A 144,179-nucleotide genomic window follows, 5' to 3' on the forward strand; every position below is an offset into this window, starting at 1 on the left:
CAAAAGACCAACTAAACTAATTTTTATTGAGAATTGATTGTTAATTTTTTTTGCTCTGTAATTCATATAATTTTAAAATCGAATACTGAAGTCATATAAAACAATCGTTGAAAACTATAATTGAATAAGTAGTTTTTATTGTAATTTAGCCTAGATACATACACATATTATATAATAGAAAAACACTAGACTTTAAAATATCTTATTTGTTTTATAGCTTACAGCATTTATACAGCTGTTTATTTCTAAAAATATTGTAAATCGAAACCACATTTTAAAATACTTAGATATTCACGTGGTAACAAATATACAAACATATTTTTTACCTTTCTTATTGTGCAGTTTTTAACTTTTTAAATTACAAACGTATTTAGATAATATGAAATGTATAGTTAAGAATGATAAATGTAATATTCGAGTTATAAGAAATCACCATGAGAGCTGTGTAATATTATTATATATCAAGATGGTATAAATATTAACATATTTTAACCTTCTATTTATCATCTTAGCTACTTCAAGCTTTATTTCAGCTGTTAACCATGGCAAACACTCTATCTTAACACCATAACACCTTGTCGACTAACTTTCAATAGTCCAAAACACAAAATATTTATCTTGGCTAAATGAAATGAACCTTTAAATTGTTAGATAATATAATCAACAGCTCACTCTGAGGGATTTGAACAAGATACTACACTTGATGTGATCCTATCTATACCAACAACAAGAGTAACATCATGTCTATCCAAACCATTATCAAAAACATAATCCACACACTGAAAGAAATCCCCCAAAATTCACTGGCTCAATTAATCAGACAAAAGCTTTCAGGATAAATAAATTCGGATGCAAGGTTTAATGCTGATGTGGACAATCTCTTCAAAACTTTCAATATATGACTGGAACAGTACTACAGTCACACTTACACCTAATATCACTATTCACTTTGTCAATTGACTTAAAACAGGAGGGACAATGATTTTTAAATGGATTATATAAAAGGAAAATTTTAATATGTATTCATGTTTTATATATGTAATGAATGAAAGGGGATTTATGGTTGATAGGAAATGTAATTTGATAAATTTGTTTATCTCTAATTCTGTTTGATAGTGAAAACATCTTAAACACATTTTAAAATAACTGTTATATCGCTAGTTGAATTTCATTACATTATCATGAAGTTTAAATTATTGTGTCTGACTTGTATTTGCAACAAAATATACTTCATTAAACAAATGTGTTTTTGGAAAGCCATTCTTCTATGGATGATATTTCAAGCCTATAAAGGACAAGTCATATTTGATGAGATATAAAGTGCAATCAGCAACTGCAAGATAAAAAGTGTAATTAGTTATTGGCAAGATTTAAAGATTAATCAATATATTATGAGCAAGTAGCAATTAGTGAGATATAGAGTGCAATCAATAATTGATGAAATCTAAAGAGCAAGTAGCAATTGATGAGATATAAAAAGCAAGAAATGCTTAGTGAGATAGAAAAATCAAGAAATGATTAGTGAGATTTAAAGAGCAAGTAATGATTAGTGAGATATAAAGAGCAAGTAGTACTTGATGAGATATAAAATGCAATCGATATTTGATGAGACAAAAAAAGAAAGTAATAATTGATGAGATAATTTTAAGAGGATATAAAGAGAACTTAATTAGATATAAAGAACTATCAGTACTCGAGATATAAAGAGCGTGCAGTACATGATGAAATATAAAGTACAATGACAGGTTGAATTATTAAGAGCAGACAGTACTTTTTGAGACATCAAGGGCAATCAGTATTTGATGAGATACAAAGAGCAATTAGTTTTTGATGAGATACAAAGAGCAATCAGTATTTGATGAGATATAAGAGTGAACAGTACCTGATGAGATACAAAGAGCAATCAGTATTTGATGAGATATAAAGAGCAAAGAATACTTGATGAGATATAAAGAGTGAACAGTACTTGATGAGATATAAAGAGCAATCAGTATTTGGTGAGATATAAAGAGTGAATAGTACCTGATGAGATACAAAGAGAAATCAGTATTTGATGAGATATAAAGAGCAAACAGTACTTGATGAGATATAAAGAGTGAACAGTACTTGATGAGATAAAGAGAGCACTTAATACTAGATATCAAGAGCATGATGAGTTATATAGAGATATAGAGCATGCAATACTTGATGAGATAAAGAGATCTAAGAATTTTTACTTTGAGAAAAACATGTATCTAACCAGTATGATTATAGTAAAGAATATAGGAAAAATATGCTAAACATATAATATTACTAAACATATGTTTACAGGTATTGGAACAATAATTCAAGTGTTACTTTCCTATTATAGTTTCTTTACATCACACAAATTGTTCAAATCTTTTTATTTACTTCCCCAATATCAATACTCCATTTCCTCAACACATTTCATACCAAGTCAATGCTAATCTCATTATTTCTACATAAATAAGAATTATACTGATATGTCTGCTTTCAATAGGAAACAAGACATTTCTAGATTTTAGAATAACCGATTAAATTACATCAACATTGCAGACTTTTCTACATATGTTTTTATTCTTGTCCAAATCAAGTCTTGAAAAATAATTTCAAATCTTTTAATGATGCATGTGTAATAGTCCATGTACACACTGAATAATTATTGAAATATTTTGATTTTCAGGACAACATGGAATATTTAATAGAATTAAAATCAGAAGCCTTGTCACTTAACTAATTACCGGTATTGTATATCTGAGTTGCTAAGTTAGAGAGGTTTATGTGGTACTTATTATATGTCATAGGGATCTCATCATCTAAATGTATTAATATGCTACATTTTAGAATGATAATCTAGAATATAGTCCTTTCTCAAAGCAGACGTCAGAATTTCATTCTGAAAAGTGATGTGAAGCTGAAAGTCAGCTCTCTGGTTTCTCTTTACAGTTAAAAGATGATGTATTAAAATTAAAGGATATTGGGTAAATTTGATGCCAATTCTAAATGAAAAAAAAAATAAATAAATAAAATTCAGATTAGTTTTGCAAAAGGTGAAGTGTGTAGTTAACATTCAATTCTTAAAGGTAATTTGAAAAAAATCCAGAAAGTTTATATAAAATGTCTGTTTCTTATATGCTTAATAACCTATTTTGCCTATAGGAATATTAGGTGCTTAATATTCAGGAGTCTAAAAACCAACTGCCTCAATATATGTGATGTAATTTGAGCAAGGTGATGTTTGAAAGAAACCCACCAGAATACTCCCTCAGAATTTGATCTTTGATCTCTGAATGTATATCTTCCTCTAATGACACACATATTCCATGAAATACAACACAATAACAAAAAAACTGCACTTTATTTTTTCTTACACTGTACAGTGAGAAAAAAGTTACGCCTTATTAAAGCTCTTGAAAGATTAAAGGTGAACATTTCTTTACACATCATGAAAATTGGTGACAATGTATTTAGTCTAATTCTGTATTGTTATGCAGGCCTGATTTTACTCAGCTTAGCCAGAAGTGAATAACAAAATAACCAAAACATTTATTGGTATATAAGAATCAAGCAACTTTGCTGTAAAATATCAAAATGATGCTCACTGCTCTTTTTTTTATCGAAATCAGATTTCATGATTTCAATGGATCAAAAGCCGTATTAAACTACAAAATCAAAAATAAGGTTATGCATTTCCTTTAATGAAACCATATTCCTGATTCGCCTTATTTCTGCACTTGTTATCTTCATGGTTTCTACAGCATTATTTTCACAAAACAAACAATATATAATATATGTCATTCATCATGCAATAATATACTATGACAGGCAGTTAAATCAAGCATTTCGCTATTTAAGTTTAATTAGTAAGTGTAGATAATCCATTCTTTGTCTTGTGGAGATTACAAATCAATCATCATTTGTCAGTTCTAAGATTTCACGAAGATTGCATAATTCTTTTTAATTATCTTGATGCAGACTTTGATTAAGTATATTTTAAAGATATAATCAGGTTGCATGTCATTCTTTGTAATATCTGTAATACAATTCTAGCACCAAGTTGTTTTTCTCTGGTCTCTTTTCATTATTTCAAGTTTCCAACAATGGATACACCCACACAACAGAAACTTGCATGATTTGATTCTTCAAGCTGTGAACACTCAATTGCGGCAACATGAATTTTAAAAATTTGTTTCTTTCAAGAAGTGGTGAAAACCCTCTACCATTTCATTTTTAATGAAACTGTAACAGCTAGTGTTCACAAATACAAACAAAACGGGTTCTGCAAGGGAGACAATTCAATGTGAGTCATCAGTTTGACTCCTGAATGCCGAGGCCATGGCCTCAGAATATTTCTTGCTATAGAGGTGTCCAAATGCATGTATTCAATCAATCAATCAATCCAACTTGCTGCCAATTGAGATATCCCATTACCATATGGATACTCAAATTATAGGTCTCAGTCAAACAACTTTCAAAACCAACAAAAACCTCTGCTGTTTTGATTTTCCTGCACTATTTATCAATAGTCTTGTCATTGTTCCTGATTTCTCCCACCATTAATGTTAAATAACTGATAATGTTCTGAAACAAATGACTACCAGACTACTCTCATCTTGATGTATATTGGTTATCTATCTAAAATCATAGACAATTAACAATTTCAGCTTATTAGCCTACATTCACCCAAATATTGATGTCATTTGTTTCTGAGTTATTACCCTTGACATCTGATTGCTAAAAAAGCAGAAATTATACGTCTTAGATTAAAAATTTGAACATGTATTCTCAGACATGTGTTATTTATTTATCAAGTGTTTCAGTTTTTATGTTTTATTATCTAAGACAATGCTGTGGAATTGGACTTTTAAGTAACATGAAGCCAATTCCAAACATTTATTTGTTACAGAGAATGGCAGGAAGAAAAAGCAGTGAAGGAGAAATGTGGTGAAAACAATCTGGTCTCTGATGTAGACATGATTATCATATTACTACCAATATACATCTCACTCCGTCCTACATAAAGAGTCTCTGATGAGTTCTATTGATTTTTATGTGCGATTGCTTTATAGAAATAACTGAAGAGAGAAGTCCAATAAACTTCATCTCACATAGTTAAATAGTTATAAAATATACACTCATTATAATGGAAACTTTATAATATATATAATTATTGTTATAAATCAATCTTATATTATATGATGTTCTTGTATTAGATTATAATACAGTGGACAATACTAGCTGGCCTTATATCATGCCTATTAAAGCCACATTTGTCAGGATATGGATTCCTCCTCTGAAGCTGTACAAGTGATAGGCACACTCACATGAATTATCTCCATAACATTGTATTCTATGTGACCTGACAAGGCAATCTAAGGAGTTTGCTATCAAGTTGTTCTTCCAGAGAGGATTTCTGCCGTGCCCTTCCAGTATTGAGCTACATAATTCTGCAAGTGTAAACATTATCATTTTGCATCAAAATGAGCACTTATTGCTATTATCCAATTTCAATAAAGATTCTTCTGAGAAATCCAAATTTTGTAACAAGAGCTCAATCACAACCCATGGAATACAATACAAGATCAGAATCAACATCCTTTAGCCCAAATTTTGGAGGTCAAAAGTTATTCTGCATCCTATGTCCTGCCAACATTTTCGGCATGATTGATAATTTCACCAATAACAAGCCAAATTAAGGATGAAAGATCGGGCTTATAAATTTGGAAGAATGTTGTAGAATGACTTCCTTTAAATAATGTTATAATGAAATAAAAGGTCTAGTAGTAATTATTCTGTACACAGGCTAGCAGGTTATTGACAATATGGTGTATAATATATATTTAGATAAATCAATGAATAATAACATTGTCTGTTAAATCAACACAAGTTTCAATGATCATTATGTGCTAATTATCATATCAAATAAACACCAAAGTTAATATCGGTGAGGTTTCCTAGTTCGTTGTATTGATTTTGATTTGCGTTGGTATCACTGTTTAATTAATCTAGCTAATAGCTGTGCCACTCAAAAGATAAGGTTTCCATCACTATATTGATATATATTGTCCTTATTATTAATATATGACCTCTGAGACATGACTTTTACAAGCTTATCTTTCCACAACCTTTTCTCTTTATTCAAACTAATATGAATATTTGATAGACACAAAATTCCCTCACTATGTTTTTCTCTTGAATTACTCTGATTAAATTGTTTTTGTTCCAATGTTGAGTAGAAATGTTCATGTAATGTGATTTGACAAATGGATGTCTTAATCTTACATGGAGAATGGTTGATGAATCGTATCATAGATATACCCAATCTAAATCAATTTTTATCTAACCACCTGATAGCTCTTCGTCCAATTTCTAAATGATCTTTTCTACTCTAGGCCTGTACATTCTGGAGAAGTCAAATTTTATCTTCCATGAAATCCCATGAATGGATCTATAGGATCAGGTTGGTCGAGAAGTGTCAAAGTGACCTCATTATAAAGAGTAGAATCAGTATAAGCATAATCTTAATTAAACCTATCAATTGGCCTTATGGAAATTTTTGTACCTGCACATATACGCTTTGATAAGTATTAAATGTCCTGCAAAATATATTGCCACAATGATTGCTATACTGTTTCACTATGAACATTTTGCCATTTTGTCACTGATATGTGATATCTATAGACAACATCAAATTGTGGAAATCAAAATTCACCTTATGCCATTAGTTTTGTGACCAAAAAATTTGTGTAGACTCAAAAAACAACTCTAATTATTTGAAATTCACTAACGTATCAATCTTGGAGTAATATGTATTGGCAAGATAAGGACTATTGCTAAACATAAATAAAAACATCAGACAGTCCCAGTGGATTTCAACAGATCTGAATAATTACAATGGAACTAAATATATTCAAGGAAAATGTCATCAAATTTCTGGTGGGTTGAAGAAATGATAACATTTTAAATGAGAAATTTGGAAAATAAGGAACAAACACTTAACACACAAATTATTAATACTTGATTTCTAATGCAGATAAATAATATTTTTAAAAGCTTACAAGGATGAATATCAGTTAGTAACAATTGGCAGATTCTATTGAAATTTGTGAAGTGATAATATTAAAGGTTAACAGTCTGAAATCATATGACCAGAAAATATTTCTCTCAAGAAACAAAAATAGTCATCTCATCATACTATTAGGAAATTGATCAAGTTTTAAACATGGTCATAATGCAGCTACAGTTGGCAATTATTTTTATCTATTGCAGTACCTAGGTCTTCAAATTGACCCTAAAATAAATGTACAATGAGAGATTTGATAGCTAGATAGCTTAAAACTGCTTTTTATTTTGATGGAAACATTCTTGGAGGAGTGTCTTAATAAAAATAAATTAGTACAACTAAATTACTGCAGTAATAAAACAACAGTTTAAATCATCTTGAACTCTCATACACAGAAAGGAAATCTATCTAGCTATATTTAACAATTCCAATTAAAACTGAGGTCTGGTATTTAAAAAATTGGCTGTAACTTAGTGTTGTTTTAATAGTTGCAATAAACCATGTGAATAAACAATGAATAGCAGTTTATAATGCAACAAGCAGACGTGTATTAGAGGTATTTTACACTCATCATATTTGGTAATTTGTTTTGTATTGAATGCATGTGGTTTTTACTGAGTTAACTGTTGGAACTCCATTACATCAATAATTACCATCAACAAATTTCACTTTAACACACTAGCTCTTTACATTTTTTATACTGTTTATTATATTCTATCTATAAACTATGTAAGTACAAGCCTGGATTGTTCTTTCTGAACTGTAGCAGCATCAAAAGCTAAAATGAAGCACTGTTACAGTCAAGAATAAAGCAATTAACATCCTTGGATAACCAATGGAATCTCAATTAGAAATTTTCTTTATTCCTGGGCCTCCACAATGACCCATGACTTTAAACTATGTACTTTCATATACAAGTCTAGAATGTTTATCTTGGACTGTAGCAACAAAGCTTAACAGTTAGTGGAGCAAGTGGAATCCTTGGATAACAGTAATAAGTAATTACTATCCTGGGCTACCATCTAGATGGTCTTTAAATTATCGCACACTTTACATTACTATTCATGGAACATAATCCTGAAGGTCTGATCATCAACACCACCATCACATCACAGATTAGACATCACATAAGTATAACTCATCAGTTAAAAGGTTCTTGTTGGAAGCAATACCAATCTCTATCCACCAATGTCATATAAGACATGTAGACCTTAGTACAGCTACACCATATTCCTTTGATCAAATCTTTATATTTATACCAATGAGATTCATAGAAAATAATGGAAAGATTCTGAATGATCCGAGTATCCACTTGCTGTACCAAGAGCTTGATCTCACTCAATATGATCTTAGTGGATTCAGAGGTTATCACTCGCTCATATTTCATATCTGGACCTATTTACAATTAGAATAATAATGAAATATGAGCAATGATAACCAAGACTTTCGCACAACAGTAGAATCACAAACTGTTGACTATTATTTTGCTGATGTAATCATGCAAATGACGTACTGTTCAGAGCATCTGAAGCAAAGACCCCTCCAATAAATTTGAAATAAAACCTTTGATTTCATATTTCATTCAAATCCACCATTAGAAATTGATTTTGGTTATATAATTAGAAAAAAATGCAATCCTATACTGTAGTTTATAATTTCTTAGAACCATTCCACAGGGAATTCATCAAAAATAAATCCTATTTTTGATTAATGTTGAATCATAGACCTAGCTTTCAGATTTATTTCATTCAGACTAAAACCAATTTTAAAATATGCCAGTGGGAATTGTCTTGAGATCTTCATGTGGAAATGTCCTAGTTGAATACAATAAAAACGTCAACTTTTATCACCGACTTCTTTTTAATATCATACATATTATTTTCATTTTATTAAGTTACAGATAAACAGGTACAACAGTCCATAATATATATATAATTATGTCATAGGTGAACAAATCAGCACAAAACAGTTATTTTGGTTTTATTTTAGTAATAATAAGAGAAAAGAGTATATTGAAATAATAATATAGATTATAATAATATAATGAATATAAGAAGTCAATAAAATTTGATAAAGACTATCTTGTAGCCTAACAACCATTAACAATCAACTAATAAACAAATCATATGATTGTATACACATTATCGACTTACAGAAATCACCTACTTCAATATTCTACTTTAAATATCTTCAAGTGTACACTGCTTTATAGACATTTATTACTACTGATATTTACTTGCATCACATAAAAAAATGTCTACATTCAAATTGATAAAACATAATGCGCCCAGAGCTCTATTGACATAAAATGGCTTAATGATAAATATTACATGTTATTTTAAGGACTAAATAATCAATTAAATTGTTCAACAAAGATTTTATTCTACTTTACATACATTTCCTGTGGAGGCATTTTTTTTTCCTGTACAAAGATACAAAGATAGACTTTCATATTAACAAAAACACAATAATTGAAGTATATTTTATGTCTCAATGAGTATATTCATATGATGACTCTTAAACACTAAATAAAATAAAGTCATCAATAACCATGCTCTGCCTTTGCCTCAATTTCATTTTTTTATTTGAGGTATAAATTGTATAAATTCGTTATAAAATTGTTATTAAAATCAAATTGATGAAGGTGAGATGAATTTCACGATGGTGACAGACTGCACCACTATTCTAAGATCACATTCAAACTTATGACTATGCACAATCAACTGCAACAGACTGCACCTGTATTCTTTATTCACAATTTAGTTCATTCAGAAATATATTTGACACTTCAATTTTTAATCTATCAAATTCTTAATCAACAATATATTACATTTACACAGTTCTATTGTTACATATAAAATCAAATCAAATGCAACAGATTACATAACTTCTTGACATATCTCATAATATACATCAAACTAACAAGGATATAAGAAAAATTTCTACCACCAAATGGTCTAAAATAGCACAAATATTATATCATTCCAGCACAAACAAAAAATCTTCTTTGAGCAGTCAAGGTAATGTGATCACATAGTGTTCAATCAAATGTACAAGGTAAAACAATTCATATCGATCAATTATCTCAAGATGCAAAAAATAATAATCCCATTTGAATAATCATGTGCAGCATGTATTAATTATTGAGCACAATCAATTGCAACAAGATATAAAACATACCCTAGCAATCACAGACCACAAGAGAATGCATTAGAGATGTCCGACAATCAAAAATTTCATGATTTCAAAAATAATAGAACTTAAAATAAAACACATGTAAAATAATATTTTTCTCATTCCACCATCATCCTTTTTTTGATGCAATGCAAAATGTTTCATGTGATGCAATAAACAAATAATGATCTGAACTGCAAAACAAAATCCGAAATCTGTAACAAATATAACAAGTAAAAGAAATGAAATGCATCATATCCCATGTGATGCAATGACAAAAACAAAATGCATCAATTCCCATGTGATGCAATAATAGAAATAAAATGCATCAATTCCCATGTGATGCAATGCTAGAAACAAAATGCATCAATTCTTATGTGATGCAATGATAGAAATAAAATGCATCAATTCCCATGTGATGCAATGAAAGAAATAAAATGCATCATGTCCCATGTGATGCAATAATAAGAAATAAAATGTATCAATTCCCATGTGATGCAATGATAGAAACAAAATGCATCAATTCCCATGTGATGCAATGATAGAAAAAAAATGCATCAATTCCCATGTGATGCAATGATAAGAAATAAAATGCATCAATTCCCATGTGATGCAATGATAGAAATAAAATGCATCAATTCCCATGTGATGCAATGATAGAAAAAAAATGCATCAATTCCCATGTGATGCAATGATAGAAACAAAATGCATCAATTCCCATGTGATGCAATGAAAGAAATAAAATGCATCATGTCCCATGTGATGCAATGATAGAAACAAAATGCATCAATTTCCATGAGATGCAATGAAAGAAATAAAATGCATCATGTCCCATGTGATGCAATGATAGAAACAAAATGCATCAATTACCATGTGATGCAATGAAATAAATAAAATGCATCATGTCCATTGTGATGCAATCAAATAAATAAAATGCTAAATGTCACATTTGATAGCTTGCCAGACAAGGTAATATACGCCCACTGGCAGCTTTGATTTTAAAAAAGAAATATTAGGCAGTACAGTTACAATTACCAGTATGAAATATTCAAATGTTCTTTAAAACTTTTTGGGTCTATACTGCACAATATTACCATGTTTTGTCCAAATCTGTCAAGAATTGGGCCTTCTAGAGGGTTAACAGGCTAAACCTTGAATGTATTTTCAAGAACAAGGGCAATAACTCATACTAATTATTTTTTTTATTTTTCAATAGGGTTCATCCTTGGGTGATAGCAAACACTCATACCAAGTTTCGTTAAAATCAGTCAAGAATTGTGCTGTCTAAAAGTGTTTACGAGCATTTGTTGACGTGAGTGACGACAATATAACTACCCATTTCATGTGGGCGTATAAAAATGCATCATGCTCCGTGTGATGCAATCAAATAAAAAATGCAAAATGTTTTATGTGATGCAATAAAAGAAATTAAAAGCAACATATCCCATGTGAAGCAATAATAGAAATCACATACCAGAAACAATATCTGAGAAGATTTTTTCAGAAATTTGACATTCCTTATTTAATATTATATAACAACAACTTTAAATATTGTTAGAAACACAAATAAACTTTCAAATAACAGACGACATAGACCACCCGCTTTTACAAAAATTTTAAACATTTTATATTTCATTTCACCACCCAAGTGGAAATTATGAGCTTGTTTTACCTAATCTCTAAACCTAGCTTCATATGACTTGATGAAAAATAATCTTTTAAACATAAAAAATCCTGAGATGTTTACTAATTGAGACTAATATCTCGTAAACCCTATATAACAGTAGCACCTTTCTAGATTTCATCAATTTCAACTGTTGAAAAAGTTTAATTACAACTGAAAACTAGTCTTAATTGTTTTTTATTACATACCATCATGTAATTAATAATTCTTATAGTAACAACTAGCATGAAATAATAATGGAAATTGATTTAAAAAAGTAATAAAATTTGCAACAAAATAAATGGGCCTTGTTTTTAGATTATATATATCTTTCATAAGAACAATAACTCTTCTGATTTGCAAAGAAGGGCACTAAACATTTTTCGTGAATTAAAAGCAGAATGTAAAACATTGTTTGACTAGCTTTATAGAAAGTTAAACTATTGTTAAATAACCGGCAAGACCCAGCGGGTTGAAAGACACGACAACATTAGCGTCTAAATAAATTGAATACAAGTGGCCTAACACTATATAGCAGATGGCAATTTGATACACCATACAACACTGGTAGCCATATTGAAAACACTCATCAAATAAATGATTTGTATACTCAACATGAATAAAGGCTAGTTATAGACTTAAAATAGACAGTATTAAAAGCCGTCTTTGTTAACTCCTTGAATCAAGTGTGGTATAAGGGGGATAACTCATGCTAGGAAGCAGACAGGGTCTGCATGTTATTTGATGTTCTCTTGATACCATGTAATCTCTCTTCTAATCTTTCTACCAATTAAATTTTCAATCAATCTATTACAACATTTTGATAGCCTGATATTACCCAATAAAATCTGAAGACTTTTTAATCTGATATTCTTATAGACTCTTTGATTTGTTTTCAGTTTTATATCACCAGATATCAATTTAAACCAGAACAAGATACTGGTTGTGATTAGAAAAAAATTTTAATCATGAATTTAATTTCAAATGAATAAATGAAGCACAATCATATATAAGATTAATTTCAAATTAATGGTGAAAACATATAGAGTTTTTCATTCTAGAGGTTAATAGTACCAAGATTCTTCAAGCAATTTTTGTGAGAAATTTCTAAAAATTAGTAAAATATATTGATAAAATGAACATATCTGGGCATTGTTTGGAAGAAAAAGTTAACTTATCAAATGATATAATAATTAAATTGACACCAATAAAGGTGGGAGATAGATGGTGTTTGAAAAAGAAGCCATCAAAATGGAGTTGTAGTTAAGTTTAAATCTACTTTCCCACTGTTGTTGAGAAGCATGTTTGAAGCATATAAAGCAAACTTTATCAGATGACTGTCTGGCAGGAGTTCAAAATGTCAACACTTAACAATTCAATACACCAGCTTTGCTTTGTAATTTCTTTATCATTCAGGTGTAAAATAGCCATTGTCCACTCCACCTGGAAACAGACAAGCCCGTTAATAACAGGTTAGATCTCGTCAATAAACCAAGGTTAAGCAAATCACTGTCAATGAAACGAGAGTTCATTCAATCTCATTATTTTATTGACATGTGTTTATGTGAGAAAAGGAGGAAGAAAGCTTGTTATTTTCAGTGTATTGTGGAAGATAACGTGAAGAGCCTTGAGATATTGATGTTTCTTTCAATTGACCCTCATCATCAATAATAATATAATATCTCAATCATATCCATCTTTTAAAGCTTTTAATACACTAACTTCTTTCAGATCAATTATTTCATCAATCTCCAAAAAATAAAACATTATAAAAATATTTAACATCAATTCCATTCAAATTCACAAAAATAAAATCAATAAATTGAATGTAAAATTATATTTCAATTTTAAGATTTTGAAAGAATATTAAATCACAATTTTTTTCCAAAAAAAAAATATCTACAGCCATCACAAAATGATAATGAGAAAACATATTTTAAATCAATTCTAATTTCAGATATAATGTAATCAAAAAAAATGATAAAGTTGATAATTCTAAATAATGTGATCTTTTCACAGTCTATCTTCTAACTCTAGTCAAAGCAACAAATAACCTTTAAATTGTATGTTTCACCTCATTCAATGAAATCACTGAAGCAGACACAGTGAGTTCAAAAGACTAGAAAGAAATTTGTCCCGATTAAAGAAGTAAAAGCAGACAAGTCTTTGTGTTTGTTTTCTGTTTGTGCGCGCTTATTTTAAAATTCAGACAAAGGTGAATAAAAAAGATGATGTAGAAATTATAAGGTGAATTGTGGTGTCCTCTGACCCACAACTCCTCATATGACTCCATTATGACTCCTGTTTCACCTTGATGTGACAGATGGAAGAAGGGATGTCATAGCTTTCAATTATCTTAATACAATAATAGAGCCACGCTTACTCCTAATCAATAAAGACCTCACTCTACTTTATTTGTTAGGCGTACAATATGGTTAGTCTAACAAACCAGTTGAAAGACTAATAACTTCTGTCAAAACAATACCAATATGATATTACCACTTGATAAACAGATACTATCTAATTCTTTCTATCATACTTTATCGTTTAAATCCATAAAATTTTTACTAATTCTTAAAGTTGAATAGATACAAGATCGCTGTGACCTAATGAAACAACAGAATGGGCTGATTTCATTGATGAAATTACTGTTTGATATAATAACTTATCTAATGCATAACCAAATCTTTTTAAATAGACGATACATGTACATGTACATCTATTTAGTCACATGTTGTTAAAATATCATAGATAAAATATGTCTGATTAAACAATGTAGATACATAAACTTGTCTGCCTACTGGACACATGTGAATACATAAATAAATCATTAGTCTACGAGACAATGTAGATAGGTAAAAGGATACATAAAGATACATAAACTTGAAAGTTCATTAGAAAATGTAGACATAATGCATCTGTTCATTACACAATACAGATACAAAAATAAACCAACAGGACAATGTAGATAAATACATAAACCTGTCTCAACCAGACTATAGATAACCTTGTCTGTTTGTTAGACAATGTAGATATATAAACTTGTCTATTAGACATTGTACAAATATAAACTTTCTGTATATAAGACATTGTAGATAGATAAACATGTCTGTTTGTTAGACAATGTAGATATATAAACTTAACTATTAGAGATTGTAGAAATATAAACCTTTCTGTATATAAGACATTGTGATAAATAAACATGTCTGTTTGTTAGACAATGTAGATATATAAACTTAACTATTAGAGATTGTAGAAATATAAACTTTTCTGTATATAAGACATTGTGATAGATAGACATGTCTGTTTGTTAGACAATGTAGATATATAAACTTGTCTATTAGACATTGTACAAATATAAACTTTTCTGTATATAAGACATTGTAGATAGATAAACATGTCTGTATGTTAGACAATGTAGATATATAAACTTTTCTATTAGACATTGTAGAAATATAAACTTTTCTGTATATAAGACATTGTGATAGATAGACATGTCTGTTTGTTAGACAATGTAGATAGATAAACTTGTCTATTAGACATTGTAGAAATATAAACTTTTCTGTATATAAGACATTGTGATAGATAAACATGTCTGTTTGTTAGACAATGTAGATATATAAACTTGTCTATTAGAAATTGTACAAATATAAACTTTTCTGTATATAAGACATTGTAGATAGATAAACATGTCTGTTTGTTAGACAATGTAGATATATAAACTTGTCTATTAGACATTGTACAAATATAAACTTTTCTGTATATAAGACATTGTAGATAGATCAACATGTCTGTTTGTTAGACAATGTAGATATATAAACTTGTCTATTAGACATTGTACAAATATAAACTTTTCTGTATATAAGACATTGTGATAGATAGACATGTCTGTTTGTTAGACAATATAGATTGACAAACTTGTCTATTTAGAAGACAATGTGATAGATAGACTTGTCCGTTTATAAGACCATGTAGATACATAAACTTGTCTGTTTATAAACCATGTAGATACATAAACTTGTCTGTTTATAAAACAATGTAGATACATAAAGGTGTCTGTTTATTAGACAATGTAATTAGATACATAAAGCAATTCTCAAAAGAAAATATTGTTATGCTTCTACAATAAAATAAGCATGATCTATCATTAGGGAATATTAAAATTCATATCTATCAGATATATACCTATATATGGCACTATCCATTGCAATGCGTGAGATTTATGGTAATTGATTGTGAAGGTTGAGTGAAGTTTTACACCAGTTCATGACTTGATAATCACCATGTTATAAAGAGATTTAATTTGTTTAAATTCACTACATTCACAGTTGAATTATGATAAATACTTGATATAAAAAGATAAAGAGCAATATTGTATTAAGAGGTGGTATTTAAGATATTTGACACACTAACCTGTTTATAATAGACAGGTACATTGATAGATAATAAATAGATTAAACTGGTCTTATATATATATACCTACCTTCAATATTGTTATAATATAATCTCAATTATAGTGTCTACACTGACTTTGTACAAATAGTAAAATCTGTACTTGTTGCAAGAAGACACTATGAAAAAGGTAGAATACATGCATGATGAATTTGTGCTCAAGCAATATCAAAAAGTCATGCTGTCCTGCTCGTTGCTGAATACTGAAAGTGTATTTAGAACTAGAAGATGTACACTTAACACATGTATTTGCAAAACTTTTAGACCATCATCCTTTAAGTAGGAAAATTAATCATTTACCTCTAATCATGTTGGTCTATCTTGAACAAGCCAATGATTCAGCTTGTGTCCCCCCACACCACCTTCTACTTATTAATTTAATCATTTGAGTGCAAATGTTGAGCATCAATAAAATGAGTTTACTGTGGGTCTTACTGGTTAACACCCTTCATAAATTTGATGCCAACCAATGATTGTATCTGTCAACTCAGCATGTCTTTTTGAGAGTCCGTAAAGCTAATGCTTATTTATTCAACAAAATTAATCGTTGGAACTAAATAAAGAAGATCAATGTAATGAAGTAGAAAAAATGCTAACAGAGTTTGGTCTAGTATGCTACAATAACATAGGAAATGTTTTATCTCACAAGTCGAACAAAAGATCTCATATATTTTTATTTACATCTAATATAAAAACAGATTTCACAATTACATTAACTGCGCAGCAAGTTATTGTCAAACGTAAAGACATATTTAATAGCTAGCAGCAAGATTCTGTTCAGACTGTCCTATAACAAGAAATTATTGATTTACCACCAAGAAAACAATTTTCTCACAAAATCAGACTAGCTACATTACTCTACCATTGATTTGCTCACTAATCAATTTTCCTGTGACAGTACAAACCTTCTGATTTCACTAAACAATTGTCATCTTCTATAGCAGCTAGAACTAGTACCGTTAAATTACTTTAGTTACTTGACCAGAATCTAGAATTGCCTCTTCGTTTTTATATGGGGAAAATAAACGATAATTATGATTTATGACAAACAGCCAAATCAAAATGATATTGAACGCGTAACAAAATGAGTTATCAGGAGAAAGCTATTTGCCATGATGCTAGAGTAATGAATAACACTGGCTCGTGCTTTGATTGTTCCTCTTGACAATTGAGTTTCATTAAATGATCTTCAATGAAATCTGAAACTTCACATTTTTAATAGCATTGCAGATAATTAAGTGACAATAAAATCACTTCCATGTCTTTCATGCTGTAATAAAACAGCAGAACAGAAACACTGATACAATGAAAAACCAAACAAAGACAAAATTCTGAAGTCTGAACTTGCAACATCTGCACTTGAAAATTTTTTTTACTGAAATAAAAACAGTTTCGAAAATCAAGGCAGTGTATCCATCCAGTACTGAACAATTTTCATGCCTTTAACTTCGAAAACCTTAGTTGCAAAACAGAAATTAAATGAAAATCATAAAAATAGCAGTGAGAACAAGGGAACAGTCGATATATGGTTCACTCTAAATCAAAGTATTTATACAATTAGCATTAACTATACAGTTGGTAGTAAACAAGTGTTAACCTGATAGCCCCCATGTTGGATGAAGACCACAAAGTCAACATTCCAGCAGACTTGTAAGGTACTTCTTAACAACAAGGTTTAGATGTTGGTAGACTGGCCCTGTAATCAGCATGATTAACATATGGAATGGTGTAGCTTTCTAACTAAAGAGTAATTGCTCTCATTGCTCACTAAACAAATCATTCCTCTCAGTTTAGACATTCCTATCTCTCAATCCTATCAAATCACAGGTCAAAGGCCATATCAATTCTGGGGTCAAAAGGTTAAGACAGTGGGATTTTTGTCTATACATTCTAGGTACATGTTAAATTAAAGAATAAATCACAGTCTATTGAATAAGCTGACAAAAATGCATTTAATTTGTAACTTTCACTGAAAGTAATTGACAAGTTATATGAACAATTTCTTTACAAAAGGAAAAGAAGGTGTAACGTGAAATACTCTCAAATTTGATTTAAATAGTTTCAAGCAATTTTCAATGTATCAAAAGATCTTTGATTCAAGTGTTTTATTCACACCTAAATAAATCAAATAATTGTACGAAGGTAAAAAAATGAAAGAAGTTTATATATTTGACCACACCTAAAAACTACTCCAATTACAAAGTTAAGACATAACACACCTATTTGAAGGTTGAATATATTGTGATATATTTATAAATAAGATATAATATTTTGTAAAGTGATTCAGCATTAAGTTTGTCAGTGTGTCTGACAATTTCATTATCCACAATTAGAACAATAAAAACAAAATCTCAGTACTATTAATATTTTTGCCATTGGAGAAACACATTAGGCTATTTTTAAAGTAAGATCTCAATTTCTTAAAAGTATCAACAACTGATATACGAGTCTATGACTATCAGAAATAAAGCTGAATATATTAATTTGGCACAATTGGATGCATATCAAGATTATACTATAATATAAATAAATATAAAATAATAAATAAAAATATTTAGAACATAACAAATGTCATTACAACATTGTCAGGCTGACGATCAGATTAACAGGAATAAACACTGATTCAAATTTTTGAACTAGTGCTTGTATTCTAGGTAATTTCAGGAAAATATATTGAAACGAATTCATTTTGTATTTTTCTAGTTTATTTTATTTATTGAGATTAGGAGTATACATTGCATTCAAGACAATGCAAGGGAGACAAACCCTTCTAAAAAAAAATGTAATTGGCTTGTTCAAAACTAACATAGCACTAGCTTCAACATCATTTTATCAGATGAATTAATTAAATGTTTTCCATGAATTCCATGTGACATTTTCCACAAACATTTATCTTTTCTTTTATTTCAGTGGTCCCAAAAAGTTGTGTTGCCAATTGTTTGCATTGCATTCATTGTCCAATAGCAGCATGCGAGGGAAACTAACTCTCCTCAAGGACCAAACACTCATGCCATGCCAGCGCTGCAACTCTACAATTTTACAATATTTCAGCATCAATATCTGAATAAATATAACAGATCTGATATTCAACATAGAATAGTGTTTAAACAGTCAAGAGTTGGTAGAATGATGGTACAGACAGTTACAAGATCACTGTAACATAACAATATCTTTTGTTAAACAAATTCTACTGTCAACAAACACAACTCACCTTAAATTACACAGTCAACTATCTGCTTGGTCTGTGTACTGTACTTGATGACCTACAAATAATAAATAAACTAAATATAATAAAATAAAATAAATGAACTTGCTCTTCCTAACACGTACAATGATCATATCTTATATTATTTTAAGTGCAGTACCTTAAGCAAAATTTAGGGTCTACAATGATGTAGAAGAGCATGAATTAGCTAGCACCATGTTTCAAAGATCAAGGACAATAACTCATGTCCGAATTTTTATATTTTTAAAATTAAAGATTAAATAAAACTGAACTATACGTGGATCAGTAGAGCTGCAAGAAGTAAGAAATCTAGATTGAGAAATAAGTTTGATTGCATTCTAATTAAAATTAGACCTAACTATTATTCTGCTTTTTCTTTTTTTTGCTTTTTTTTTTGACAGCCCTCTTGAAAATTCTTCAAAAATCTAATGATATCTGCTTTAACCATTCAAATTATTTTACTCTCTCACAAAATGCAAGCGTTGGGAGGACAGAAATATGATTGGTTAAAGCAGGGTTAGGTCAAAAAGTTATTTTGATAAATGTTTCAGAGGCCAGTCGTTAGACCCTAACTGAAGTGGCTATATAAAAAATAAAAGCTAACAAAAAAGGGAATTTTGATTAGAATGGTAGAAAACTTGAAGACATACTGCTAATGTGTTTCCCAGAATATACAGAATATGTATGAAATAAGACCCAATAGTTAAAGTAAAGCAAGCTTATCTGTGTTTCCCAATAAATTGATCAAGGGCAAAATTTATGCAAAATGATTTCAAACATTAAACCTTTCAATAATCAAATAATATTGAAGATTTTAGAGGACAAAGATTTGAGAATAAATATTTCTATAAGAATTGATTAGTATAATACAATGGTTAGAAGAGACACAATAGTACCGAGAAAGTTACGTCAATCAATCAATTTATTTGATTGAATGAACAATCACATTATAGGTTTCATCAAGCTAACAGATACAATCGTTCTATTCTAATAATACCACTATTATCTTACTTATAGTCTACACGTCTCATTAAAACCTAGTTCAATCAATACCAATCAATATCATCTCACTAACAAAATCATCTTCACAATGTCAAGTTATTACAAACTTTGTACTAATACCTTGACTGCCATAGCCACCTTTCTTGTGATACCAAATGAATGTACAATAGCCAATAGAGCCAAAAAGAGACCTCTACAGAATGTCTGTAAACACATAATCATAAACCTTTCATTCAAGGGCTCTGATTGGCTGTATTCGCTCGAGTACAATCTGATCAAATCGCTGCATCTATTATTACAGGATATACTGCAGTCAAGGTATAAGTATGAAGTTCATTATTGCTTGACATTGCGAAGATGTAACAAAATACACTTCAAAAACTTGTTTTGTTTCAACTTTCATAAAAACAATTCATTTATATAGGTATCATGCGTAGGAAGTATGAATGCTTTAAAGTGATCGATATCATTAAAAAAATGTCAAAAGCAGTAAGATCTTCCCTTTTGGACAGATAACATGAAAAATCAATATGGAATCTAATCTTATCAGCACGTAATTCTGTCTGCATGAAACATCATTTTATTTAAAAAGTTACGATTAAATGATTGCGACCTTTGGTAATTTGGATGCTTGATTAAAAAATGTGACAAAACTCTCCAACTCTAAGCTTCATGAAAATCAATATGTCCGCTGTTAAGTATGCCAATCACACAGTGATTCTGAGTATATAGTGAATGAAGAACAGACGGACAATTGGCAGAGTTATTGACAGATAAAGTACAGTTAGCTATTGATTTTTGAACAATTCTTCTATGAGAAATACTTAGCTTATATTTCTATAGCCAAAAATAACCAAATACAAATTAATTAAAACAAACACATTTGACAGATGAAAGACATACCAAGATCGATAAATAATTACCTCTTAAATAAGTAACAATACCTGAATTTTGATAATTTAATGGTAAAAAAAATTTTATAACATTCGATTAATCTTTTCCTTCATGCAACTACAAGAGGAAGAGTCTAGTATATGAAGACAATGTAAATTATAGCAACCTTTAATGATAAATTCTTAGGTAAGAATTATCAACAAATCATTAACGTTCCAATGAGAGCCAATGGTACTTTGTCAGCTTCCACTTGTATTATAGACAGATACCAAGTCATGCCCTTCCGAAATTTAGATGCAGATGTCATCAAATAATAAAGAGATACACTAAACTAAACATTCACCTTAGTTAACAACTGAACAAGTTACTACTTACAAAATGAAACTAAAATGGTTTTAGTGAAAAATGATGTTATACTAGTATTGAATAGCTAGGCTTTGCCATTAGAAAAGAATGATATTAATCGTGATTTCAAATTAATTTCACCACATAAAATATACATGTGAATTTGAACCATGTAGGGCCTACTATAAAACATAAAAATTATGATTCAACTGATCTATTGGTACTTCAAATGTTTTTAGAAACTAAAGATGCATCAATGCTACTGTTCCATGTAACTTAAACTATGTCAGCTGTTATATCAAATAATCAAAAAGCTGTTCCCTTTAAAGATCTTGAAACCTTCCTGTTACCCAACTCAACTTACAACAAAACCAGCATATTTGCATCATTTTTTTTAGAGCTAATATTAATTAAAAATACAAATCTGAATGACGTACCATATTATCCTTTCCTTTCACACATTTTATTGCCTCATGAATAAAAGAATAAAGCAAAATAATTACATAAGCTTGTTTATTTAAAAGACAACTATAAAGAAAACTATAAATTTCTATGTTCTTTGTCTTGGATAATTTACAGTATTTGCCAGGAACGTGGGTTCCTCACCAACTGCACCAGATACAACACAATGATATTCTTGGCATTCTATGAAATGTAACCAATTTGATCGATATCATGCGTGGCTCAGGTTAATGACAGATTGTTGACATTTACATTATCTTCGCCAGTTTGACACAAGTTTCTATTTTTTAAGTAACTATGAATAGCAAGCTGAACTAATTGAGTCTGAACAAATCATTGTATAACTCTCAGTCTGATTTTAACAGTAAATGTTATTCTCACCAAATGAAATTGATAAGAATCAATTTATTATTCAAGAATGAAATAAAATAGAGTTTTATGTCAACTTGTTCTACCCTTAACAGGCTAATGAATAGTACGAACTACACGATCTTCAATGTCTCTGTATCATAAGCCACTTTTACACCAGGCCGCTATAAAGTGTTCCGTTCTTGGTATAGACCAGGGTGATAAAAGGTGACCATTTACATGACAGTATATTAATTGGTCTGAGAACTGATCTTCAATTGTAGTGTAAAAAGAAAACTTTACGCGGAACTCTTCTTAAAGAAGTTGAATTTAAACCTGGTAGTCCCCCAAAAAATAACAATTAATAATGGGAAAGGTGAAGGTCATCTAATGAGCATGCACAGTAAATCTACCTCATGGAGATGGGCCAGAATTGGAATGGTTCTCAGAACGCTTGATTATTAATATTACACAAAATTCTCGGAACGGATCTGAGAAAAGAAAATATTTGTAATATAAAATGGGCATTACAAGTCATTTTCATGCACTGGCCTTCTGATTAAGTATTCACGACGAGGGATATTGAATGTTAAGGGCAAGGACTACTTCTATTTGGTAGTCCTTGAATAAGGGTTATAAAGATGAAAAATTGGCCTATACTTCCATCCCGATGTAAAATAAAATTTATTTCTACATCAAATGTTCAATAAAAAATTATACATTGACTTCTAAATAATCATATACATGAATGTATGAAATAAAGTTAAATAATTTTTAAAAATATTTTGTGAATATTACGCGAATTTATGTGCAGTCAGCAAGTGTAACAGTATATTTAATACAGTAGGAGTTTACAAACTTCAACAAATTGTATTATCTATTTACAGTAATTATATCTAGGGCTCACTAGTTTCTTTCTAATCTCTATAATATCATCAGCCTTTTTAGAAATTCTATATATAAATCACGTTTAAGTGAGCCAGCCGTCATAAATAAGAGTATTTTGTTAAGGTGGCTAAGTAAATAGTAGAATGAGTGGTGAGGTGAGAGCTAAGATCTGGCCTATTTCATTGAAACTATATACACTGTAATGTATGTGTTACAATAACTCTAACCAACTTCAAACATGTTATTCTTCTATTTATCACTACTTATATTACTCTTTTATCTTATAGCTCATGGGAGATAACTCCATTTAATACCACTACATAATGAGACCAAAGTCATTGTATATCCACATTCATATTAGTTATACCTTGATCTACTAATATATATTTTTGTAATTTTGTAGACCTTTGTCATCCTCAACATGGCCTATAACTGTCAACAATTTTTTCAAGCTAATATTCAGTTATGTTATCGTGTTGAGCATAATGAGCAAATGTGACCACAAGATAGAAACAACAAAGACAATGAGCAATTCAAGAAGGCCTACTGAGGTCAGATATATGTCTCTTCAATAAATTTAACAAAACATTTAATGGCACTGAATGAAATTCAACCAAAAAAATAAATAAATAAGCTACAAAAGGGTAATAATAGTCTTTTAAAGACTAATCTGACCCTACCCATTTCATGGATCCATTTTTGGAACTCTAGTTTTAGAGACTTATTTTCATGATAAAAGCTAAGTTTGACTTTTGATATCTATTGAAAGCTGAACCACTATGGAGTCAATCAAGACATAACTGGATACTTCGTGTCCCTATGCTCCACACATTACCACTATACTGTTAAGAGGTAAGTCTTTTAACTTTTTTGTACAACTTTGTAAGCCTACAGGCTTGACTGTGTACCATGTGGTGCACAGGGACATACCGTTATAGAATATTAGTTCACGTCATCAACTGTGATTTTTACTACGTATTCACAGTCCACCAATAGTCGGTAATGATTGTATGGAGTCTAAACAGCCAATCAAATCACTGATGGTCTTAAGGAGAATTTTCACTTCTCGTCGATCGTTTTAAAGTTTGCAATAAATAAACATAACTAGGTAATGACATTAATAGACTTTCGTATGGATATGTTGCTCTAAGTGCGAGGTGCAAATTTTGTTGATTACAACGCACAGTAAGTTCACAATTTGACCATAAACCTTGTCTACACAGTGTGGACACCACAACTAGAGACACACTGTAGTAAGGCTTAAAGTTTTACACATTTAAAGTAGAATATTAAGTAACACTTGATGGATTCTCTGAGGTTGGTTCTCTCAGTCTTGCTGTAGCTTTGCCTGTTTTTGGTGTCTTATAAGGATAGTGATCCAAGCAGTGATAGTCTATAGGCCTAGCCTCTACCTTAATGAACGGAGTCACTGAACTGAAGTGCAACCGCAACAGTGAAACTGAAAGATTTTCGAACAAAAAGGTCTGTGTTCTGAATTATTTTGAGAATAACGGAGACATTTAACACATCTGTTTCCCGACAAATTAAAATATCTAATTTTTGTACATACCTCTACCATTTGAATTTAATGCGCAAAATTACCATGTAAAATAATGACAATAACACGAACAACGTGATTATAATAAGGGAATTCCTTGGGATAGCCACACCAATGACACTAACCAATCAAAATGGCTGAATTTGTAAGTTTGTTCTATTTTAGTCAGCGCTATTTTCATTGGATAAATTCTGTACCAGGGAGACAACTCCAATATTAAAAAGTCACGCCCACCCACTTGTTTCTATTTTGTCCTAATACCTGGTTAATGGCCAAGTGACTCATAAAATAAAGGTAAATTCAATATAATTGGAGTTTACTGTGAGATTAGGTATTTCTTGAGATTTTGAACTTGACATCGGCATAGATTTAAAGGTTGGTATTGTAGAATTTTACTTATATCTATGTGCCGTGGTTAGTCATTTAGTAACAAATTCAACATTAATTCAAGTCATTTTGTCACAGAGTGAATCAAATCGGTTTTACTACAGAATCTACCCCCTCAACTATTCATAGAATTGACATACAAGAAGGGAATAATAAACCCTGAAGGACCTTGTTTGAATTGCGTATTTAAATACATTACCCCAAACACTAATTTTTCACATGTTCACATTGACACATTTACATCTGGCTAGCTATATGATCCACATTTATTGACATTGGCAGTGGATTAATTGATCACCATTGGCATTATTTTATTTTTTTTATGGACATTGGCTTTGGATCAATTGGTCACCATTGGTGTTATTTTTTTTTATCTTTGGCATTGGATTAATTGATCACCATTGGCATTTTTTTTTTTATGAACAAAAACTTGTGTTTTTTGATCACATTGACATTGGGATTTTTGATCAACAACATTGACATTAAGTTTTTTGTTCAAATGTTTTTTCGAATAACACTTTAGTTCACTCTGATACAGATTCATACATAAGTTTAAAGCAAAAAAAATATATAATATCAGGGCCTGCTCAATTTCTTACATTTTGTGATACATTGTATATCAATATCTATATTTTGGTGGTAACAATTCTGTCATGTGTCTATCATAGAGTCAAACTCAGTCATTCATTCATTCATTCAATATTCTAAAATGGCTAAAATAAATTATTTGACATCAAAATAATTGTCAATGTTAGGAAGCAGAAGTAATAAGTTATGGTTATATTAAGCTATATCATGCGTAATAGTTATGAGTTTTAACTATCATTAGTTTGTAATGTATAACCTTAAAGTGACAGATGCACTATTTTGGGGGGTTGATTCAATCTTATATGATATAAATAGTATTCAAAAGTACTAGAAATGTATGAAAATTGCATTCCTTTGTAAATACTTCATACGGGGAATTTTACTCACTTTTTCTATACATGTATATGTCTTTTCTATATATCACAGTGTATCTTAAATTGACGAGTCGTCTTTGCCACTTTCAAGGGGTAATTTACCTCATAGTGCAGTTATTTCAAATATTTTGACATAAGTTCTCTGAGAAAAATATTCAACATATATCAAGTTATTGCAATTTTGAGTAATGAACCATGTCTTACATTATTGCCATAATTAACCATCATATTGTCTTTTTTTATGAAATCAAGAAGCCTTATGTGCTGCATTGTATTGTCTTTCTTCAGAAGGAAAGATGTAAAACTCAAATGGTTTGCTGTAGAATTGATTGTTTTGATTTTCAGAGACATCATGACTATAGAGTTTAGTTGTATTTGTAAAGGAACCACTGTTATTGCGAGTCATCAGAGTGGTTATGGTGGATATCAAGATGTGGTTAATTCCATGTTACCTAATATTCAATCCACCTCTAATGGTAAAACAACCTATGCATCTGATAAGTAAGTCAAAATAGATCTATACTTAGACAAAGTTTATTGCATGTCATATGAAAAAATCTGATTTTCTGCAGTCTTTTCCCTTGTGAGACAGCTTTCTTCCAATTGTAATTATATTTGAGGAACTGTTATGGAGGGAAATCAGTATTATTTGCATGTGTATGTTTTTTTTATTTTTCAGTCATTCATTCCATGTTTTAGTAGATAATGGCATTTTATTTATTTGTGCAGCAGAACCTTCTTTTGGTAAACTTAAACCTTTTACATATTTAGCTGAGGTAGTTACTTTTATTTTTATTTTAGTTATCTTAGATTATTATGTCTGTATGTCTGTATTATACCATATTTTTTCAGTTCTGTAGCTTATTAATCTGTATGCTTGTTAAATGTTGAAAAATAAAGTATTTGAAAGAATTATAATTGAACATGGAATATTTTTCTCTAATCTGCTATGGACAGCTAATATTACTTTTTAAAAAATATTATTTGTAGGTTAAGAAAAGATTTGCATCAAGTGGTCTAGTAGTTCGTGCTTCCTCAGCAGGACCAAATGAATTGAATAGAGATTTTGCTCATGTATTATCAGATTTGATGGTTAGTAGAGTTAATAATTTCTATAAAAAAAAATGACCGAAAAGGTGCGAGGAAAACTGATGGATGTCATAAAATTACTGTTCCAGGATCAGACGTCCTGATATCAACTCTTCGAAAGCAATACTGTGGTTAGATTGATGTTTGCCTCATAGATTTTACCATTTTTCACATCATATTCAGGATATATTTCATTGACTTTTGTTATATAGGAGAAATCTGCAAGAGGACAACTTGGTCAGATGGATGTTCTACAAAATCAAGTTGATGAAGTGAAAGGAGTGATGACTCAGAATATAGAGAAAGTGATAGACCGAGGTGAAAGATTAGAAGATCTTATTGATAAAACCGATGAATTACAGGCTCATGTAAGAATTTTATTTTCTTAAGAGGAGGTTTTTGTCATGGACTTAATGAATTCTGTGTTCATTTGTCTTTTCAAATAAGGTGCAATTCATAAGAATATGATAATAAACTTAATACCATAGACATGTTAAAATATTTATCCCATTCTATTTCAGTCTCAAGCTTTTCAAAAGACATCGAAGAAAATAAGTCGTAAATATTGGTGGAAGAATACTAAAATGACTATAATATTAGTTGGTGTTGGTTTAACATTATTAACTATTGTTATTATTGTTATATTATATTCTACTGGTGTATTACCACCAGATTCTGGTTCCTCTAGCAAGACTACTGTGGCACCTAGCATATCACCCTAAACTCTTCCACCCATTCCTCACAAAATATGCTGATATTGGTGATTCAGAAAGGTACAAAATAATTTTTTATAAAACATTTGATCATGAAACTTTTTACCATAAAATTTCTAATTGAGTTTTAGTTGATAGTAAATTCAATATTTTAGTCTTTTTGGCTCTGTAAGCTTAATAACCCTGTATAATAACAAGAGCACCTATATCAGACAAATGTATTACCAATGTATGTAGTATTACTGTGGGCTACATTCCCCAATTCTTACAATTACCAGAAAGTATAATGACACTACAATTTCATTCACTATAAGTAATTTTGTTGTTATAAAGATTTTGAAGAGTTTTTATCTATACAATACTACTGATAAGGCAACTTTCAATGACATTGACACCACATAAAAAATTAATAAAATAGCAAAGTTTCTATGTTGAAAAAATATGAATAATTGCATTTTGAAAATTTATTCGAAACTGTTTATCAATTATCTTGTTTTAGCCTGTTTTAATCTCTGTCTCATTACAAAGTATTCAAAGTCTCTATGTTGGTGAATCTGATGAAGTCAATAAGACTTGTATTGTTATTAATTATTTGAATGATTCATATTTTGATATGTAAATTGTTATTATGAAAATTTTTAATGTAGTACTTGTGTAGCAAAAGTTTAATCAAAGCTAACACACTCAGGATAACAAAATCATTCCATTTGAAATTTTTATTACGAGATTTTGTAATGATCAATAGTAAAACTATAAATTTTTTTATGTATTGTTATATTTATATTTAAAGGGAGATGGTTTTATTTTGTTAAAATGTCTTTGAGTTTTACACATGTAAATTATATAATACCATATAACATTGTTTAGTCCATAAATTTGCTGACTCCTGCAGCGATACTAATATTTGACTTAAGTACAAAATATGTAATCCTGCACCTCGAGGTTGAAGAAAATCTCGGAGAATTGAAATTTTTTTAAGGGACTCTAGTCTTCTGACTTCTGTGTAAGAAAGTGTAAGTAAGAGCAATTTAAAGACATTGTTGTGTACATATATATTATTGTTATTATTTGTTTGCTATGTAATTGCTTATTGTGTTTTTTTTAACATGTTGAATACTGTAGTTATAATATCAACCAGTGATATATCCAACTTCAATAAAATTATGGCACAATAGATCAAGCTTTAATATTCACTCTCAGGATGAGATTTTCACTTAAAAATCTGCCTGAACCTTTTAGCATTTTTGGCCATTAAAGTTAATTTGACATGTATTCCGTCATGTTTGAACAATTATTTCACCACCAAATATAATATGAATATATTTTGAGAACAAAGTATAAATATTTTATTATTATTTTTTTTATAGCTTTCATGTGCCTTAACTATATATTTGTAAACTGTTTTTAGCTTTGCAGCATATTGATTATTGCAATGTTAAGACTTCCTTTGGGAAAATTGTTTAAATGTAATTCTAAACCTTGCACAGTGGCCCTTTAATAAAAAAAAGTTATATGAAACTTGTAACTTCAAAAAAATTGACCCTTTGGGCTACAATCCCTTGTAATCAAATCAAGATTTTTGTTGTATTTTAATTTGTGTTGTTTAGTGGTAAGGTCTAATCTGATGGATTAGTTAACCTTTGAGTTAAAACGAAATAAAACTTCATATACCCTGAACCCAAGTAACATCACTTAAAGACTATGAACTTGGTAATGGCTGCTTGGGTATATAGTGCCTTATTATGTGGCAGGTTCTGGGGTTGAAAGGGTTAACACAAACAATAGTAGATGAAAAATAGTATACATGTATACAAACATGCAGTACTATTTAGTTATTACTAAAGGGGAAAATTAAGATATAAAACACAATAGTGATGATTTCTGATTAGTGTTATTTCAACAAGAGATAAACGGACGAAATTTCAATATAAATAACAAACAATCTAAAGTGATGAGATAAAACTTTCAAAATTTGTTGTTGAAACTATGAGAGTAGTAAAAGATTGTTGTCAAATCTAGTATAACTATCTAAAAATTGATTATATAGCATGATGTTCTCAGATGTAATGTACTACACTATGTGAAGAGTTCGATGTTGATAAAATTTCACTGCAAAACAAGCCAAATAAAACTACATGATATATTTACTCTTGGAAATCGATGACATATTTTCAATGAATTTTAGCAAGAACATTTACACTAAATCCTGACAATTGTATGCTTAATAATTTAAATAATGGATTCTAGTCAATATATGACTAATAAAACTAATACACATCATTTTTTTCACATTCAACCAGAATTATAATTTACAAGATATTAAATATACATATTAATTTATTTTTAGAAGATTTAATTTAACCATTTCTATGTGATAACAGAAGCCTCCCTAAGAATGGCAAAAGTCTCTCCAATATCAGATGAACCTGCAGTTATTTTAAAGTGAATGTCTACTTGCGTAACTCCTGACACTGAAGTAGCTCCTTAATTCAAAAGTGAAGTTTCCAAATGTTAAATGTTATTTCCTTTCTTTTTAATCCACATCAGACAATAATTATAATATACACAATTAATGATTAATTTCTAATTCTTCGGAATTTCAAATTTGTCATTTTTGAGACTTTATCTTACTTATTTTTAGCTATTTTTAATCTACAAGGACTAAGTTCCTATATAATATACTGTAGTCTAGAACAGATATTTGTTCACAACCAGGACTATTTAAAACATTAAAACAAGCAGTCCACTTTATTTTAGGTAGCAATAAAGATGGATTCTGTCTTACATATCCATTCTCTATATTCTACTTAAAAAAATAAAAAAGACTGCTGGTTTTAAATATCATATTGTCTCAAGTCCACAATTATCATTGTTGGATTATATTGAAGTTCTTGTTGTATACAATTGCCAGAAAAAATTCATGATAGGCCTACAATGAAACCTTTAAGTTAGAGAAAATATTATATTATAACTGCATAAAAGAAAAATAAAACAGAATAACAATAAGATATAAATATGAACATTAAATACACACAAAATATAACATAAAACAAGCAAACCTATAGGAAAATGTCAAGAGAATGTTGGCACACAGATTTGACCAAATAAACTTATAAATAAAACACATATCTCCAAATCTATCAACAAACATGACTGAATACATTTAAGTACTGTACATTGACTAATTTACTGATGTATTATTTAGGTATGGAACTAGTTCTCATGACCAATAGTACTATAGTTTCTTGTATATCATTCTATTACTAGTCTACTACCAATTTTTACTATTTTTTATCATTTTTTTAATTAATTTTTAATTTTATTCATTGCAAAAATATTTGATCTATTTTAATATTTAATTTTAGACAAATCAATAAAGACTATTTACCAGTGTTGTCAGACACTACCGGTTGCCAAACCATTGACTATGCGTTGCCATAATTCTTTACGACATGATTTAGAGCGCCGTAAACTCTGTAGTAGTTCTGTAAATTGTACCATACCACCTGGAGCCATATAGAAGGCATTACGAGCTCGACATACAATAGAAACAAATTCATCATAATCAGCTTGAGTAATATGATGTATTCTCTGATGGGCACATTGCATAAACCTGTAAAAAAAAAAAACTAATGTAAAATCTGTGTCCATGAAAAAAGAACCAATAGCCTTTCATTAATATTTCAAAAATATATGATAACCTTTCGGATTCAATAATACTTTGCCACAGGTTACATGTTTTGAATTATTCAGGATACTTATGCATAACAAATCAAAATTAAGTACTTAAATTCATTCTTAAAAAGATCAAATAGTAAAAAGTAAATATAATAAATGTACTTACATCTGTAAACATTTTTGGAAGAGAGAATTGAGAATGTTAGAACGTAGTTGATTAGATACATGTGTTGGATTGGTTGGATGAGACGCATTGTTATTTCTCGCCATAAATTTAGCAGCCTCCAATGCTAAATCATACAATATATGGGGACTAACAACAGCATTCACTGCACTGGCACAAAACTGTTGTATGTAATATGTTCCTGAAAAACAAAATAATGCAGTGAATTTTTTAACTGGTTAAGAAGAAAATACAATCTCGCCTCCAAAAGGATGTTTTATAGTGTTTTTTTAAATTGAGTTTTACTACTTTCTTATATATATAGATTAGGCCAGGAAATGCCAATATGATATGAGGAACTTTAGAAGAATCAGTCTACTCTTATTTAACTTATCTAAATGATTGAACAATATTTAAATATCATCCTCTGAGAGAGAAATAATGGGAATATACTCATGGTGTAAACCATCAAAAGCAATTTCATATTCTTACAGGTTCAAATGAGATCACCATCAAATTGAATAGATGATCCCGAATGTTTCTAAAAAAGAAATGTCTAAATAAATAATTATCAAAATTAGGATATGGCTTACCTAGTTTCATTGCAATACCCAGTAACCATTTGACATCTTCACCATAGGGTGGATTTCTAGCATATTTAGTTTGAGGTCTATCATCATGTACTCTTCTAGCTAACATCTCCATAGCAGACATACCAACTCTAAACGCAGCCATCACATAGTTAAACTGTGCTGGATTCTGTGATATAGAATGTCCATGAGCGTGTAACTGTACATTACCAGAAGCTTGTATCATTCCACTATTAGTTGTAGTTGATGTAGATGTTGTATCAACTGTATGGAGGGAATGAAATTGTCCATTTGGTGTTGATCCTGGTATATTACCTACAGTATTCACCTGACAACCTGGTCCAGTAGGGTAAACCTGCACAGCTGGTCCAAGTGGCCTCACATTAGAAGAGTGGTATGGTATTGGATGAGTTGGAAGGCTTTGCATATTCACAAACTGGGTTGGATTTTGGAAGGCATATGGGGCCATATAAGCAGGATGGATACTATGTATAGGTAAATGATGCTGAGTATATTGGTGTGAGAAAGGAGCAGGCACTTGTTGCATGTAACTATATGGTGGAACATAAGAATGAGGTAACTGGCCATGATGGGGTCCAGCCTGAGAGATCGCATAGGGAAGAACAACAGCCTGTGTAGCCATTTGACCATTGGCTTGTGGAAGGAGTTGTGGACTAGCTGATGCTGGAACTTGATTTTGAGGTGGTGTTTCACAGTATGGTGGTGGTAATACAGGATGATTAGCAGGACTATTTCTATCAGATGTATTAGATACTTGTTGTGGTATGACAGCAGCAGCACCACCAGCTCCTGCATTCTCACCACTAACATTATGGGATGAATTATCAGCATTATCACTAGGTTCAGTATTAGCTGCAACATCTTCAGACAGTTTATACCAATGTTTACCAACATCAAAAAGAACTTCTGGGAAGACTCCACCTCCTTTAGCAGCAGTTTCTACAGCAAGGCAAGCCCTCTCTAACATATCAGTACTCTGTTCTTTACACTGGAATAATGCTCGACTAACTTCAGTAGGATTGAGAGCATGAGCATGAGGCAGACAGGATAAAGCCAATTCAGCAGCAGCACGAACCATATTAGGATCTCGACCTCTTGAAGCTCTATCAGCTAATGAGGCAACTTCTGGTGGGGTTAAATGTCCTTCCCATGTATCAATCAAGATTCTGATAGCCACACTGCCGATGTCCATAGCTTGACCTACAATACAATTGTTGTGTGATGCATTATCTTATAGTCAAAAATTGCAGTAAACCAAAACTCATTCCCTGGTCATGATTCTCATCAATTTACCACAGATTGAAATTTGCATCTGGAGTAAAGCATTCTGCTGGTTATTTCTAAAAATAGACAAAATAATATACTAACCAGTTATCCAAGATACGTGTGATGAATAAGTTCTGGATAACCAATTTGGTGATACACAATTACTCAATCCTAAAGCATATAAACCTATTTGGAATGCACAAATATGTAGATTACGATGAGGTCCTGGTGGATTACTATTACTGGTGGGTTGAGTAAATAATGATGTTGAACTATTTCCACCAGCTTTAGTTAATATAGTTTTAGCTAATTCAAACATGAAATGAGCTGAAGCTTCAGATGGTTGATTAGGTATTGTTGGCATAATACGATTCTTTCCTTTGAATCTGAAATATACAAAATATTCATTACAAATATGTTGAGAATCATTGTCATTCTATTTAATCTCCAAATTGTCAAGTTTATTTTTAAAGATAACTAAGTATTTATTTTTCTTATAAAGTTTAATGTTGAACAACTCACCTCATGCCTTTAACAACAGCTGGAGAACTTCTAGAGTCAACTATTATATGTGGGGGTAAATTTCTATTTACAAATGGACTGGGGGGACTGAAATAAAAAGAATCAAGTAGGTTTGAGGTCTAAGAGACATATTAATATACATACATTTCTGTCAACAATCATTGATTCCACAGACAAATATAGTAAAAAAATTTCAATCTGCTTTCTTTTTTGTTGGTTTTGCTATTTACCTAATGAAACAAATTAATATAAAGTAACTCACCTTTCATTATCTCTAGGTATTCTTCTGGCACCTTTATCACCAGAGCTTGATGATCCTAGTGAATCACTTTCACCACTACTACCACTATCACTACCTGGACCTTGATGTTTACCAAAGTTACGTCTGACTAAGGTTGGTGAATTGTCACTAGAGGTTGTTTCTGGTGCACTACTGTCAATACTTGCCATGCCTAAATTAAAGTCAAGTAACACCATGAAGTGACAAAAATACATACATTAATACTGGTCTTTTAACACTTGATGACTTTTAATAATAGATAACAGATTCAGAGTCGATTGGTGTGATGAGCTTATTATTCAAAGTCATCAAACTTTCACACATCATCTGTATAAAAATCCACATCCAAGCAAATGACATCAAGATTCTCTAACCTAAGCTACAGTCTGACCTCATAATGATCTATTCATGATTTGGTTAAAAAATCTGTGGTTTTGTATTTTATGTATACAGAATGGGTATGAACATACCTTGTGATGGTTTTTTCTTCATACCAAGACACCTTATCTTAGCATCTAAAGCCTTGATATCATCCTCTTCTTCAAGAGCAGAACTATCAGTATCTTTACCACTAAAATATCAAAATACAGCAATCACTATTACAAGCTAGACTTTCAAAAAATAACCAGTGCCTTAGATCCCTTCTTTTTCTTGATAAGATGGAATCAAATCTGGTGAACCTTTAATAGCATAAATGTCAATGAATGCCAATAATTGCTACAGATGTACACTTTCTTTCATTTCCACCCTTTTCAGCGCTTATGTTATTCATTCCAATCGTTTTTTTTATGACTTGAAAATGTGCAGGAGGTCACATAATACTTTTTCAAAGAATTCCATGAACTACATTAAGACAAATTAGTAATGTTCCAAAACAGAAAATATTGTGAGAGTAATAATAAAATACCTATTATAACGACCAGTAATAGTATAAGTTGTTTTAGGTCGTGCTCCACCACTGATAGAACCAGGTAATGATAGGTTATGTGGAGGTAAACCATCAATATTGATTGAATCATTCATTGATTGTCGACTAGAACGTTCTGGTAGAAATAAAGTATCCAGATTAGATGCTGAAGGTTGTGGTGAAGGATGATGGTGATGATCACGTGGTGTGGTAGTATTACTAGAGAGACTAGAACTAATAGTATGACTAGTAGATGGTCTGTTAACCAGGTAGGTGACTAAACTTGGTGCTTTATACTGTTGATGTATTTCTTTATCTAATATCTTATCCATTATCTATAAATACAATGTTTGAAAAATCATTTTAAATATGGATTGGCAATGAAAGTTAAATGCTAGTCTAAGAGTATCAACCAATTTATACATGTACCAAAACCTGTTTGTCTTTTCAATAAATTCTTGTGCCTTCAAATAAAACAGCAAGCATCTTCAACTTTGAGGATCCAGGTTCTTTCTTAACAATCTTTACCATATTTTCTACAGCCAATTACATAAAAAAACAATATCACTAAAAAGGCTTAAGAAAACCACAAGACTGGCACTAATTCCTCATATGTGCCCACCCTCCATCCTTTCCTTCCCTTCCCTTATGAGCCCACAATGAGACCGACCTATTTGCTTGCAGACATAGCTATAAGAGTATAAGATAATCTACAATAATTCTATAAATTTAAAATGAAATTATTTACCCTACTAAGCCTAGTTTGATCATCTTTATATAGTAACAACATTGTCATAGCTAACTCTCCTCTTTGTCTTCTTGTACTCTCGCATAACAATGGATGTTCTGCTTCTGATACATTTGCTTTTAATCCTATAATACAGAGAATGGGGGTGAAGTTTGGTATATAACCTCCAAAATCTGATAATGAAATGCTTACGATCTAAGCCATATACACTGTGTTTCAACAAGTTTTACTGTATACTGTATCTTTCATTTACTTACCTAAAGCTGTGACAGCGGCATCAAAACCTAGCTTTTCATCAGCAGGGCCTCGACCTAGGACGAATAAAAAACATAATAAAATAGATTTCTTGATTGTCATGTCCTTAAGTGGTAATGTACAGCAAGATTTTCCTCTAGCCAGCATGTCAAATCCTCATATCACAACTATAAATTTTGGCACATACTCATCCGTGAACAATTCTTCTCATTTCTCCTTTTTTGAACAATTGATGGAAAAAACTTTACTGATCCAACCAAGAGCGACCCTAAGCTGAACAAGTAAATTTATAGAATACAATTATGGAACATTACAAAAAATATATCATATTTACATACCAGATAAACATAAAGAATCAAATATAAAGGTAGCTAAATGTAATGGTAATAGAGCTTCTCCTCTAGTTGTTATTTTACCCTCTACTAACTCTTCACCACGTCGACGTAATATATTTAACTGTAATAAACCTAGTGGTATCTTCTTTAACATTTGTAACAATTCTGATTCTTGATAGGCCAGTTTTACCTAAAAATATTTTAAAGTGTACATTATACAGCAGCAAATTATTGTTAATATGACCAGACATCTACAGTGAAATAAATCTGCAAAGTAGTAAAATGTGTCAATAAGTTAAAATAATAATTGATTCTCTTGGACATCAAATAGTGTAAAAGTGTCAAGTGAACATGGATTGCTTCAAAAGTTTTCTTTGAGCACTTGCAAATTTCCTAAATTTGTTGAAAATTCTTATCTTGAAAATCTCACAAAAACTAGCCCAGTCATTTTAGAGCTCATATCTGATATGACAAATAAGTCTCTATCAGCCTAAAAATGAACATACCTCTAAAGGTTTGCAAGATGCTGGTGGTCGTGGTAGATCTAAACCAAACATTCCAACTTGAAAGGCAAGATGATGACATTCAGTATCTTCTGATAAAACACTGACCAGAAAAGCTGCTTTAGCCAGTGTAGCACTAGCCAATAGACTTATACCATTCAAAGCTTTCTTCTTTTTGGCTATTAGAAAAGAGATAAAAAGATTGTAGATTACTCTGAATGTAAATGAAATAAAACATCATAGTAATATAAGTTAATGCATATGACTTTAAGGTTGTGTGACATCAGGGTTGAAAGGATTAAGAATTAATGAATCAATAAATTCTGTTTTGATGTTGGTATCTTAGTTAATCCATAATCCAATAATATGATAAAGCGTACAGAAATATCAAAATGGATCCTGAAACATGTTCGATTTTGCATTTAAACCCATTTAAAAGATTTGGATAAGGTCTAAATAGTTTCAATAATATGAAAGAGTAATCCTACATTTAGGAGTTGGTACATTAGCTGATTCTGCTAATAAATCAGGTGGATTAGCCAACATCTCTTCAGCAAGTTGTTTAGCTAATAAACAAGCATCTTTGGTATGACCATGAGCATGAAGGGCTTCTGCTCTAGCAAACAAAATCTACAATAGAATCCAAAGCAATTTAAAAGCCAAAAGTAATTATTCTTATACACATGACTTAGAATAAGGTGCCACAATGATAGTTGAGTGTGCTAAAAAAAAAACCTTTTAGATGTCAGTTGACATCCTATGGAAAAATTTGCAAAGATAAGTAACTGATGCAATTCTAGTGTGTTTATTTTCTCATGCCAAGACACTAACTGAAAATGGTTCATACAGATTGCAATAAAAATGGAACCAGGAATCAATGATTCTGTCTTGTCCAATGTCAGAAGAAATATTTATACTAACCTTTTGGTTATAAATGAGATTAGAGCTATCTTGAAGGTCTTCATACTTCTTGATACCAGCAAAATAATTTGGTTCTTCATTTTTCTTCTTTGATTCCACAGCCTTGGCTTTAGTATCATAGAAATACATTTGATACTCATCACCAGACTGTTGTGATTCTGAGGTAGAATGTTCTGTATTATTATTTGTAGCTCCACTACCTTGAGGAACTTGACTAGGATCAGCCAACTGTATGGCTGCTACTGCACCTGCCACCTCATCCACTAGATCAATAGCTTCAGCTTGATCTAGTTCTTCTCCTAACTCTTCATCATCAACATCCACACTACCAAATACTGGGTTATTCTCACCCTCATCCAGAGAATTGCTTCGTGAATGTAATAGTTTATTTTCATAACTAGAATCTGAATCTCGAAAATGTCTGTCAGGTTCACAAAATCCTTCTGAACCTGAACTAATAGCTCCATCTATATCATCGCGTCTATGTACAGTGTTGTCATGTCTTCCACGTGCACGTGGGTCCTGAGATCGTTTAGTATGAGCAGCATGTGAGGAGTTATCTGTACTAATAATGTCACGTGAACAGATAGTCATTGGTTGTATTCTAGAGGTTTTCTCTGATCCTTTACAACTAAAATGATAAACCCATCGTGATCCTTCCTTATCACAATAAGTCACACCACGTATTGGATAATCTTCCCATGTTAAATGACAAGCTTCAATTGCTGGTTTAAACCCTGGAAAGTTTTCTATATCATTCTTTTTAACATTACCACTACTATTATTACTAGAACTACGAGCTTTTCGTACTTTCTCAATAGTAGCTATATGCCAGTCTTTAAACTTAGTGCATAGATCATCTCTTTGTATAGGTGAAAGTTTAGGATTTAAAGCTCCTAATCTCCATAGAGTCACTATCTCTTCACAAAGACTAGCAGCAGCATGCTGAGTGGCATTAGCTGAACTATTACCACTTCTAGTAATATGTACAACACAACTATTATTTGGTGCAGAAGATTTCGTTGTGAACCACCAGATTAAAATCTGAAATAAATAAACTCATTTGGTACAGAAATAGTAGTTACTATTAATAAAGAACAAAAATGTTAAAATGCATTATCAAATCTGTTATTAAAGGACTATTCACACCAGGTACAACCAATGTAGGGCTTACACATTGGCCTTAACTTAAATTCTAATATAAATGTAGATTTTAACAGTTTGTTTATTTTACCCACCTGTTCACACTGAAGAACCTCATCAGTAACAATTTCTAACAATGGTACAGAATTACTGTCATGACGTCTGAACATCTCTCTAACTATTGATAATAAATTCCACATTCCTTCTGGTTCTCTACCCCGTAATGGACGTAAGAGACTCTGCCATTCAGCAGCTGCTGGTGGGGCACTAGCTGATAAATAGTTCACATCACTGCAATACAGAAGCATGAGATACAGTTAATGGTGTGCACTATGAGTGAAATAAGTTATATATACTCTATTATCTAGATACAAGAAACGACCACTTACTTTATTGTTACAGAACAAAACAATTGTCAGTATTAATGAAGTCATAGTGTTTAATAACTACATGTATTTTTATGTGGCAAGAATTCCAAAAAATAAGACTCTTACCTGAAAACCATAGGAGCAGGTACACAGAATTTGACTAGAGTTTTATTGATATTTTCATGTAATGTTGATTCATCTAGAGACCAGGATGTCTGTTCACTAGCTGGTGGTCCAGCAGTAGGATCTGTAAATAACACCAATTCTTTATATAGTCTCAGATTTAACAAACTATGCCATTCATTTACTTAACAATTTACTAAACACTAAACTTCATTTACTAAGACACTGACTAGGTTTGACTCTATACCAGACATTCAAAAGTTTCATTATTACGAATCTGTCAGTTAGAAAATGTAGTAAAATAGGTAAAGGCTATAGAATAAGAGAATATGACAGTTTGCTTTACCTGGTGCACCATAAACTGTATTTATAGCTGTTTCTTGTGAAGATAAAAGTTGATCCAATAATTTCTGTGCTGTTGGTAAAATCTGAAATTACATCAAAAATTCTTAATAGTAATTAATTTAACTACAGCAAATTAAACATGATATACTGAAGGCGGAATTAATGAAACAGAAAAGATCATCTTAGGTTTCAAATGATATCTAGAAATTTTGCAACTTTATTTTTCTATTTTTGAATTTCATCATGAAATATGATATTGAAGACTAAAATTAGATAGAGGGGAAGGGAGAGAACAAAGAATATAACCTGTTGTGGTAATGCACTGATTAAATACTGAGCAAACTTCTGTAACTGATCTCGATGTAATCTGGATAAAGATTCTGATACTGGTGCTCGTAAACATACTGAATTAGCCTGAAAAAATATCAATGTATACATAGAAAATTATAGTCAATGTAAAAAACTGTATAAAGACGGAAATGATATCAATACAAAACTACTGTATTAGTCTGAAATGATTTCAATGTAAACTACTAATTTAGTCTGAAATGATATCAATACAAAACTACTGTATTAGTCTGAAATGATTTCAATGTAAACTACTAATTTAGTCTGAAATGATTTCAATGTAAACTACTAATTTAGTCTGAACTGATTTCAATGTAAACTACTAATTTAGTCTGAAATGATTTCAATGTAAACTACTAATTTAGTCTGAACTGATTTCAATGTAAACTACTAATTTAGTCTGAAATGATATCAATACAAAACTACTGTATTAGTCTGAAATGATTTCAATGTAAACTACTAATTTAGTCTGAAATGATTTCAATGTAAACTACTAATTTAGTCTGAAATGATATCAATACAAAACTACTGTATTAGTCTGAAATGATTTCAATGTAAACTACTAATTTAGCCTGAAATAATATCAATGTAAAACTACTAATTTAGTCTGAAATGATATCAATACAAAACTACTGTATTAGTCTGAAATGATATCAATACAAAACTACTAATTTAGCCTGAAATGATATCAATACAAAACTACTGTATTAGTCTGAAATGATTTCAATGTAAACTACTAATTTAGTCTGAAATGATTTCAATGTAAACTACTAATTTAGTCTGAAATGATTTCAATGTAAACTACTAATTTAGTCTGAAATGATTTCAATGTAAACTACTAATTTAGCCTGAAATAATATCCATACAAAACTACTGTATTAGTCTGAAATGATTTCAATGTAAACTACTAATTTAGCCTGAAATAATATCAATGTAAAACTACTAATTTAGTCTGAAATGATATCAATACAAAACTACTGTATTAGTCTGAAATGATTTCAATGTAAACTACCAATTTAGCCTGAAATAATATCAATGTAAAACTACTAATTTAGCCTGAAATAATATCAATGTAAAACTACTAATTTAGCCTGAAATGACATCAATGTAAAACTACTAATTTAGCCTGAAATGACATCAATGTAAAACTACTAATTTCGCCTGAAATGACATCAATGTAAAACTACTAATTTAGCCTGAAATAATATCAATGTAAACTACTAATTTAGCCTGAAATGATTTCAATGTAAACTACTAATTTAGTCTGAAATGATATCAATATAAAACTACTAATTTAGCCTGAAATATTATCAATGTAAAACTACTAATTTAGCCTGAAATGATTTCAATGTAAACTACTAATTTAGTCTGAAATGATATCAATGTAAAACTACTAATTTAGCCTGAAATATTATCAATGTAAAACTACTAATTTAGCCTGAAATAATATCAATGTAAAACTACTAATTTAGCCTGAAATGATATCAATGTAAAACTACTAATTTAGCCTGAAATGATATCAATGTAAAACTACTAATTTAGCCTGAAATAATATCAATGTAAAACTACTAATTAAGCCTTAAATGGTGTTAATGTTAACAAACTGAATCATACTGAAATGACATCCATGAAAATATACTGAATATGTCTCTGAATTTCTCTTCAAAGTTTTGATATGTCTTTCCAATAAGGAATTGTTCATAATGTAAACAAAAATAGTTTTCTCTTGTTACTGAAGTAGTATATTTACCTGATGTATTCTATATAAACAAACAGCTACAACATGAGAACACCAGTATGCCTGACTTTCACAGTTACAATTACACAGAGTTATTCTTCTTCTGTCAAATACTACAGCTACACTACAAGCTTTATTACCCTGGGCCTGGTTCAATGATTGAGGTGGTAATATGGTAGCACTCAGATGAAATCCTGTAATAAATTATAATGATGATATGATGACAAACCTATTGGTCCCAGGCATCAAAACACATACCCAGAAAAAATTTGACAGTTGGCCTACTGCCATCATTATGTTATTTAATATGTCATTCATTAAAGTTTTTAATTAGGTAACAGATGAAAAAATTTCCACTTGTTCCATTTGTGATGTACTTGCAGAAATCACATGAAAATATATTGATTTTACAATATGCTGAGTCATAAAAGAGTAATATTTTAATGAAAAAAATATAATTTCACACATTCTTTTCACACTTTTTTTCTGACTGGTAATTAAATTCTTTTTTCCCAAGAATTACAATATATTTCTGATAATTTCAATTATTTGTATTGAAATTTTGGACTATCCTTAAATATACCATTGAAAAACTAAGACACAATTTGAAATCTAAATTTTACTCAAGTTCAAAGATCAACATCATAATTAAATAAGAAGGAAATTATAATAAAATAAGGTCAAGTGAGTTTAGTAATCCATGACCTACATTCAGAATGAATAAAGGATATTAGTATTATGTAGATAATATCAATACTTATACATTTCCTCTTTTTTCTACATAAGAACTTTATAGTAACTTTTAACAAAAATATAACATGAAATTTAATCTTCCCAATGGAATTAAAATATGGTTTTAAGTTGTAGGCTAATGGAAGTTTAAAAGTCTTTGTGTAATGTCATAGGTATAACAGTCTGTTTGAAGTCAGTAGACTAGTCAATGTACCTATTTATCTAACTATGTATATAAAGATAGGTAAAGATAAGTATTGTCAGTATCAGTATTTTAATCATCAATCACACCAACAACTACATACATTATATACATCTTTACCCATTTCTCACCCTTAATAACCCCATATTCTTTTTTATTTGTGTGTTCTGACTGTCCACTATTATTCTTTTGTTACAAAGTACAATAAAGATCACTGGGATGTGATAGCTTAAGCTCACAAAATGGTCATATTTCAAACAAAATTAGTATTTGTGACTACAGTTGTCACTGGACATATAATTACTAGATTTCAAACAGAAATAAGATCAGACTGGCTATTTTAGGTTTAATTAAAATTTATTTACCTCTAGACCACATTTTTGTATTCTTTTTAAAATGCTGTGGGTATAGAGCAAGATCAATGACATGTTCTAAGGACAATGTGCTTTGAGTATTGGATGGATATCAGCTCAAATTTGCATTAAAGATGGGATCCCTTATTTTCATTTATGAAAATGAAAATGCTAATACTTATATGAATAGAAAGAAGAGGTGTTCTAATGACTTAAAAAAAATACCAGTTTGCCTCACATGTCAATAATTAAATCATAATTAGCTAAATTAGAAGATAATTACAAGCAGAATTTCAATAAGTGGCCGATCAAGAAAAGTCAAATAGTCTTTTTTTGTTTATACAGACTGTACATACATGGACATTTATGAGTGGTTAAAACTCTTAATTATATGCAATAAGAACAGAATGATTTGATCAAGAATACATGATAATACATTAGAAACATCAATTAATCAACTAAAATATAAGGAAACCCATCATTCAAGAAATGAGTAAAGCGTAATAAGTGTAAAATATGTCATGGAGAAAATACTTGATGATTGTTTCTTTTAACTTACCAATTTGTATGACTTCTTTAACTGCCTTACTTTTATATAGATGTTCTCCTTTGGTAAATTCATCTGCACTGCCATTAGATAAACAGGAATATAATCTGAAACAAGAAAATACCATTATACATGGTACAAAGCTGGTGTATGCTCATTGCATCTGAAATTAGGAAATTTATTGTATAGAAGTTTGTTGAATCTATTTCATAAATCTAGAGAGAATATACAAGACCAATAACCAATTAGCGGACTTGATCTAAAGGATCATTACTTTAAGCCATTTAAAGATCATTTATTCAGAGTTCTGCGGCCCATTTTTCTACTAATAAAAAGGAGAAATGGGGAGAATTAAGCCAGGACTGCAGAATTAGTCTTAACTTTTTTTTCTTTCAACTATCAAGGAATTGAAATTCGGAACATGTTATTGCTACACATCTTTTTAAGTTAGCTGTTCCAATCCCCAAAATAGACAGGATCAAGGCTTTCTGATTAAAATTCTGTCTGAATCACAATAAGCCTGTTATGTTGTTTTCAAAAAAATCTATAGTAAGAAATAAGGTCAGTAAAAAGGAAAGGAATAGAATGAAGAAAAGAAATAATATATGAGATATTATAATATATAAGATTATTTATTTTTAAACAATGCCAGATGTTTGTAATCAATATAAAATCCTGTTGTTTATACATGTTCCAACTAGTCAGCAATCTTATAAATAACAACACATTCTTTATATCAATATCTTCCATTCAATTTCCATATCATATTAAATCAGGCCTGACCACTGATAGTAATTTCAAATCTTTCATTATAGAAAACAACTTCACATTGATACCTTACATTTGTTTTTTTGCAGGAAACAAATCTTAAAGTTATTTAAAGTTTGTTTTTTAACCATTCAGAATACAGGGACACTTATATACCTTCTTTTGAAACACATCACTTCACATTATTACATACAAATTTAAAAAACTATTTCAAGATAATACTGGAATGGTAGTTAGTCAATACTAAACTGGTGGTTTTATTTTATTAATGATTATTTGATTTCTTAACTGATGGGTAATTAGAAATCAGTTCCCCAAGGTAATTTATTACGTATATGCAAGTATTTAATTCAAAATTAATACCAGACACTGTTATAAACCTACAAAACAGCATGATCATCATAATACAATAAAAAATAAATTATTCTGTGTGAGTTTGACAACCAAGATTATATATCATGCAGATAGACAAGGTATTAAAAACTTAATTCCAGTATGCTGACTTTACAATTTTGTAAAAAAAAGACCAATCAATATACCAAAAATTAACTAAGAGCCATAATGAAAGTATAAGCTTATCATTTTGGTTGAAAATTCTTTCTTAGAAGCTTAATATCAAAAAATATATATTAGGTGTCGGTTTAGAAAATAAAAAAAAACATTCAGTTCGGCTGCCATATGAAAAGCTACCAACATAAGTAAATAATTCGAAGAATATATCAATATCATTAAAGTTTGAATGGTGAATAGAGGGAGCCATAATATACACATATATAGTTTGCGTTGTACTCGTGAGGCTGCTCATTAGACAAAGACATCTGTATAGGTCAATAAATTGTATACTGGTAGGTAAAAGGGATTGAAATATTGGGTGTCTGTAGGTTAACACTGCTTAATGCTGTATGTACACGAACATATCTGATTTTTGTCGTTGATGCCAAAACGGATTAAATCGTTTGTGTGCCCGTGCTATCACAACAAGATTTTTGCTTTGACGGAAGATTTTGAACATCAAAACAATTTTAGTTTTCCCCAATTTTTCTCACTTCGCAGATGGTTTTCTTTATGTGACTACCCCCCCCCCAAAACGAGAAAAGACTCCACTGAACGTCATTACCCAATCAGATTCATTCTCACTTCAACTGCATGATCATTGCATGATTATCGACATGGGGAAAAAGCCAGACTGGAGATTTTTCGTCTTCTTGTGTGCCCGTAACTACAATCCAATTGTACAATGTGATATACATGTGGGTGTTCTGTATAATTGGTACAATGAGTATTCACAAGATTGAATTATATCTATAGGCATGTTATATTGACTATTATCTGTACCAACCTAATTTACACACTCTAATCTATATTGACCTACACTCTGTTTGGCAGATCTCTTGTCACTGTTGGCTGCTTCTTTTTGTAGGTGTGTCATGCCAATCCTTACTTCAACAATTTTAAGGTGTCCAGGCTTGAACTTATTTATGCTATTGAGCTTGCTTACTGGCATTCCATTTATAATTCATATCAAAATTGATTTCTATAAGCTTATGAATATGTAATTCATAATTCATTGAATGGCCAATACAACTTTAGATAGAACCAAACTTAGTATAAAAAAATTTCACACATCCTACTGCTTTACATAATGTCATAGTCATGTCTCATATTTGGTTTTAAGACAAACTAAAAATCATTTGTTATATTTTGGAAAGTTAATTGGTCATTAAGAAACCAGAATTTGTCACCTTATGACAATGAGAATGCTAAAGATATAAAATTTAGGTACAATAATGCTTTAACTTTTATAGATTTTCAACCTTTAATATATCAATTTTACAAACCTGATATCCTCCTCATTTTCAGGGAAGCTCCAGAAAGCTATTCTAAGTTGAAGCCATTCTGGAATTGGTTCTGGGTAATGTTCAACCACCTCAAATGGTAGATGACAGGCAACAGCTATGGCCGATAATTCAACCAATGGTGTAACTTTGTCTGTAAAATAACAGAACAAAAGATTAGTATAATAATTTTATGTTTTAGCCATTTGTTGTAAAAGTCAACCTCCAAAAACAACTGTCCCAATCTGTAAATGAAACATTTGCCTGCAGTGTAGGAAATGAACTCCTGTCAAGTAGCATGCACATCAAAATATGCCCATACATTGGGTGGGTGGGGGCATTTTCCCCCTAGAAAAGTGGTTTATTTTTAACAAATTTAAGAGCAAATTAAAATCATTTAGAAAGAGGTTTCCCAGAAAAAATGGGTAGGCTACAATTATAAATAATCATAATGATAACAAGTTGGTAACAAGCTGAAGTTGTGATATATACTATCATAACTACTTTGTATAGAGACTAACATACATATAAAATAGGTCATTGAGTACATTTAATATGGATTATTACAATTAATACTCTAAAAATTAACCTAAAAGGAAGTATAGAATTAAAAAAAAGCCTATGAATGAATTAGATGATGAACGTAGCATAAACACCTTTCTATGAATTAAGTAAAACAATGTTTTCATTAAAAGGAGAGTTCCACCATACATTTAGCCAATTGAACTTCAATCTCAGAAACCGGATTTTTTTTAAGCTGGGCTAATCAATAATAGTGTTCACAGCTCCCTGTCGAAATTTGACACTTCAAACCGATGCATGTCCAGAATTTTCCGTGTTTGAAAGTTAAAATTTTGACTCGTCTTTTCTTAAGACTATACCGGATAGAAATAGAACGTAAAGTGTCTCATTTTAGGTATTTTTTGAAGGAATCGTGCAATTTTTGTACCTTTTAAGTACTTCAGAAGACTATTTACAAATATTCGATGATCTGTTTTACAACCCTTGAAAATGGCGAACCTATCCCTTTATAATAGTGATATTGGTATTATTCTACTATTCACATAACAATGAACAGACTGGTGTTTTTAGTCCATTTCTGCTAGATTGGTGCAGCTACTCACATACATAGATGAAATACTGCAGCTAGTGGTAAAAATCAGTCTATTGGAGTTGAACTTACCATTCAATAATTTTTAACAAAATTTGTTTGGAACCATGGTAATGCGTTAAATGAAGAAACATACAGCCATCTTAAATGAGTTCACATAATGAAACATCATCAAATACTAGGCATAACAGTAAGGGCCTATAACTTTGTTATTATCAGGGCAAATATGAAGTAGGGCTGATGTCAGTGATGAAAATATTATATTTCTTTACTATCTTGTCAGATTTGCATACCACTGCACTAACACTTCAGCAATACTTTTTTAAACATGATAAGAACACACAAAATATATTCCTGTCATGACTTTGAAGTGATAAATTGCCACCTGTAAAAGGGACAATAACATTAATGAAAAATACAACTCAGTTAAATTAAAAACTTTCAAAAGTTTATTTTGAGCCATATATTATAAATATTTTTACCTGGTGAACGACTACATAGAATGGTCTGACCACCATTTTGCCTCTTCCAACCTCGCCAGTTGTTGCAAAGACTTTCAGGTTCACTGATCCATGAGCATAATGAATCTTCCTCAAATCTATCGCTGTCCTCGAAAGAAAATCTATCAACATCATAATCCCACTCCTGTATCATTAAGTCCATGGTGTTAAAAAGAGACAATGAGAAAGAAATACTTTATGGTTGCTTCACGAATGAAGGCTAACCAATCACCTCAATTCTCAAACTGGTCTCCCAGAACCAGAGAGATCACGGCTAAAGTCGAAGTATTTTCTCTTTTGACTAATTCTGAGCCATCATTCTGTTATCAAAATACCCTTCAACGTAAGTACGATGTACTTATTGCAATTTTGTCCAGCTGAAAAGACCAAATTAGAACAAATAAGGTCAAATATACTGGATTCTGTCCCGACAAATCATGTTGTAATGGACAATAACAAATGAATTCGGAATGAGTCGGGTCTTTCCGTAAAGGTTCGTGAACAGGTGCTCGAGATCTCGCGAGATCGTCCTTTTCCGCTTTTGAGTAAGCAATGTAAGACGACAAAATATAATTTTAACTAAAATCCTAATCAATCCACCATTAAGTAAAATGAATTGGAAATTTTAGATAAATCTTACACACTGTAATATATTAGCATTTATTTCAGATGGATTTTGTGTGAAAACCATCGTTATTATTTCGTAAACAAGACGTGAAAACTCATACCCTCCCCACTTAAACTATATGGACATGAGACACTTATTATTTTGCACAGTATTGACGTCTATTTTGCTTTTTTGATTAACAGAGCTCAGTTCAGTGATAAGGTGTTTGCATGTCTTACGAATGAATTAAATTTTCACTGTAGGTTGTTTAAGTCATTTAATCTCACGGGCATGTGTATGTGCCAGATATAACCGATTTTGGGCAATGGCAGATCTGCCTAGGCCTACTATTGTTATATTCAGTACCAAGCCAATGCTGTTGAGCTCTTGGCCTTTTTCAGCCACCTGATCAGTTATACTTGTCATTTTGTAGATGGTAGTGATCGTAAATCTACAATATATATTTAGTTTTAGTTAGGGGTACCAGTACCCTGATACGATGGTAGGTACTCTGTTTATTAGTAGGCAAGATTTAGGGTGCAATGACTAACCGGCAGAACCAACCTATAATTCTGCTTTTCTGGGCATAGAATGATATCAAATTTGACTAGTACCTATTGTATAATAAGATGGTTAGGTATCCAAGTCGCTGTATACATGTAATTTACATGGCTGGATTAGTTACATGGGCTTTAACTACCGGTACCCTGTATGGTTTCACATTAGAGTTTAATTATTTTTACTTTTTTTTCCAGCATGGCTCCACGTAAAGGAAAGTCATCAGCTCCTCAAGAGCAAATAAGTTTAGGTCCTCAAGTTGAAGAAGGTGAAGATGTTTTTGGCATCGCACATATTTATGCCAGTTTTAATGATACTTTTGTACATGTTACTGATATTTCTGGAAAGTAAGTATTGAATTTATCTGTTATTTTTGTAAGAATATGTCATGGCCCTTGATGGGTTTGAAACCATGTCCCTTTACAACTTGAGATTACATTAATTAGAACTTAGAAAAGAAACAGCCCAGCAAATAGAATGAGTTTTAATCTGAAGATTTGAGTGTTTTTGTCTGTAGATTATTTTTTTTTATACAAATAGGTTGAATTTATCATTCTTATAAGCCCATCTGATAATTTTAATAGTTTTAAGTATATTTTGTGCAAGCTCAGATGAAAAAAATATAATACTACTCTCTGGCCACATTGAGTTCTAAATTTAATATTTTCTCTCATGTCTCAAATATTCAAAATATGATTTTCAAGTGCATACCAATTGTCTTCGAATGCCATGAATATATAAGTTTTGAAAATTTTGCACTTGAAATGAACACACTTCTCTCCAAGAAATTTGATGTGAAAATAACTTGCATTTTTAACTGAAAATCTCCCTCTGTAAAATCATAGTTTCAAATAATTTTGTTTTCAATGGTTGGCATTTTCATCAACCTAAAGACAATCTAAGACTCTCAGCAATATTTGGAGATTAATATTTCAATTCATACAAAAATGATGGCCAAAATGTGATTTAGAACTTGATGTGGCCAGAGAGTAGATGGAATGATTCAGTCTTTTTGTCAATATAACATGGTCAATGGAGAGTAAATTCTGTTTCAGGGAAACCATTTGTTGTGTCACTGGTGGCATGAAAGTGAAGGCTGACAGAGATGAAGCATCCCCATATGCTGCTATGTTGGCTGCTCAAGATGTAGCTGAAAAATGTAAAAATTTGAAAATCAGTGCCCTTCACATTAGATTGAGGGCAACTGGTGGTAACAAGTGAGTATTATTCCTTTCCTTTTTCCAAAGAACTAAATCTTACATCAGACAGGTAATAATTGGAAAATGATTTTGGCAGCCAATTTAAGTCTCCATTTCCTTGCCTGAAGATACTGAATTCAATTTTATTATCAACTTTAATTAATTGTGTACTCGTATATAGGTCTGTCTCCTTAGACACATTGCAATAATGTCAGTATGGTGCAGAAAATTTTGGCCATGAAGGACCATTTATAAACATGTTCAGTTTTAATTTCTCTAGATATGAAAAATTGAGTTGCAGTGTAGTTTGTATGTGTGTACCAGTATTTGTAGGATCATAATAGAATTGTTTGAATTTTAGGACAAAAACTCCAGGACCAGGAGCTCAGTCAGCTCTACGAGCTTTAGCTCGTTCAGGAATGAAGATTGGTCGAATAGGTGAGATAGTTATATACTTCCTTAGAGGTTTCTAAGAATGCAACACTGCAATGATGACACTGGTTTCTGAATTGAATTTTGGCAATCATTTTCATATGAATTGAAATATCAATTACAAAATACTACTGAAAGTCTTTGAATGCCTTAGGGTTGATGAAAAGGTTAATCAATGAAAAATTTATTAATTGTAAACATGATTTTACAGAGGGGAATTTGCAGTCATTTTCACATAAATTTTCAGGGAGGAAAGTGTGTCACCTTATATTTCTATGAACTATGAAATGGCATACATTTGAAAATTTCATTATGAATATATATGAAATGCGAGATAAAATTCAATTTAAAGCTCAATGTAGTTGGTCTTATGCCTTGAATAAAATATTTAATTAATTTATAATTATCGAAATATAAACATTTCAGAGAGTTATTTACAATATTGAAATCTGATCCCAATCTGGTATATAACATTGCATTATTTGTCCACATCTACAATTCTGTCCAATACGTAATGGTATGTCAAAATGAAGAGGTTAACCTCTCCACATTTGATTTTGAAAAAATAAGCATGAATTTACCTCAAATATATTTTATATTGACTGTCACCTTCCAGTAAACTAGTTATTACTATTTGTAGGGACACTACAAATTTGATTGGATCATTTTCATTCCTACAAGTCTGTACGTGATGACACAGTTTCAAAGGGATTAATGATTCAAATTGTGTTGTAATTTCAGAGGACGTAACTCCAATACCATCTGATTGTAACAGAAGAAAGGGTGGTCGTCGTGGAAGAAGATTGTAAATTAAAATAATAAAAAAAAAATAGATGAGAAGTTTGTTATTATTTATGCACATTGTCTGAACTGACCATTGCATGCTGTGCTCTTATTTCTTAAATGAGGCTTATGCTACTGTTCTTTCTGATGAGGATTATTCCATTACATGGGTTATGCCCTTAGTAACTATCCACCTTCTGATAAACCTAGCTTTATCCCACATACGGTATATTGTAGGTTACTGGTTATTCATTCATTTCATTTTCTGATAAATACCGACTAAGCGCCTTTTATTTTGGGTCTGGTGTCCTCTAGGATCATCACTGGTAATTCAAAGCATGTTTTAAAATCCTTGACCCCCATGGCTTATTTCTAATGGCACCATTGAAATTTTTTTTTTTTTGAAGTCATCTTTGGACTTTCATTTCGGTAACTCTAGATAAACATTGTATATACATGTAATATGGTTAGGCACATTGTTAGCCCAAGCTAACTGGGACAATTTCTATTGTGTCAGTAAGATTAATATCCGTTTACAATCCTTACTGACCTCCATTTGTGGAATTGGGTTTCTCCAATTTGCAGAACCCTGATATTATATTACTTTTATAAACACCTTTCAATCAAAAAAAAGGGTCAAGACACAAAGGCTTCAGTTTTCTGTTCGTGGACCTCTTTCAATCACACTCATCAATTAATAAAAAAAAATCTGAACTGAATCAAAACTCCATTAGAAGGGAATTAAAACCATTCAATCGATGACAATCATCAATGTTCACAATATAATAAATGAGAAAAGTAGATGGCCACTAGCTCCAATTGTGGAAACCGGTTGATAATGTATGTTTCAATTTGAAATTAGTTTTAAAGAGATCCAAAGTCTTAAAATTGAGCTGTTCCCATTTATTAAAAAGTGCAAAAAATGATGAGAACAATCAAGAAAAAAATAATTCCTAAAATGCTATGTACATGAATATATAAGTTCTTCTGACAATTTCATTTTACATGGAAGAAACCATTTCAATTGATTTTAGTTGATCAGACTAAGTATCTGTTATGTCACATATAGGTGTCTGTTGTTTCCATGTTTATATGTTCCCTAGAAAGAAGAAATGAAAGAATGATCATTAGTACACAAGACTGCAATTTTCCCAAATGTTTATAAAGATGCTACATAATATTCATGAACATGCTAGTGCCCTAGTATGCAACATTTACACAAGATAGTATTGAATAAACAATTTTCTGGAAAAGATAATTTTCATGTATAAAATTACTGAGTCAACACATGCACCAAACAAAACGTGATCTGAAATGTAAACCAAAGGTATTTTTGGGGGTTTTGTTTTGTACCCTTTACTTAATTCTTACTATCTGTCAACATTTGGTTACGTGGAAAAGTTCACCTTATATTAATCACATCACAAGATCAATGGCATGTAATTTTTGTAAAATAGCCATCAGCCAAACTTCAAATAAATGCCAATGGTTTACTTTTTTTTTAAGCATTATTACGGAAGCAACCTTTGGCTTTTTTTAAGCATCTGATCACAGTCTTGAGCTACAACTATAGATCAAACTCATTATTGTTTCAACAAATAACCTGAAGAAAATGTGAAAATTCTACAATAATTAAAACACATACTAATATTTTTGTTTAATTGAAAGATGTTCCTTCAACCCACATGTTGACAGATATATTCCGTAGATTAAGTACATGTAGGTTCAATATAGAATGTAGGAAAATTGAAATGAACGATATGAAAATATTTGTGAAATATCATTAGTAAAAATTGCTAATAAAATAAACTTCCTCACCAATACACGTATTAGTAACATAAATATTGTAACCACAACAACAATATTAGTTCCACCCTTGAGTAAAATTGATCTTCTGACAAAAATGAGTTAAAAGTAAAGCTTTGGAAAGAAATTAAGATGATGTTATATTATGGGAAAAACTAGCTGGCCAATAGTAATAAAAATATCCATGCAAAGGGGTAACCATTAAAGAATTTTTTGTACCTTCCATTTCTTCATCACTTTCTTTGTGGTCTTCCTAAAAGCCTTCATCTGATGCTTTGAAATAATCAGTTAATAATTAAATAATGTCTAATGAAAATTCAATAGCATAAGCTTGACATAAGCAATAAGCTTTTGGAGTATAAATAAATAACAACCTTTAATACTGAGTATGATTTAATCTATTTCCAAGATTTGCAGATTACAATAATAAAAATATTCATAACTATAGAACTTGGAAATAAACACTTAAAGATCAGGGAAATTTACTCATTTCAAATCTTAATTTAGTATATTAGGTTATAGACATCCCACATGTACATTAATATCACAATACAAAAAACCATTTAACTCAACCAACTATATTAGTTAAGGGCAGCATTGCTTTCATTTGTGTTAATATAAATTTCATCTGTGCAAAATTCAACATCAATTTCCACAAGTAATGATGTAAAAAACAGAGAGAATTCAAATAAGAGCCAAAATCTTAATTGGAAATATCACATATTTTTTATCTTAATTTTTAACAATTCTGGAAAAGCAAATTTCTCTATATAGGACCTCCCAAATCATAACAAAAACTGTTATCAACTGTGTTTAGTTTGAAAGAATACATGTTTATTTTCCAAAACCTGTAAAAAGGAAATGTACACATTTTTTGAAGGTTTTAATATTAAACTACCAATTTAAATACACCATTATGCAAAAAAAAAAATCAAGGATACACCAACCAAGCTCTGATTAGAATGCACATCTGGATGTTTCGTTTTGTTTTCTTCTCTGGATGATTCCACCCATTATCTGACAAAATTGTTATGCATCTCATGTTCTGGGTCATATGACATTTAACCTACCAGATGCTGTGTTCAATAAAAGATGTTCTTCCTGGAAACTACAGAAAAATGCAAGGCAATCGTCAAGATCTGCATTTTAATCAGATTTCGATTGTTTAGCTTCAGGAATGAAATTTATTTAATTTATCCAAGGTTATAACGACTAGGATTTTATTTGTACATCATTCATTTCAAAATAAGTTCTACTGACTGACTTCTCTATTTTCTTACAGAGAATATCAACATATCCCAAGTACATTACATGTCGTATATTTAAATAAATTTATGTTGTATGTAATGAAATAATTCCTGATTGTTTCAAATTTCAATACCTAGTCTGTTTTCAATTGTCATTTTAATCTAGGATTTGATTTTCTAATTACACAATATTTATATTTTTGTACATATATTTTTCAAGATATAAGTTCACCCCTCAACCTTACTGAAAAAACCATTGCATGAAAAGAAGGTGAAACTATTTTCAAATAATTGCTCAAATTTTTACTTAACACATTTGAAAGTGGCAGTGGGCCAATTTATATTTGCATATTATGAAATATTTAAATCAAAGTTTTATAGCAGAGTAAATGTGATGGTGAAAATCGGACCATTTCCAAAAGTTACAAGCAAATGATGTTCATATAACAAAGATCACTACTTCACTGATAATAACAGAAAAACCAAAATTGAATTATACAAAAGGTTTCAGAATTTGAACACAATTTGAATCATTTTCCCTTTTAATCTTTATTCCAGATCAGAAACTAATATTGTGTTAACTTAATCTTAACATTCTTAATAGGAACAAACTGATTGATAGTGTCAATATTTTAATAAAGCAGATACTGCTGTCATAATGATATTACAAGCACGTAAAGGAATATATAACATAATGAAAAGCAGAGACACAGAAAAAGCATGCATGCTCATGAACACAAACTGATTTGGGTTTCCATATGTCATTCTTCAATAGCAGGGAACCTGGCATCCCAGAATTAATATGAATTTTAAAGAGGTTGATTTTTTTTAATAGTTCAGAAAATTTTGTTGCTTAAATTAATGAAAACTATGGACCAAAATCTAAGAGATACGTGCCCCTTATCTTATACTTTTAACTAAGTTTTAGATGGTCTGGTTGTTGGAAAACAGATGTACAGATGTCAGAAAAATAACCATTCAATTGTAGAGCCTCTATTAAAGCCAAACACCCAAACTAATTTGGTCCGCTTACTTAAAGTGATACGTTATAAACTTATTAACATAAATTTTAAGAATTTTAAACTTGGCGAATATGAGCCAGTAGATATACCTGGTGTCATAAATAACATAACAAGATCCTTATATAATCTGATAAATCCAAAAAAACTTAATAATTATCCATAAATAGGCAATTAAATATTGAAAAACACTTAAGATAAAGCGTTTTTCAATAATTACTTAGTTTTATCAATTTTCCAGATTTTGCAGGGATTCTGTTGTAACTTTATGACACAAGGTAAGCTAACTGATGAATATATACTCATATTGACCATTTCAAGAGCTTAAATTTTATGTTCATTCTAAGACATAGTATCACTTTAACATTAAGTATAATCCAATTTTTCATTATCTCTTTTAAAACAAATTTTTTAGAAATATTTTCACTTATATTCATTTCCAATCATTAATTTTATACAGCCCCTATAATGAAATCCACATGTTTTTAAAATTTCCCGATTTTATATGAAACATTATCAATTTGTGTTCATGATGTTCAAAGAAGCTGTTTTAGACAAGTTGAAAGCAAATGAATTCTACAAAATGGTTCAAAATCAATGAGTGCCTCTTGCTACTGTTGTAAATGCCAACCTTGTCATATCAATGTGTAAACATATATCTAGAAACAGTGTACATCAATTTTTGATAGGGGTGTCAAAGTTGATATGATATATTTATGTTTTAATACAATTTTAACAAGGGTTATCACACAGATTTGGTAATTTTGATGCACAACACCTTTAATGAAGGCTACAAAGATACAGGTAAACACACAGAAAAAAGATATTATGCACAATAAGTACTTTGATTAATATTTAAAATACTTGAAAGTACTGGTATATGGTTAGATGGAATTTGGTAAAAAATATGAACATGAATGATAATGACTGTGATAATGATATGATAATTTTCTAGAAATTGGATGATGTGAGCTTTTTTGAGCATTTCAAGAATTGAAATAATATAAGCCATGCAAGCAACAATGATAAATGGTTATCAAACAATATCTTCTCTTTACATATTATATAAAAACACTTTTGGCACGAGGCAGATGGGGCATATAGAAGTTGAAAGTAATAGAACATTGCATATTACTAATTTCAAAAAAACCTACATTACTTGGATTAAATTTGGCCGATGATCACGTACAATTTTCTAAATTTTTTATTAGGATATCAGTACATAATATGCCTTCGTTTTAGTTTTTCAAAAGTTGTTTTCATAGAAAATTCCTTTAATGCCTTTAACATGATGATTTCGTATTGAAAAAGTAAAAGCCATATTCATGGAAATATTGACCTCTTAAATTTTAATTGCATTGTTTTATGTAGTAGATATAAGATTTTGCAACCATCAGCAGCAAGAAAGACTATAAAAGCAAACATGAAATCAGGACATAAATTAATGCACAAATGAAAATATCAAATAAATGTGATATGGAAAAATGCTGGTTTTGAAAATATCTTGCATTTATAAATAAGATCTCTATCCAGTCTTTGGTTTTGTTAAAATGTGGAATTTTTCTAAGTAAAGCATATCTATTTAAAAATTGATGAAAATAATAAAGTCTATAATAATTTAAGTAATTTAATACTAAAAATTCAGACTATGTCCTCCAATGAATTTCAAAATTTGAGCAAATAAACTACGTCAGTATCATTAACAAGTAAAATGATATTATAATTGTGTTTATTCAAATGGTGTGATTTAATTAAATGCAAATGACATCAATAAACCTTAACATTTAGATAATTAGTAATATATAATAAAAAATAATAAATATTTCATGTATCTATTAACAATAAAGTAATAAAAATATAACTAAACACAATTATTAAAACTCTATGACTACTGATCCCTTTCTAAATTAATGACTAGACAATGACTATATGAATGTGTTTGGCAAAAAGCATTCAATTCAACCCTTATAATGCTTAGAAAATAAATGAAGCTACAATATTAATAAGCAGGACAAAATAAATTGAATACAATTAGCTTCAGTCTTTTATAATAACTTTCGATAGGTCTTTCTTCATAGAAGAAGGCCTTCAAAAAATCTTTCTTTTCCTTTTGTTTTTGAATATTAGTTCCAAATTGAAAAAACTCCAGCTTATTTATTCATGATCAAGTGGTTCAGATCTAAAAATACTAGAATAATTATGAAAGCTAGTGAGGTGGGTGAGCTAAATGAGAAGTGAAATAGGCATCATGATAATTTATTTACAGTGGAAGGTAGGGGTTGGGAGGATTTCTCTTTCAGAAATATCAATTTTACACAAGGGAGAACTCATTTTCAAATCATAAGTAATAAGGTCGTACCTCTGTTAAATTATTCAGATAGAACACAAGAGCTACAACAACACATACCACAGTAATGCCACAACCCATGCAAGAAGTGATAGAGAGAATTGCCAAGCCAATCTATATGAAATGAGAGAGTATCACACTAGATCGTAGTCAACGCGAGGATCAGTTTGATATATAGCTGCTCTATAACTGTACCTATCAGACAGACTACGCTGTACAGGTTTATTGGTAGGGGAATTAAACTGAGTAGTGGAAGTCACTTCATCATCTTCACCAATAGTAGTTTCTACCAGAGAGGATTCCATTTCAGGCAATGCTGTTATTTTACTTTGTAATAATAGAACATATGTTTTATACCGTTTTAACTGAAATAAACAAACAACACTTTTTTTAACAAGGTAACCCACATAGGCTACAACCATGCATGTGGACTCTCTAAAAGAGATGCTGATTTAACATTCAGATGGGTATGCCCTGCAGAATCCTCAAGAACTGTACACGACTCAAAATGATTAAGATCATTTCAAATACTCACTTCAAAATCTAAATATGTTTCCTTAGCGAGGTAGTCCTGTATGTCCCTTGATTTGGCCCCTTTCTCTGGTGCTCCAGCACGATGCTGATGTAGTTCCTGTTCCAAGCTTTCAACCTTTTCTTCATGATTTTTAAATTGTTCCCTCTGAAAATCAAATGATATTTTAGATCCATCTAGAAATTTTTCAGAGCATATGAAGTTATCAATAATCTGAGAATTCTTTCTTGGGTCAAAATTCTCAGCTGTGAATAGATCATGAAACTGCATGGCCCAAATCCAAATTATAGACTCTTTAAACATCAAAATATGAAAAAGACAAAACCCATCAATATAAGTCAGCTATCAACTTACTAAAGTTTTTCTGGTATAAGATACAGGGAGCAGAGGACGCTGGAAACCAGTTTTGGACCCAAGAGCTCCTGGAAGAGGTTCTGCAGAAAATGCTGCAGCCACAAAATTAAGTGTATCCATCCATTCCTGTAATTCTTTACTATTACTGAAAATACAATTCATAAACAGATCATTTTTACAGAAATTTTTTTTTTTTAGTCAAATTTCTTAACCTTTTAAGGTGTCCTCCATTAATTCCCTTTCAAATTTAAAGTTGAATTCAAAATAGACTAGAAGCACAGTATACAGAAATAAAATGAACTATTTGAAATGGTTGAGAAATAATCTATAGAAGTTATCTGATTGACAATCAAAACAATATTTTTAATCTAAAATACCTGGTTTGAAATAAAAATTCAGCCCATTCTGCGGATTGTAATCGGAAAACATGTTGTTTCTTAGTATAGTCAGTGGCCTTGGTTACTAAACAATGATGTACTCTTATAGCATTGCTTGCAACTTCAACTAAATTGCCCTTCTTATATTGATGTTCATCCTTATATAGATATAATATTAGGTCCCTTAATACAGCATAAAACATCTTCCAACTTCTTTTACCTAGACCAGCTATTGAAGATATAAACATTTATTTTAGTAGATAGGTAAGAATTCGAATATTTCAACTAAATTCATCATGTAATTTGAAACATTTCTATTATACTTATTAATACTTTGATCATTAATATTCACAAAACAAATTCACATTGTAAAGGATAATCAATCAGCAACAACCATTAATGTTAATGACGTGAAATGGATGTATTCATGCTGCCTCAAGGGAGTTTTCGAACCAAACAGCATCTCAAAGTGGTGCTAATCTCATTCCATTTAAAACAACTAGGAAATAGAGCTTGAACTTACTTCTCCTTCCATCAGCATCCATACAACATTTTCTCATCACATAACCTTTTTTATATTCTATGGTTTTACTTGGATCAGGCACCTTGAAAAATTGTATAGGTCTAAAAATTATCAGAAGGACTCAAAAATAGCTTACTTTCCTGGAAATTTTCATTGTCAACTGATGTATAATGCAAAAGCTGTTTCATTTTGTTTTGGATGACCATAAAAACCAACAGAATTTTTCAAAAAAACTTATTTTGTTCATTATTTATGTGAACTATAGGCATCACGCCTTATGGTTTAATAAATAAATTCAACAAAGACTTACATCAAGGAATGGATTTTGTCCAATAAACTGTTGAGGGACGGAGACCATCTGCGTAGAAGTTTCATTTGGATGATCAGGTTGAGAATCTTCATCACTTAAAAGACAGAGCAATAGCATATAGTACTGAATAAATCTCTAAACCTCGGATTATTAAACCTAATAATAACAAAATTTCAGTTCCTGAATACAGACATCATACATGCAGAGCATTGAAGGTACATTTTAAATGGTAATACAAAAATACTTACACAGCCCATTCTAATTGTTCACCTTTAATAGAATTAAATACTGTTTTAAGTATATCTTTAGGAAAATTTTCACCATCATTTAGATCAGCTAAATTTTCTATAAACTCAGAACAAGTCATCTTCCTTCCAACAGTCTAAAATATTAACAAACAGTTGTATTACATTATACCCTTTCTGTATACCTCTAAAGACATCTTCGAACACAAATGTGCTTTCTTAGCCTAAGAAGTTTGAATCATTACTTGAATTTGAGCATAATATTTCATGATAAAATCCTCATCAAGTCAATTGGTTTGAAAATGAGGGGAATAACTTTCCAATATTAGGACTAAAGGTGTAATGAGCCAATTATATCCAACTAACCTGTTAGTTAGTCAGTGAAGAAATTAGTTTATGATTTGTTCTAAATAAGGACACAACTCAACCAATATTATTCTGTTTTATTTTTGTGCCTGCATGAATATTTCTACTAGGTGAAACTGTGATAATTAAAATTTAAAGTAGGTTGAGAACTATGTTATCTTGAACCCCACATGTTACTACAAATATTTTAGATTTTATCACCTGTGATTAAACAGTAGAGATAAGAATTAAAATAAATATCTCAACACTTACCTGGCCATGGAGATCAGTATTCAAAAGCATCATTGCACATGTAAGAGTATGACAAGCATCTGAAAAGAACAAAAGATTATTCAATGTAGCAAAGCCAAAATAAATCTACTGTTTGTTACATCAAAATCGCCATTCAACATTCCATTCCACGGAAGATATCACCTACATTCAATTATATCAAGTCAAGTCACAATAATCATGATGCACACTTTTCAATTAATAGTCATAAAGTCTAAAATCATATACATATAAGCTTACCTTCAGAATTAAATGTTCCAGGATTACATTCCATATAACGATGAGAGAAATGAGCTAAAACTCTTTCTCTTTCTTGTGTCTCACCAGTTAAACAGAATTGTTTCAAAAATTTTCTCAGAGAAACATCTAAGGTATCACCAGTAAATTCAAAATTTTTAAGATATTCTTCAGCTACCAAGTTACTGAACTCATTTCTACAATGAGCATAACATAAAATCTATAGTACCATACTCAAAATTAGTATAACTAAGCAAGATATATAACAAAATTGTGCAGCATTGCATTTAATTTTGAAAGTCAGTAAAACAAATAGAAGAAAATTCTTCAACAAATGTATGTGATAAATCTTGCATTTATGTAATAGCCATTAACAAGGCCTTATCGTAAAGCTTAATTCATCCAGTCAAAATACCAGCTACAGCATATCTTTATGATTAAAATCATTGTTTTGGAACCGGCACTAGTTTGAAAATTTTCCATTAATAAACTTTTAAATGTGTATAATTAAAACATAAGATTATATAAAAAGTAACTCACTTTTTAAATAGATGTCTTGAAACATCAGATTTTCTAAATCCATCAAGGGCATACAAGCGCTTAGCTAATCTGGATGCTGAGGGTCTATCAACAGATTTTAATGGTTGATGATAAATACTATCAGCTTCTGATAGACCTGATAAATCTAAGTTACTATCTACTGATGAGTCTACATTGGCTTGGTGTTTAGGTAAAACATTGGATTGAACACCTGCTAATGATGAAAGCACAGTTTTCTCTGATACAGAATTTAGATTAGAATTTAATTCTGTCCCCGACATGTCCTCATTGTCTCTTCCTTTGTTTTTTTGAGATTTTGAGTCTTCAATACTGATAAAACCAGGCATAAACACACGCTCATTATTTTTATCTGGTTTGCGTTCTGGTGAACTATGGCAACTTTTAGAAGTTTGGTCACTAACCTTTTCTAGTGAATTAACAGAATTATCATGACAAGTTAGTGTATCTAAAGAATAAGCCATATTATCATCAATGTCAATATTCACTATCTGATAACCCGTACCAGTTTCTAAATAGTTCTCATGACTTTTACTAGTACGAACTAGAATATCACTTTTAGTAGCACTCCTTGTAGGTGAGATCTTTTCAACACTCTTGCTTGACACCATGACAGTCTGGGTTTCAACAATCTGATCTTTATTGGGAGTCAATTTCTCTCCACCATCTGAATCTGAAGTTTGAACATCGGGTAATACACCACTGTCACCAGAACTGGGAATATCAGACTCACTGAGCTCATGGTTACCATTGACTGATATATTATTATCTTCCGATCTACTAGACATATTTAACTCTAAACACACGACCTTTTCAATCATATTCTTATTATTCTCTTTGATAGTAATACAGTCATTATCACTTCTACTGAAATCAGTGAGTTCTTCAAGACAAGCCACAGGAGCTCTGGGAAGGTCACTCTTTATATTAGATGATTTGTGTACAGGAATCTTCCTCCTTTGTTTTTCTGGAGTCATTTTAGATTTTGATTCTATTGAACTAAATGATTTGTCTGAACTAGTTTCCACACAAAGAGAACTGTTTTCAGATGTTGGAGATTTATCTTGTTCAGCACGTTTTTGTGGTGGTGTAGTTCTTATTATCATATCACCGGTCATAAGAAAAGTCTCAAATCCTTTACCTTTCTGACTACCAGTGGAACCATTGCTGTTTGTAGAGTCATTTAGAGATCCATTATGACAAGCTTGATTATAACTGTCATTTCGGTTTGAGCTTGATGGAGTTATTATTTGTCTTGTTTCTTTCACTGTTAATTTACCATGTAATGGTCTGGGAGGACTTTTTGTTGAAATAGGTATACGTGATGGACTGGAAGTAACTCTACTAGCCATAACTGGAGACCCAAATTCAATTCATAAAATTTGAATAGCTCACTTGCATGATTACTCCATTGTTCTGTAAAAAAAAAAATAATAAAACATGTTATCAAACAAACCAACTGTACTCTATTTCACAATCAACTCTAAAGTTTAAATTAAGCTATTTGTCATCCATATTTTTCAAAAATTGAAATATTAGTCCCATAACAACAATGGATGTCAATTAATTTCATTTAATTATCATACAAACACATCAGACGTTAATAAGCAAATTTATTTCTTTAGAGTTAAAATCCTGTAAACTCTTAAAACTGTTAAGTTTTAACAATAAACTTATAAAAGTTGTAATGTTTTCAAAGGTGCAAAATTAACAAAAAAATTATACAAGAAGAAAAGGGGATTGTTTTGTAAGAATTTCATTCTTAGTGTATAATTCAATAATTACACAGAAAAACAACTAATAGAGCCAAAAATGTTTTGGATGTTAAAATATTAGCTTATAGATTTCATTCACACATTTATGTGGCCTTGTCAGATCAATACAAGCCCAATTTTAAGGCATTCATGCAAATCATTTTAAAAAAAGCTTAAATGGCCCACATTTCAGAGTGAAAATTTTATACTGTAAAAAAAAAAAAACATTTTTAGATCTAGACTAACAATATTTGTGTTTATAAACTAGCCTAAGTTATAATTATGATTTATGAATTAACTACCGGTACAAAGACAGAAAGGAATTTCCAGTCCCAAATGTGGGTCCCTTACAGTAAAGTGCGTTTGTATCTAAGGTAAATAGAATTATTAATCTTATATTTGTATTAGGTTAGACATTGCACGCAACTATAAATTTCATTTTGAATAAGCTTATTTAATCCTTAACTCAGTGTTCGACGTATTGGTAGGCCTTCTTTATTATTGTAGGGTGAAATTGGAATACTGAGCAACTTTTTCCATTACCTTCAATTTAGCAAAAACGCATCATAAGGATGACAAATAAACCTAAATAAATGCAAAATATTTCAGATTCAATTTTCATTTCCTCAGGACTTGGGGCCCAACTCAAAAAATGCAAATGAAACATATCAAATAAAATAATAATTAAACCACAATCAATTAACCTGTAGTTCAGCGTTGTTAGTTGGACTGATACTTACTCTAAAACAATAAGGACGTTTTTTTAAATTTACACATAATGGAAGTATATAAAATACAGGTTAATTTCATTTCATTTATAAGATATATCTCCTGACTTCCGCCATACTCTAAGTCGCGCGTTTTCTCGCTAGGTGTCATGTGATCCTTTGATTCGTTTCGTTTTCCGCACGAGATATTGCGAGAGTTTGGAGACTAAACGAGTTAACATTAAAGAAGATGGCTGGACTTGTCAAGACAGTGACTGTAAGTAAGATGGGTTAACAGGCTCTTATCAAGAGAAACAGTTAAGACTGTCATTGTGTATAATTATTTGCACATTTTTTTTATTCAGTGAAACTTCACTTAGTTTTAAACGGTCGTGTTTTGAATAGCTTAGGCTATGAAAAATTTATTTCGTCTTTATTTTTGTCAGATGCAGATCAGCTGATCTATACAGGCCTAGTAAGATCAACGTCTTGTTTGACTGGGTCACCCTAATAGACTATAGTAAATAGTATAGTGGTGTAACCTATTTTCGTGGATATAAGGATTCAGCACCGAATCTCGTCATAGTTTAAAAAAAAATATGTCTTAGATGTTTTGGTTTGTTTCGATTTTCTTTATGAATCCTTCACTTTGACCCATATTTCATGAGCAACCAACTCGGCAACGGCGGCAGAATGCATCACCTATTTTCATGTACAATGTTTAATCAATGAATAAGTCTAGAAAAACACGTATGGATTCCGGGTGGTATAATTAACTTCTCTTAGTATTTATCTGTAATATCAATTCATTATAACTAGTAACAATTCCTTCAAAACCCACGATTTGAAAAAAAAATAGTGACTGACAAAATAAGATACGTAGCGTTATTTGTTGCTAAAAGTCACTGAAACAACATAAGAATATGGTCCACTTTGTGTTCCATAGAAATTTTCTGCTGACACGGAATCCGCTAGTTGATCATGTGACTTCATTCGTTGGACTACATTCTAGCAGACGACACTTGGAATTCCGATTACCACTTGGGATTATAGGGAAATTCGGCTGATAAAAAATTGTAACGTTTGGTAATAAGTGAAATCCTTTGTACTTGTACTTTGTATTTGTCAAAGTATACATTAATACATTTTACCTTGCTTGAAACTACTGGATTCATTCTACTAGCTGATATTGTACAGAAAACCCATGTTTATCAAAACAAACTAATGCTGAGGTCGCACATGGTCGCTCATGTAAATTATTAATCATTTCCGGAAATCCACGAATAATAGGTTTCCACGAAATTAGGTTACTTGACTGTATAGAAAAATATTAAGATTTGTTGGTTGTCTCCTTATTATTTCATATCCGTCAAAACTCAATGATTATATATATGTCTATGATATTGATATGAACACTGCCACTGTAGGTTTAGGTGGAATTAGTTTTTCATAATATGCGGTTATACTTCAGATTTCATAAGACTTAGTTATTAACTATCAAGCAAACATAATGGGGTTGTTGAGAGGTTTTCAAGCTTTTTTTATGTGAACCAGTGCCAATTGTGACTTTTATTTGCACCATTCGGAATCCCCAATTCTTCTCTAATTTCACATTTTGTAATCTCTTGACCATAGTTTTTCTGAATCATGTTATTACTGGTCAGTTATCACTGATGTAGCCAGTGTGAACTTTGAGGATAAAGGTCAAGTATTATGATTTCTTGAGATTGTCTAAAATTAGATCAGACAAAGCCTGAAACAATTAATTGATGAAATATATTATGATCTCAATATACCTTCTTTAAGGGACAGGGTACATTTTTGTCAAAAATTTAGAGCTACTGGTATTCAGTTTGGATGATGAGGCTATTGATGCTTTGCATATAACTTGAATTTGATGCTTTCAACTGAATTATAGTTATTTACCCTTTTGATGCTGCTGGCATATGCTGTTGGCACGTGGTACCTTGCCTGTAAAACTGTCATTACTTATGATATATTAATCGCATCTGTTCACTGTATTTTAGGATCCTTTGGTTCCAGTATTTGATACTGTTAAAGATAGGATTAATGAAATATGTAAAGGCTTGCAACCATGGCAAATTGTGGTTTATACTGCTGGGACTACACTGGTCATAGTTTATGTCAAAGATTTTTTATTCCAAGAAGAAAGTAAGTAGTACATTAATTGACTATGAAGCTTTACTTTGCCCTAGAATCATTCACAAACCATGTAAGGCAGGAATACCATTTGAAGATGAAAATATCAATATTCCTGTCTGTATTTAACTACTGGTACCCGTATCGATTAAAAATTAAGACTGATGTAGCATTTATATTGTGTTTACATATGATTGTTTTAACGGTTTTAGGTTTAAAAGAAAGAAGTAAAAAAGAGTTTTTTAAATGGATGAAGAAAATACCCTATATTAAAGCACAGATTGATAAGGAAATGGCTAAAACCAAGAAAACAATGATTGAGACATTATATAAAGATCATGCTGGACATGGTTATGTTTGTCAATTACCATATAATGGTTTATCAGAGGTAAATTCCCGCACGTTACCACATAAAGTTGAAAACAACTTTTCATTCAATAGATTTGCACAATGATATGAAGTATCAAATTCAGTACACAAATCTTGATATAGTTCCTTTTTCATAGCAAAATGGTCAATCCATAATATAAACTTCAAGTTTTTACTTTATTTTATCATTTGTTTTAGAAAGAACTGATGATAGAATTAGAGAAATACAGATCCTTGGGTGAGTACATCAGCATTTTTTGGGACTAAGTGACAAAGTTCTTGATGGAATCACAGGTAGTGACAAGACATGATCACATGGATTTTATTACTAATTACAGATTGTTGGTAGTTGTATCTTTAGTTTCTATGAATTAAAGATAGCATGTTATTTAAGATAATATCTAATGTTTTCCAGCTAAAACTAATTGGCAGAAAGGTAGAGTGTCAGGAACTGTTTATAGTGGGGATGAAAAATTAACTGAAATAATGACTAAGGTAACTTCTTATGAAATCAGATCATGTAAAGCACTTATACAGAGCAGATCTCATCTGTCATCTTATTTTAGACTGTGTAGAATTTCTTGACCATGAATCAGGACAAAGCAATTGATTGCAAATGATTATTACCTATTGTTCACAAAGATTGCCACATAGAGTCATGGTATAAACGTGTAAATGATAATCCTCTTGTTGTGTATCAATCTAAATTTTGACACTATTTCCCTATGGATTATTGCACACCTCTCTATATCAGAGCTGTTTTACTCCCTGAATTTTGATATACAGTGAGAAATGATTAATTATTTGATGATGGTATTTGCATCTTTATGCCATAATTTCAAATTTTTCTTTTAACGTATTGTTTGATTTGATATATTTTGTAGACATATGGCATGTTTTTATGGACAAATCCTTTACATCCAGATGTATTTCCTGATATTAGAAAGATGGAGGCAGAAGTAGTAAGAATGAGCTGTACATTATTTCATGGAGATGAGGAATCGTGTGGAACTGTAGGTATTATGTTTAAGGAAATTTTTCGGCTTAATTATTTATTTGTAGTGTAGATAGCTCTGTCAAGTGCAGATCCGGTATAAGATTTCAGCATAGGCCAAGGTTTTGACCTAATTTTTCCTTGTAAGAGGGGTTAAAATGGGAAAAGATTATACCAGTTCACACATGAAACTAAAAAGGTTCCAATACTTTCAAATTAAAGATGATATGAATTCTGGATAAGCAAGCCTTCAGATTTTTGTGGCAAGTTTTCCGAATGCACACTGATGGCTTTACCTATTTTCATTAGGGGCAGAGAAATACAACTCTTTATATTTATTTGGAACTTCTTTAAGTAGTCTATAATTAAATCAATTGAGTAAAAGAGTCTTTGAGTTGATGAAATGGCACTGACTTGACTTAAAAAGCATAGGTAATGTTCAAATACAAATTCATCATTGTAGGTGTCTCAAGGAGGAACAGAGAGTATAATGTTAGCTTGTTTAGCCTATAGAAATTTAGCTAGAGAAAGGGGTATCAAGGTTCCAGAAATGTGAGTTCAGATTTATTGATTCAAATTATACCCAAAACAAGACCTTTAGTTCTGATCAATATCCAATAAATACTGATTTATAATAACAGGTTACAAAATTTATATGTTTATTTTTCTGAACTTGCAACACATAAATTGTGAAGATATTTTGATTTTTTTTCAGGCTTGTACCTATAACAGTTCATCCTGCATTTGATAAGGTAACATTAATTATATCAATATTAAATTTAACATATTTTTAGTGTTATGAAACCAAATCCAATATTTATAACACAATATAAATTTTTAGTTTTATGAATTATTAAGGAGGCACTCAATAAAATTTAAAAAAATATGCCTTTTTTGTTTCAGGCAGCCTCTTACTTCCATATGATAATTAAACACATTCCAATTGACCCTGAAACTAGACAAGTTGATGTCAAGGCAATGAAGAGAGCTATATCTCGGAAAACATGTATGGTAGGTAGTGACTGTCTACTTAACAAATTTACAATTCTGAAATCTGAATGGATCATTCTTCTGTTAATTATCTTTTTCGAAACTTCTTTGTATCTTTCCCATATTTCGAAAGAAGTTGTTCAATTAATAAATGTAGGGTTTATGATGTCATCAATCCCATCACTAAACAAACATTAATTTAAACTTTGTGACATTCGTATATCAGAATCTCTAGACTAAAACTTTTATAATAATCAATTGTTTATATTTCAGTTAGTTGGTTCTGCACCTGCATTCCCTCATGGTATTATAGACCCCATTCAAGAAATAGCTGAGGTAAATATACTTTATAATAATAATAATAACTTTATTTTGGCAACCCATTTAGACTTTGAATTAATTCTGAAATACAAACTATCAACATTTTGCTTTGATAATTTCCATTCTCTTGAACAGCTTGAATGTTGCTATATTAATTGAAATTTTCATTCCCTGAACTATTTTATTTCAGTTAGGAAAACGCTACGATATCCCAGTCCATGTCGACAGCTGTTTAGGTGGGTTTTTGTTACCTTTTATGACAAAGGCTGGTTTTGCACTGGATCCGTTTGATTTTAGAGTTGATGGTGTAACAAGTATATCAGCTGATACTCACAAGGTAATTGATTTGAATAAGTATAATGATTAGAAAATGGATTCTTAGAAAAATGTCTGAAAATGGATCTGGGAATGGCAAAATATGTTTCCAAGTTTTAGAATGCATTGTGAATTTTGAATTCAAACCAGCCTCTCATTGGTGATTTATAACATTTACTCTGCGTGCTACTGGTAAAACATAGCCTATTTTAATCTTATATTTTGACATAATTTCAGTATGGATTTGCACCAAAGGGTTCGTCAGTTATATTATATAAAAAGAAGATATACCGTACTTATCAGTTTTTTGTTCAACCTAACTGGACTGGTGGTATCTATGCTTCTCCAACAGTAGCTGGTAAGAATTGCTTAAAACTTGTATTAACTTTTCAAATACATCGCAGTCAAGTGCATACAAAATAAATAGTCTGGTATTCAAAAGTCATGTTCTGAACTGAAGGAATATTTGTTTGGGGGGTAAATGAAAAATGATCATAGTAGAAATAAAGGGAGTTTAACTATATGGTAACCGTGCCTTCATTGTATATTGCATGGTGTTTCCAATAGGATGTCAGTGTAAAACATTTTATTTATTAATTTAGGTAGCCGTGCTGGAGCTATTATTGCAGCATGTTGGGCTGCTATGATGTATGTTGGAGAAAAGGGCTATGTAGATTCTACAAAGAAAATTATCACAACAGCCAGGGTGATAGCCGATGGGTATGTATGTTATAGCATCAAACCTTTCAAATTATTTATTTGATTTCTTAGGAAGGTATTGGTAAATTTTGACATTAGAAAATAATAAATGAATATTATTATGTTATCTCTCAGTCCTCAAAACAAAGTTTATTATCCTGCAAAATTATAAACAAAGTAAATTTTCTTAGTACCTTTTTGGTTGTAAAAGTTTAAATTATATAGACTTTTGTTTCTTTATTTTCAGAATAAGAAAAATTAAAGGTGTTTTTGTATTTGGTAATCCACAAGTATCTGTTGTTGGTATTGGTTCCAATGACTTTAATATCTTTAATTTATCAGATGCATTAACTGCCAAGGGATGGAATTTAAATCCATTACAATTTCCTTCTAGGTAACCCCCTTTCTTTTATTTACCGCTTGTTTTTAGATTGAATCATGAATTCAGAGTAGTGATGTAAAAATGTTCTTAGCCAGTCAGAATTATAATAAAGTATGCATTTCTGAATATGAACCAAGCGTTACTTGTGACTACGACTAACACTGGGAAACTTCCGAGTTCAAAAAATAACAAATACAGAATATGTCTCATATGTCTTGAATGCTTTCAAATTATTTTTTATAGCATTCATATTTGTGTTACACTGCCTATCTGTCAGGATGGTGTGGCTGAACAGTTTTTAAAAGATGTTGAAGAAATATCAACTGAGTTATTAAACAATCCCAATGCTAAAGATGGAGGAATGGTGGGTTTTATATTTATATTATTATATAGTTATTAATATCGCATAGTTAACTTTAGAAATGTAGACAGAGCAGACTAGGAAAGACAACTGAACACGGACCTCTTATTAACCAATCACAAAATTAGTCAATTTAATTATGCGTGTGGTTTAATATTTGTCAGGTTTTCTCAAGCTGACAAACCATCATGAATTAGTATTGTCACAGCTGATAATCACATGTAAACAATTTGATAACTAAATCACTTTATTGTTGTGGTTGAAAAATGAGATGCAATGGCAAGTTTTTCTCTTTTCCTAGATTTATAAACCATATCTTTTTTGTAGGCTGCTATTTATGGCATGGCTCAATCTATACCTGATAGATCTATGGTACGAGAAATCGCCTGCTCATTTGTTGAAGGATGGTATAACACAACTGTACCAACTACCAGTAATGGTGAAGCCAATGGTTCTGTTCATTAGATACATAAGTATAAGGGTAGAAATTTATGCTGGATTCAAAAGTTTCCTACAACTACACACTTTTCTTGCATTTTACACTGTTTAAGAGATTTATTTCAAACAAGATGGTGGGCTGGTAGTCCTTGCAGAATCCCCTATCACTAAATCCTTGCATTAACTTTTAACTCATAAATATCTAGCCTTACTGTATAAATATTTAAACAGTCTTTCATTGAACAATGAACAATTAATTTATTATGTTTTGTCATCTTGAATTATTAGGAGGCATTTAAACCTTGACATGGCAGTTTGGTATCCTCATCATAACATTTGCACGGAATTAGTTTTGGACTAGCTCAAATAATTCAAACAAATTATTGGGCATAAGATATATTTAAAGTATTTCTGAAGAATTTGCATTTAATACTTGTGGTACACTCCGTATGTTACTGCAGGCTTATTGATTAACTTGAATAAAGACGTCTAACTTACATAACACACTTGATTGGTCCATATTGAGAAATGTATGTATTTGAAATCAAAATATCAATTTTACTTATTGCAAAAGAGTGATATCATATTATGGTTTGATATTTTTGTAGTATTCAATACTCAAATTAAGATGTTAGTTATAATGACCACTATAGGCCTCAGGGAATTCACTTTTCAGATCTCTTAAAATTATAGCCACATAATGCAGATTGAAATTGTAAGGAATGTGTTTTCAAATTGATTATAATTTGTTCTGTGTATATTTTATCAAATCTGATTGTTAGTACTTGGTTTAATTAGTCCATATATACATGTACAGAGTATTTGTTGTTTTTTCAATCATGTAGGAACAAAGTATTTTGATATTGTCAAGCATTAAACTTGTTTTTAGTGTTTTTTAAATATAAGCATTGTGTGTTTCTATACAAACAGCTATTTAGGTAGGGCACAGTTCCCTTTTTAAGTACTTTGATGCCAAGTAAACCTTACATTTACTTAAAGATGTCTGATTTATATTAACTCTAAAATATGTCTCTTAAATGTCTCTTACATTTTGATTTGAAGAGTGCATGTCTTCAGAACCACTGTTGTAAATACTGTTTATGAGTAATATAGTCCCACAGCAAAATAGGCTATGTTGTTTTTACATGCAATATAAAGTCTACTTATTAATATCTAATATATTGCCATGACATTTTTTCTATTTATCCCTGTATTCTAACATAAACAAAAAATTGAATTATTCTTATTACCGGTATTGTTTCTTTATTATCATAGTGCAGGTACTGCAAATTGTTATTGAAGCAAATCCAACAGTCTTTTATACCAGTAAGGCCTACAGCATTAACATAGATATTGTTATCACTTCCATATTAGAAAATGAATTAATTTCGTCAATTTTCTGAAATTATTCAACTTCATATTTGTTATGCCAGTAATGGTATCAATATTATATTCAATTTATAGGATGTAGGCATATATATTAAATTGTTTCTGTATTTAAAAAAATAAACAATTTTTATTGAAGTGGTGTCTTATTCTAATGGCGTTTTTTCAACCAATAAAAGCTTGTGTAAATTAGACCCAATATGAATAATAATCCTTTAGCGACATTTAGGAATTTAGGCCTAGACTATGGAATGAATGAGACAATGCACTCCGCAGGTTGCACTTTGGATAGGCCACAAACGACCAAAAATTGTAGAATGAGGAATCTTTCTATAAATGCAAATGTACATGAGTTGTAAAGCCAATGCTCTTGGTTGGTCCTTTGATTTTCATCGTGGATAAAGATACGGTTGAAAGTTTGAAACCTTAGGAGAAATATAAAAATAAAAGCCAATCTGGCAATACATTAGTTAGTCTGAAATGTTCCCCACATATATCAAGGTTAAGCATAGAACTATCAGTTATATGGTTTGGGCATAGAGTTATACAATTAAAAGTGGTGTTAGAGTGTATTGAGAGGAGTCTCAATGAAAGGACTGGCCTAGTGGTGGTTGTATTCAGAATTTTATTGGACCAATACAAAGTCCAATTTGCAAAGACTTAAAGTGATACTGTACGTCTTAGAAGTAACATAAAATTTAAGAATTTTAAATTTGGCAAGTAGATATACCTTGTGTCATAGAAAACATAACAGGATCCTGATATAATCCGATAAATCCAAAAAACTTAGTAATTATCCATAAATAGGCAATTAACTATTGAAAAACGCTTAATATCAAGCTAAGCGTTTTTCAATAATTACTTATTTTTATCAATTTTCCAGATTTTACGGGGATTATGTTGTAACTTTATGACACCAAGTAAGCTAACTGATGAATAGGCTATAGACCATAGAGTTATAAATAGAACTTATCATATAACTCTATGATATAGACTAATATTGACCTTTTCGAGAACTTAAATTTTATATTCATTCTAAGACGTTGTATCACTTTAAAAGATTCAATTTGAGATAGAAAAATTGTCTGCAATAATATTTTTACTGGTCTGTTTTATGACAAGAAGAAAGTTTCGGATTAATTTGAGTGGGAAATAATCTGGCAGTTCTGCGCAGTGAGAATTGTGGGATATGTGGCATCTGCCACGTTGTTTTTGTTGTTTTTGCAGACCTGTCATATCCAAATAGTGTCGTCGGTTATTTAAACAATATTTTGCTGAAACCTAAATAATTAAGTCAGTGTAAGTTTTGTGTTTCAATTGCGATGAAAGATATTTCAAATCCTTGAAGGTATAAAACCTTCGTCTTCGTAGGGTAGGACAAAGCAAAACCTCAAACTGAAACAACCGGTAGACTTACACGTCTTGCCCCGTGATAATGCAACTGTAAATAGTGAAGTATTTATACAAAAAAGGTCTTGCCAAATGCCAAGCATTAGTAACTATGTTGACTGCACTGTGTATGCAAGATGTATGGTCAAATTATGAACTTGCCGTTAGTGCCATTGATGGTGTTAAAACAGTAACAAACCAAAACCATTGATTATGCCAAGTGATCTATTTCTGTGTTTATAATTGGACATATAAAGTCATATAAAGTAATGTGAAATTGTTTTTTAAGAAGATCTATGAGATTAGTGGATAGACAATAACGGCATTCTTCTTAACCCGTAGCTTATGCATCAAGCATATTAATAGAAGTCAGGGCTAGTACTTCAAAACAACAATATTTCATCAGTTGAATTTTTATTCTTGTTTAATTGTAGATTGGGAATTGGAAAGGAGGAAAATGAGGATTAAAGAAATAGATCGAACAGCTAATATAGCATGGTCACCAGTTGATCAGTATCCTATATATTTGGCTACAGGAACAGCTGCTCAACAATTAGATGCAACATTTAGGTATGAAGTAATTTTTAATTACTGGTACTGGAAAGAAATATTCAAATTAACACTTCCTTAGAAAAGATTGATCTTGTTGAACATAGTACCTTTAATTTCGCAACAAATATTGACTATTTCCAGTTTTATGGCATCGTTGAGGAAGCATCTCATTTTAGCTCAACAATTTTTTACTTGAATTTTTTTCTAATTTCAGCACATCTTCATCAGTAGAATGCTACAGTTTAAATTTAGCAGAGGCAACACTTGACATGCCTTTAGTGGCATCAAAGCAAACTGAATGCAGGTAAAGTTCTCTTACGTTATATTTAAATTTGTATATAGTCTTTATGTAAACAAGTTTTCCGTGCACGATTATTAAATCAATATGACTATAAGATATTTTTTCACATTGCAGATTTCATAAAGTTCTATGGGGTTCATTAGGCATAGGAACATCAGATTTTCCTGCTGGTGTTATTGTTACTGGTGGGGATAATGGTGACATACAAGTGTTTAATGCTGATTCTTTGATAAAACAAGATGAGGACTGTTTGATAAATAAACTGTCACACCATAATGGAGCTGTACGCGCTCTGGATCTCAACCCATTTCAGGTAATTTGTTAATGTTTCGTTTTATATCCCCTTAGTGACCTATAGAAACCCTATATAACTATTTCTTTTGGGTCTCACTGAAATTACCATAGATGCAGGAGACTATATTTTTGAGTTTTTCATCGCAGGCAAAATAAACGTTGTCTAAATTTAAGACGCCTATGATGGTAGCAGGAACTCAACAAATACCATCCATGTGTAGTAGATGTACATTATCAGTCGCCTATCTCTAGTTAATCTCTGGTTAAAATCTTGAACTGAAGTTTTTCAAATTTCAGAAAAATTTACTAGCATCTGGTGGAGGAGATTCAGAAATCTATATCTGGGATTTAAATAAAACTGAGAAACCCATGACTCCTGGTCAAAAATCACAGGTAATTATTAAAATTTCATTTTTTTTTGCTCAGTTTTATCACGAACACAAGACAATATTATGGAATAAAAGAACTCTTTTAATTAAAAATACTAAGCACATATTAAAGTAGTGTGTTTTTGATATGAACTGTTGTTGAAATCTTATATCTTATTTGTTTGAATGTTCTGTTGTGAAATGAATAATTTATCTTCTATAGATTCTGATGTATAATACTGTTCTGAAAGTAACATATTAAATAAAAATTAATTTTGTAGCCACCAGAAGATGTACAGTGTGTAGCCTGGAATCAACAAGTTCAACACATTCTAGGTTCTACATTAACTAATAGGTGTGTGGTGTGGGATTTACGTAAAAATGAACCTATTATTAAAGTCAGTGATAGTATGTCTAGGGTAGGTAACAGTTTATTATATAACTAAAGTAATATTGCTCACTGGATAATAAACTTTAATGAGGATTTGAAAAGTTGTAGACATATTACATGATTTTTGAATTTTTTTTTTTTTTTTTTACTGAAGCAAGCAGATAAGATGGAAAGCTTTGTCTACTACAAAATAATAATTATTTGAACTTGAATAAATGCCATTTTGTGGAAGTGGGTAAACTTGTTTTAATGTTAAAATTTCTAGATAAAATGTAAACATGTAGTATGGCATCCTGAAGTAGCTACCCAACTAATGTTATCATCAGAAGATGACCATACTCCTGTCATACAGCTCTGGGATCTACGTTATGCTACTTCACCTCTTAAAGTTTTAGAAAATCATCAAAGGTAATAAAACTTACAAATATCATATAATAATACAACTACATAAACTCATGTTTTTGTCAGATTTGGTTCAGAATGCACATTGTGTCAGGGAGTTGCTTGCAAATTTTGTTTTTTGAGAAAGAGATGAAAAGCATCAAGTTTTTAGATGGATTGAAAATCAAAACATTTTATGTATGTAAAGGATCTCTCATTCCCTATATGGTGATACTTATCTGACATACAGCAGTCAAAGATTGAAGCATTGAAAGTGGAACAATTTGCAGTAATTCTGTCTATTTGTAATATAGAGGTGTATTATCTATGGCATGGTGTCCTCAAGATCCAGATTTGTTATTATCCTGTGGTAAAGATAATAGAATATTGTGCTGGAATCCAAATAGCAATATACAAGGTGGAGAGGTCAGTTAAGTTAATGAGTCACATTATATTTGTTTTTTTTTTGAATTTCCTCCCATTTCACACTGTGGCAATGAAATATTTCCATGAGCAAAATAAGGTTAAAAAGAATTTTTTATCTGAAGTTATACTTAGAATACATTTGTTCAGGGTAATTCTTAAGGCTAGCTGTGCTATATAAAAAGATTTTTCCTGTGTTAAGACTGATGAATTTATTTATATCTGTTTGTAGGTAATATATGAAATACCAACCAGTAATCAATGGTGTTTTGATGTACAATGGTGTCCAAGGAATCCATCATTAATCTCAGGCTCCACTTTTGATGGACATATAACAATTTATAGTTTAATGGGTGGCGGACATCCAATTCAACCTAGTAATAAGGTAAAAGCGTTGAGATTTTCTATAAATTCCTGCAATATCTATATATGATCTATCCATATAATTGTTTAATTTGATTACTTTTAATACTTTCTTACATATCACAATATGTTGTATTACAGTATAATTATATGACATACAATTACATCTATTATATTAGGTTGCTGAATCTTTTAATACAGTAGAACCATTTGGACAAGCACCAATTCCTGTACCACAAGAGCAAGAAAAAGTCATGCCATTACAAAAACCACCGAAATGGTTGAGAAAACCTGTAGGAGCTTCTTTTGCTGTAAGTATAAAAATAAACTTTTATTGTCTGAGCAAAGTAAAAAGTTTTTTGAAATTTTTCCACCATTATTTTGAGAACTTGAATATCAGTCTGAAAATAGTACTGTCAGTCTTAGAATGTCTATCATTGATAAAAAATATAAACATGAGCACACATTAAGTCTTAAAAAATTGTTTTTACAGAGGACAATTTTCAGCCAAATTTTTGGAATGTTTTTGGTCGAAATTTTTAAGAGGGAAATTGTTATCTTAGTTGTTGATGCTGTATTTTGTGTTGTATTTTAAATATTTCTTGATTTAGAAATATAGAAATGATTGTAATAGAAAATTCTTCAATTTTTGATGGTATTTCAGTTTGGAGGTAAATTAGTTAGTTTTGGACATATGAAGAGTACTAATCCACAACAACCAGTACCAAAACAAGTTTATATCAGTCAAGTTATAACTGAGACAGAAATTGTCAATAGATCTAGTCAGCTAGAACAAGCCATTAATAATAACCAATTCCTAGAGTTTTGTGCTATGAAAGCCTCCAACTGTAATGACAATATGGAAGAAAGTATCTGGAACTTTTTGAAGGTGAGATTGATATGTTTTCTATATTTAAACTGTGGAATTATGATTAGGAAATTTAAGAGCATTCAATTTTTTCATTCAATATTTATGAATAAATATTTTTTTTACAGGTTAATTTTGAAAAGGATCCAAGAAAAGAGTTCTTACACTTACTGGGCTATGATGAGACTGGTCTGGCTGAAAAGGTATAATTAGATAAAGATTTCAATTTGCAAATATTTTGCAATGTTATATCATTGTCCTATATTGAATTTGGAAACTAGCATACCAAAATAAGTTGTCAGAAACACATCTTTTTGGAGGTTCTATCATAGAATATATAAAAATGATATTTTCTTTCATACAGATTAAGAAATATACAGCAGAATCAAATATTAGTGAAGGTGTAGATGCTTCAGAACTAGCACAGAAAATGTCTCAGTTAGGAACAGGGGTGAGTTGCATTACACTGCCATTTAAACTCTTTTAATATTTTGAGTAAAAAGTAGGCTTATATTCTCAAATAAAATGTTCTGATTATCCATGATATGAAGTCTATGAATTTATATTTAACAGGAATTTTTGGATGTAACCAAGTTATCTGGTAGTGGTCAAGTTTCTCCTGGTGTGGATTTAAAGGTATGTATATCATTCATTTAATGAGTCTATATAACCTTAAATATCATCACTCAAACAATAACAATCCTAAAATAAGACTAAAATCCATCTCTTTTGAATCTGTCAAACTATTACAAACTTCATTGCAATGGCCACCTATCATGGAAGTTTGTGAATGAGAAGCAATTTATTGAATTGTATTCTAGTGAAAACAGCCAATCGGAGGCCTAGTCAAAATGTCTGTAGCTGTTTTTGCTGGCGTACAATCGAATCAAATCACTGCATTCTGTGATACAAGAATAGAGGCTATTGTAGTCAAGGTATCCGTATGAATGTTTGTAAAAGGTTGACATTGAAGATGTCTCTTGAGGTCTGTGATAAGTCACTAATGTTTCAAATATAATTTTCAATTCACTTCAACTGATTTGGTATAACAATTATTCAAAGTTAAATTCAAATTTCATTTTACTGTAGACACCTAATGATAGTAGAGATGAGTTATCTGAAGGTTCAGCAGCATTTGATGAAATAGCTGCTACATCTCAATCTGGTATTAAAACACCTTTAGTTATACCTAAAGATAATGGTAAGATATTTATTATATGTCTTGTAATTTTTTTTTCGACATGTCCCTAGAGACAATTTTTCAAAGATTATAGGGGCAGACCCAGAATTCTATTTAGTAGATCATGACCCTAAAATTGTAAAAACACAATCTACAATGTGTAGGGTATAAGTTTTAATTTATTTAATTCTATTTAGGTGCTGATGGATTAATGACACAAGCTTTATTAACTGGTAATTTTGAAGCTGCAGTTGATATGTGTTTGAGTCAAAACAAAATGGCTGAAGCTATTTTATTAGCTATTGCTGGAGGACAAGAATTGCTTAGTAAAACACAAAAAATATACTTCCAGAGAAATAAGAGCCATTTGGGCAGGGTATGCAACTTTTCATATTTGTGGAGCCTTAAAACCTTTTTAGGTATATCATGAAAAGGGGATGTGTCATTTACCTTAACCTGAAAGATTACAAGCAGTACCTTGTATTGAGTAATCTAAATACATAACTTGAATCAAAAATAGAATGATATAGTGAACCTTTGGGCTGAAAAAATAATTAACAAATACAATTGAAATTTCAGCTTATATCATCTATTGTAACTCATGATTGGCCACATATTATCAACAATTGTGAGCTAGATAATTGGAAAGAGGCTTTAGCTGTTATTTTAACTTATTCTAAACCAGAAGAATTTTCACCATTATGTGGTACGTATATTACTAAATTCTCATGTTGTAATTTACTATGACTTGTCTCATCTACAACAATTTTCACAAGGTTTTAAAGATATGCCTTGTGTAGTATAAGAAAAGCCCATGAATTCAGAGTGATCAACACATAGTTATGACTCATTTATTGTCAAGACATGAATACATAGGACACATTATTGATTGTGGCATTTTATAGTATCACTCGCCATGTTAGTCTTTATTAATTGTATGAAATGTATCGTTTAAGTATGACTGATGGAAAAGAATATTTTTTATAAGCAATATATATATATTTGTAGATGCATTGGCTAGTCGTCTAGAAAGTGAAAATAATGGTCAACTGTCTTTGTATGCCAGCTTATGTTATATATGTTCGGGTAATATTGAGAGGCTAGTTGAAAATTGGATGAGAAATACAGAAAATAATAATGCTCCCATGGCATTACAGGTATTATCATTACTTACGTTTATGGGTTTTGACTATTATAATTGGATTTAAACCTGATTGCAAATTTTTTTAATTTGTTGCTTCAATGAATGACAGTTCTTGCTCTATATCCTTGAGATCTTTCCCATCAGTTGAAAAAATTGACTACTTGAAATGGATATATTATTACAAATGTCACATAATCTATCTATCTCAAAAATACAAAGCCATCTCCATTAGCCCATCTCTTTTTAATAGCTCAATTTGTCTGTTGTATATTTTAGGATCTAGTAGAGAAAGTAATGATATTACGTAAAGCTGTGTATTTAACTAGAGGTAGTATATCAGAAATATCAACTGGACCATTAGCTGATAGATTAAACCAATATGCTGGCTTGTTGGCAGCTCAGGGAAATCTCTTTACAGCTCTATCTTACCTTAGAAATGCTAATGAGGTATGTTTATTTTAATTTATATAATATTTTATTGATGATTGTAAATATCCCATCTTATCTCTTGTTACTTAAATGAGAAAATTGTCTTTCATCTGTTATTTTAAACTTTACTCTTTTCATTTGCTTTAGTAAGACATGTATGTTAAGGATTAAATCTTGGAATAATGCATCCAGGATTACTTTTTGTGATCATTTTTATACGCCCACATCTCTCTATGTGGACGTGTATTGACGGCACCCCTGTCGGTCTGTCAGTCAACATATGCTTGTAAACGCTCTAAAAACTAGATTATTTGATTGAATCAAATGAAATTGGGTATGTGAATACATATTCATAAAACGAAGATCAAGTTTGAATTTGAGCTATTTTCGACCGCTAGAAGCAGAGTTATTGCCCTTGCCCCAAAATCTTGAATATTTACCATCCGCATGCCGTGGTGGACGTATATGACTTCTTATTCTGTTAATCTTGTGGATCTTAAAACTAATTTTTTTGATCATGTGACTATTTCAGCCTAGTTTAGCAGTATTATTAGATAGATTGTATCAAGCCATTGGTCAGCCTATTCAAGGTATGACACAGCCCCAGTTTCCATTTCAACGTGTTAACTTACTGCCAGTTGGTGTTAGACAACCTCAGCAACAGCAGCAGGAGCAACAACAGATTAGACAACGTCAACAAATGAGAGGAAGCCATCAAGCTCAGTCTAAGATAGGTTATCAGACAACCACGACTCATTCTCCTAATTATTATAACCCAAACACATACCAACCTCAGTATGGTGGTATAAATAGTCCTCCTGGTCCCCATCCTACCTATAATCCACCACAATCTAATGTAGCTCCAGCACCAGTCAATAAAGGTTAGTTCTCCTATTTTACTCTTTATGCAAGAAAAATACACATTAAATAACATACTTGTAACAATGATATGTTCTACATTTCAACACTATGTAGTGTGGATGATTGTGTGTGTGTGTGTGCAATGAGGAATATTTTGTCAAGTAAGTGGCATTAGCCAACACATTTTCAATTATCAACTGTTGAAAGATCTTCAGTAGAAATTGTTTGTTGTTCCCGAAAGAGTATCCCTCCAACCCCCAACTAGTAGCATCCTTGCCTAGACCTGAAAGTTAGCAAGCTAATGCCTGTCAGCTGGTCATAGCAGCATCATTTTGTACAAATCTTAACTTGTAAATAAATAGGTATTTGAATTTGAAAGGGTTAATATTTTCTCCAAAGTTTTGTCTCAACAAGAATTTTTGTCTATTTTAGGACCATTGGCGAATAAATATCCAAGTCCAGTTCAAGCTAGTAATGATTATAACAATATAAATAGTTATACACCAAGTATTAATCAGTATACACCACAATCAACTCCATCATCTTATACACAACCAACATCTAATTATTACAAGTAAGACTTATTCTTCTTTATTATTTTTGTGAGTCAGTTTTGCTTTACTCGGTTTGCAACATAATAGATTGAAAGAAAGCTGTGGGGTTTAAGTGGAATTGCAATACCCACGGACGTGTATTAGAATGACGATACCAGTCTTCCTGATACACTTAAGGGGTTAAGAAAACCCCTTTACATTAAGGTATCAAAACGGTAGCTTTCTCAAAATGATTTTGAATGGTAGCTTTCTGAAAATGATCAAAATATTTCAACTCAAGCAATGTAATTACATCTATCTATTGTAGTTATAATGCCCAAACACCACAATTAAATAACCAAGGGCCTGCTGTTTATAATCCTACATCTACACAGGGTAAGTATTCTTTAAACTTCTCATTTATTCAACAATAAAATATCCACTGTGCTGTTTAAATTGTCAATTGCAATGATCAAGGAGTGTGACTAATTTTATTGGATCAATTGTCATCAAAGTAACCTACTGTTAAGGAATTCTTGAAACTGAACATATGGATGGGTTTGTTGAATTAATGTGTCCATGTTAAGTTTTGTATTCAATATACAAAATGATGCAAAATATCAAAAATATCTATGACATTCCGATTGATCTCTTTGGTGATTTTGTATAATTTGTGTATTTATTCATTTCAAAGGAGTTGGATACAATCAACCACCCAATATGTCAGGACCTATTATACCATCTTATCAGGAATCGAAAACAGAAAGTGCTTGGAATGATCCTCCTTTAGTTAAAGAAAAGAAACAGGTAAAAATCCCTTCAGACATCTTCAAATTTTGTATAAAGTGCAGAATCTTTGACTCTTATCTTAATTATTTGTCTAATATACTGAAATCTTGAATATTGTCTTAAGTCTATCAGGAGCTTTGTGTTGAAATTTTTTCCTATTTTATGTCTGAATTCAATTAAAGCAGTATTATGAGATTCAAGCTCAAGTACTTACTCCACTCCATTCATCAATGGTTTTGGTTTTAATCAGGAGAATTTTATTGAAATTTATTTTTCTTATGTTCAGCCAAAACAGAATTATGACAGCCAAGCGCCTGTATCTACTCCACTTTATGGTGGTATGATTCAACAACAGAATATGGATCAAGGTCCACCTGGTGCTCCTAATTATAGTAACTTGTACAATCCACAAGAACATCAAGCAACGCAGGTAAATTCTCTAAAGCTCATTTTTTTGCTACAGTTTACCTTTAACCTTAATATTTTTCCATGCATGTTATTTTATTTTAATTTTAACCCTAATTTTGTTTTCTACGCATCTCAGATTCTGTACAATTTGCACCCTTAATGCATAGCCTATTACAATTTTGTTTGGCTTTCTTTTTAACCAAGTTAAAGTTGAATATTTTATTATCCTCAGATATTAATCCATTTGTCTGAATATTTATTAAGATGTTGGGGTGTAAAAAATCTGGAAACACTTATTAAAATTATCTTTACAATCTGTTTGATTCTTTGAATTTTGTGAAAAATGTTTCCTTGTCTCATATACAATATATAATTGGGTAATACTTGCAAATACTAGCAAATCATATAAAAGCCAAATGGATTTATGTCTAAACCCTTAAATTATTAATGTTCAGTTTGAATATAATGCTTACTAATAAAGCATGTACAGATTGAAATATTTTAGTATTTTGTTTGTTTGCTGTATTTTCTATTAGATGCAGCCTCCATCTTCCTATAATTATAATGCTCCTAATAATAATCAGAAGTTTGGTGGGGAGAAGAAGGTGAGATTTATATTCAACAAGAGTCAGTTAATTGCAACCTAATATTGATCTGAATTCTATAATATAGGATTAGAGTTTTTAGCATTCAAAATAACTTTGGGTACATGTAAAGATTTTAGAGTTGAAGGACAAAAGTTAGGTAGTGTTATCTTTTAAGAACCCTTTCCCACCTTTTCTATTTATTGATATTAAAAACACACATGCATAAAATCTTGTTCACTAGCATTTCAGAAAATTCTTTTGGAAACTTTACACTAAATTCAGCTACCACATAACAGCCAAAACAGGAATGAGGACAACAAGAGTGTTTTAACTGTTGGAAAACTGTAATATTGAACTAACAATAATTAATAACGCATTTGGCACAAATTTCAGCCAAGGTCATTTCTTTGTAAAATATTGCAAATTTTGTATAAGATTGTAGCTTGGATTGTTAATGATTGTATATAGGTTTGTAAATGAAAATATTATGTATAACAAGAATAAGCTTTTAATTGTATTCATCAATATGTATGTTTATATTTTTTTAGGCTACCGCCCCTCCCCCTGAGCCACCCAAACCAGTAGTTAAAGCACCTATACCTTCAGACCATCAAATATTACAAGATATATTAGATAAATTAGTTCAGAAATGTTTAGGTGCTGCTACAAATGCGGTATGTATATTCTTTAAGTGTTTATGATGATTTTACTCAGGACAGTCCTTACAATTGTACTGATTCTTGTTCAAGTCAGACTGGTGATAACGTATCATCATTGGAACAATTATCAGAACATTAATCAGAATCTTTAACATATATTTTAATGGCTACAATAGGTGTTACTTTTCTTATCACCTTAAGACATGATCTACAATTGTACATTACTGTACATTTTTCAGCAAATGAAGAGAAAATTAGAAGATGTATGTAGAAAATTAGAAATATTATATGATAAACTTAGAGAGGATACTGTAAGTATACATCATCAGCATCATCATCAATTCTTAAATTTTATGCCTAAAGCTGGACTGTATTCCAGAAAACATAGTTTGAAGAGAAAAGTTTGGTTGTGTGTGGGTTTTTTATTTAAGAAAAATGGTTTTTATACGCCCACATCTCTCTATGTGGACGTATATTGTCAGCACCCCTGTCCGTCTGTCAACATTTGCTTGTAAACGCTCCAAAATTTTTTGATGGAATCAAATGAAATTCGGTATGTGTATACATATTCATAAAACAAAGATCAAGTTCGAATTTGAGCTATTTTCGACCGTTAGAAGCAGAGTTATTGCCAAAAATCCTGAATATTTACCATCCGCATGCCGTGGTGGGCGTATATGGCTGTAGTCCACTATCTTTGAGAATTACAATCAATAGCATAATTTGTAAAGTAATTATGGAATATTATATTTTCAGCTGTCACAGAATGTACTAATGGGTTTACATCAAATAGTTCAATATATACAACAATTTGATTATAATACATGTTTGTCTATACAAACACAGATGATCAGTCAAGGTAATTTCAGTGAAATAAGTGCCTTTATGCCTGGTGTTAAAGTCTTACTACAAACAGCCTCTCAATTACAAGTTTATCTACAATAGATTATTGTAAAATAAAATCATGTTTTTTTTAGCATAATCTGTGTATGATTTTATCAAATAAGAAAATGAATTTTGTTGATTTATATGGAACTTAAATCCTATTTATATCCTCATAGAAATGGCCATAAAAAAATCTGACTTTCTGTAAATTGCTTTAGTTATGGTGCGGGCACACAAACAGTCTTGGTCGCTGATTGCGACCTGAATCTTGAGTAAAATCTCATGTGTGCCTTTGCTTACACGACAAGATAATTGCGTTGCTGACAGGATTTATAATATCAACAAGTTTGATAATTGTCTACAATAATTTTATCTCATCATCCAAACAGATTCATTTCCCTTTCAATTACATGATCTGCACGTGATTATGGAAAAAGACCGACTGGAGATTTTTGCCTTCTCGTGTGCCTGTAGAAAAAAATCAGCGACCTAGACCGTTTGTGTGTACAAACAGAGCAGATTGATATAACATTTAGCATGGTGCAGTTGGGACCAAAGTGGGTTGTATGTGTCCATGACTATGTCACAATCTGTTTTAAGAAGTTATTCTTATTTCTAGTCTTGGTGATTGTAAAATTCTCTATTGTGTGTAATGTAGTAAATTGTTATATATACTATCTTTGTTATTGTTTATTATTATAATGTACATGACAAATAATGTATAAATTATTTTTGAATTGTATTATAATTATGCATGTTATATATAGATAAAGATGTGTAATGATATCTTAATGTTATCTCTCATATCATATCAGATTACGGACATATTTTATGCTTATCATATCAAATGAACACAACTGTTGCAGATATGCAGATTTACACAAGCATTGGTGTATATTTTCGAGTAGTGGAGTATCTAGGGGGTTGGCCATGCCCCCCACCTCCCCAACGTATTGCCCATCCGTTGACAATTGGAGAAACCCGGTTTTGATTTTTATCACACTTGCTCCTATTTAATCTCAATATTAAAAACAAAAATTACAAAAATCTTTAATAATAAAAATCTTCTGAAATTCAATGAATGGATGAATAATTTGCTTTCAATGTGATGTAATAGTTTAATTATATCGATTAATTTTTAGCAAGCTGTCTTAGCAGCCCTAAATAACTAAAACATACTAAATTTTTCCTAAAAAAAACCTGGCAATTTATTCGCGAAACGATCTTAGCGCTAAGATGCCCTAGAATCAATGTTAGAAGATAAGAACTTCTAGACATCCTAGCGCTAAGATCGTTTCGAGAATACCTGGCCTTTTTTTTTATATCAATTCCTAAATTTTTGTATATCTACTCAAGAGGCGATCGTTGTTGAAATACTGTTTGAAATGGCTTCAGATGCAATGAATCAAACCTAATTTTAAAACTTTTCTTAGGGAGTGAAGATCCCCCACTCTCAACCATGGCGCTCAAGTAAGTTTCTTAATTGTCAAATGTGCAAAAGAAATCATTTATTTAATTATATATAATTAAATTTTTTAATTCCCATATTATTAATTTCTTAATTTTAGTTAGCTGGATAGCCTGTTTTAGGTTTAAAATACACCTTTTTAGTTAAGGTAGAGGTTAAACACGGCATCTGTTTCACATATTTTTCACCCGCTTTTAATTCAAACTCATAGGCCACTAATCTGTTTACTTCAGTCATTAATGTAATCAAATCTTCTCTCTGACCATATTTTCTGAATACTTCACTAATAGCTTGTACAAACCATGAGCCTTTTTCTGTGTTACGATATGCAACATAACCTAAATATTTAGAACGTATAGAGACCTTTTAATTTCAAAAACTAAACTATTTTACTATTTGAACTGAATATAGAAATATATATACATGTATATCCCTTGCTTGCGTTTTATGTATCAAAATTATTTACAAAATCTTGTGTATTAAAACTTTTTGATAAGTAAAGAAAAAAATATAAATCAAATAGAAGCAACATACCTTCTACTACCGAAAAAGCTTTTAGAAAATCAGCCTCTATTGGAATTATTTGTGCAATTTCGAATGTTTCACGACCTCCATTGTCATCGGAATATATTTCTACACCATTATCAACCATGCTACCACGACATGCCTGAAATTGTTTCACATTCTTTATCACATCAAGTTTGCACATGTTTCAGATATAAGTACGATATTTGGGAAACCATGGTTAAATTTCTAATTTTTATACAATCGCATTCAAATGTGGAGCTTATATTGTCATGAGCTGGTGAATGCGAAGGAGAGTACGTTTAAAGTATGATCGCGAACCAACTCACAATATTGAGTCTAGTGTTGATAAAATTTGGAGTGTATAGTTAAATTGACATATCGTGGACAAGTTTGAATTTGGGTGGGCTTATTGATGGAGTTTCAACTCTTAATATACGGAAAATACCTTTAAAGTTACCAGTGAACGCAATAGAACCAAAAGTTTTTGTCAAATTTTTTGTTTTGTAGGTTTTTATCTACCATATCTTCGACAATTTGGGTCCGATTTGACACATATTTAACAGCTCTTCTAATGAACTGGGAATTATTCTGAGCGCATCCTGCCTGGCAATTGAAAAATTATACGTAAGTTGTAATTACCTGTATAATGAAGATTTTAGGTTTTCCAGCTAAATCGGGACAATTATCACCATTAAATGGTTTAATAAGGTCTTCAGTTCTAATACTAACACCATCAGCACCATATACATATTCTTTGTCACCATGTGACAACACGGCACACATAAAACAATCATTATTTTTATGGCTTTCACCAGCAACTAAAAAAAATAGAAATATAATATTTTGTTGATTGATATCTGCTACAATGTATTACATTATATTATTGATTAGCTATCGATATGGAAGACGGGAGCCGCGGTGGCTCAGTGAGTTAGACGTTTGCTCGCTAACCTGAAGGTCCAAGATTCAATCCCGGCATATGTCGAGATAATACCTTCGGATTTTTCAATCCGGTCTCCCCCTGTCAGTGATGCAGGTACGAGGGGCTGACATGGAAAACGCGTCTAGTCGTTCGGATGGGACAATAAACCGAGGCCCCATGTGCTACAGGCTGTGCACGTTAAAGATCCCTCGACAGTTGGAAATCGAAAAAGAGCAGGCTAATGCCGCTGTCCTGACAAAATTTCCCTCATTGCACCCTGCATGGCGTTACCCGTCTTCATTAGCCAACATGGTACAGAAAAGTAGGACGTAAAACTCATTTTCATTTTTTCGATATGGAAGACACTTTTTGAAGATTGAGTGTAATACTTTCTTTGCTATTAGTTTTAAGCACACAACTGAAAGACATGTTATCTCAAACTGCTACCATGTTTAAACAACTGAGTCAAAATTAAAATTAACAATACATTTTATCATTAACTTTTCCATTTTAGCAACAGTTAAATCTCTGTACTCTCTCACATCAAACTCTAATTCTGTAAAGCGTTGTTTTAAGGCTTCTTGATCTACTTCGCCCCCTTTTCGTTCATCCATTTCTGTTTCGGGGTCAAATAATACATTATTTATAATGATAGCAATACCACGATTTTCTGTTTTCATAGCATATTCTTCCGAAAGTCTTCTGTAATAAAATTAACAATTTAGTATATTACTGACAACATATACGGAGAATGTCATATAGGCCTAATAAAAGTCCAGATAGTTTAACAAAGTTGTGTTCTATTTTCTACAGCCTGGGATAGGCGGACAAAAACTGCTCCATAAAATTTTAAACTGATATTTACAATTTTGCCCCAAAAAGCAAACAAAATGCTATGCAAATATAAAAAAATTAAGTGTATCTGTACCCTCCAGTAGCTCCAGTATCGCTTCCACGTACAGAACATTCACCTTGACCTAGGCTTATAGCACCAACGTTAGCGTTATCAGGAACGACAGCATTTACATTATCACCTGTAATTATTACGATACATCACAATCATTACAGCGTCTGTTTTTAATGATTGGACGATTTTAAATTCGACATGATTGGGTTTCTATCAAAGTGAAGTTGGAAGTATTTTCTTAATCGCAGAGCAGAGGCGTTAATGAACCATTAGTTGAATGGGCTAAATGATAACAATAAAAGCACTTCAGCATTTCAGAACTGGAGCAAATGATTAGAAATTTTAAAGTGGATGTGTGAGTGTGTGGTTGTATGGCCCGGACCAGCCTTAATCCACGAGGGGACCCAGGCAATGGCCCGAAACATCTGACTCTAGATATTCCAGACCCTGATAGATATTTTGACCGGTATCACTTTCAAATTAGCTATCACTATCAGTAGCTGGAATATAGCTGGTCCCAAGACCACCAACCTTTTTATACGCCCACATGAAGATTGATAAGATCTCGGTCGAGTTCGAATTTGACGTATTTTCGATGAACGGTTTTTGAGATATTGCCTTTGACTTTGTTAAAACGCGTCGAAATTTGTTAAAAATAGTTCGTGAGCAGGATTTTTTTTGCCCTTGATTAGAGCTGATTTAATTGTTTGTTGTATTTGGGTTATTGATATTGATTTTTAAAAAAAATTGTAGAATTACTCAGCATAAATAACTGGCATATATGTATATATAATTGAATTCAAACTACTAAAATTTCTTCAATATAAGAAAATTCCTACTTTAGTCACAAGACTCTTTTATCATTTCTGACAGCTGCCAGTGGGCGTATGTTACCTTGCCTCGCAAGCTATCTTTTCATACTTATCTGAGACCTTACTCAAATTTGAAGTAGCTTTTACAGGTGCATATAGCTGATTGTATCAAAGAAAGAAATATATCAACCTATCCCTTAGGGCACAATGTTTCTGGAATTATCACATTAATTCTAAAAATTGTAATTTTCCTTGATGCGAGGGGCATTATGGATTTGAGTAAAATAAAGATGAGAACTCAGTAGAGGTTCCCTACTTCCCATCAAAACGCCCATACGTAGGTCAACGTTCCGTCAGTAAACACTCTAAAATTCTTAACGAATTTTATTGAAATCTTCGCTGAAATTGGTTATCATCAAAGGTAAATCGAAACATTTAGCTACCCCTTTTCTAGCCTCTGATAGATATTTTGAAAGTTGCAGGTTCGATATCTATAACAGAATGATTATGTTTATTATCACCCAAATTTAACCCCTATCGAAAAGTAAAGGTAATATACACCCACAGGCAGCTTTGATTTTGAAAAAAATATTTGGCATTGCAGTAACAATTTTATTACCAGTATGAAATATTCAACCTTTAGACATACACTTCTTTTGAACTTTTTGAGGTGATACTGAATAATATTACCAAGTTTCATCAAAATCAGTCCAGAATTGGGCCTTCTATTTTACAGGCTAAAAACTGAACGCTTTTTCAAGAACAAGGGCAATAACTCATACTAATTATTTTTCGATTATTCTGATTTTCAATAGGGTTCATCCTTGGGTGATTACTAACACTCATATCAAGATTCGTCAAGATTTGTGCCTTCTGGAGTGCAAATTTACGAGCTAAAAATTGAACGCGTTTTGAAGAACAAGGGCAATAACTCATACTAAATATTTTTCAATTTTTCTTACTTTCGATTGGGTTTATCTTTGGGTGATAACAAACACTCACACCAAGTTTCATCAAAATCCATAGAATTGCGCCTTCTAGAGTGTTTACGAGCGTATTAAGAACAAGGGCAATAACTCATTTTAAATATTTTCCGATTTTTCTTATTTTCAATAGGGTTCATCCTTGGGTGATTACAAACAACCATACCAAGTTTCGACGAAATCCGCCATGAATTGTGCCTTGTAGAGTGTTTACGAGCAATTGTGGACGGACGGACAGACATTTCATGTGGGCGTATAAAAAATTATTTCACCAAAATTCTATATCTTCATCCATTCGTAGTTTCGTATGTATGTAAGCTATGAAAATTTTATTAAGAATAATCATGAAATGAGAAAATATACTATTCAGAAACCACAATCTGTGGTAGGAAAGATTAGTCAGCACTGTGTAGCCTATACTAGTCAATCGAAACTGTATTATAGTAGTGAATGAGGCTTACCTTGCATTTAAATAATTACAGTTGCACGTACCTGATCCATCCCCTTTGTCGCTCATTTTGTCAATCAATTAATTAAAATCAACACAATCAGTTTTAAATTAGGTTCAAAGTAATTAGTTGGACGATTTATTACTATTTTTGATAAGCTGGACTATGCATGCATTTTAATACCGTTACTTTAATGTTTCCTTGTATCAACTAAGTAACCGACGAAGTGAAACCTATGAGTCATTCGAACCAACGTTCGCAACTGTTCGTTAGTTTCAGTGAGGATCTTACCAGTTTGCTCTTGCTGTCGCTATTTTTTGGATAGCGCTGTCACGCTTGTCCTTGTCTTTGAATTCAGGCAATCGGATATTATAAAGGCATAAATCAACAAATTTATCCTCAAGTATGATAGTAAAAAAAGGCGCACTTGTCCCAATTCAGTCAGTCGCTCTGGTGATATGCTGTCGGCCAATAGCATCAAGCGCCTAACGGGCGTTCCAGGAGGGTTGAACAAGAACATTAGTTGCTACGAGAGTGATTATCGATCACGGAAGGGGGAGGTAAATATAGGCCTAACTATGACCAAATTACAATGTGGGCTACAGACCAAAATACCTGGTGCCCGTATTACTGTGACCATATTTCCCCCGACCAAGTTACCGTGCACCATTTAGATTGAAATAAGATGTAGAAGATCACATTAGCATGATGTCTGTAGTACATTATTTACTGTATATATCTAGATTGAAATATGATATAGAAGATCTCATTAGTATGATGTCTGTAGTACATTATTTACTGTATATATTTAGATTGAAATATGATATAGAAGATCTCATTAGTATGATGTCTGTAGTACATTATTTACTGTATATATTTAGATTGAAATATGATATAGAAAATCTCATTAGCATGATGTCTGTAGTACATTATTTACTGTATATATTTAGATTGAAATATGATATAGAAGATCTCATTAGTATGATGTCTGTAGTACATTATTTACTGTATATATTTAGATTGAAATAAGATGTAGAAGATCTCATTAGTATGATGTCTGTAGTACATTATTTACTGTATATATTAAGATTGAAATAAGATGTAGAAGATCTCATTAGTATGATGTCTGTAGTACATTATTTACTGTATATATTTAGATTGAAATATGATATAGAAGATCTCATTAGTATGATGTCTGTAGTACATTATTTACTGTATATATTTAGATTGAAATAAGATGTAGAAGATCACATTAGTATGATGTCTGTAGTACATTATTTACTGTATATATTTAGATTGAAATATGATGTAGAAGATCTCATTAGTATGATGTCTATAGTAAATCATTTACTGTGATATAGAAGATCACATTAGTATGATGTCTATAGTAAATCATTTACTGTATATATTTAGATATTTATATGTTTTTATTTGGATTGAAATATAATGTAAAGGTTCACATAAATCTGAAACCAATTTAATATTAAAAACAAAAGTTACAAATCTGCAAATATCAAATATGTAATGATATAACAGAAATAATCTTCTGCCATTTTGTCAAAATTTCAAAATATGATTTGAATAACACCAGGACCAGCTATTAATTATGGCTGGATTGGGTTAAGCAGATAAATAACAAGAAATTAAACATGAAAATTCTACATATTATTATTTAACTATAATAAAGTATCCTGCTTTACCAATTGAGATCAGAAGTGAGTGAAATGTAAAATGATGAGCACTAAAAATAATCATTTATGTTATGTCTTGATAAATCAAACTGTCTTTTGACCATAACCAAAATGAATGATAAACATATTACATTGCATAAAACAAGTTTTGAGACCAAATCTACATTTTGAACCTTGACATGGGACAACTAGTATCATAATTAAAGTATTAAAACCGAAGGTGAAACCAGCTCTAAAGATTGCACAGCGTGATACTCTAACAGCATGTTTCAGGTTCTGTTATAATATTTCTATGTCATGCTACAAATGATGTATTGAGCACTATGTTAACAGTACCAATATTTGTTATTATGATAATTAATTCAAATATAAAAACAGCTACCCTTTAATAAGTTTGGTGTATGATCTAGATTGCAACACTCTCTAGTTTCTACCATGCTATGATGATAAGCAGGGTGAGGTCAACAAATTGAAAATATAAATTTTATTATTGTATTAGATTTATTTATTTTACAATATTTATGTCTGAAATTGACCACAACAGTTGACTGTGCAGTAGAAAATGTGGTGGTTTAAATTGACAAGTCTTTCTATAGTTGAAAATTATTTTTTGTGCTACTACTGTTTGCAAGAAATGAATATTTCATGAGATAGCTAAAAATCCTCATTATATTCTCTTTCCTTGACTATAGTCCTACTGCTGTTCTTGTACATAAGCTAATACAATATACATTCACAAATGGTTAAAGGGACAGGTAGGCCATTTTTTGACTAATCATACTTTAGTCTTAGAAACTGGATTTTTTAGTTAAGCTAATCAGTGTGTTCACAGTTCACTCCCAAAGTATATATATATATTCAAGACTAAAATTCAACCCCCCAAAATGGCACACCTGTCCCTTTAAGTTATATCACTGATGGTTCTGCTTAAAATGTTTTGGCAGTCATTTCTGCACACTATTTCATATTAATTATTCAATCTTCAAACTGAGTTGAAAGACTCCATATGGAACAAGATTATTATTAGCATAATGAATTAACAATTTAATTTTTGGATCTAAAATACACATCTTTAGTTAACATAGAGGTTATACATGGAATCTGTTTTTTGTTAGTCATATATTCTTTACTGGCGTTTGATTCAAAATTATAAGCCACTAATTTGTTTACTCTAGTCATCAATGTCATCAAATCTAACTTCTGACCATATTTTCTGAATACTTCACTTATAGCTTGTACAAACCATGAGCCATTTGCTGAGTTACGCCATGAAAAATAACCTACAATGAAAAAAAAAACATTCATAAACAAAAATATTACAATTGATTATTTGAACTGAATCTATATCCTTTGCTTACATTTAATTTTTTTTTAATTTTTTAAAATTGTTAACAAAGAGTGTATAAATTTTTTTGATTGGTACTTAGTAAGTTAAAATATAAATAGTAAATAGTAATAATATACCTGGTACTACAGAATAAGCTATGAGGAAATCAGCCTCAGTTGGAATTCGTTGTACTTTATATTCTATTGTTTCACTTTCACGACTTCCTTTACTATCTTGTTGTTCTACACCAGCATCTAACTTGCTTCCACGACAAGCCTGAAAATATTCCACTTTTTTATTTACACGACTTGTTTCAAATATGAAATCAATCAAAAGATAGTTGTTTGGAAATGATTGTCAATTATTTTAGGACATAAGATATATGAGCAATGTTAGTAAACTCACTGTCCACTGATAAGAAGCATACACCACTGACATTTTAAGCAGTTCACAAGTTTTGGATACAAACACCCAGACATTTGTTTTGGACAATGAAACTAGAAAAATTATAGCCTACATAAGTTTTATTTTTACCTGTATAAAAAAGATTTTAGGTTTTCCAGCTAAACTACGACAATTATGACCTTTAAAAGGTTCAATAAGTCTTTGAATTTCAATAGGCCCATCAAAACCATATATAGTTCCTTCTTCACCATGTGACAACATGGCACACATAAAACAATCATTATTGTCATGACTTTCACCAGCAACTGAAATTAAATTAAATAATCATTTGTTTGAATGAACAATACTACTCATAGAAATAAGACTTTACTTGTCTTATAGCTGACCAAAGTGTAAACTGCTCATTGTAAAGCAGGAAGTATTGTCAGTATAATTTTGTTATCTCACTTAAAAATTAAAAGCTATCCCTTTGTCAAAAACAAACAGCTTTGAATACATGTCAATGCAATTAGCTTAAACTAAAATTCAGTAATTCACAATATACCTTTTTTCATTAAACTTTCCATATCATCTCGCTTTAAATTTTTAAACTCTCTCACATCAAACTCCAATTCTTTAAAGCGCTGTTTTAAAGCTTTATGGTCCTTATCGCTTCCTGTTCGTTCACCCATTTGTGTACTGGGGTGAAAAGATACATTATTTATAATGATAGCTACGCCACGGTTTGGTTTATTCATAGCATATTCTTCAGAATAAAAAGCTTCTTCTGTTTCCATAGGTTCACCATGTGAGGCAGATGTTGCTGATGAAAATCCTCTGTAATTAAATTATTAACAATTTTGGTTATAACTGACAATATATTGAAAAGGTTATAAGTGTCTTGGAAAAACTAATACTAGAAATATACTTTCCAGCAACAAAGAAGCATTAATGGACCAAGACAGAAATTGATGTCAAATGATTGTCAGAAGCCATGGATTCTCAAGTGTATTTGAGATGAGATGGAAAAATTTGTCATAGATTGGTAGAAACTCTGTCTGCTGTGCACATCAAAGACTATTGAGAAATGGTCATATAAAAACTGTCCGTGGACATTACATTAACACAGCCACTTCATTCTACAACATTTTAAAGCAATTCAAAAATAGCAACTAACCTGATTCCTCTTGCATCAATATCATCTCCAGCTGCTCCATTATCACTACCAGGTACAGCATCTACATTATCACCTGTAATTATTACAATATATCACAATGATTGATCACATTTTTCAGGTATGCAGCAGCAAGTAATTGAAAGATTTCAAATCTGTCATAGCTGGTTTTCTTTCAAACTCAAGTCATTCAAATTTGTCTTCAATGGATGCTGGCCATAATCAACAATATTCTGAACTAATTTCTTATTTCACCAATTTCCTTTAATGCCATTTTATTGTTAGTGAATTTGTTTTATAGATATTGATCATAACCTTTATTTAATATATTGAGCAAATAATTTGCAAACACCAGCTTCTTTTACAAAACAACAAAATAGTTTTTCACTATGGTAATATTCTGCTACTTAGTTTGACATGATAAATTAGTATGATAATGGACCATGTCCATTTTAACCAAAATTTATTAAAACAAAACTTAAATGAAGGTAAAATGTAATATTAATCACAATTGCATGGGAATATATCTTACCTTCCATATTTTGTATTGTTATAATATAGATATAGCGCCAAGTTTATTCACCTATCTGATAAGATCAATGTAATCTACCTTCTTATAACACCTTGTATTTAAAGGAACTGATTTCATAAGAAAAATTATATATAAATATAAAGAGCCTATTCCTAACTCTTTATTGACAAGCACTCCTCTTGGTCACATGAAACACAATGTCATATATTTTTTTCCAGTCACTATTGCTTTAAATTTCATGCTACTATATTAGGGAATACCACTTACAGCAAACCCTTCAACAATGCTTTTTTCTGACTATACAATTATATCTAACAACAGTCACATAAGTCATGTTTGGTTTCAAACAGCAAAAAGCTTATATTGTTTTTACACTATAATATTTTCCTTGTAAACATTCAGCTCGCTTTAAATAGAAATATGAGCTACTATGAAGTAATACTATGTTAAGTTTTATTGTTGAGCTAATGAATAGTTTACTTATATAATACTATCAACTACTCCCCTAGGTATTACTAGTCCACAGTATTTCTACTTTCTACCTGAGCTATTGATTTATTTATATAATACATTTCTTCTTTTCTTTAGACCTCGTTCATATAAATATCCAAAATGGTTTCCAAGTATTGAACATGTCAAATTACAGTTGAGTAAAAGGAATTCTTTTTCCATAAAATGAATGTAATGAAGCAGAGTGGACACATATGGTACTCGGTGCACGGACTGATCTGTCAACTGTTTTTTTTTTCTTAGTGTTTGCTGTTCTTATGCGCCAGGTGTCATTAAGCTGCCAAACCCCACTTGACCTAACAGTACCAAACCACTTCAAGGAATATTGGACCACCCAACAAAAGGCAGTTCGGTTAGCATTATTAAATGAAATATTTGACATATAATAATTCTTATAGCATTAAAGGTATAGTCATTTTATCACCTGATAGAGCTCAGTTTCATGTGTTCTGGTCAGTTTTTAAAATGATAAATTGATGCCTGAACAATTTAATTTATTGTAGATTTAATTAACTAGTAACTTTTGTTGGATTATAAGAGAACAATGAAGTTGGTATCTAAAATTGAGCTGTCAGCCAGTGTACCAAACATTTATCCTATATGTAGTAAGGACTGGTCTATTGTTTAAAATGAGTGTTTTACTGAAACTTATTCAGAAAGGGAATTATACATGAACATTTATTGACCGTCTTTGATTTGATGACATCATTACCTGCTAATTTATTAACGACAAAAGAAATTTATAATGATTATGACAGCTACACAAATGCTTTACTATCAGTTTCAACTCCATATAGGCTGTGTAACATGAGTAACTGGTGGACATAACCATTTTATAAAGTGGGATTCTAAGCTGTCAAAGGATCAAAACAATTCATGCATTGAAAGGAAACCAGCGGATTTCAATTATTACCAAATATCACAATATTTTATCAGCCAAATTTCCTTACAATCCCCAGCTGTAATTCCAAGTGTGGTCTGCTAGAATATATTCTATTGAATAAAGTCATGTGACAAACTAGAGGATTCCATGTCATCAGAAAAATTTTTTGGAACAGAAACTGGGCCATATCCTTATGTTGTTTCAATTACTTTTAGCAACAAATCACTCTTACATTTTACATATCTTATTTTTTCAGTCAAATCATTTATCTTTAATGGAATTGTCATTAGTTATAATGAAATATTATTAAAGACAAATACTAAGAGAGTTTAATCATACCACTGGGTATCCATACAACATGTTATTTTGACACAAAAATAGGTGACGCATTTTGCCGTCGATGGCGAGTTAGTTACCGTACTCATAAAATATGTGTCAAAGTGAGGGATTCATTAAGAATATCGAAACAACCTATTTTTATTATTTTATGGAATATCTGAGGAAACATAAAAAAAAAAAATTCTGTTTATTAATTTTGACGAAATTCGGTGTTGAATCCTTATTTGCACGAAAATAGGTTACACCACTGTAGGCCTATATAGTTTTCACAAAATTGAGCAAAAGACTTTTTTCTACTTACATAAAAAGCGGAATGTCCCTTTAAAAGCCTCAGTTGTATTCTATAGTTGATATTTCGATTTATAAGAAAATGATTGCCAAAATTCGATTCAGTTAACATTGTAGTCAGACAGTACTTGTCAGTGCCACTGGCAGTGGGTAGGCCAAGTCAGTGACTGGATAAGACGAATGCTATCTTGAATAAAAGTTGATTAATAACAATTGTACCTACCCGATCCTTCGGCGTTGTCACTCATTTTGCCAACTAATTAATTAAAATTAACTTTATCAGTTTCAAATTAGGTTTAAAAATACTATTAGATTAGAAATGTTTATTATTATTGTGTATTGTGAGAAGATGAACTAATATTCTATTTTTGAACACTGTGGTATTTCCGGAAAAGCCTCGATCAACCAGGCGGACAATAATGAATTCATACAAAAACGTAACCAATGGTTAAATCCATTATAGAGTTGACTTGACAGTGAAGTTGAATTATAAATAAGTATGGAAATTTAATCTATCTATGATACTATACACTATGACAAATTGAAATGCGCGGTAGCTAAACAGATTGGTTTCACATCCAACAATGGGTAAGAAAGGAAATAAATAAATGTTTCCTTGCGAACTAAATTTTGTTCTTGCTAGGGCTTAGTCAAGTATGGTACACGTATAGACAAGTACAGAAAGAAACCAATCGTACATCGTATCACGAATACGGGTTTTGACATGGTCTTATTAACCGATCATACAATGTGGTAAGACAATGGCCGAACTGCCATTTATCCGTGATACTTAAAGCTATTCCTCTGATCAGTAATTGATTAGTAGCGCCATTATTCAGGGAGGGGTGTTGATTCGAGTATGTAATGTATGTAAATTGTCTTCAGAAAAAAAAGAATTGTACAAAAATCGCACGATTCCTTAAAAAATACAAATACCTATTTTCAATAGTTTGAAAACCTTCATTAACATTAAACCTAATAGGTGTATGATCAGACTGATTCAAAGAGGATGACGATTTGAATCACAGTTAGCTATCTTTAGGTAAGTCTGCAGCAGGTTACTTTGTATCCCCAAAACCTATCCATGAACATAATCCAGTTTGAAGCGCAAAGACACTGGTTTTTAGCCTCATCCGTGGATATTTGACTTGATTTTCGAGGCTTAGTAACGATATTATACCTTCTATTTTTTTATGTTGTGTAGAAAACATGTTGGGCTAAATTTTTCATCTCAAGGTCACGAGGGCCACAAGGTCAAATTCGAGGTCAAAGTGCATATCCAAGGTCATCACTCGTTAAAACACTCCTATGTCCCAAAAAAGGACAGACTTGGAATCCCTGTCCAATTCCCTTTCTAGAAATATTAATTTTAGCAATTTTGACCCATCGGTTACTGAGCTTTGGTCATTTGAATAATGGTGGTCACGCCCATTTTAGCCAAAATCCCCCAAATTGGGTGGGCCATATCTCAGGAACCGATTGTCCGATGAAGCTAAAATTTCGAATATCAGCTTTTTCAGCCCAAATAAGCATATAAACCAAATTTCAGCAAAATCAAAGGGGGAAGGCCTACGGTTTACCTCATTGGGTGATTTGACATGGAATGACCCTAGTATGATGTCTGTAGTACATTATTTACTGTATATATTTAGATTGAAATATGATATAGAAGATCACATTAGTATGGTGTCTGTATTAATTCATTTACTGTATATGTATTTGATTATTCAAAATTAGAATAAAAAAAAAATTGTTATTTAAGGAATGACCGCGTAGCGGTTTATACATAAGTGTACACAGGTTTTTTCTGTTTATACATCGATAAACTGAAAAAATGTTCAGGTCATTCCTTATAATTAAATCAACTCGAATTCGTGTTTAAATATTATCTAAAATAGCAACAAACTAAGGCGCATAAATACCTAAAATTTTAACATAACGTTAATGAACTGATACTAACAATAGATACGCCCTAGAGAACAGCCAATCAAAAATAAGTAGGTCACCTATCTATAGTCTACTGTCTATTGCTTGAAAGTTGACGGAGCGGCCACATTTAAAGTTCAATTATTGAAAGCCAAGGTTCTAAATAAGTCCAAAAATCATGATTTTGTTGATATTGCACATTCGAGGGAATTTGGAAAATACCGTAATCATTCAGTGAAATGTAGATTTCGGCTCGGTGGCGTTCGAAGGAAAGACATCGACGCTGTGTAGTGACCACGTCAATAAAACCCAATGATAAAAGTAGTCCGTTAAGGGGCGGGGCTTATATTTACATTCCGTTTACACAGATATAAACCGAATTCACGTGACCACTGTTATCCAATCAAATTGCGCGATACCGTGTAAACGGAATCGTGATTTAATTATATTTTTTTTATTAACAAGTTAGAAAGAAGTTTTATGCAGGCCTGACTGTATAAAACCTGTAACCTCTTTGCATAAATATGATCAGTAATAAATTAAGCACAATTTTTACAGTTTTCAACATTCAATATTTCAATTAGGAAGGATGGCATGGTCAAGTGCCAGCCTCTAGGAAAGGAAAAATTTCATTATACAGATATATAAAACAATTAACTGCCTCTATGTTACTAGACTGGCACAAAACACTATTTTTCTCATTGTGCTTCTATCGTCATTTCATATGGGATTTTCAGTATATTCATTCAAATAAAACATAATTAATCTTATTCTAAACAAAACTATATGACACTATGTAAAGCAAAAGTTACAAGAATCAAATGCAAGTATAACATAACCTTATTCAAGGCTAAATAATATCACGGCTTTTAAAAGTTTTATGAAATAAAATAGATTATTGAAAATTGAGTCACTAGATTAAATAAAGTTATCTAAATTACTTGTTCAATATGTATATACATTCATAAATACAATGGTAGATTATATAATCATTATAAAACAAATATGTATATACATATTCATAAATACAATGGTAGATTATAAAATCGTTATAAAACAGATAAACTGTCCTAAAATCAAGAGAATTAAAAATAAAAAAAAGATTTATATATGCTTCTAGACCATCATATACCTTTAAAGAAAATAAAAGGTTTTATTTTGGACACATGTATACAGTTTTTGTTAACATGGAGTATATAACAGGTGCTTGTTTTTTCATGTCTGTAGCATAATTATTACTCTCTGATTGGTACCCGTATGAAACTTCTTTTACAACTTGTCTTAATAGTTTATTGATATCACATTTATCTCTACAGGCAGATCTTAAAACTTTGGCTAAAGCTAAAACAAACCATGACCCCTCTTTCATTCTTCTGAACGCATAATATCCTGAAAAATAAATATAAAATAAGATAAAATATGTCTAAAAATATGAAGATAGCTAGTCAGGGATGATAACTAAATCTTTATTGACCAAGAATATATTAAAGATCTTCATAATAATACCAAATTTCTTCATTATGCATTTGTAGTTCAGAAACCCTGAATATCTCATCAATTTAGGGTCAGTTGAGTTTTCCACAAATCTTTTTAAATCAATAGCAATAGCCCAGAAGCATTAAATTATCACACTCTTCTCGTGTCTAAACGTATCATCAAATTCACACTAACTAACTAACTAACATAGACAAATTTGATGAAGTCGAGGGCAATAACAAAAAAAATCGTCAATTTCGAACTTGACTGCCGTCTGATCAGTCCCAATGCTCACACCAAGTTTCATCAAAATCCAGTGAAAATTGTACATTCTATTGTGCCCACAACAAAATTTGACCAATTTACTATGTCAAGGGCAATAACTAAAAAACCATTTTTCGAAAAATTGACAAGTTCGAACTTGACTGCCATCTTATCAATCCCAAAGCTCACACCAAGTTTCATCAAAATCCAATGAAAATTGTAGCTTCTATTGTGCCCACAACAAAATTTGACGCAATTTTACTAAGTCAAGGGTAATAACTCAAAAACTGTTCATGGAAAAATCATCAAATTCAAACTTGACCGAGATCTTATGAATCCCAATGCTCACACCAAGTTTCATCAAAATCCATTGAAAACAGTAGCTTCTATTGTGCCTACAACAAAAATTTGACGCGACTTTACTAAGTCAAGAGCAAACACTGTTCATGGAAAAATCATCAAATTGGAACTTGACTTAACAATCAAATGAAAACTGTAGTCTCTATTGTCCCCACAAGGAATGTTGACGGAGGGACCGATGGACCAACAGACCGACGGACAGGGGCAACGACAATATACGACCATGTGGGTGTATAAAAAGAAGTAAGTGTGAATGTTCAGACGGAGGCTGAGAGAGAATCACAAGCAGTTAGTAGTTGACCCTGCAGATGACTTGATTTGAATTCATCTGTGTATATCTCATCAATGAATATTCATTACTTTCTTCTCTACAACAAACAAAAGTAAACTCTGATAATTTGGCCTATCAAGGTTAAAGGGACAGGTAGACCATTTTTTTGACCAATCATACTTTAGTCTCAGAAATGAAATTTTTTAGCTGAGCTAATCAGTAATAGTGTTCACAGCCCACTTCAAAATTTGAACCTTCAAATCCATTTGTGTCCAGAATTATCTGCGATCAAATGTTAAAATGACGACTCGTCAAGTTAAGATACTCTGTGATATATTGAAAAGACATATATATATAAATTGTGAGTTATATTCCTAGTTAAGTATTTTCAAAGGAATTATGTGATTTTGGTACATTTCTAGTACTCCGAAGATTATACATACGTTCAAGACTAAAATCAACCCCCAAAAATGGCAGACCTGTCCATTTAATAAATAGATGCAATTTACAACCTTATGAATATAATCAGCAAGCGTGTTTAATACCAACCCTTTCCTTACCTACAAAATTGAGAAACATGTAACGTGCATCTGTTAATTATATTAATTAATATAAGCACATCTCATTCAAAAAATCAGGAAATGTTGGTAGAAAGGTAGCTTTTTTTTGTTATCACATTAAATTTGTCTTAAATTTGGGTTGTTCTCTGTAGTATTTCAAGAGGGATTAAGATATATGAATTACCTGGAGGTGTAGCATACATAACAAGAAAATCTGTCATACAAGGAAACGGTGTTGTTACTATATGATTAGTAAATGGTTTATTATGATAACCAAACTTATCATATTCATAATTTATATCTATATTATGGTTATTAATCAATACACCAGGATCTAATTGTCTACCTCGACAAGCCTGAAAGAGAAAGCAAACAATATCTTCTTAAGAAGTCAGATAAGATTGAATTAGAACCTTCATATAGAAACACACAAACATAGTTTACCATATATCAATTCACACATACAATATTGTCAGATTTTTAGGCTTTGGAAATATTCTTTTGATGCAAAGTGTTCGAAAGAAATGGAAATTTCTAAATTTCTGAATAAGATACCAGTAGGCAATTTTGACAAAAGTAATACAGCTGAATGGTTTTGGCATCTATGAAAACAAACAAGCCATTGTCTTCGAGAAATATCTAATATATCTTAATAAAGTTAGATATTAGAAAAAATTACAGACAAATATCCCAATATATCCAACAAACTTACTTGTATAAAACAAAATCTTGGTTTACCAGTTAACCCAGGACAGTTCTCATCAGAGAATATTTGTAAGATATTTTGTGTAGTTATATAACCATCTGTACAATGTATGACATCAGATACAATTGTTTTATCACCAACTGTCTTCTCCAGATGTTCACCATGACTACTAATAGCCAACACAAAACAATCAAAATCTCTGTCTTCGTTCATTTGTTGTGCAACTACAAAATGACGTTAAATTTGATCATATATTCAACAAGAAGAAGTGACTTACTTGCAATGGCAACATGGATAGCTTTTTCTAAGAATGTTTGGGACAGACAATATTATTTATTTTTCAAGCAATGAAAATGCTAAGCATAATAACTCAAACCAGTTACATATTCGATGTCCACTTCAACTATTTTACTGTTTAGACATACCTACAACATTATATATTCTAAGATACAATAACAAAATATTTCACTGTTAAAATAGTGCTCAGTACACGAATTGTGTAGTGATACAGAAATACTAAAATGTAACCTGAAACGATGTTCAGACCAACAATTGAAACAGGGTGAAATTTTGTCTGGAAAGTGATATTAGCCTACTCTTTTTAGATTTCCAACTGTCTAGGTTTTTATACGCCCACACGTAAGATGGGCGTATATTGTAATCACCCCGTCTGTCCGTCGGTTCACATTTGGCTCGTGCTCACTCTACAGGCTACAGTTCTTTATGGATTCTTTTGATTTTTATTATGTATGTCAATGTTGTTATGAAGATGATCCCTATTGATTTTCGTGATGATCGGATAATTTTTCACCGAAATATCGTGTCTGACTTGACGTTTTTCTCTATTAGCTATATTGTGCAACTCGTGCTCACTCTACAGGCTACAATTTTTTACAGATTCTTTTGATTTTTATTTTGTGTGTCAATATCATTATGAAGATGATCCCTATTGATTTTCGTGATGATCGGATAATATTTCACCGAAATATCGTGTCTGACTTGACGTTTTACTCTATTAGCTATATTGTGCAACTCGTGCTCACTCTACAGGCTACAATTCTTTACAGATTCTTTTGATTTTTATACGCCCACACGTAAGATGGGCGTACATTGTAATCACCCCGTCGGTCCGTCCGTCCGTCTGTTCACATTTGGCTCGTGCTCACTCTACAGGCTACAGTTCTTTATGGATTCTTTTGATTTTGATTTTTATTTTGTGTGTCAATGTCATTATGAAGATGATCCCTATTGATTTTCGTGATGATCGGATAATTTTTCACCGAAATATCGTGTCTGACTTGACGTTTTTCTCAATTAGCTATATTGTGCAACTCGTGCTCACTCCACAGGCTACAATTTTTTACAGATTTTTTTGATTTTTATTTTGTATGTCAATGTCCTTATGAAGATGATCCCTATTGATTTTCGTGATGATCGGATAATATTTCACCGAAATATCGTGTCTGACTTGACGTTTTACTCTATTAGCTATATTGTGCAACCCTGCAGTCACTAAAGACTGTTTAATCATTTCTGACAGCTGCCAGTGGGCGTATGTTAACTTCCCTATGGCCTATGACCAAAGGTTGAATATTACTTGCTACTGTACTGCCAAATATCTTTATTTAAAATCAAAGATGTCAGTGGCCGTATATTATCCTGCCTGGCAAGCTATCTTTATTCTTTATTGTTTAAGTCCCTTTTTGACGTGTTCACAATCAGTATGAATAGCTTGCACTCTACCTTTGACATTAGTAATTTTATTCTTGACAAATAAAAAAAATCATATAACATAAGCCAGTTGTGGCGGTTAGGGTTGATAGACATTAGTCTTCATAGCTGTATTATTAAATGAAAGGAAAGGATATACATTTGATTTTCTGTTCAGGAAAAATTATTTGACTAAATCTTGATGCTCTTATCGCACTCTCAGGAACCAGGTATACACAACCTATTAATTTCTCAATAATTGTGTTAATATAGATTTATCTATTACTCCCATTTTGCTAGTCTCATATATCTGCCTCTATTCCAGCGTCTGTTATTTTGAAATTCGTTGGCTGGAGTAGTGCAAGTAAGACTAACAAGCCTGTTTTATGGGGTTTCTGCACCTCAGATATCAACATATTTTTTTTACCTCAGATCAGCCATGAAACTATCTCACACCCGCCAGGAAAAACTGAGTGTTCCACAAAAAGTTCAAAGGCTAAGGTTAACATGATACTAACAAAACTAAGGTTTAGCTTTGACAACTTGTGAACTTTACAGGTGATTTTTTATCATTTGAATAAGTTATTATTGAAAAAATAAGAAAACAACAGCATGGAGCAGCCTGGAAAATCAGATGGTATGTTCATTTACATTTCTTTAGTTTGTCATAGATTTGTAACTTAAATTTAAAATTTATATAAAAAGAACTTAGCCAATACATTTTGAAATAAACAAAAACTGCTTAAGTTTTTATTTTGTATACAGTTTGAAACAAAATTAAGATTATAATAACCCTTTCAAGCATTGTAAATTCAAAGAACTATTTTTAAACAACCACATTTTAATTGTCATTGATCTGTCCATTGGTCGGTCGGTCCGTTGGTCCACAATAAGGAAAAAAACACGTCAAAATTTGTTTTTAAACACAATAGAAACTACAGTTTTTATCTGATTTAAATGAAATTTGGTGTGATCAGTTATCTCGATGAGATCTTGATCATGTTCGAATTTGACGATTTTTCCATTAACAGTTTTTATACGCCCACATGGAAATGTGGATGTATATTGCCGTTGCCCCTGTCCGTCCGTCCATCCGTCTACAGCTACAGGCTACAGCTTTTATCTGATCTTGATGAAACTTGGTATGCATGTAAATATTGATGAGATCTCGGTCAAGTTCGAAATTGGTAATAATCGGATGAATGGTTTCAGAGTTACTGCCCTTGACTTAGTAAAAACGTGTTAAATGAAACTTTGTATGCTTGTATATATTGCTGAGATCTTGGTCAAGCTCGAAATTGGTAATAATCGGACGAAAAGTTTCAGAGTTATTGCCTTTTACTTAGTATAAACACATTAAATTTGGCTTGTATGCATGCTAAAGGCTAAAATTTGTATCGTATCTTGATGAAACTTAGTATCTTGAAGATATTGATAAAATCTCAGTCAAGTTCGAAATTGGAAATAATCGGATGAATTATTTTAGAGTTATTGCTCTTGACTTTGTAAAAACACGTTAAATTTGGCTTGTATGCTATAAAGGCTGTAATTTTTATCTGATTTTGATGAAACTTAGTATGCATGTATATATTGATGAGATCTCGGTCAAGTTCAAAATTGGTAATAATCGGATGAATGGTTTCAGAGTTATTGCCCTTGACTTAGTAAAAACGCCTTAAATTTTGCTTGGATGCAGGATAAAGACTGCAATTTTTATCCGATTTTGATGAAACTTAGTATGCATGTATATATTGATGAGGTCTGGGTCAAGTTCAAAATTGGTAATAATCGGATGAATGGTTTCAGAGTTATTGCCCTTGGCTTGTATGCATGCTGAAGGCTAAAATTTTTATCCTATCTTGATGAAACTTAGTATGCTTGTAGATATTGATAAGACCTCAGTCAAGTTCAAATTGGTAATAATCAGATGAACGGTTTCAGGCCCTTGAATTAGTTCAATGCGTCTAATTTGGCTTGTAGGCCTGATAGAGACTACATTTTTCATCCGATCTTGATGAAACTTGGTATGAGATCTCAGTTAAGCTTGAAATTAGTAACAATTGGATGATTGGTTTCACATATTAAACCACTACAAACTTTGTTATCATTTCTGACAGCTGGTAGTGGGCGCATGTTACCTTGCCTAGCAAGCTATCTTTGAGTTATTGCCCCTGACTTAAGAAAAACGCATCAAAATTTATTTGTGAATACAATAGAGACTACAGTTTACATCTGATTGTGATCATTTATAATGATGAGTTTGAATCAAGTTTCGATGAATGGTTTTTTAGTTATTGCCCTTGACTGAGTAAAAATGCATCAAAATTTTTATGTCCAAATTTTATGAAATTTTTTGTGTTTGATTAAATCAACAATATCTTGTACTAATTAGAATTTTGGTATGATTTGATGCAGACGGGTGACTGCCTTTGATATATTAAAAAATTTATCAGGGAAGTGAGTTTGTCTTTTGCTAGGCAATCACTTGTTAAGATTGAAATATTTCAAATGTTTTAGAAATGAATAAATATATTTGTATTATAGAAAAGGATTTTTTGAGTGGAGTTGTTAAGAAAATTGGAACCTGTCTTGGGTGAGTATTAGTTATCACCAGTAGAATCAGGTTCAGATTTAGAGTGTATTTATACCTCAGCTACGACTCCTGTTCACTTTTTTAGGAAACATCCATTGTGCAGTTTGTACATCTGATATTTTTTTTACACAGACAGATGTATTCTGTATCAGACAATCTGTTATGAAATGATCAAATTATTTTGTTACAGAACAAATACTGAAGCTATAGAAGTAGATTACAATGATAATTTAGATTATTATAACTTTAATCATACGAAGCGTGGTATAGCTGTAGTGGTTGTGAATGAGAAATTTGAGGGACACAGTAAAAGAGCTGGAGCTGAACTAGATAGAGAACTTCTATCTTATTGTTTTAGATCCTTAGGATTTGATGTCAGAGTTTTTACCGATCTGAATGGTTTTCAATTAGTAACAGAAATGGAAAAGAGTAAGAACTTCTTCCTGAATGTTTGATGAGAGATGTAATTTTTCCAGTGAGAATGTTAACAAATAATATTGATATAAGTAGCATACACAATATAAACATTGAGGTCCTTTTTCATTTCACATTAAATGGATACAGTTGTCCACAGTTCAGTTTTCATTCAAAAAAGTACCAATGATTACTGGTTATTACTTTGCCAATTATCTTCCTTTCAATTGTGATGGCTTTACAACTTGGTTGATATATTCATTATTATCTTCTTGTAGTTGCTTTAGAGATGACAAGGGATCCTGATTTTGATTGTTTTGTGTTTGCTATGAGTTCTCATGGTGATAAGATTCAGAGTCACATTGATCACAATACAATAGTAGAAGAAGATGTAATATATGCTACTGATGGCTATATTCCAACAGAGAGAATATTAAAGTTGTTCTCAGATGAAATCTGTATTGGTTTAATTGGAAAACCAAGATTATTCTTCCTACAGGTAACGTAATGAGTTATTTTGAATACAAAATTTAAATCTTAGCAGATATCTATGTTAGAAGCATGAAAGAAATGTACATGTATGTGTTTTAAAAATTATGCAGATGTAGATACTATGAAAGATTGTATTCATAGAAACATTACGATCTTTGGCTAGCAGCAATAGCATTTTGCACTCATTTGCATGCTATAAGATTGTACTTTGTGCTTATTTGTAGGCTTGTCGTGGTAATTTGTTTGATATTGGTACTACTGTTATAGATGAAGTAGATTCAGCAAGTGATAAAATGGTGATAACAAGAATACCATGTTTTAAAGATTATTTAGTAATGTATGCTACACCTCCTGGTTAGTATATTGTTACTTTTAAGTAAAAACTGTACCATTTCTTTTTTTACTTAAATCATGGCATTATAATGAATTTTTAGATAATAAATGCTAATGCTGCTGATTCTGTTGATCGATATTGAATTGTGAACATCTTAGAATTCATAAGAAATCACTAGAGTAATCTTATTTATGTTCTTTAGATAAGTTTCCACTTACTTCAATGTAATGAAACTTATTTTTATCCATGCAAAATCAGGTTTGTCATTCATACTTTGGAGATATCTGTTTTAGGATTTTATGCTCTTCGAAGAAAAGACGAGGGGTCATGGTTTATAATTAAATTATGTCGTGCCCTCCAAAAAGTTAGCAGCCATCAACCAAATATACTGAAACATTTACGATGTGTAACAAAATGTGTGGGTCGTCATTTTGAGTCTAAATCAGTTTATGATGTTAAGAAACAGTCACCAGTAATATATTCTATGCTTGTTAAAGATATCCTTTTTAATTAAATCTCATATTTTAATCTAATGATTTACTTGTGTTAAGTATTAATTGTTTGTTATATTTTTGATGTAAAATTGAAATTTTGACTATTTTATTTAATTAAATTAGATACATTAGATATTATTTGTAAAGTGCCTCAGAAAATTCAGGGAAAGATGTATTTTTGTACATTCTTTTTCATTTAATCTTTACTTGTTCTTACTCATTATGTTTGATTTACTATTAAGTCTGTTATTTGTAGCTCTTTCTGAGAAAGAAAGTCTTACATCTCAATTCCATTCTGAAAAGGCAGATAAGCAGAGTTAATTTAGTACAAGTTTGTTCATTAGCTGTGGATGCAATCTTCAGAATCTATCAATTTCAATACATAAATGTGGTTTTAAGTCTAATTTAAAGCAAAAAAGTTTCACATATAAACACTATTTATTATGTAATACTCATCATAATGTCATCATAATCTACTTATCGAATGAAGATCTTTGACTTTTCCTTTTGCTTTTAACTAAGCTTTATTTTTTGTGCCTTTTTAATTTCTATTTATTGTCATATCAAAGGGACAGGTTAGACATCCATTTTTTAAGGTAATCAGTAATAGTGTTCACAGCTCACTGCCGAAATTTGAAGCTTCAAATTCATGTGTGAACAGAATTATCTGCATTTGAAAGTTGAAATAACTACTCGTCATTTCTTGAAACTCTGCCATTTATTGAAAAGGCTTAGAACTATAGAGTAAAATTCCTAGATTGAGGTATTTTTGAGGGAATTATTAGTGTATATAAAAATGCATGAAGCTACCTGTTGGTTTTCCAATTAAACCATTACAGATTTCTAATATTTCTAAGGACTATTTACATATATTCAAGAACCAAATCAACCCCTGAAAATCCCCTGCAAATCTGTCCCTTTAAGTGAAGTTACTTGTTTTCCTTTATTTTGTTAGATTTTCTTTTTAATTTTTGTGCTAAAGTAATTTTGTTTTAGTTGTTATGTCTGTTATATTTATTTGTCACCTTTGTACTGCTGTTTTTTCTGTTCATTAGAGATCCTCAATTCTCTTTATTCATCTTGATATCTTGATACAGTTATATATGCACATTTGGGGTTGCGGTGAAGCATAAGCATAGGTAGTAAATTTTATTGTGGATAAAGTAAAAAAAAGGTTATTATCCAAACCTGCATTATTTGCCTCCTAAAATAGGCATTTGGAGTTGCCCCAGATGTGCAGAACTATCTAAACCTGACAAAAAGAATAGTTATATTAATGTGATAATTTGTAGTTATACATATCAGTGAGTACTTATCAACTATTTTTAGTGTTTATATCATTGATTTAAATCTGCTTATTAAATTTTTATAACCCTTATTGTCATCAATCAATCCCTCTTGTCATGCATATAATTTTAACTGATATATCAATATAATGTAACCAACCATTTTCTCCATGTATTAGTTATTGCAGTGCTTTGCTTTGTTTTAGGAATGTTTTTTTTTTTATGAATTCTAGTCAGAGTGCCAGCCAAAACTATACGTCACATATGAACTATTAGGCTGCCTTATAAAACCTGTGAAACCAAATCTGATGTATATGACCCACTTTTTGTATTCCACTATTCAAAATATTCTCAATAATCAATTGTAGAATGATTATATTGTTTTTCGTTTTAATCAATGATTCCTTCAAATTGAGCCACCAAAATTTCCGCCAAATTGAAAATGTTTCGTTTCGTAAAAGGAACTCAGTAATCATTAAACATAACTAATTTTAGCGCAAATTATCATTTAGCGGAATGTGCTCTAAGTGGCGGTTGGGATTTATAACCCACCCATGCTTATTAAGACAATCGTTGCTTCACCGCTTCCTTGTATAAATCATAGAACTATAATATATACGAAATAGCAAACAATATATGATTTAGTTAATAGTTTATTTAGAATTTCATGTGTAGGCCTATATATTCTTTAAAGATAACATGCCAGGCAAGGTAATATACGCCTACTGGCAGCTTTGATTTTGAATAAAAAATATCTGGCAGTAGGCTACAGCAACAATCACCAGTATGAAATATTCAACCTTCAGCCATACACTTCTTCTGAACACTTTGGGGTGATACTGAATAATATTGAGTATGAGTTATTGCACTTGTTTTTGAAAACGTGTTCAATTTTTAGCTCGTGAAAACTCTAGAAGGCAAATATTCAACCTTCAGCGCGGTAATGAATAGTAAAACCAAGTTTTGTCAAAATCCGACAAGAATCGTGCCTTTTAGTGTTTTAGAGCTAAATTTGAAAGAACGAGGTCAATAACTCCTATGAAACATTTTTGAATTTTTTTTTACTTTTGATAGGGTTCATCCTAGAGTGTTTACGAGATACAATTTAAACTCTCGATTCTGCTGATTTTCGGGTTCATCCTTGTGTGATAACGATCACTCACGCCAAGTTTCATCAAAATTCATTTAGAATATTGTGCCGTCGAGAGTGTTTACGAGCTAAGAATTGAACGTGTTTTCAAGAACAAAGGCAAAAAACCATACTAAATATTTTTCAATTCTTCTGATTTTCAATAGGTTTCATCCTTGGGTGATTACGAACACTCACTAGCCAAAACTATACGTCACATATGAACTATTAGGCTGCATTATTAAACCCGTGAAACTAAATCTGATGTATATGACCCACTCTTTGTATTCCACTATTCAAAATATTATCAATAATCAATTGTAGAATGATACAGAAAATATATTAAAATTTAAAACAGAAACTGAAACATGTTCAAGCGGTGCAATCTTCAGACAACTGACCAACAGTATTATTTTCACAGCCTGTTCTAACAACTAAATATACATTTCCATGTAAGCCCCTTTGAACTGCATCACTAACAGGGGAGAACCAGGCTGAAAAAATCGTGCAGGTATTATATTATCTCAGCCAAAGCCAGTATTGAATTAAAGGCCATCCGGTTAGCAAGCAATCATGTAACTCACTGAGCCACTGCTGCTCCCCTTTTATGATCATAATTTAAATAAGTAACTCACTAATGTTTAAAACCTGTTTACTTTCAAATACTGTCATATGTTTAACAGTATCATGTTCAGAACCTTTTACATTTCCACCTGTAGAAAATATGAAAACCATATAAGCTACGGTAGCTAGTTTTTATGACTCTATTCCAGTAGACATCTGCCTTAATATATCTCTTTTAAACCCTGTTTCTCTCTTGCACTGAGTAAATGGTCTTATTTGACATAAATCCTTTGGAGAATTTGCCTGATCAAATCAAAATGAAATGAAATTAATGTAGTTTTAACGTCCTATCCTCAAATCAAAAAAGTTTTAAGGGAATGATGTAAATAAGTTTGAATTGATCCCGATATACTTTATGTTAATATATTTTATGTAGTTCTGTTTACCAGGCATGCTTTGTTCTTGGCACTGTATATCATTAAAACATCGCTATTATATTTGTACAGCAGATTAAAAGTAATTGGTAATATGAACAAATTTTGAAAATAATCCGGATAGGTCTGCCTAATGAAACATGAGTTCATAAAACAAGATAATAAATGTGAATAATCAATACTCAGTTCAAAATATACACACTCCTAATCTAAATATCATCAATATTGACATTAAAAAAGAGGCCTCTTGATCTTGATCAATAATAAAAAATCATGATTCTGTTCGGAAAAATTATTCTAATATACCAATAGGATACCAACATTTAATTTCTTTTGGTTTCAAAAAAGCACCACGTAGTTTAAGATGAACGGATTTTTGACTGAATTTGCTATCATTCTCAGCTGGAAAAAAATGCCAAAATTCCAACAAGTAAGTTTTAAATAGATTCTGTTCGGGTGGGTTTCAGATTAGAGTCTTGTCTTGAGTTTCAACGAGGAGACACACGAGGAGACAAAAATCTCCAATCTCTCACGTGCGGATCATGTAATTGAAAGAAAAATGAATCTGGTCGGATGATGACAGTCCGTGCAGACGATAAAACTATCGGAGACAATTATCAAACTTATTCGACATTATAAATCCCGTCAGCGACACGATAATCTTGTCGTGGAAACCCGAGCACATGCGAGATTTTACTCAAGATTCGAGTCAGTGACAAAAATCTCCGACCGCTCGGGTGAAGACTAACAGTACACACCTAATTTCGTGGAAACCTATTATTCGTGCATTTCCGGAAAGGATTAATAATTTACATGAGCGACCTTGCGCGACCTCCACATTTAGTTTGTTTTAATAAAAATGGGTTTTCTCTACAATATCAGCTTGTAGAATGAATCCAATAGTTTCAAGCAAGGTAAAATGTATTACTGTATACTTTGACAAATACAAAATGGCGGATTTCAGTTATTACCAAACATCACCATTTTTTATTGGCCGAATTTCCTTATAATTCCTAGCCGTAATCGGAATTCCAAGTGTCGTCTGCTAGAATGTAGTCCAACGAATGAAGTCACGTGATCAACTAGCGGATTCCGTGTCAGCAGAAAATTTCTATGGAACACAAAGTGGACCATATACTTATGTTGTTTCAGTGACTTTTAGCAATAAATCACGCTACGTACCTTATTTTGTCAGTCACTATTTTTTTTTTTAAATCGTGGTTCTTTGAAGGAATTGTCACTAGGTATAATGAATTGATATTAAAGATAAATACTAAGTGAAGTTAATTATACCACCCGGTATCCATACAACGTGTTTTTCTAGACTTATTTATAGTTCAAACATTGTACACGAAAATAGGTGACGCATTCTGCCGCCGTTGCCGAGTTGGTTGCTCATGAAATATGGGTCAAAGTGAAGAATTCATAAAGAAAATCGAAATAAACCAATTTTAATTATTTTGTAGAATATCTGAGGAAACATCTAAGACATAAAAAAAAAATTTCGTTTTTTAAACTTTGACGAAATTCGGTGTTGAATCCTTATATCCACGAAAATAGGTAATTACACCACTGTAATATTTTGAGGCCAATATTCCAATTCTAAAAAGAAATTACTGACAAATTTCAAAAACCTTTTACTTTTCACAGACAATAGGTTTTGTTTTTTTTTATTGTTTGCGTTGAAATTGGATTATTGTTGTTTGGATCATATTTTGAATCAGAAGAAAAATAGAAATTGGCTATAGATTGTTTTTTGTTTTAATCAATGATTCCATCAAATTGACGCCACCAAAATTTCCGCAAAATTGAAAATGTTTCGTTTCGTAAAATGAACTCAGTGATCATTAAACATAACTAATTTTAGCGCAAATTATAATTTAGAATGTTCAATTCTTCTGATTTTCAATAGGGTTCATCCTTGGGTGATTACGAACACTCACACCCAAGTTAATCTATATCATTCTTTTAAACTAACTTCACAAACATTGCTCTATCACTAAAGGCTACGCCTACATGCCTGTGCTTTCGTAACATTGCATTGTTACAACCTAAAATTCCCAAGTTTCGTTTAGCTTGGGTGATTACGAACACGTGACTCAAGCCTAGTCTTGTCAAAATCCGTCAAGAATTGTGTCTTGTAGAGTGTTTACGAGCAATTGTGGACGGACGGATGGACATGGGTGACGGCAACATAAGCACCTCTCACCCCCCCCACCCCCCCCCCATTTTATGTGGGCGTATAAAAATAGTTCTAACAGTGCTGTAATCTCTTTGTTGGGTACGCTTTTAATCACAAAATCATTAGCAGATTGGGTACGAATTTACAAATAACATTTATAATTTTTATTGCTAAAGAGCTTTTCACTGTTTACATGAATGCTCCACCTTTGACTTTATTAATTTTATTCTTGACAGAGAAATTAAATAGTATGACATAAGCCATAAAGATAAAGTAGTGAAGGCAAGGGTCGGTAGGTATTTTCTGTTGAGGAAAATCCTTTATCTTGGATATTCTTATCTTACTCTCTTTCGGCTTTGTCTCAGGAACAAGTTTGCAGGTGCTCACAACCTTTTAATTTCTTTCACGGAAACTTAATAATTGTGTTTATTCAGATTTATCTAATGCAATTCCCATATTGCTAGTCAGGAATATCTGGCCCTATTCCAGCCTCTGGATCTGATGGTTATTTTGACATTTGGTGGCTGGAGTAGATTCAGATAAACGCAATTTGATTAAAATTACAATTCTATTTTGTAACTATTGTTTTTATTGTTACCAAGTAATCTAACAAGATTTATAACATTTATAGCAGTCAACCATGTGCCACGCTCCAAATCCAATTCCAAATCATTTAACAAGCAAGTAAACTAGGCCCTGTATTATGAAATATTTTTCATTTACCTGCTGCCAGATCCTGCTATTTCGAAAATATGGATATTTTTGTAGTTTAGTCATACTATTATTATCTCCATACTATTTATGTCACGTCTGAGGTTCCATCATAGATTTTTTTACGAAACTAATCTCACACGGTCAGCAAAGACCGTGTGTGACTCAAAAAGTTAAGAAGTCACAGGGTAATGTGATACTAACAAAACAAAAGTACCGTAGCTTTTTAAAATAACAATCAGAAGCTGAGATCGAGGCAAATGATGCATATTTAATTTGAGTCTGTGATTTATGACATGATCAATAAAATTGATTAAAAAACTTAAACTAGATAGACATTGTAAACTTTTGTACTTTATAGGTGATTTTTTTATCATTTGAATGAATTATTTATGAAATAATTAGAAAACAACAGCATGGAGCAGCCTGGAAAATCAGATGGTATGTACATTTACATTTCTTGAGTTTTTCAGAGATTGTTGACTTCAATCTAAAAATAATATAAAAAGAAATTGGAATAAGCAAAGACTGTTAATTTATTTTTTTTTGTATGCAGTTTGAAACAAACTTAAGATTATTAGAGATCCCAGACTTCCTCTATTTTTCTGGCCGTTGGTATTTTTTTTATTTTCAGATAAAACCTATTGAAAATTAGTTTTAGGAATGACAAGATTTCTGTATGGGAAATGACTTCCAAAGCATCTTAAAATGGTTAAATCTCCCCCTTTACCTCACACGAGAGTCTGTGGCCCTCTTTACCTTCAGTTGATATTTTCCATTTCCTCTATTTTTTCGTTCCTCTATTATTTTCGGTCCTCACTGGGATCCCTGGATTTTTAAAACTGTTTCCAGCATCGTAAATTCAAAGTACTAATTTTAAGACTGAAAATGTTTTCAAATGTTTTAAAAATGAATACATATTGTGTTGAAACGGTTTATCAGTTAACCGATTTCAGGTAGTATTTCACGAGTAACCAGGTTGGATTTGAAATAATCGGTTAACCGGCAATTTTATAAGAAGTAAAAAGGGGGCAAGTTTTTTTATTATTTTTATTATTTCAATCGGGTATGAGTTGCTTAGAATAAAACAGTTATAAAAATTGTATTACTTTTTATTAACTCTTCAAGCTTATTAATATTCATGAGTTTGGATTCATTGAGACAATAGTTTTATACCAGTACACTGATTCACTGCGACTTCAATACACTCATTACACTGACCCCACAACTGGTATAAAAACCTTTGATCTGTTAGAGACTGTAGCAATGAGTGACAATGGCGCCAGTCCGTCTGAACTCTGTCAGGCCTGCTCGTAATCTTACATTGAAGCACAAGCTTCAATGTAAGATTACATGCAGTCCTGACAGAGTTGTTTGATATCTGTCGATTTGTACCGACAATTTGAGGGGAACTAGCCAAAATCTTCCTGGGTACTCATTTACACTTACCGGTACTCGAGTTTAGTTTATGGTGAATCCTTTTATAATCTTAAGTAATTAACAGGGTAACAAACGGTTATTGTCGACTATTACCCGATTCGTAAAATTCACTAACCGTTTCAGCACTAATGCATATAGATCTATATGTTTATGGATAAAGATAAAAAGTCAAAATCTCTCTTCTACTGTCACTTTTATATTATAATGAGGCAAATTTCCAATATATTTGTTTTATAGAAAAGGATTTTTTGAGTGGAGTTGTTAAGAAAATTGGAACCTTTCTTGGGTAAGTTTTAGTTATCACCAGTCAAATCAGGTTCAGATTTAGTTGCAGTACAGTGTGTAATTTCCTCTTTTTCACTTTTTAGGTAATACATGTATTTATGTCTCTGATATTTTTTTCCACCGACAGATGTATTCCGTATCAAACAATCTGTTATGAAGTGATCAAATTATTTTGTTACAGAACAAATACTGAAGCTATGGAAGTAGATTACAATGATAATTTAGATTATTATAACTTTAATCATACGAAGCGTGGTATAGCTGTAGTGGTTGTGAATGAGAAATTTGAGGGACACAGTAAAAGAGCTGGAGCTGAACTAGATAGAGAACTTCTATCTTATTGTTTTAGATCCATAGGATTTGATGTCAGAGTTTTTACCAATCTGAATGGTTTTCAATTAGTAACAGAAATGGAAAAGAGTAAGAACTTCTTCCTGAATGTTTGATGAGAGATGTCATTTTTCCAGTGAGAATGTTAACAAATAATATTGATATAAGTAGCATACACAATATAAACATTGAGGTCCTTTTTCATTTCACATTAAATGGATACAGTGGTCCACAGTTCAGTTTTCATTCAAAAAAGTACCAATGATTACTGGTTATTACTTTGCCAATTATCCCCCTTTCAATTGTGATGGCTTTACAACTTGGTTGATATATTCATTATTATCTTCTTGTAGTTGCTTTAGAGATGACAAGGGATCCTGATTTTGATTGTTTTGTGTTTGCTATGAGTTCTCATGGTGATAAGATTCAGAGTCACATTGATCACAATACAATAGTAGAAGAAGATATAATACATGCTACTGATGGCTATATTCCAACAGAGAGAATATTAGAGCTCTTCTCAGATGAAAACTGTAAAGGTTTAATTGGAAAACCAAGATTATTCTTCCTACAGGTAACGTAATGAGTTATTTTGAATACAAAATTTAAATCTTAGCAGATATCTATGTTAGAAGCATGAAAGAAATTGAATTACGCAGGTGTAGAAACTATAAAAGATTAGAAACATTATGATATCAGAATTGGCGATAGCATTTTGCATTCATTTGCATGCTATAAGATTGTACTTTGTGCTTATTTGTAGGCTTGTCGTGGTAATTTGTTTGATATTGGTACTACTGTTATAGATGAAGTAGATTCAGCAAGTGATAAAATGGTGATAACAAGAATACCATGTTTTAAAGATTATTTAGTAATGTGTGCTACACCTCCTGGTTAGTATATTGTCACTTTTATTAAAAATAAATGTTGCGATGTTGGCATGCATTTCTTCAATGTTAATGAAAATGCAACTTATTATTGTTAATCGATATTGAACAGTGAACATTATAAGAGTTCATTAGAAATCATAGTTATCTCATTTACGATTTTTAAGATAGGTTTACATTTACTTTGATGTAACAAACCTTATAATATTATGACCCATGTATACAGTGGTGTAACCTATTTTCGTGCATATAGGGATTCAACACCGAATTTCGTCATAGTTAAAAAAACAGGATTTTTTTTTTATGTCTTTGATGTTTCCTCAGATATTCTACAAAATAATTAAAATTGGTTTGTTTCGATTTTCTTTATGAATCCCACACTTTGACCCATATTTAATGAGTAACCAACTCGACAACGGCGGCAAAATGTGTCACCTATTTTTGTGTACAATTTTTGATTTATAAGTAAGTCGAGAAAAACATGTTGTATGGATACCCGGTGGTATGATTAACTTCTTTATCTTTAATATCAATTCATTATAACTAAAGACAATTCCTTCAAAGAACCAAGATTTAAAAAAAAAAAATAGTGACTGACAAAATAAGATACGTAGCGTGATTTATTGCTTGTGTTCCATAGAATTTTCTGCTGACACAGAATCTGCTAGTTGATCATGTGACTTCATTCGTAGGACTACATTCTAGCAGATGACACTTGGAATTCCGATTACAGCTGGGGATTATAAGGAAATTCGGCCGATAAAAAATTGCGACTTTGGTAATAACTGAAATCCGCCATTTTGTATTTGTCAAAGTATACATTAATACATTTTACCTTGCTTGAAACTACTGGATTCATTCTACTAGCTGATATTGTACAAATAACCCATGTTTATCAAAACAAGCAATTGCGGAGGTCACGCAAGGTCGTAAATTTTTAACCATTTCCGGAGATGCACGAAAGATAGGTTAGCACAAAATAAGTTTACTTGACTGTAATACAGAATTTATTATTTTTATTGAATATAATCCAGATCTCTGATTTGATATACTAATTGTATCGCGTTGGAAAAGGACTATACTATACTGAATGAAAAAACATGTTTACAAGCTAATTTTTTATTTGTGGTAATATCAAAATGTCTAATTTGATTTGTTCTAGGATTTTATGCTTTTCGAAGACCATCTGAGGGTTCATGGTTTATAATTGAATTATGTCGTGCCCTCCAAAAAGCTGGCAGCAATCAACCAAATATACTGAAACATTTACGATATGTTTCAAAATGTGTGGGTCGTAATTTTGAGTCTAAATCTGAGCAATCATTGTATAATGCCAAGAAACAGTCACCAGTAATATATTCTATGCTTGTTAAAGATATCCTTTTTAATTAAGTTTCATTTTATTTTCTTCTAATTATTTTTGTAACATAATATTTTAGCACAAAACCTACACGTAAATTTTAATTTTGTTAAGTATTAATTGTTTGTTATATTTTTGATGTAAAATTGAAATTTTGACTATTTTATTTAATTAAATTAGATACATTAGATATTATTTGTAAAGTGCCTCAGAAAATTCAGGGAAAGATGTATTTTTGTACATTCTTTTTCATTTAATCTTTACGTGTTCTTACTCATTATGCTTGATTTCCATTAAGTCATTAGTAATATAAAATATAATTTTCCAGAAATGAAATATTCTAACATTTTCATTTTCTCAGATCAAAGCTTGGTAATACATTCAAATACAGTTTTATTTTTTGGTTAACTTGCTGTTAAATATCGGTATAAGCTTTTTATAGCTCTTTTGAGAAAGAAAGTCTTACATCTGATTTCCATTCTGAAAAGACAAATAGCCAGAGTTAAGCTTGTTTTAATAATGCCATTACAAATTTCATAATCTCATACCTGTCAGAAATCTGATTAGTCATTAGCTGTGATACAACATTAATTGTCATTAGTGATTGAATGGAGGTGACAATCTTAAGATTCTATCAGTTTTAATACATAAATGCAGTTCAAATGCTTTTTTTAGCAAAAAAGTTTCACACATAAAAACTAGTGCATATTAGTAGGATTTTCTTTTTATGGTTCATGTCAAATGTATTACGTAATACTCTTATGTCTTGTCATTCAGCAATCTACTTGTTATTGAATTAAGATCTTACAAGCCAATGACTTTCCTTGGTGCCTTTTTTATTTATTGTTATTTTAAGTTTAGTTGTTATATTTGTATTTAGTTGTAATTTATATTCTTAAATTGACAATGTTTGATTTTAATCATTTCATAGTTCTAAAGATGTTTCCTACATGATAACTCTTAAAAATAGGGATATTGAATTTATAAAAAAAAAAAAATATAGTCTTGAAACAATCTGCTAGATGAAACATGTTTTATTAGATATCACATGATTATTTGTGATCTATTCCAAATGAAAGCTTTAGATCCTTGACTGGACACAACGATTTTATCACATAACTAGTGGAAAAAGCTAGGAATTATTCAGACTGTTTTCGTGACTATTTGATCATAACGTTTTGTACATTATTTGATGATCAATTGTATGATCCATCTTAATTTTTTACAACTTATGAATCTCTATTGGAATTTAAAATCTAACAGTTATCTCAGGATTAAATGATGCCATAGATATCCTTGCCATAATAATAAGGATACTGTTAAGTACAGCAATTTGACAGTTTTTATTTTATTTACTTTCTAATTTTTGTGCTAAATCAAGTTTTATTTTAGTTGTTTTGTCTGTTTTTATTATTTGATCATATTAACTGTTTTTAAACTTGGAGAAGTTCAATTCTGTTAGAATTAATATTCATCTTGATATCTTGATACAGTATGTATAGTTAGACAAAGATATTATGCAAATTTGGGGTTGCTGTCAAGCATAACCATAGGCAGTAAATTTATAACAATAATTACGTAAGATTATGACTTATGATTGAAATTACAACAGCACAAGCCGAGGTACAAAGCTACAAAGTAGGGAGTATTTTAGCCAAACCTGCATTATTCACCTAAAATAGACTGAGTTAAGTTTTTGAATTTCCCCATGTGCATAAGTATCTAGGCCAGACTATAAAATAGTATTATTGATGTGATAATTTGTAATTATACATATCAGCAATTATTTGCCTATTTTCAGTGCTTGTATCATTTTTTTTTATCTGTTAATCTATTTTTAACTTAGTTGTCATCACTCTTGTCATGCATATAATTTAAACTAATAAGGGGACACTATCAATATGATGTAACCAACCATTTTCTCCAAGTATTAGTTATTTATATATAGATTCTCTTCTCTGATATTTATAATTAGGAAAGAAGAGTGAATATGAAGTTATTGTTGAAAAAAATTTACATTTTTATGTAATGGTCTTCATAAATTGATTACTCCTAAATGAACATGTAACTAGCATATATAATTCTTTAGGATTGCTCTTCAATAATTTTTATAGCTTTATCAATTCCAACTTCATCAAAATAATTGATTCAAATAGGTATATGAAGCAAAAACACATATAATAAGGCTTGGCATTTCAATTTTTGTGTCTTCCTAATTTTTATTTGATTAAAATTAGTCTTGTAGAATTAAGAAATGTAAAGAAAATCTTTAAAACTTACAAAGCATGCACTTTGGACACAATTTTTACCATTTGGTAATATCAGCAGTTTACGATAATTGCATATTATTATGTAAATCAATCAAAAATAATTTTCAATACATGTATTTTCTTTTTTAAGAAAAAAAAATTCAACAGTCATTCCACCTGTAAAGTGTAAAAATTATTTTGCGTCATATCTTTATTTGTTTTGTTTTTTTTTGTATTATCCATACTTATTGCTTAAAACATCACCAAACAATCTTCCTTTAGGTGAAAACATAAACTTCGCAATATGGAGAACAGAACAATTTTTATGATATATAATTGTTGTATTTTTATGAAATATAATTGTTGTATTTTTATGAAATAAAATTATTTTTTATGTTGGATTGATTTATTTTGAAATTTATGTGAGATTTTTTTACTGTTCTGTCCTGAGACTACAGTTGTAATGCTGTATAAAAACAGCCCCATCCATATGTTTCCATTTGCGATATCAGCATCCGTTGGAAGCGAACGTTAACTTGTCATCTACCAACCAACCTATGTTTCCATTACTGAGAACCCTTATTAGCCATTATATATTTGATATTCAATGTCCATTTTTTAATAGTCTAATTTTCATCAGACTCTTTGCCTTGTATTAGATTTATGTCCATTTCTCATATTTAATTCTTTTAAATTCTAATTCACATATTCCAATCTCTCTCTAATTGTCCAATTTCTTGTTACTCCTACTTTAACTCTGTTTCTCAGATTTTCGGTTATTCCTACCTTATCTCTATTTCTCATATATCCTGTTTTTCCTCTCTATTTCTCAGTTATTCTCCCTTATCTCTATTTCTCAGTTTATTCTCCCTTATCTCTATTTCTAAGATTTCCTCTTATTCCTACCTTATCTCTATATCTAAGATTTCCTGTTATTCTTACCTTCTCTCTAATTCTCAGATTTCCTATATTTCCAACGTAATCTCTATTTCTCAGTTTTTCTGTTATTCCTACCTTATCTCCATTTCTCAGATTTCCTGTTATTCCTACAGTATCTCCATTTCTCAGATTTCCTGTTATTCCTACAGTATCTCCATTTTTATACGTCCACATCTCTCTATGTGGATGTATATTGTCAGCACCCCTGTCCGTTCGTTGGTCCATCCATCAACATTTGCTTGTAAACGCTCTAAAAACTAGATTTTTTGATGGAATCAAATGAAATTCGGTATGTGTATACATATTTATAAAACGAAGATCAAGTTAGAATTTGAGCTATTTTCGACCATTAGAATCAGAGTTATTGCCCTTGCCCCAAAATCTTGAATATTTACCATCGCATGCTGTGGTGGACGTATATGGCTGTGGTCCACTATCTTTTGGATTTCCTGTTATACCTACCTTATCTCCATTTCTCAGATTTCCTATTATTCCTACATTATCTCCATTTCTCAGATTTCCTGTTATTCAACCTTATCTCTTTTCGTCTATCTTTCAGAATTCCTGTTATTCCAATCTCTCAATATGTCAGATTTCCTGTTATTCTTGCTCTTTCTCAATTTGGTAAGACATGCTGTTATTCTCTCCTTGTGGGTTTTTGACCTTAGGCCTATCACCGTTTCCTAGATATTTAGTTCTTCTTAACTTTTCTCTATTTCTGAAATATCCTCTATCTCATAAATTTCCAGATATCTGTTATAATTTTGTCATGTCCTTGCTTATCTGGTGGATTTTGTTGGCCTTTTGACTGCCCCATTTGGACATGGTACGTGTGACTTATTTTCATGTTAATCAATAGGAAGGTAGAAAAAGAATGGACAGTTTCCGTCTTTTGAGAAGAATGTTTGGAATTTAATGCATTCATTTGACATCCCACAACCATACCATTATAGTATATTATAGTTATATGGTTTGATAAAAAAAATGGGCAGCTTTGCTGTAGCCTACCAAAACTATTTCTGAAACCACCTACAAAGAGATGAAAAAATGGGTAGATAGGCTTTAATATCATAATGCAGATGTGTGATATTGTAAAACTGATTTAGGTTACAAAATGTGGAGTCAGTGCATCGAAGGAAAAGGTATTGAACATGTATTATTGAGTGTAGGTCAATGTTATTATATGGGCCTATATTATCTTAGTAATAGCCAGCTGTTTCAAACCATACAGTTATGTTTCTAACGCATATTACATCCATTTGATTTGGTAAGGTGACGTGAGCTTCAAACATTAGAATTTTAACAGTTCACTTGAACGAGTAATTTGACAGTAAAGTGGATTCGCCCAAACCCGGACTAAAGATAACTTTAACCTACCTAAACAATTGTCTTATCGAATGGAATGTACCGTCACTGTATCGATGAGGACATTTGAAGACTTGTGAATGGTGATGTAAAATGTGAATAACGATTCATACAAACTAAGTTATACCTTGTTGGTGTTAACGGCGAATATTGAATTCAGTTGCTGAAACAGTCATACAATGTAGCGAGTTTATTTACTGCATTTATCAATATGGAATAGATTAAGCCTGTTGAGTATGAGGTGTGTTCAGTTGTTTTTCTGGTCATGTATTGAGTTTAAAGGGTGACAGGCTGGTTGAACTGGAGGAATGTCATGGTTTTCTATGTTAGTATATAGTATTAAAGCTTCATATATAACTACAGCTTGAGGATTTCATGACATTTAAACATGATTAAATAAGAGAAAAAAGTATAATTTACTTCTACCTCAAAGATTTTATTAAAAGTGATCTAATAAAATGAATAATAATTGTGCCAAGTGTGGGAAACCAGTATATTTTGGTAAGTAAAAATTATTCTAAATCTCCATGAGAAATATTTACCTTTTTGAATAGATTTGCTCAGGGACTGCTGATGAAATCTAAAAATTATATAAATTCCCTAGATATACTGATATAGTGGACATGAAAAGATATCATAATAGGGGGGAGACTGACTGTATCTACCTGAAAATAAATCTGGGACCTGAAAAACCTGGTGTTTAGTCCCCCATTTTTTTATTAGATGCCTTAAAGGTATTGTGGTGAGGAAGAGTTTGGGGGTTACAGCACCAACCTATTAGTAAAGAATAAACCAAATCATGAAGTCAAGGTCAATGGAAGATCCTCAGATTGCTTTAAGACTTTTCACTGACACATTTTGGCAACTGATAGAAATGAAAAGTTTGTATTGCAGAACAATGAGAACATATCTACATTTAAATCAACTGGACCTCAAGGTCAAATGGTGTGACAGAGTTACGCATTACAAAATTTGAATATAAAACATCCATAAAACTTTCCAAGTTATGTTGTTTTGAAAAGAATTGAGTGTCAACCACTACATGTCTATGTAATTCGGCCTCTCTGCACAAGAGATTAATACCTTAATGCAGTGCATATACTAAATATAGCATCATATTTCTTTCAAACTTTTAAGATAATTCAAGGTGGATAAAGTGTGTTCTACATGAGCAAGTCTATATAAAACAAGATCCTGTTTTTTAAAGATTATATGACATATGAATATGATGTAAAATTTTGATATAGATGGAGTGAAAGAAGTGAGGTTTCGAAATATGTGACACAGATATTTTAAAGAGACTGGGAAGAAAATAAAGTGAAATAATCTGTGTCATAATCAGCACCAGAGTATCAATGTGCATACATTGTGGTTTCTGTCGGAAAACTACTTGTGCATAGACTGGTGACACATACAGCGGTTTACTGTTCTTACACATTTATCTTCCTCTTCTCTAAAAAGTTATTTTCTTGTTTTATTATTAACAATATTTATTAACAGATTCAAGCTAACCCTTTTAGCTTATCATGCAGAAACATTCTATTTACATATTCACCATGATTATGAAACAACAGAATTCAACCATATTCTACCATGTAAATATGTGATAAAAAAGATTATATTCACTGACTATTATAATTTTTATGATTTAGTATACTTTGGACCTAATTTATAACATATCATGTAGTTTATTAAAAATCTAAATATAGAAGATTTGTATTCCTGATATAGTGAATGAAATATTTGAATCGGGTTAAAGTAGCTATAAGTATGAATTCAGCTATAATTCAGTAATGCTCATTATATTATATGGCAAAGACCACTAAACCATACATGCAAATTGGATATGTACCAAAAGCTAAGATCCATTGTACTAAAAGCTAAGAGCCTAAGACCCATTGTGTTAAAAAGCAAAGACCACATAAAGACCAAATTGTACTGTGAAGCTAAGACCCATTGTATTATAAAGCTGAGACCCATTGTAGTATAAAGCTAAGACCTGTTGTACAACAAAGAAAAGATCACACAAACACCCATAGTACTATAAAGTAAAGCAAATTAAATACCCAGTGTACTATAAAGACCCAGTGTCTATATAGCATCCACCCTGCTAAGACCCATTGTACCATTGTACTATATAGCTTAGAACCATTGTATTCTAAAGCAAAGATCCCCACATAAACCAAGTGAAGTATAAAGCATAGATCCAGTGTATTATAAAGCATAGGTGATTTAAAAAAGAAACAAGTAGAGATTAATGAAAGGCACCAGAAATTTAAGTTCAAAGATAAACGAAGTTTGAACTGTACACAAAACAGTTACCTACAGATGCTGAAAACGTAATTAGCACAACATGTGTATCAGTAGATAAAATCTTCCCAGTTTATAGATGTATTATAACTCCTTATGATTTCTAGTTCTTAGAACTATCTCTTCAAAAATAATGAAGCCATTTTGTTTGCCATCTTTCACTTCTTTTATTAAATTCCAAAACTTTCAAAGTTGCAAGGTAGCCAAAGAATTTGACATTAATCTTATCAATCCAAGTGTGCAAATGAAAATAACTTTAAAATACACAGGTAATTTCTACTTCATAACACATTAACCTATTTTTATTGTCACAAATCACTCCACCCCTTACTTATTCTTATTCAAGTGTGAAATTTGGTGATTTTCACAATTTGTTGAACTACACTTGTTACATGGTTGATACTGACAATGTCAATATTTTATTAACTTTTAAAACTATTAGTTAGATATAAAGATAGTATACATTACACTTCTACTACTCAACTTTTAAATAATCAAACTTCACTTTTCTTTAATAACATATATGCTGTGTTGATACTAGTGTATTAAGCACTGCAAACAACTGATGAATTTTAATTAAAATTCTTTTTATTTTAGCTATATAACCTTTTCAAATAATATTTGAAGATTTGGTTGGATTGTCAAGGTATTTTTCTGAGACATAGCAGAGGTGGCCTAGCATCAATGCTTAAAAAAACCCCACCTGTTTGTGATGCAAATAAGATTGAATTGATTGAATGCAATATGATAACAGAAGTGATATTGATTTAATTTGATGTATTATGAAAACATTGATGATATTGATTTGATTTGATGCAAGATGATCACAGTGATGATATTGATTTGATTGGAAACCATGATAACAATGGATTATTATTGATTCCCCAGAAACAATATATTAGTGATATTAATCAACAATTATAATCAAATTGACAGATAGAAAACAAAGTCTATAGACCTTTCCATCTTGTTATCAGTATTTTATTTTGCCACTGGGTATTTTTCAAAGTTTTCACAATATTATTTGACAGCATATACATATTTCTATAAATAGTCATTTTTATCTATACTTAAATTATATTCTTAGACCCAAGGTAGCTCATCAAAATAGACATCAGAGCCTGGTTTGGCTCCAGCATAGGTTGAGATTATATACCTTAAGATATGTCAACACAGTCTCCTCCTTGTCAATGAAACAGATTGGTTGGTCTGATACACTAAAAGCCTTTTATTGTTCAGATTGAACATAAATTAAGGTTTTGTATGCTGTAGGTTGAAGATCCCTAGAAATAAATAAAAATCAATACTTTATTATTACAGTTGTTATTAGTAAGAACAGGTTGTCACATAATGCATAGTATTACACAATACTTTAACTTGAAATCAATACTTTAACTTGAAATCAATACTTTAAATTGCATTTTATACTGGTCAATTAATTACTGTAACTCTTAAGTTGAAGTATGTGAGGATTCTTAATGCAGAGTTAAAACATAACAAATTTTGGAAAGGAAGACATGATTTTTTGAATATTCTTGTTATTGTGAAGCCAGAGGTATATACACAGCTAAAAAAAGACAATAGAAAATTGGTAATAGCATTATTTTCTGTGGTAAAAACAACATGAAACTCTCATCCAGGGGTTTTCAACCTAGGCCATATTCTCTAACACGAAAATGATCACAGGGAAAACTTTAAAGAAAATCACAAAATCGTCAGGATTTATAAGCGAAATTTTAGGTTTATAGGTAGAATTTTTAAGCCTGAATTTTTATTGGTATATAAATTTGAATAAAAGAGCAATCTAAATCCAGATATCCTGTTGAAATTTTAAAGCCAAGCTATATACTCAACTATAAACAGTATATTATTTCTGTATTGTCTGAGTGATAGTATAATGTTATACTGTATTGTTCGAATGAAACTATACATACAGGAAATTATCAAAAGAAATTATCAGAATATATCCATTATTTACAGTCTGTTTGAAGTTTTCAGAGAGATAGAATGATTTGATTATGGTAGAAAAGACTTAATGTTCTGGAGAATTCCTTCAGGATACAGATAACAATTTATTTCTAGCTTTAATCTCATTATTTGACTTGGACCTGTCTTCACAGACAATGACTAATACTATTTCAGACTAACTTCTGAATCAATCAAACCAGAAAGTAAGACCTTCAGAATCCTGACATCAGGAAATCAGAATCTTATGGTTTTGAAAGCATAAATATGACTGCAAGAAGCACTCTGAACCAATTTAATAAGTATTTTATAAGGCAGATACTCAACCATTGAGTTGTAAATATTTGGAAATAACTGATATTAAATAAAAAAAAAATATAGACTTATTATTAGGATGAAAAAATGACACTTTGAGCACCAAAAGGATAATAATGTAATTGTGACACATTTGAGCTCCATATTTAAACTTTCCCCCAGACTATTTTGATACCTATCAAATCATGTAATATATTCTAAATAGAAAGTACATAATGTATGATTTCATTTTATTCATTTTTAGGACATTTCATTAATCATGCAATTTATTTGTATTTTACAGCTGAAAGAAAAACATCCCTTGGTGTACACTGGCATCCCAATTGTTTAAGATGTGAGAAATGTCAACGAGTATTAGTCCCAGGAAAACATGCAGAGGTAAAAAATCATTGTTACATTAATTTTGACACTTCTTGCTAGTTTAATATTGATATTTCTCATAGATTTCATGTTTAGGTTTTAAGCACACACTTAAACAGGTTTCAAATTGTTACCTTTTTAGCCAATTTTGTAAACGATCTTTGAATATTCTACTGATTGAAAGAAATTTATATCAAATATTTAACTTATTAAGGTAATACAGATGCTTTTATCAAGAATATAGTAATATAAGAAGTGACTAACAACCTGTTTTATGAGAGAACCTGTATATGAACCCATGTTACTGGAAACAACATGTGAGACTAAACATGCTTGAAAAGACCAAAGGTGTTGATAGAAAACAAGTATTTAACCTGTTTGGTATATACATGATGATGACACATCTCATTTTACTTCTCAGACTATATATAGCTTCTATTCTCTCTGTTTTAACTAGGGGAGCCAGGTGGCCAAAACCTGAAGATCCAGGGTTCAATCTCAGCATTGGTTCAACCCGGTTTCCCCTTGTCAGTATGCAGGTCAGACATGGAAACAGTGTCAGACAATAAACTGTGCGCTATAGGCTGTGCACGTTCAAGATCTCTCAACAGTTGGAAATCGAATGGAAAAGAGTAGGCTAATGCGGCTGTCCTGGCAAAATTTCTCCCATTGCACTCTGCATGATGGCATTGCCTGCCTATTAAGTGTAGAAGAGTAGGACGTAAAACTCCATTCATTTCATTTATATTTTAACTAGTAGTGATCAAATTGGCTAAAGACAAGCCAGACCTACAGTTCAGTTTGTTCATATCATGGCTGATTTGTAGAATTCTCACACATTGACACTGAAACAGCCTTAATTCAGTTCATATTTGGATATTTCATATGTTTTCTGAATGTGACCAAAATTAGTATACAACAGTAGTAGGCTTACAATTTATTTTAAATGTCAACATTAATGTTGATATGTTTGTTTACAGGGGTTTGTACTTAATCCTTTTAGTTGGACATATATCTGATAAGAAAAGTACAAGAACATAGGTTACTATGATTATACTACTTATTTTACACTGACCTGACCATCATGTTCTACTGGGCAGTGGTCAGGTCAAACTAAGTAAACCACATATATCTGCTGACCAATTCAAGTTATGTAAACATTGCAAGCCCATACAAACTATTACCTTGTCTGTTTGATGATATTGACCTATGTGGTAGTAAACAATGAATTCCTTGTTAACTGTTCTTTTAAAACAAAATGTTAAAAGAGTTGAATGTGTTGCAGTGAAGTTTGCTAGTATTTTTGTCATGTCTAAGATAAAGAAGAAGAAACATAATGAATACTTGTATAGATTTTTCTACTTGATTACCATAGTTTGTGTTCATGATCTATTATTTATACAACTCCTACTTTCATTTTTTATGAACAACCTACCCTGTATGAAGAATGCATCTTTGTTTCATCCGTTACATTCATATTTTCACATGAAATGACATGTAAGGCATAAGATATGTACTGTTACCCTGCAGTAGCCTACTATGTGGCTCAAGCCTTGATAGAAAATGACAGAATGCAACTGTTAATACTAAATCAGAATGTGGTGATGAAAAAGGCCTACTTGCGTTTTGTTGAATAACAGTAGTATTGAAAAAGGCAGAAAGTATCATCATAACCTTATCGGAAAACCCATTATAATAAAAAAAATGTACACAACCAGCTTTTATCCAGTACCTGTACATGAAGTGCCCAGCTAAAATATGATTATACTTAATAATGGTCACTGGTATAAAACAGATGGTGTATATAATCATATCACATGTATTAATGATGCCTGATAATCTGGAAAATAGCTCCCAGAATGCCATAAATTCTCATGCCATGTGCTTAAATGTTAGAGTTCATGACGTTAACATTCATGACTTTAACAGGTTTTAATGACCATTGATATTTCCTGTAAAACAGTCAAGCTTATAATTATAAGTATTAAGTATTAAGTAAGTATTAATTCAATGAAATTTCTCAAATCTCTAAAAAATAAATTATAATGTTTTAATTGTATCTATTTAATGCCCTCAAACATATATTCCATTTCCTCTCTTTTGTTGATTCCTTACTGGGATCCTTGAAGGTGAAATGGGATTAATTTAGGGGTGAATTGGAAAGGGGCTAATTAGTAGGAATGATATGGGAAGACACCATCAATCATAGGTTGCAACCTTTATTTTATTATATCTAGTTCCACTAGAGATTTGATGTTTAATCTTAGAGATGTTACTAGAATAGGAAATGATCAACAGAGTAGTATGTGAAGAAAATCAATATTTTGAGAAGACACTACCAGTTCTGGATTCAATTATTACTCAGTATATCACAAGAAAAGCTTTTAGACCATCAGCTCCACTAGTCTCTTGACAGTCACAATATATATTCTATCATATAATCTAAATATATATTATTTATAGACACTCAAAATGTTTCTTTCAAATCTTGTGATAGAAATTTTAGTTTGTCAACAACTATTTATAAAAAAAGGACCATTGACATCAATTATCCCCCAATGTTTTTTACACCAAAGTGACAGTTTTGGCAATTTGAAATTGAAACAAGTATCATAATAATTGGAATGTTGATTATACTCACATGATATTAAAGCATAGTCTTTATCATGGAAATTCGGTTAAAATCAGGTTTTTCCATTATCCAAAGAAGCATTTTTGCATTTTTTGAAATGTCTTCAATTGACTTGTATAATACCTCATGCTTAATGACTATTAAGTGTTCTATGGAAAAACTCCTACATGTATCTATAGCCAATTAGATCATATATTTTGTTTTTCATTTCAGCATAAAAGTTTACCATATTGTCATAATCCCTGTTACATGGCTCTTTATGGACCGAAACTTGTTGGATATGGATCAAATATTTCTTCTCCTGCAAATTTTCAGAAAAATCGGAATGGAATGACATTTAGTGATGATTTAGACATGTTGAAAACAGAAATATTTAGTTTTGCCTCAACTAAGGCTAATGGATCTGTGTCTGATAAGAAATATGCTACCTCAAAACCAGATGTACGACTTACAATGCCACCTGTAAAAGAGGACAGTATTCCTTCAAAAGAGATCTTTGATTTCTCTACCATAAGGTCAAATTCTCCTAAAAGTGCAATATCCAGACCTCATTCTGCAATTACCCCTAGTGCTACTGCTACAAATGGAATGAAACCAAATATGGAAGAGAAACACCATGTCATAGACTCTAAAATGTAAGTATTTTATTAAATCTATCATGTTATTCATTAAGGTCATACATTCATCACACAAATATCAGATAAAAGCATTCTAATACTAATGTTCCTAACAGTATTAAAACACCAGGAATTTTGATGCAATTTCATTTATTCTTAAAAAAAATAAATTAAACTGGAAAGCTGTATTATGATTCCCATTAATTTTGCAGTTTTGAATGTTGAGTGCTATTGATGCAATATTTTATAGATATTTTATGCTCTTCAATACTTGATATTTTTTTTGCAACAACAGCTGTATTCATATCTGAGTACTATCAATAGCCTTTGAGTAGTTGTCTCCCTTCAAATGTAATTAAGAATTTCTCACCAGGTGGAGTCAGACTAGACTAAAGAATATCAGTCATAATAGTAATACACATGTGGTTACAACTATTGTAATAAATGTTTACCTATGGGATTTAACTGTTATGATTTGTCTTCTAGTAATTGGGTAAGGTTAACAAAGTGTGTTCATTTGAGTGTGACATATGCCTATCCTTAAAGATTGAAATCATATGGTTTTATTGTTGGTTGATGTGTTTTTAATCTTGGTTACGCCACTTATCCTACTTTTACTTTACTCTGAGGCCAAGGGTCTTATGTCTCTTGTTGGTAGGCAACTGTGTAGATGTAAAGGCCATCTTGAATCAAATACCCTACATTTAATCTTATGCTTGAATAATACATAGGGCCTATGGGTATTGCAGTGATGGCGCTAGCCTACTGAGACTGAGGGTACAAATATGGGGCTGATTCAATGAGGCGACAAATTATCGCGGCTGAATTCAAAATTACGTGGAGGTGTAGTAGTCGCAAGTCTCTCATGGAGTGTCTGAGAGGGTTTTCCCATGAAAATTTGTGAAAAAATGAATTGATTTGGTGCATTCTAAGACATAATTTGGTTCAAAAACACATTATGATAATATTTTAAATTTGTTAACAATAACAGAACCTCTTCAAATCCATGAGTATAAAGAACATCTGCTTTTAAAAGTTAAAATGAAGACTTGTCTTATCTTGTTACTCCATCATATATAGAGGGAGAAAGTTTAATTTCTAGTTTGTAGTATATTTTAAGGAATTATGCATTTTTTGTACAGTCATAGTAGCTTTGAAGACTATTTTCATATTTAAGACCCAAATCAACCCTCAAAATGGCTTACCATTGCCTTTAAGCATTATGAATCGTATATGCTGTCATGTCCAAGCCATAGCAATACATTGATAGTTGAGGCTACAATCAGTAGATTATTGATGCTAGAAACGAGCAACCTTACATTTTTGTTAGCCTACTTTGTCTATTGCTAATATTGACATCTTATCAGTTATACATAGGCCTACTTCCTCATTCAATTGTGAAAATCAATTAAATGTACGGAGACCCTTAGCTGATAGCCTATCTGATCGACTAGATGTCATCTCATACCTTATTAGGAATGTCAACATTTGTGTAATTATTCCTGAATAGGGGCAAATTTGGCGTTAACTGGATGCCCTTGACTTTGGAAATGGTGTCAAATATCACTAATGTCAATGTTATAGAAGCTGCATTTTTTTCTCCGAACTTAATGGAACAACATGGTTTGCATGTGCATATTAATGAGATCTGGGTCATGTTTCATTTCGGCATTTATGGATGAACAGAGTATTTTGTAGTTATTCATCTTGACATCAAATTTGGATTGTAAATGCAACAGTTTTTTTTATCTCATCTTGAAACTTGGTATGCATGGGCCTATTGATAAAATCTCAGTCAAGATGTGATGATTTTCAGAAGAATAATTTTGAGTGTCGTTTAGTTAATAAAGAAAGTGATTGTCAGTGGATGTAGGTTACCTTTGCTGGCAAGCTTTTTTATGATAAGGTGTAAGATTTGTTCAGATTACCAAGAGCAATATAGTTTGCCTGAAATGACTAAAACTTTTTTCTCATAGATATACAACTTGTCATTTAGCAAATGAATTAATGATGATGTATACTGGCACTGAAGATTTGTAACAGAATTTCATATGTTATTAATTAGATATCAAACCTTCAATATGGCAGTCTCCCCATTTACTAGTAGTTGCATCTATGATAGCTTTTGATTAAATCCATGCACAAAATTTATGCAAGTTAAATTGAAAATGAAAATATTATACGTTTAGTTTGATAAACTTGTTGCTGTAATGGTTTACATCTCATTGTCACCACTCTAGGACAAAACAATTAAATCTATCACCATAAGCTCTTTAAAGGAAGGAAATATTGGTCATTTCCTGTATGATGTTATTGACAATAATTTTAAAATTGATCTCATTTTGGTAGAGTTGGTTGAAGCATATACATAAACTAGATAGATTTTGTTTTTCTAGAGAAAGTTTATTTTGAATATCTGTAAGAATGAGTGGTAGTAGAAAATCAAGGTGTCTGTCTCAGTCGTCTGCTTCAGGCTTAACAAATTATATATTGAGATTTCGAGGTAGTGATGAGTACAGGTTAGTTTGATCTACACACTAAGACTGGTGTTTACAGAAGTTTTTCTCAGTATATTTTTTTTAGCTTTAAGTCTTGTCAGATGAATAAGATATCAAGTATTAGGTTTACTAGAGACTTCTTATGAAATATTTTGATATCTAGCAGGTATGATGTTTTATTTAATGATTTCTACTTTATTATTTCATCTTATTAGAAAAGTGTGCTTTGAATGAAGTCAATCCTTTACGTGTATCATATTGTTTTGGTAAAACAGCAGACTAAATTTGACACCTAACACAATTTCTATTTTAGATACGAAAATATGTTCTATTGATTATATACAAAGGTTCCAGTGTCTGTCAGTAAGAAGTCTTTAATCATGGAAATTCAACTATAAATGGCTACTGCATACTGTAATTCTTATTCCAACTCTCTCTTATTCTTGTATCTCAATTTTACATCAGCTGTATTTTGGAATCATCTTTTCTCTTAAAGCGAAAGATATATTTGTCATAATGATTTTTTGCTTTACCATCTGATATGAATTTATTACATACACAAATACCACTGCACAATGTAAATCAGATTTTGGGTATGCTCACATTTAAATGAAAGAAAAACATTGGTATGATCTATGTAATCATGGTATAAATGTAATACCTGTTCAGGTATGAGTGATGAAATAAAGTGTTATGGCCTTGTAAAACAATATTTAGAACACTATATCCCTATACTTTGAAGTTTTGTGTTTCGAAATATGGAAAGAAAGTTCTTTCAATGAACACAAATGGCTGATTTAATATGCATTTTTTATGTGTGATTTCGATTCAATGTTTCTAAAATTTATTTTTAGTTGAATAAAATAAATTTTGGCAATGTATAGGTGGTAGAAATACAAGTTGTTCAAGTGACATGCTAGTAGACTAACTTGAATAATGTTGTGTTTAAATGGTTTAATTATAATGACTTATTCATTGCACACTATGTGCCAAATCATATACTCTAATGGGTGTGTCCTATATTTAATCTTTATTTTACTTTTGTGAAAGCTAGATATATATTATCAATGCTTGACAGACAAGTTCTAACCAAAAGGGTCTGTGTGCAGAGGCGGTTCATCATGAATTTGTGATTGTTTGATGGTGACCCAAATATTGACAAGTATTTCTTCTCTTATTTGTGATCTAAGATGTTAGATATAGTCATGTGTTCAAATTTGTCTTATGTGACATATCAATGTTGAAATTGTCTTTGGGCTATTTTTTAAAACTGTGGACTTCTCTTTATATCTAATGGTTTAAGCTAGTATATTTAAAGTTAATTACTTGTGAGTGATATATAATAAGGTTAATTGATAGTGTTGTTAATAACTTTCCTGTTTTCAATATATTTGTATTAGTTAATTATGTGTATAATGATACTGTTAAGCATATTGGTTAGATTTATAAAGTGAGATTTGAGAAAAGGAAGTGGCATGAAAATTGACTTTTCTTTGATATGAATAGAGTAACGGAATTTCTATTTTCTTATTAAAGTTAAAGGTATTATGTTGTCAATTCATTGAAAAATTAGATATTTGTGCAATTTCACTTTAAGGATATTTTGGTTGTGGGTACGTATTATAATGAAAATGGGTCTTGATTGACAATATGGGAATTATCTGGTGTTTTTCAGACAAGAAATGTTGAAGAAAGTTGAAACATATAATCAATATTATAAAGGGAAGATTCGACACCAGGTAACAACAGAAGAGGTATGTACAGAAATATCTATGATAATATAAATTATCTAAGATAACATTATGAAAGAGTACAAGAACACATGTTATAGCTGGTATTCTGAAGAAAAGTGTATATTTACCTAAAAACTCTAAGAAATGTGAAGATATCAGTTTATTAATGGGTTACTGGTAAATCAAAACCAAGCAAACCTACTTGGCAATAATGTTTTCTACTCTAAAGACTCATGTGTAAAGCTGACTGAGTCATATTTAGTCTCTGAGTCTGATAGCTATTTGACAATTGTCTTGAAAAAAATTTAGAGTCTAAAAGAACTAGGCCCTTTTTTGTCACTTTTTCTGAATTATTGAGAAAATGGTGTCCCATGCCTTTTGATATAGCTTGAACCAAAAATAATGAGATGGATTTGAAGTACACATTCAATGTTTACTGAGTGAATTCAATACATTATACATAAGCATAGGACTCAAAACTGAAATACAATTTAGTTTTCCATTCAAATCAATTGTCAAAACTTTTGAAGCCCTGATTTACTGTATTCATTAGCGTACAATCCGATCCAATCACTGTCTTTTACAAACTTCTGTAATATTAGAATAGTGGCTATTCCATTCAAGGTATAAGACAAATTTCTTAAAAAGCTTGAGATTGTAAAGCTGATCACAGGTATGGTCTTGTACTAAAATAAAACTCTATTTGCAGAAAAATCATGAACTAGTAATCAATGGACCATTAAGAATATATTGGGGTGTAGGTAACCCTATTAGATTAAAACAATGTGATGATACCCCAACAACACCTGTAGCTTCCTGGAGACACAGTTTATATTACCCTAAAGATAGTCCTACATCTAGACCAATAGATAATCCTATTAAACCTGTAAGTATCAAATTCGTATAAGTTATCTGTGGATAGTTTTACATTTTTGTTTTCAATAGATAGTATAGTTTTATTTCCATTGATATTTTTATATTAATACATAGTTTATCATATAGTCTTATGTCAGTTGATTAGATAGTACTAGGTCAGTAAGTAGTCCTATAACATGATTAGATAGTACTAGGTCAGTAAGTAGTCCTATAACATGATTAGATAGTACTAGGTCAGTAAGTAGTCCTATAACATGATTAGATAATACTAGGTCAGTAAGAAGTCCTATAACATGATTAGATAGTACTAGGTCAGTAAGTAGTCCTATAACATGATTAGATAGTACTAGGTCAGTAAGCAGTCCTATAACATGATTAGTTAGTACTACGTCAGTAAGTAGTCCTATAACATGATTAGATAGTACTACGTCAGTAAGTAGTCCTATGACATGATTAGATAGTACTAAGTCAGTAAGTAGTCCTATAACATGATTAGATAGTACTACATCAGTAAGTAGTCCTATAACATGATTAGATAGTACTACGTCAGTAAGTAGTCCTATAACATGATTAGATAATACTAGGTCAGTAAGTAGTCCTATAACATGATTAGATAGTCCTAGGTCAGTAAGAAGTCTTATAACATGATTAGATAGTCCTAGGTCAGTAAGTAGTCCTATAACATGATTAGATAGTACTAGGTCAGTAAGAAGTCTTATAACATGATTAGATAATACTAGGTCAGTAAGTAGTCCTATAACATAATAAGATAGTACTACGTCAGTAAGTAGTCCTATAACATGATTAGATAGTACTATGTCAGTAAGTAGTCCTATAACATGATTAGATAGTACTAGGTCAGTAAGCAGTCTTATAACATGATTAGATAGTACTAAGTCAGTAAGTAGTCCTATAACATGATTAGATAGTCCTAGGTCAGTAAGAAGTCCTATAACATGATTAGATAGTACTAGGTCAGTAAGAAGTCTTATAACATGATTAGATAATACTAGGTCAGTAAGTAGTCCTATAACATAATAAGATAGTACTACGTCAGTAAGTAGTCCTATAACATGATTAGATAGTACTAGGTCAGTAAGCAGTCTTATAACATGATTAGTTAGTACTAAGTCAGTAAGTAGTCCTATAACATGATTAGATAGTACTAGGTCAGTAAGTAGTCCTATAACATGATTAGATAGTACTAGGTCAGTAAGTAGTCCTATAACATGATTAGATAGTACTACGTCAGTAAGTAGTCCTATAACATGATTAGATAGTACTAGGTCAGTAAGCAGTCTTATAACATGATTAGATAGTACTAAGTCAGTAAGTAGTCCTATAACATGATTAGATAGTCCTAGGTCAGTAAGTAGTCCTTTAACATGATTAGATAGTACTTGGTCAGTAAGAAGTCCTATAACATGATTAGATAGTACTTGGTCATTAAGCAGTCATATTACATGATTAGAGAGTACTTGGTCAGTAAGCAGTCATATTACATGATTAAATAGTACTAAGTCAGTAAGGAGTCCTATTACATGATTAGATAGTACTAGGTCAGTAAGAAGTCCTATAACATGATTAGATAGTACTAGATCAGTAAGAACTCATATTACATGATTAGATAGTAAGTAGTGCTACATCAAGATTCTAAAGAAAGTTTCTTGATATAAATAGTTTATATTAATGAATAGTCCTATGTCTATTGATAGTTCTACAATACATAGTTCAACATGATAGTGATAGATCAATGGTACCAGATACCATAATCTTGCATTAAACCATTATTTATCAACCGATATCTGCATCACTAGATTATTCTTAAAGAGTACTTGCTAATAATAATATAGTGATCAGTAATACAGTTGGTAAAAGTTTACAAGATGAGCAATGAATTATTTCAAATGATTACTTTTCTATTCTAGTTTGATAAATCATACATTTCTAGCTGTAGGTATATCAATAACAATATAAATGTTGGCAAATAGTCAAAAAGTAATGTATTTTTATCGTTGGATATCAACGAATGCTGAAACTTGATAATATAGTATATTTGTTTTGATAAGAAATTGATTATAGCTATTATGGCAAAAACACATTCTATCAAATACATGTAAAAATTTATTTTTTGCCTCATGCCCATTCCCCTTCCTTCAATTCAATATAGTTTTAGTTTTGGAATTGACTTAGATAATAAGAATAAACTCAAAATACTTGAATATTTCTATTTTCTTTATAGTTATCACCCATTCCATCATCACCTACTCCCAAGTCTCCAACACCCAGTGTTCGTGGTTTAGATGATAATTTTCTCACCTCTACATCTGATGTAGTTGTTCGGCGTAGAGATATACGGAAATTTAATACAGTAGCCTACCGAGGTGACAGACCAAATAAATGGAAAAGAGCATCAATAAATGGTCATGTGTATAATTATGATGTAAGATTTCCACTTTCATTTCTTCATATCAATTTTTCACAGGCCTTGTATGGAGGGAAACATCAAATTATTTGAAATCCACAAGTAGGTCTTGTACTGTAGAAATTGTAAAAATGATGATTTGTTTATTATGAATATAGACTATTCATTCAGATTTATTCAAAGGTCTAAATGAGAATTCACCATAGGATTCTGTTGTAAGATGTATGAATTTTCTTTGAGCAAAATTTCGAATTTGTCAATACCTCAAGATCTGTTCTTGAAAGAACAGAAACTAATGTTTACAACTGAGAGTAGCAAGTTTTTATCAGTATATATTTGATATTGTAGACTAGTGTATTTACACCAGTATTGGGTAGTTGTACAAGTGTAATGGTCTCTAATAATATGACAACACCAGACTGTATTAAAGTTTTATTAGAGAAATTCAAGGTAATATTTTTATTTTTTTTATGGAATAAATTTCAGCTACATATAGCAAGCTTCAGAATAAAATGTCTGATTGTCCTACAATGTAACATAAACAATGTGTCCATTTGAACTTTCCGAAATTTTATGATATCATATTATTGGTAATAACTGCAAGTGGCAAGTCTTAATTGATGTCGTTGTTGATGAATTGTGGGAGAACCAAACATGATATATTGAGTATTATCAATAACTGAATTGCTCTTCACAAATTGATTTCAACCTTCCATTATGCTACTTGTAAAATATTATGCTACTTAATGAAGAAACAAAAATAATGGTAAAAATGTAATTTTGAAATGATTGATTTAAATGATTATTTTTGTTGTAATTTCTAGGTAGAAAATCAACCAGAAGAATATGTATTGACAGTTGTCATGGAAAGTGGAGGTTTGTTGATAGTTATTTATAAATAATACTTATTTAATATTAGATTAATAGATGATGTGCCCAGAACAGTATACAAAATAATAATGGAAGACAATTCAAGATTCATTTTCATAAACTGATACTAGACAACAATCATTTCTTTGGACATTTTAGCTAGATAAGAACACGGGCTCACAAAGATCTCTTCTACCAGCTGTTGATGGTCTTTATTTAGAAATCTATATCTTTTTATAGGTGTGTTGACTGTCATCATAATAAAAGATGTGATATGCCTGTTGAAGAGTTTTACAAAATTCAGTATATTAGTGCAAATATAGTGCACACCCCTATCAGGAAAAATTTCATGTCACCGTAAATAATGCATATATATATATATATATACTTTCTATTTGTTTCAGAAGAGAGATTATTGAAAGAAACAGATTACCCATTATTACATAGATTAAGTCTAGGACCTGATGAAAGTCAGGCTAAAATATTTATCAAAGAAACGGGTCATGTACCAAAAGGTACATTAGTTGAAATGCCCATAATAGAAACAGAAGAAACTGAAAACTTACCACATGAGGTATGTGTTTACAATTAATATTTTACTAAATGAATATACAGTCAAGTAACCTAATTTTGTGGAAACCTATTATTCGTTGATTTCCGGAAAGGATTAATAATTTACATGAGCGACCTTGCGCGACCTCCGCATTAGATTGTTTTGATAAACATGGGTTTTCTCTACAGTATCAGTTAGTAGAATGAATCCAGTAGTTTCAAGCAAGGTAAAATGTATTAATGTATACTTTGACAAATACAAAATGGTGGATTTCAGTTATTACCAAACGTCACCATTTTTTTCAGCCGAATTCCCTTATAATCTCAAGCGGTAATCGGAATTCTAAGTGTCGTCTGCTAGAATATATTCCAACGAATGAAGTCACGTGATCAACTAGCGGATTCCGTGTCAGCAGAAAATTTCTATGGAACACAAAGTGGACCATATTCTTATGTTGTTTCAGTGACTTTAAGCAATAAATCACGCTACGTACCTTATTTTGTCAGTCACTATTTTTTTTTTTAAATCGTGGTTCTTTGAAGGAATTGTCACTAGTTATAATGAATTGATATTAAAGAAAAATACTAAGAGAAGTTAATTATACCACCCGGTATCCATCCAAGTGTTTTTCTACACTTATTTATAGATCAAACATTGTACACGAAAATAGGTTACGCATTCTGCCGCTGTTCCCGAGTTGGTTGCTCATGAAATATGGGTCAAAGTGAAGGATTCATAAAGAATATCAAAATAAACCAATTTTAATTATTTTGTAGAATATCTGAAGAAACATCTAAGACATAAAAATTTTTTTTCATTTTTTTAACTTTGACGAAATTCGGTATTGAATCCTTATATCCACGAAAATAGGTTACACCACTGTATATTGAGAAATAGTCTTAGTGGAGAAATCCACCAATGAAAAAGCACAACAACAAAAAAACAATCAGAAAACTTTGATTTACCAATAAAAGTGCAAGGAAATGCATTTTTTTGGGAAATAGTAAAGTATAGGTTTTTTTTTTCTATCTATCCCATTGATTTTATCAGCTGACATCAACCAAATCCAAAATTGAACTAGGTGAATG

At 31.1% G+C, this 144,179-nt stretch overlaps 13 protein-coding genes across 13 annotated transcripts in view; 8 read left to right on the top strand and 5 right to left on the bottom strand.

Annotated features, from left to right (window-relative positions):
• The first annotated feature begins 25,335 nt into the window (after positions 1 to 25,335).
• On the top strand, positions 25,336 to 28,436 carry LOTGIDRAFT_228972 (hypothetical protein). The gene is made up of 6 exons (XM_009061835.1): positions 25,336 to 25,450; positions 26,770 to 26,925; positions 27,104 to 27,200; positions 27,415 to 27,516; positions 27,726 to 27,881; positions 28,035 to 28,436. Exons 2-6 carry the CDS (start codon positions 26,777 to 26,779, stop codon positions 28,233 to 28,235), a joined length of 705 nt encoding a protein of 234 aa, XP_009060083.1. The 5' UTR covers positions 25,336 to 25,450; positions 26,770 to 26,776; the 3' UTR covers positions 28,236 to 28,436.
• Positions 28,437 to 30,099: 1,663 nt separating this feature from the next.
• On the bottom strand, positions 30,100 to 48,682 carry LOTGIDRAFT_209983 (hypothetical protein; the record flags this gene model as incomplete). The annotated part of the gene is made up of 23 exons (XM_009061836.1): positions 30,100 to 31,839; positions 32,071 to 32,269; positions 32,661 to 32,826; positions 33,040 to 33,335; positions 33,483 to 33,878; positions 34,047 to 34,330; positions 35,654 to 35,988; positions 36,402 to 36,526; positions 36,659 to 36,706; positions 36,844 to 36,903; positions 37,004 to 37,181; positions 37,498 to 37,673; positions 37,983 to 38,124; positions 38,416 to 38,588; positions 38,766 to 39,459; positions 39,654 to 39,849; positions 40,053 to 40,173; positions 40,396 to 40,477; positions 40,701 to 40,808; positions 42,493 to 42,674; positions 44,327 to 44,421; positions 46,921 to 47,071; positions 48,511 to 48,682. The coding sequence occupies 23 exons, from the start codon at positions 48,680 to 48,682 to the stop codon at positions 31,623 to 31,625; spliced, it is 4,596 nt and encodes a 1,531-aa protein (XP_009060084.1). The 3' UTR covers positions 30,100 to 31,622.
• A 392-nt stretch (positions 48,683 to 49,074) lies between these two features.
• LOTGIDRAFT_209986 (hypothetical protein) lies at positions 49,075 to 52,164 on the top strand. The gene is made up of 5 exons (XM_009061837.1): positions 49,075 to 49,173; positions 49,891 to 50,040; positions 50,749 to 50,910; positions 51,254 to 51,330; positions 52,066 to 52,164. Exons 2-5 carry the CDS (start codon positions 49,892 to 49,894, stop codon positions 52,131 to 52,133), a joined length of 456 nt encoding a protein of 151 aa, XP_009060085.1. The 5' UTR covers positions 49,075 to 49,173; position 49,891; the 3' UTR covers positions 52,134 to 52,164.
• Positions 52,165 to 58,595: 6,431 nt separating this feature from the next.
• On the bottom strand, positions 58,596 to 62,561 carry LOTGIDRAFT_209989 (hypothetical protein; the record flags this gene model as incomplete). The annotated part of the gene is made up of 10 exons (XM_009061838.1): positions 58,596 to 58,891; positions 59,062 to 59,205; positions 59,413 to 59,557; positions 59,790 to 60,018; positions 60,313 to 60,394; positions 60,623 to 60,670; positions 60,873 to 61,004; positions 61,486 to 61,544; positions 61,744 to 61,937; positions 62,281 to 62,561. 10 exons carry the CDS (start codon positions 62,559 to 62,561, stop codon positions 58,661 to 58,663), a joined length of 1,545 nt encoding a protein of 514 aa, XP_009060086.1. The 3' UTR covers positions 58,596 to 58,660.
• Positions 62,562 to 65,009: 2,448 nt separating this feature from the next.
• Positions 65,010 to 73,310, top strand: LOTGIDRAFT_228978 (hypothetical protein; the record flags this gene model as incomplete). The annotated part of the gene is made up of 16 exons (XM_009061839.1): positions 65,010 to 65,036; positions 66,787 to 66,931; positions 67,132 to 67,307; positions 67,487 to 67,526; positions 67,704 to 67,783; positions 68,173 to 68,301; positions 68,746 to 68,834; positions 68,998 to 69,034; positions 69,186 to 69,293; positions 69,546 to 69,608; positions 69,784 to 69,930; positions 70,146 to 70,266; positions 70,511 to 70,628; positions 70,855 to 71,001; positions 71,233 to 71,353; positions 71,678 to 73,310. The coding sequence occupies 16 exons, from the start codon at positions 65,010 to 65,012 to the stop codon at positions 71,813 to 71,815; spliced, it is 1,686 nt and encodes a 561-aa protein (XP_009060087.1). The 3' UTR covers positions 71,816 to 73,310.
• Positions 73,311 to 75,020: 1,710 nt separating this feature from the next.
• On the top strand, positions 75,021 to 86,039 carry LOTGIDRAFT_106381 (hypothetical protein; the record flags this gene model as incomplete). Its single annotated transcript, XM_009061840.1, has 20 exons — positions 75,021 to 75,133; positions 75,330 to 75,419; positions 75,531 to 75,729; positions 76,008 to 76,103; positions 76,360 to 76,497; positions 76,735 to 76,877; positions 77,165 to 77,276; positions 77,506 to 77,658; positions 77,816 to 77,947; positions 78,301 to 78,525; positions 78,633 to 78,707; positions 78,875 to 78,959; positions 79,882 to 80,060; positions 80,264 to 80,390; positions 80,693 to 80,841; positions 81,105 to 81,275; positions 81,790 to 81,991; positions 83,346 to 83,440; positions 85,334 to 85,405; positions 85,851 to 86,039. 20 exons carry the CDS (start codon positions 75,021 to 75,023, stop codon positions 86,037 to 86,039), a joined length of 2,745 nt encoding a protein of 914 aa, XP_009060088.1.
• Positions 86,040 to 87,013: 974 nt separating this feature from the next.
• LOTGIDRAFT_209997 (hypothetical protein) lies at positions 87,014 to 92,248 on the bottom strand. Its single transcript, XM_009061841.1, has 6 exons — positions 92,092 to 92,248; positions 89,826 to 89,931; positions 89,385 to 89,599; positions 88,615 to 88,793; positions 87,982 to 88,114; positions 87,014 to 87,785 (listed from the first exon to the last, which is right to left on the bottom strand). The coding sequence occupies exons 1-6, from the start codon at positions 92,114 to 92,116 to the stop codon at positions 87,544 to 87,546; spliced, it is 900 nt and encodes a 299-aa protein (XP_009060089.1). The 5' UTR covers positions 92,117 to 92,248; the 3' UTR covers positions 87,014 to 87,543.
• A 2,535-nt stretch (positions 92,249 to 94,783) lies between these two features.
• On the bottom strand, positions 94,784 to 96,247 carry LOTGIDRAFT_106792 (hypothetical protein; the record flags this gene model as incomplete). The annotated part of the gene is made up of 4 exons (XM_009061842.1): positions 94,784 to 95,019; positions 95,204 to 95,342; positions 95,601 to 95,776; positions 96,016 to 96,247. The coding sequence occupies 4 exons, from the start codon at positions 96,245 to 96,247 to the stop codon at positions 94,784 to 94,786; spliced, it is 783 nt and encodes a 260-aa protein (XP_009060090.1).
• Positions 96,248 to 101,543: 5,296 nt separating this feature from the next.
• On the bottom strand, positions 101,544 to 104,963 carry LOTGIDRAFT_228982 (hypothetical protein). Its single transcript, XM_009061843.1, has 3 exons — positions 104,746 to 104,963; positions 104,218 to 104,389; positions 101,544 to 102,491 (listed from the first exon to the last, which is right to left on the bottom strand). Exons 1-3 carry the CDS (start codon positions 104,950 to 104,952, stop codon positions 102,256 to 102,258), a joined length of 615 nt encoding a protein of 204 aa, XP_009060091.1. The 5' UTR covers positions 104,953 to 104,963; the 3' UTR covers positions 101,544 to 102,255.
• Positions 104,964 to 107,061: 2,098 nt separating this feature from the next.
• LOTGIDRAFT_154123 (hypothetical protein) lies at positions 107,062 to 110,307 on the top strand (the record flags this gene model as incomplete). The annotated part of the gene is made up of 5 exons (XM_009061844.1): positions 107,062 to 107,086; positions 108,994 to 109,042; positions 109,233 to 109,471; positions 109,735 to 109,955; positions 110,173 to 110,307. The coding sequence occupies 5 exons, from the start codon at positions 107,062 to 107,064 to the stop codon at positions 110,305 to 110,307; spliced, it is 669 nt and encodes a 222-aa protein (XP_009060092.1).
• Positions 110,308 to 119,040: 8,733 nt separating this feature from the next.
• LOTGIDRAFT_74313 (hypothetical protein) lies at positions 119,041 to 121,413 on the top strand (the record flags this gene model as incomplete). Its single annotated transcript, XM_009061696.1, has 5 exons — positions 119,041 to 119,227; positions 119,491 to 119,553; positions 119,593 to 119,711; positions 119,901 to 120,030; positions 121,187 to 121,413. Coding segments are annotated over 5 exons (726 nt in total), but the record flags the coding sequence as incomplete, so codon positions are not given.
• Positions 121,414 to 126,404: 4,991 nt separating this feature from the next.
• On the top strand, positions 126,405 to 133,804 carry LOTGIDRAFT_99363 (hypothetical protein; the record flags this gene model as incomplete). The annotated part of the gene is made up of 3 exons (XM_009061845.1): positions 126,405 to 126,438; positions 130,811 to 130,905; positions 133,733 to 133,804. Coding segments are annotated over 3 exons (201 nt in total), but the record flags the coding sequence as incomplete, so codon positions are not given.
• A 2,862-nt stretch (positions 133,805 to 136,666) lies between these two features.
• LOTGIDRAFT_154126 (hypothetical protein) overlaps positions 136,667 to 144,179 on the top strand; it is an 8,328-nt gene continuing 815 nt past the window's right edge. Inside the window, exons 1-7 of the mRNA XM_009061846.1 lie at positions 136,667 to 136,800; positions 138,310 to 138,388; positions 139,077 to 139,253; positions 141,486 to 141,686; positions 142,017 to 142,118; positions 142,493 to 142,544; positions 142,943 to 143,112. Of these exons, the coding sequence (XP_009060094.1) occupies positions 138,317 to 138,388; positions 139,077 to 139,253; positions 141,486 to 141,686; positions 142,017 to 142,118; positions 142,493 to 142,544; positions 142,943 to 143,112 (774 nt within the window). The 5' untranslated portion in view covers positions 136,667 to 136,800; positions 138,310 to 138,316. The remainder of the gene's footprint in view (positions 136,801 to 138,309; positions 138,389 to 139,076; positions 139,254 to 141,485; positions 141,687 to 142,016; positions 142,119 to 142,492; positions 142,545 to 142,942; positions 143,113 to 144,179) is intronic.

The sequence above is a fragment of the Lottia gigantea genome, assembly GCF_000327385.1.
Source record: "Lottia gigantea unplaced genomic scaffold LOTGIsca_5, whole genome shotgun sequence".
Taxonomy (NCBI): domain Eukaryota; kingdom Metazoa; phylum Mollusca; class Gastropoda; family Lottiidae; genus Lottia; species Lottia gigantea.

Excerpts from the sequence above, each read along its gene's own strand:
- LOTGIDRAFT_228982 (XM_009061843.1), bottom strand. The coding sequence starts at position 104,952 with ATGAACGAAGACAGAGATTTTGATTGTTTTGTGTTGGCTATTAGTAGT. Across the intron at positions 104,390-104,745 it reads CAAGATTTTGTTTTATACAA|GCTTGTCGAGGTAGACAATT; the intron begins GTAAGTTTGTTG and ends TTTCTCTTTCAG. Across the intron at positions 102,492-104,217 it reads TATGTATGCTACACCTCCAG|GATATTATGCGTTCAGAAGA; the intron begins GTAATTCATATA and ends TTTATTTTTCAG.
- LOTGIDRAFT_228972 (XM_009061835.1), top strand. The coding sequence starts at position 26,777 with ATGACTATAGAGTTTAGTTGTATTTGTAAAGGAACCACTGTTATTGCG. Across the intron at positions 26,926-27,103 it reads ACAACCTATGCATCTGATAA|TCATTCATTCCATGTTTTAG; the intron begins GTAAGTCAAAAT and ends TTTATTTTTCAG. Across the intron at positions 27,882-28,034 it reads CCGATGAATTACAGGCTCAT|TCTCAAGCTTTTCAAAAGAC; the intron begins GTAAGAATTTTA and ends ATTCTATTTCAG.
- LOTGIDRAFT_209997 (XM_009061841.1), bottom strand. The coding sequence starts at position 92,116 with ATGAGCGACAAAGGGGATGGATCAG. Across the intron at positions 88,794-89,384 it reads GGAAAAGTTAATGATAAAAT|TTGCTGGTGAAAGCCATAAA; the intron begins GTATTGTTAATT and ends TATTTTTTTTAG. Across the intron at positions 88,115-88,614 it reads CTAAAATCTTCATTATACAG|GCATGTCGTGGTAGCATGGT; the intron begins GTAATTACAACT and ends AAACAATTTCAG.
- LOTGIDRAFT_209986 (XM_009061837.1), top strand. The coding sequence starts at position 49,892 with ATGGCTCCACGTAAAGGAAAGTCATCAGCTCCTCAAGAGCAAATAAGT. Across the intron at positions 50,911-51,253 it reads AGGGCAACTGGTGGTAACAA|GACAAAAACTCCAGGACCAG; the intron begins GTGAGTATTATT and ends TTTGAATTTTAG. Across the intron at positions 51,331-52,065 it reads AATGAAGATTGGTCGAATAG|AGGACGTAACTCCAATACCA; the intron begins GTGAGATAGTTA and ends TTGTAATTTCAG.